General features: G+C 37.0%; 9 protein-coding genes, 2 long non-coding RNA genes and 2 pseudogenes across 24 annotated transcripts; 11 read left to right on the forward strand and 2 right to left on the reverse strand.

Annotated features, from left to right (window-relative positions):
* The first annotated feature begins 4,645 nt into the window (after positions 1-4,645).
* Positions 4,646-8,786, forward strand: LOC106411371 (branched-chain-amino-acid aminotransferase-like protein 2). 2 transcript variants are annotated; one of them, XM_048761907.1, is made up of 19 exons: positions 4,646-4,895; positions 5,077-5,175; positions 5,261-5,332; positions 5,425-5,517; positions 5,621-5,758; positions 5,834-5,892; positions 5,969-6,071; positions 6,164-6,352; positions 6,428-6,528; positions 6,595-6,736; positions 6,824-6,875; positions 6,976-7,061; positions 7,135-7,188; positions 7,276-7,359; positions 7,442-7,513; positions 7,605-7,685; positions 7,782-7,817; positions 7,950-8,113; positions 8,482-8,786. In XM_048761907.1, the coding sequence occupies exons 1-18, from the start codon at positions 4,827-4,829 to the stop codon at positions 8,094-8,096; spliced, it is 1,677 nt and encodes a 558-aa protein (XP_048617864.1). In that variant the 5' UTR covers positions 4,646-4,826; the 3' UTR covers positions 8,097-8,113; positions 8,482-8,786. The 2 variants fall into 2 exon arrangements, with proteins under 2 accessions (XP_048617864.1, XP_048617865.1); XM_048761908.1 differs by lacking the exon at positions 5,261-5,332.
* A 3,060-nt stretch (positions 8,787-11,846) lies between these two features.
* LOC106352162 (two-component response regulator ARR9-like) lies at positions 11,847-13,424 on the reverse strand. 4 transcript variants are annotated; one of them, XR_007325783.1, is made up of 3 exons: positions 12,761-13,424; positions 12,445-12,681; positions 11,847-12,240 (listed from the first exon to the last, which is right to left on the reverse strand). XR_007325783.1 is itself a non-coding variant. In XM_048761910.1 (3 exons), exons 1-3 carry the CDS (start codon positions 12,936-12,938, stop codon positions 12,238-12,240), a joined length of 240 nt encoding a protein of 79 aa, XP_048617867.1. In that variant the 5' UTR covers positions 12,939-13,419; the 3' UTR covers positions 11,847-12,237. The 4 variants fall into 4 exon arrangements, 2 of the variants coding, with proteins under 2 accessions (XP_048617867.1, XP_013647288.2); XR_001271533.3 differs by having other exon boundaries at positions 11,847-12,264; positions 12,761-13,383; XM_048761910.1 differs by having other exon boundaries at positions 12,623-12,681; positions 12,761-13,419.
* Positions 13,425-22,766: 9,342 nt separating this feature from the next.
* On the forward strand, positions 22,767-26,582 carry LOC106408763 (annotated as a pseudogene).
* Positions 26,583-52,217: 25,635 nt separating this feature from the next.
* Positions 52,218-53,477, forward strand: LOC111207681. The gene is made up of 2 exons (XR_002659920.2): positions 52,218-52,697; positions 53,238-53,477. It is a non-coding gene; the product is annotated as an uncharacterized LOC111207681 (long non-coding RNA).
* A 2,907-nt stretch (positions 53,478-56,384) lies between these two features.
* On the forward strand, positions 56,385-56,915 carry LOC125590637 (E3 ubiquitin-protein ligase ATL31-like). The gene has a single exon (XM_048764275.1). It carries the CDS (start codon positions 56,385-56,387, stop codon positions 56,913-56,915), a length of 531 nt encoding a protein of 176 aa, XP_048620232.1.
* A 3,725-nt stretch (positions 56,916-60,640) lies between these two features.
* Positions 60,641-62,233, forward strand: LOC106409680 (E3 ubiquitin-protein ligase ATL31-like). Its single transcript, XM_013850264.3, has one exon. The coding sequence runs from the start codon at positions 61,299-61,301 to the stop codon at positions 61,878-61,880; it is 582 nt and encodes a 193-aa protein (XP_013705718.3). The 5' UTR covers positions 60,641-61,298; the 3' UTR covers positions 61,881-62,233.
* A 5,712-nt stretch (positions 62,234-67,945) lies between these two features.
* Positions 67,946-70,734, forward strand: LOC106407612. Of its 7 annotated transcripts, none has more exons than XR_007325789.1 (8): positions 67,946-68,093; positions 68,196-68,451; positions 68,537-69,443; positions 69,542-69,601; positions 69,687-69,811; positions 69,895-70,197; positions 70,273-70,319; positions 70,395-70,734. It is a non-coding gene; the product is annotated as an uncharacterized LOC106407612 (long non-coding RNA). The 7 variants fall into 7 exon arrangements; XR_007325785.1 differs by having other exon boundaries at positions 67,947-68,115; XR_007325786.1 differs by having other exon boundaries at positions 67,947-68,088.
* A 1,967-nt stretch (positions 70,735-72,701) lies between these two features.
* On the forward strand, positions 72,702-74,468 carry LOC106407524 (signal peptidase complex subunit 3B-like). Its single transcript, XM_013848397.3, has 6 exons — positions 72,702-72,922; positions 73,078-73,125; positions 73,523-73,585; positions 73,719-73,772; positions 73,942-74,028; positions 74,107-74,468. Exons 1-6 carry the CDS (start codon positions 72,803-72,805, stop codon positions 74,230-74,232), a joined length of 498 nt encoding a protein of 165 aa, XP_013703851.1. The 5' UTR covers positions 72,702-72,802; the 3' UTR covers positions 74,233-74,468.
* A 10,253-nt stretch (positions 74,469-84,721) lies between these two features.
* LOC106408761 (F-box/FBD/LRR-repeat protein At4g26340-like) lies at positions 84,722-92,977 on the forward strand. The gene is made up of 3 exons (XM_013849467.3): positions 84,722-86,429; positions 86,515-86,649; positions 86,754-92,977. The coding sequence occupies exons 1-3, from the start codon at positions 85,584-85,586 to the stop codon at positions 87,069-87,071; spliced, it is 1,299 nt and encodes a 432-aa protein (XP_013704921.1). The 5' UTR covers positions 84,722-85,583; the 3' UTR covers positions 87,072-92,977.
* LOC106350683 lies at positions 88,284-89,825 on the forward strand. Its single transcript, XM_013790533.1, has 2 exons — positions 88,284-89,188; positions 89,393-89,825. Exons 1-2 carry the CDS (start codon positions 88,284-88,286, stop codon positions 89,823-89,825), a joined length of 1,338 nt encoding a protein of 445 aa, XP_013645987.1.
* A 471-nt stretch (positions 92,978-93,448) lies between the features above and the next one.
* Positions 93,449-93,957, forward strand: LOC106350685. The gene is made up of 2 exons (XM_013790534.1): positions 93,449-93,814; positions 93,862-93,957. The coding sequence occupies exons 1-2, from the start codon at positions 93,449-93,451 to the stop codon at positions 93,955-93,957; spliced, it is 462 nt and encodes a 153-aa protein (XP_013645988.1).
* Positions 93,958-94,662: 705 nt separating this feature from the next.
* LOC106348672 (thioredoxin-like 1-2, chloroplastic) lies at positions 94,663-96,502 on the forward strand. Of its 4 annotated transcripts, none has more exons than XM_048761911.1 (4): positions 94,663-95,243; positions 95,333-95,518; positions 95,604-95,768; positions 95,957-96,502. In XM_048761911.1, exons 1-4 carry the CDS (start codon positions 95,163-95,165, stop codon positions 95,993-95,995), a joined length of 471 nt encoding a protein of 156 aa, XP_048617868.1. In that variant the 5' UTR covers positions 94,663-95,162; the 3' UTR covers positions 95,996-96,502. The 4 variants fall into 4 exon arrangements, with proteins under 4 accessions (XP_048617868.1, XP_013643911.1, XP_013643912.1 ...); XM_013788457.3 differs by having other exon boundaries at positions 95,962-96,502; XM_013788458.3 differs by having other exon boundaries at positions 96,081-96,502.
* LOC106350686 lies at positions 95,933-97,833 on the reverse strand (annotated as a pseudogene).
* Positions 97,834-105,033: the final 7,200 nt, after the last annotated feature.

Consider the following 105,033-nt stretch of genomic DNA (forward strand, 5'->3'; position numbering starts at 1 on the left):
CTGATTGTTTCATACGGTTCTGAGCCCGCAGGAGATGAAACTTCAGCATGTTGATGATCTCCTCGCGTTTCTGCAAACTGCGGTCTATGACTGCCGAAGAACTCTCACCGGGAAGATACGGGAGGTGCGTTGGAGGAAGCCATTTAGACCAAGACTGTGGGGTTTCAGCTGTCATACAACGGAGATATGTCTCAAGGGTCTTGTTGGTAGCTTCTGTCTGACCATCAGTCTGTGGGTGGTACGCGGTGGAGTGTTTCAGATCAACTCCCTGCACTCGGAACAACTCTTTCCAAACCTCACTAAGGAATGTGGGGTCGCGGTCACTGACGATGTCTTTCGGCATACCATGGAGCTTGAAGATGTTATCAAGATATACCTGAGCAACCTCGATGGCCGTGTAGGGGTGAGAGAGTGCGATGAAATGAGCATTCTTGCTGAGTCTGTCAACGACGACCATGATGCAATGTTTCCCACTTGATGGAGGAAGACCTTCAATAAAATCCATGCTTATGGACTCTCATACGCCATTAGGGACATGTAGAGGATGAAGGAGACCAGGTTTAGCAGCTAGGTCGTTCTTGTTCTGTTGACACACTGCGTAGTTTCGAACGTAATGTTGGATCTCCACATTCATTCGAGGCCAGAAGAACAGAGACTTGATTCGCTGAGCAGTAGCGTCTCGACCAGAGTGGCCCCCAACAACAGAATCATGAAGTCACTTGAAGATGTGAAGCTTTACTTCTGCACTTCTGCACTGTTTCCCACAACCAGTTTGCCTTTCCTTCGCAGCTCATCATTCGCAAAAGTGAAGGCGGGGTGGGATTTCTTATCTGCTTTCAGCTCACAGATGATCTTACGCAGAGTGGGATCAAAATGCCACAACAGCTTTATGGAGTCATAAAAGCCGTGGTGAGATTGAGATAGTGTGATGTGGAGAAGTTGAGAGCCCGTGACTCGTGACAAAGCGCCAGCAACGACATTCTCTTTGCCTTGCTTGTATTGTATCTCAAAGTTGTACCCCATGAGTTTTGAGAGCCACAGATGCTGAAAGGGAGTGGTAATCTTTTGTTCCATAAAGTATTTCAAGCTCTTCTGATCCGTCTTGATTATGAAAGGTCTGTGAGCCAAGTACGCGTGCCATGTCTGCACCGCATGCACCACTACAAGCAGCTCTTTCTCGTAGATAGATAGCGACTGATGTCGAGGACCTAAAGCTCTGCTGATAAAGCAAATAGAGTGGTTCTCCTACATTAAGACCGCGCCAATGCCTGTGTTTGAAACATCTGTTTCGACCGTGAACGACTTCTCAAAGTTAGGCAATGCCAGGACTGGTGAAGTCGATAAAGCAGTTTTGAGCTTCTTGAAGAAGTAAGAGGCTTCAGTTTGCCAGTTAAAGCCATATTTCTTCAAGAGAGTTGTCAGCGGTCTAGCGATGACGCTGTAGCTTTGGATGAACCGTCTGTAGTAGTTTGCTAAGCCCAAAAAACTACGAAGCTGCTTCTGTTTAGTGGGGATAGGCCACTGCTCGATTGTCCTGATCTTGCTTGGGTCGGTACTGACACCTTCTGCAGAGATGAAATGGCCCAAGTATTCGATGACAGTTGCTCCGAATGTGCATTTAGAGGGTTTAAGGTACAACTGCTCTTGCTGGAGTATCTGAAACACCTCACGTAGATGCTTAAGGTGGTCTTCCCAACAAGAGCTGTAGATCAAAATGTCATCAAAGAAGACAAGGAGAAACTTGTGCAGGACACCTTAAAAGATTCGGTTCATCAAGCTTTGGAACGTGCAAGGCGCATTGGTAAGGCCGAATGGCGTCACCAGATATTCGTAATGACCCGAGTGTGTCTTGAAAGCCGTTTTGTAGACATCAGCAGGGAATATGCGAAGCTGATGGAACCCATCGCAGAGGTCTAGCTTGGTGAAGTACTTGGCACCACCCAACTCATCAAGTAAGTCCTCAAGGAGAGGAATGGGGTACTTATCCTTGATGGTTTGTTTGTTCAGGCTCTTGTAGTCAACACACAGTCTCCAAGTGATGTCTTTCTTCTTGACGAGGACCACGAGAGACGCGTAAGGGCTTGAGCTGCACTGAATGATGCCTTGACTTAACATTTCTCTGATCATTTTGTCAATGGCATCTTTCTGGATCGTAGAATAGCGATAAGGTCTCAAGTTCACTGGATTAGCGCCTGATTCCAGAGGGATTTGGTGATCGTAGCCATCTCTGAATGGAGGTAGCTCAGTGGGTTCTTCAAAGAGGGAAGATAAATCACTGAGCAGCTCCTGTAGAGCGGGGTTATCGACCATTTTGTTATCTCCAGCAGATAAATGAGACAAGAGAGAGCTGGGTTCGAGGCTCAATGCTTGAGCTTCAGTGATTTCTCTCACTTGTAGCAAAGCTATTTGCTGCTGCTTGGACAGTAGCTTGTCTAAGGTACCGCCTTTAATGACTTTGCAACCATCTTTTGTGAGTCCACACAGCACATTCTTCTGTCCGTTAAGTGTGAATTCCATTCTTGGGTTGAGGAAATCCCACAAGATAGGACCTAGCGTGGAAAGCCATTGAACACCTAACACCAAATCACAGGAGTCTAGAGGGAGTGAAGCCTTGAGCCTTCCAAGTGAAGTTACGACACTTGTAGCGCGAGAGCATGGTGTTGCCGCTTGCGGCAATTACAACCATGGGTCATGTCTTCTCCAGCACGCAACCCATTTCGTTTGCAACATTGAGGTCCAAGAAGTTGTGAGTACTCCCGTTGTCAATCAGTATATAGAGCTTTCCCTTGCCATACTGACCGATAACTCTCATGAGTTAAAAGTGGAGGAACCGTTGAGAGCATTGATAGAAATCACAGGTGTGTCTTCCTCTTTGCTCGCAGTGGCTGCTGCAAGAGTATTGTCTAACTCCTCCTCAGAGTCTGAGAAAAGCGGCTCATCATCGTCGCCTTCCATGACGTAAATCTGAGAGCGTCTGTGTTTGGAATTGTGGCCTGGTGTGTAGACCTCGTCACAGAACATACAAAGACTTTTTGCTCTCCTGTCTTGCATTTCTTGGTAAGAGTACTTTCGAGGTGGTTTATCGTTGTTTGTGGGAAAGGTAACGGCTTTAGGGGTGGGCTTTTGTGTGGTTGGGGTAGGGAGGAGGGGGGCGTTGTTTGAGTTTTTGTGGTAATAGGGTTGGTTGTGTTTGTGGTTGGGATTGAAGGGAGCTTTGTGTTGTTTGGAGGGTGTGTGGTGAAGGGAGGATTCGTGAAGCATGGTGATCTTCGCAGCTCCGGCGACGGAGGAGACCTCAAACTGTCTAGTGTGGAGTGATAGATGACGGTTCAGGTTGGCTAAGAAGATGCTTAGGGTGTGAGCCTCTGGGAGGATGAGTCACATTCTAGCGGTCTCGAACTTGTCGAGTAACTCAACCACCGAGTCAGAGCCTTGTTTCAACTCGACCAACTCAGCCAGTGGGTCGTCGTAGAGCTCGCTGAAACGGCCGGAGATGGCCACGACATACTCAGTCCTTGAAGGGAAGATCCCATAACGTGTACTCATATAGTTATGGTGCCATTGGGTGGCTTTACCGGTGAGGTGCATCGACGCTAAGCGAACCTTGAGCTCTGCTGCGGTGGCGTCGATGTCGAAGAACTGCTCGCAGTTGGAAATCCAATCGCAGAGGTTTGTGCCATCAAAAGATGAGAACTTTATCTTTGAGAGGCGAGAGGCTAAGCCGTTGTGAGGTGGTGGGGTTCGGTCGGGGCGTTGGTCGGAGTAACCGGTGGTATCGGGAGGGTCGAGGGGTTGGTTAGGGTTGTTGTTTGAGATGGGGGTGGGTGGGTGAGACGGGCATGGGTCCATCGGGGCTTTTCCGACGGCTTGGAGAGGGGAAATGGTGTTGAACATCATCGCCTCAAGTCTGTCAAAACGGGAGTTGAGGGAGTCGTGCTGGGTTTTGACCTCCGCTGCGAGGAGGGTGTGGAGAGAGCGCATTTCGTCAACCTGTTCGGTCAGAGAACGTTCCTAGAGCCGTGTTTCCACCATTGCAGCGCCGAGAATCGAGAGACTTCTGATACCAATGTAACAGTAAGGTTAGAACCGAGTGACCAAATTTCAATCTAGAGCTCACCAAGAACTTAAGAAAGGAGAAATCAAGACAAGAAAATGATCTAAAAGAGGGATCACCTTGAAGAAAAAGTTCTGAGGGATAAATGTGCTAACTTTGTAGCTTTCCGAGAGAGAGATAAGATAGAGATGACAGAAATTGTTTTCTGATTATTTTCTGAAAGCTGTAGTCAGCTGGTACATAAAGGGGATCACAAACGGTCACATATGACCTATTTGCTGATTCCACAAAAGACAAGAACGAATGCGACAAACAAGTTTATTTGAACCAATGAAATTTAAAATAAAGTATAACGGTTTGATGTGAACCTGTCAGACAAAGTTCTTATCATCTTCTGCAAAAAGTTTATTTTACTCTCAACTTTCTGCTCTGTGACAGTGATCTGATGTCATTGTCGATATAAATTATTTGATTTATTGGTTATACAGAACGAATCTCGATCTTGATGGCTTATTTTATTACATCATCAGTCACCAAACTCGATGTGGCAGGAGATAAGATAAGATGCTTAAACTAATTTGAAAAGATCATATAATTAATAGGAAACATTTTTATCTTTTCCCGAAAGTGAGAAATAAAGTTTTATCTTCTTTTACGTGAGGTCAAGATTCTCTGGCTGTTAATATATAACGAGAGACACGGACAAAGGCAATGACTTTCTTTACCCTAAGTTAGTAGAGTAGAGCGTTTGATTTCAAAGCAGTATTCTGTAATGGAGGTGATCCACGCATGGTCTGCTCCAAGATCACTCAGCACATCTCTCATGTACTCCTTTGCTCAGGTACTTTTCTTCTTCTTGCTTCACTGAGAGAAGACTTTGAGTATTCCTGCAGTTATAGTTGTTTGGTTTCTCTCTGAATCTATGATGATGAAAATAAAACTAACATTTGATTCACTGAAAAAACATTTTTGTGGGTGTGAGTTGTAACTTGAAAAGATGTTTTTTGGTTTGTATGACTCAGAGAGATGACACTGAAGTGCTGGACGAGCCATTATACGCTGCATATCTTAAATCTACAGGTGCTGATAGGCCATACAGAGATGAGCTTCTCTCTAAGATGGTATGTCAGTAATTGATTTATGTTACAGTGCATTAAGGCAATGCTTAGTCTACTCATTATGAGGAGAAATCAAACATAATTGTAGGAGTGTGATGGAGAAAAGGTGGTGAAGGACATCATTTATGGTCCAGGAAACAAGAAGTATAGGTTCTGTAAGGTTTAGACTCCGATCTAGAGACTTCAGTTTCGTCACTGTGTTTGGGATAACATTGTGATTCTGTTTTGTGTTTCTGCCTCTTCTGTGTACAGCATATATCGAAACAGCGACTTCTTGGTTTGCCAAGTGAGCTAATGAGCAAAGGGAAGCACTTTATCTTGATACGCAATCCCCTTAACATATTGGTTAGCTTTATCAAACTCTATTCTTCTGAACTGGTTTATCTTTTAAATGTTTGAGATGTTTCTTCTCATTGTTACTTGTTTTTGTTTGAAATTTTTATTGCAGCCTTCCTTTGAGAAGGTGCACCCTTTATCATTTGCCGAACTGGGATTGGGAGAGTTAGTATCGATATACAGCGATCTCTGTCAGATGGGAACACCACCAGCAATCGTCGATGCAGATGAGCTTCAGCAAGATCCCGAGGTTTCATTGCTGTATTAAGAAAATGTTCACAAGAAACTCAGTTCTCTTATGTAAGAAGATGCTTACTTTCTGCAGGCTACGTTACGCGGTCTGTGCAATGACTTGGAGATACCGTTTCAAGCCTCTATGCTTAAGTAAAACTCTTTAGCTTTCACTTGTATCTGACTGTGAACAGCAGGACAATGACATATTGTTTGTGTGTTCTTGAAGATGGGAGGCTGGTCCAATACCAGAAGATGGACTATGGGCTTCATGGTGGTACAAAACTCTTCACAAATCAACAGGGTTTTCGTCTCCTAGCAACTATCCTCATGTACTGGTTTGAGTTTAGTACAACTATTAAAGATCGTGGAACTCAAAAACATCATTCAAACTAAAATTGTCTGTTTTCTATTGTTTTCTCAGACATTCCCTTTGAAGCATTACGATTTGCTGGAGCAATGTTTACCGCTATACAACATCCTCAGGCGCCACGTGAAGCATAAGTCATCTCTCTTGACCAGCACCTTAACTCCTCCCAGTCTTCCAGTTCCTGAAAACGCTAAGCTTTTCGCTTGGGTTGGTGATGAGATTGTGCCACGTGAGATGGCGAAGGTGCTTGCTTGAACCATATACATAGAGCTCTGTTTGTTTTTTGAAACTCTGATGTTTCTTTATTCTTGTTTGAAGGTTTCTGTTTTTGACTCGGTCGTGCAAGGCGGTGACTCTGTATGGGAAGGTCTTAGGATATACAAAGGGAAAGTGTTCAAGCTTGAAGAACATCTAGATCGGTAAGAACCAAGTCAGAATAAAAAGTAAAACATTTCTTATTAATATGTTGAAAGTATTGGATATAGGTTGTTTGATTCAGCAAAGGCTCTGGCTTTCAACAATGTCCCGACCCGGGAGGAGGTAAAAGAAGCCATCTTCAGAACTCTCATAACCAATGGGATGTTTGACAATACACATATAAGACTGTCTCTTACTCGAGGCAAAAAGGTATTATTGCTTACACCTTTTACCAAGTTCAAAGTTATTTATATGTTTTCATTTTAAACTCAAACAAGCTACGATGACTTTCTTCAGGTCACTTCTGGAATGAGCCCTGCATTTAACCGTTACGGTTGTACTCTGATTGGTAAAAGTTTCAGATTTGTCTCTTGCAAGCATACAACTTGAATATGGTTTTGGCATGAAACTTTGTTTGTATGATCGTTTTTTCTTCAAAAATAATGCAGTCCTGGCCGAGTGGAAGCCTCCAGTATATGACAACGATGGTGGAATTGTGCTGGTGACTGCAACTACACGCCGCAATTCACCCAATGTATAAGTCTCATAAATTGTTTACTGTCCATTGTTGTTTATTCTCATCTTCTTTCTTCTCTTGTTTTTTTCAGAATTTGGATTCTAAGATTCACCACAACAACCTCCTCAACAACATACTCGCAAAGGTTTTCATCTTTTTCCTCCCGCATCAAGTTTTGATTTGTGATCTTGTGTCATCATTGGATGATGCTTTCTTTTTCATAATGACACAGATTGAAAGCAACAATGCCAACGTGGATGATGCAATCATGCTTGACAAGGATGGCTTTGTGTCTGAAACCAATGCAACCAACATTGTAAGATCCTCATTCAAAATATTTTATTCTCTAGAAAAGCTTACTTAATGGTGGGAGGGGTTCAACCAACGTTTTGATGCAGTTCATGGTGAAGAAAGGCCGAGTTCTCACTCCCCGTGCAGATTATTGTCTCCCAGGCATCACCCGAGCTACTGTTAAGAGAGAAGAAGATTTTTACCATTTCTTAACATATCTCAGTGACTATACAACATTACCAAACTCATCACCATCTCATCAATGTATAGGTCATGGAACTGGTGGTGAAAGAGAACTTCATCTTAGAAGAACGAAACATCAGCTTGTCTGAATTCCATACAGCTGATGAGGTTTCCTCATCTTTTTCCCTTTATCTTAGAATATCTTAAAATGATCCAGTAAAGATTTAAATTTCAAGTTCAACTATATATCAATCTTTTTTTCAGGTATGGACGACAGGAACTATGGGAGAACTTAGCCCGGTACACAACACAATCTCTAGTTCAATGCTATTATTGAATGTAGTGATTTTCAAAACATTGGAAGCAAAACGTTTTACAACACTTTAGTGGCTTGTTTCATGACATTTATGAATTTGAGGTAATTGTTCTTAGGTTGTGAAAATTGATGGGAGAGTGATCGGGGGAGGAAAGGTAGGACCAGTGACAAGAAGATTGCAAAGCGCTTACAAGAAACTGACGGATGATTCTGGCGTCCCAATACCTACTTACCAAAAGAACGTTGACACATCATGTGTTTGATCAATAGAACACACAAGGTAACTTACGTTGCTAAATGGTGTTAATTTCTATAATATTGGTTATATGAATCGCACGCTTATGTTTCAATCAAACGTCATTTGTTTCACAAGAATGATAATCTTTGACTCAAAAATAACGGTATAATGGTAACACTAAAAATTAAATTTTTAGGTCAACAAACAAACAAATAATTAGAATGTAAACGAAATTAGTAAGGTGAGCCAAACTCAAAGTTAATGTAAACCAAAAAAGAGTCCTAGTCTACTTATTAAACGATCATACGAGATCTTCTTCTTTGTAACATAGTTAGTTACGTTTTCTTGTTCCCATAAATTTATTTTTCCTTTTTCAACCATGGTGCAAAAATTAAAATTGTGTGTGCTAGATTGATATTTGGAAAACCCAAAAACGGTGGAGGAGAGTTTGGCTGACCGAGATAACAAGATCGGGCAAGATCGAGGCTTATCAAAGGCTTGAGAAATCGAAGCTTATGTGACCAACATTTGAATCGAGACAGGTCTAACATATGGAACCCTAATCTATATTTTTATTTTTCATTTTGGGGAAAAGTAATGTTTTATGTTTTATTTTTATCGAGATATAATAGAGGAATGGGTTTTGCGTTTTTTCTTTTCTGTTTTAAATTTGTTATTGAAATATATTATTATATATAAATGGCATTCTGAATTATGTGTGGAAAGTTAGAGTTAGTTCTTTTCTCTTTATTAGAAAGCTAACTTATTGTCCATTTTCTTCTTTTCCTGGTCATTTTGTCAAACATCTTCTTTTGTCTCTCGATTCCAAATAATTTTGTCCAAATGTTCTGACGTCTTTCTTTTTAATATTTTGTCGGCTTTAGGTTCAGATGTATGGCTTTCCCACTGAAAATGAGACAGTTATGTCTCTTAGTTCAATCTTCTAACTAGGTCTCTTCGAATATTATACTTTTTGGTATCTTGAAATCTGGTTCAAAAGATTCCTAGAAAAAGTATATTATGGATCAGCAATCTATATAATCTGTTCTCCAATTCTAAAAGTATTCTTCAAGTAAATAGTTTTGGGATATTATTATTCAATGAGTCAGACTACAAGATGTGGTAGACGAATCTAACAAGGACAAATGTTGCAGACGTGCTATTGTCTGTTAATCTATCGGATATGTGCAATCTAATTGTGAGGTACTTTAACAACAACTGAAGCAACTCAAATGGAATATTGTGGCAGAGCTTTGATCACCCGACAAACATTTTACTTCCAGGAATGATACTTGGATATGATCTTGGAATAGAGTACATGATCCTTAAGTTTCTCTTTTGGCCTCATAGAAGAATGTGCCAAAACTTAAGGATCGGAGGTACTTCATTCCATGATTATATCATTCCTAGAAGTAAACGTATGTTAGGTGACCAAGGCTCTACCTTAAGATCATGTTTGAGTTGCTTCGGTTGTTGTTAGAGTAGCTCACAATTAGATTGCACATATTTGATACATTATCATACAACGCTGTGTTTGCAGCAACAGTCCTTGTTAGATTTGTCTGCCACGTCTTGTAGTCCGACTCATTGAATAATAAGATCTCATAACTACTTATTTGAAGAATACCTTTAGAACATGAGAGAGGACTACCTAGATTTTCAATCCATAATATTCTTCCTGGGAATCTTCTGAGCCAGATTCCCAGATACCAAAAATATGATATTTTAAGAGACCGAGTTCAAAGATCGAACGAGGGAACATAACTATCTCACTTTTTTCCGAAAGCCACACATTTGAGTTTAAAGTCGACGGAATAATAATAGTTAAGAAAGAAAAACGTCGAGACATTTCTTTGGATGCAATTATTCAGAATCAAGAGACAAAAGAAGATGTTTGACAAAATGACCAGAAACAAAATGACCAGAAAAAAAATTCATTTTTTAATAAAGAGAAAAGTATTAACTCTGACTTTCCACGCATATTCAGAAAATACAATTTATACATAATAGTATATATCAATAACAAATTAAAAAGAAATAGAAAACACATAAAGCTCATTCATTCCTCTACTATACCCTGATAAAAACAATACAGAAATATTACCTTTCTCATAAAGGAAAAAAAAAATATCTTAGGGTTCCACAAGTTAGACTTGTCTCGATTCAAATGTTGGTAACAAAAGCTTCGGTGAGTCTTGACGATTCTCGATCTCGCCCGTTCTTGTTATCTCCGTCGGTCAAACTCTCCTTCACGGTTTTTGGTTTTTCCAAATATCCATCTAGCACTCACAATTTCAATTTTTGCACCATGTCCGAAAAAGAAAAAAATTATGGGAATAAGAAAACATAATTATTTTACAAAGAAGAAGATTTCATATGATGGTTTAATAAGTAGATTGGTTTAAATTAACTATTAGTTTGGTTTACTTAACTAATCTCGATTTCATTCTAATTAGTTGCTTGTTGATGACAAAAAAAAATATATTATTTGTTAGGACCACTATTTAGAGTCGTTAAATTTACATGTACTGTAAACCCACTTTTTGGGGGAGGTAAAATATTAAGATAATAAAACCACATTTGAGTTAGTGATCACGGTAGAGATATGAAGCTTCGATGGCTAAGAGCTTTCTAGAAGGATGTAAATATCAAAGGTGGCTAAGACAAGTAAAGGGAAAGCATTTTTGAAAATTTGTTTATTTTCGTTATCATGTTTAAAGTTAATGGCTTCCTTTCTTGTGGGAATACAAATGTAAAGCTTGTTGCTATCTGCTGATGCAGCTTATCAAGCTTTTTACAAGCCAATTTGATAAATCTCCAAGAGATATAAAAAATAATGGATGAAACTTGCGGGTGAAAGGGTACATACAAAGAATACGAAAATGAGCACAAAGACCATGTCAAACTCTCCAAAGTCACCACCGAAGTGTTAATGACTTTCACCGCCACCTCAATTTGTTACACATTTGTTGATGATATATTTATAAATATAGATAAACAGATCTTTTACATATTTAAAAAATATATTCTAGTGATTTTTTTTCACTCAATGAAGTCAATATACAAAATAAAGATGGAAATCGTAGAACCATGCATTGATTTATTGAATTTGCAAGATTGGTAGGAGAGATGAGGGTAAAATGACGAACTTGTCCCTGCAGTGTACATATACAACTAGAAGATTGATAGAAAATAGTTTCGCGAAAAACTATGGCCCAATATTATGTCAGTATATTGTCTGAGCAGTGTTTTTTGCAAAAGAAAACAAACAATTCAAACCTAAACAAAGGGGCAGCGGAAATGCACGGTCCTTCAATTTTTAATGGGACATAAGAAATTAAAAATGAATTTTGTTTTTGCTAGGCTATGAATTGTTGGTAAATATATCTAGTTATTGACAGGGTTACAAAGCAAGTGTTGTTGATAAACAAATTTTTAGGTTCAGTTATGATGAACAAACATTAGAAGTTCGATAACATTCATAATGATAGATAGAAGTTTAGTTTAGTTTATTACAAAAGAGGAAAAATTCTGATTAGTTAACTTTTAAGAATTTAAATCAAACCAAATTAATTTATTGACAATGGAGTAATACTTGGTGGATTCAGGTTGCTTTCTGGTAACAAATTTGCTAGCTATGTGAAGATAAAGTTCTTGAGACTCAATTATATATGTAATACATAGATAATCCGGCTTTTGATAATAGTAACGAGAAGGTTGTATTTGTATGAATGCATAATATAATCAGATAACATATCATATATTCGAGTTGAAGTAATAAAAGAGATAGAATAATTGTATATGTGAGTATAACCGTGTATTACAAAGTTAATCATGGATACAACATGTAATATTATGCATTAAGATATGTGTGTAACCGGTTATTTTGCTTTAAAACCGGGTCTATATCAAGATATACTTAAATTGTAGCCAGATATGTTTTACTGGAAAGGTACTCATTGGCAGCGTGAGTACACGCGCGTGCTTGGAAGAGAATAGTGAAGGGGGAGATGGTGATCGCAACTGCTATATTTTTCGTTTAAGGCAAGAACAATCAGCAAGAAACCTTAATCACAACCACCATCAAAACTCAACATCCTCCGCCGTTCTTGCTATCTTCATTGTTGTCACCGTCGGTCATATTCTCCAATGTTAAGCCATTGTTGTCACTGTCGGTCATAAAGATTAAAAACCTGATATATTAAAAACCGTTAACCAGATATAAACGTTTATAACCTGATACATTCACTTCATCGAATGGCTTTTAGTATCTAGATTATTTTACGAAACCGGATTTGCCTAGTTGTAACCAGTTTTATAATTATCTATCTGGTTGGAATATTATAGGAAGTATGTAAACACTGTTTTCTCACATTTGAATTCATAAATGAATCATCGTGGATGGGTTTAGTTGGATCACAAGCAGTCTTGGATGGCCAGAGGAGAGCTGAAGACACTTTTGTGGGGTTGGGAAACTCTACTCAATCTCTTAATTTGACATTGGGTGTCCTAACATTGAACCTATAAGCCTAGGTGGATCATAACAAATACCTTAACTTTCTTGAGCAAATCACAACCAATCATATAATGGTAAAATTCACTTCTACTTCCTGTCCAAAGCCGAAATTAATCAACAAAACTTAGCATTGAAGTGATATTTTCAAAAGAAAAGAGGCAAACTTTTCAAACCTGAGGAGATGAAGAAATAGCTGATTGGGTCGTTACTCTCAATACCTTGTCTTAAACCCAGAAACTCTAAAGCCTTATAGCCAGAAACCCGAACCAATCTCTCTATGAGTTTCCAATCAAATAAACTGTCATCAACAACTAAAACATGAAACTTCCAATCCGCTGCTGCAATACCCATTGCAGAAAAAGAACTGAAGATCTAATCAACGAACCCATATGTAAAGGGTCTGACTTTTTTTTTCTTTTTCTTCACTAGAAAGACTCAATTTTTTTTTGTTGGGATTGTTGCTATTTGAATATCTCTTCACGATGTGAGGAAGACACCATCTCGAGATCCAAGAGATAACTATCTTTAGGGGAGAATAAAAGTTTTTAAAAAATAGAAAAATGAGATGAGGTTTTTATTTTCTCTGTTTTTTGCACTTGAGTGATAATAATGTTTGTTTCAATTTCTGTTTAATTATTTCAAAAGCTGCTTGGAGGATAAAGGTAGGAGTTTTGTCAGACCTATGTCCGAGAGCTTCAATAGGGTTATTGTTGGGATTATGGAAAATGTACAGTCGCATAGCCATTTAGCTAATTATACTTCTTATTTTTGTTATCTAATGCAAATTCCCTTTTTTTTTTTTGTGTTCTTTTGGTCAAAAACCTATTTTAAGATTTTTAAGAAATTTGCCTTTTTTATTTCATAAAAACTCTTCTTAAAACTTTGCTTCGTTAATTTTATCATTTTTTAAATTTTAATAGTTAAGATTTCAGAATTTTTTTTTATGTTTTAAAAACTAGATATATTACGATATGACAAAAAAAACTATTGACATAAGAGATGGTCTTAAAAATACATAAACATACATAAACGGATGCTTTTAAGTTTAACGGACTTTTTTTTTTAAGTTAAAAAAAAAAAAGGTTTAACGGACTTAAAAATAAAAGAGTCTAAATGGGCATGTGTGTAAACAAACATAAATTACAGGGTTTAAAGGGGCATAACTTTAATGGACATGTGGTCAAAACGAACCCATTACTTATTAATATTATGCGGACTAACTATTTCAAGTCATGAAAAGTTATGCAAGTAAAACCACGTAGAGTTAGTTTAACAAAACATATAAGAAGAGGAGATGATGACATTCTATAAGAAGCTGAGACTTTTCAAGTCATGAAATTTTTTTTTTTTTTTTGATCAAACAAGTCATGAAAAGTTATGTAAGTAAAACCACGTAGAGTTAGCTTCATTGTGTACGGTGTGATGTGATTCTGTAAATAACACAAATTTTATTGTTTATCACAAAGAAAGTATATTATTGTTCTCTAATTTATGGAATATATTGAAAACATATATTGGTGGAACTGAAACTGTCTGTTATACTAATAGAAAAAGGTTTGTTTTTTTTGAACTCTAGAAAATAGTTTGGTTTAAAATGGTTAAGAATGGCAAAATGGTCTATTTATAGAACACGCTAGTGTACCTTAGATGTGTGATGCACAAGTAGGTTTGTGCATCAGACTTGCGAAATGGGTAGAAGGCAAAAGTTTATATTCATGTGCGGTGTTCTGTGTCCACAGACATCGTGCAATAGTTCCCTTCAGCATAGTTAGAACTTGCAACATGGATGAGGAATGAGCCTATCCTTACTATTTGGCCACAATATTCTGGACGCGCCACATTAGTTTGCTTGATAATATATCAAATTTTTTATCTTTTTTTTTTTTTTTTGCTAAATGGTAAATATTCATTAGTTAAAATGAAACTACAAAGTTGCATAAGTCCCCAAAAAAAATGTAAAAAAACTTATGGAACTGACCGGTAGAATTAAAATCTGAAACAAATTTTAAAAACTACAATTTCTGATCAACTTCCGCCAAGGCGGGTAGGAAAACCGACGACGCCATTTAGCACGAACCCTAGTCTCCCAACGACGCTTCCAGGTACGAACCCTAGACTCCCGACGACGCTTTGAATACAAACCGAAAGACCGGAAAGACTCACCATACGAACCCAGCAGAGACTGACGACACCCATCCTTAGCACGAACCCAACAGAAACCGACGACGCTTCACGACACGAACCCAGCGAATTCCTAAGACAATACTACCAAAGATCTGAAAAGCGAGCAGGTAACCGAACCCGTCACTACCAAGGGCAAAAGGGAAAGCGGGTTGAATAGCGGCAGCTACTCCACAAAATGTAGCACTTTGACACACCGGGACCGAGCAGTCCGCAACCACCAGAGACTCAGGGGCTGTTTGTTTCACCATTTGCCATCTCCATCCAAATGATTCATTTGTATGATCTATTCAAATGATCCATTCAGATTTTTGTGATTGTTTGTTTGTCCATCCACATAGTTCATCTAGATGAATCATCTAAATGGATCTTATGTTTGTTTCTTTATTTTCATTTCCATTCAAATGAGTTTAGTAAAGAAATTACCAAAATATCCTTGTGTTGATTTAATCATATGTTTAATATTAATTTTAACTATATTACATTTAATTATTTAGTTTAATATATTTACATTAGAATTATTTCAAAATTAACGAGTTTTCTTTTTGCGGTTTGGACGGGAAAACAAGTTTTTTTGGTTTTAGAGAGAAAACATCTTTTTTATGTTTTGGCGGAAAATAATATTTTTCGGTTCTGGCGGGAAAACGATATTTTTCGGTTTTGGCGGGAAAATACAAATTTTTGGTTTTGGCGAGAAAACAAGTTTTTGCGGTTTTGGCGAGAAAACACGTTTTTGGGGAGAAAACACGTTTTTGCGGTTTTGGAGGAAACCACGTTTTTGCGATTTTGGCGGGAAAACGCATTTTTGCGATTTTGGAGGGAAAACGCGTTTTTGCGGTTTTGGCGGGAAAACACGTTTTTGCGGTTTTGGCGGGAAAACGCATTTTTTGTGTTTTTGGAGGAAAACACATTTTTGCGATTTTGGCGGGAAAACATGCTTTTGCGGTTTAGGCGGGAAAACGCGTTTTTACGGTTTTGGTAGGAAAACGCGTTTTTGCGGTTTTGGCGGGAAAACGAGTTTTTGCGGTTTTGGCGGGAAAACGAGTTTTTGCGGGAAAACGAGTTTTTGCGGTTTTGGCGGGAAACGAGTTTTGCGGTTTTGGTGGGAAAACACATTTTGGCGGAAATACATTTTTACGATTTTCGCGGGAAAACGAGATTTTTCGGCTTTGACGGGAAAATACAAATTTTCGGTTTTGGCGGGAAAACACATTTTTTGGTTTTGGCGGGAAAACACATATTTTGGTTTTGGCGGAAAAACACGTTTTTGCAATTTTGGCGGGAAAATTTGGTTTGCGACTTTGGCGGGAAAACGTATTTTTGTGTTTTGACGGAAAAATGTATTTTGGGGTGTTGGTGTGAAAACATTTTTTTTGTGATTTTGGCATGAAAACATGTTTTCGGTTTTTGCGGAAAAACACGTTTTTGCAATTTTGACGGGAAAATATTTTTTTGCAATTTTAGCGGGAAAATGCATTTTGGGGTTTTGGCGTAAAAAAGTAGTTTTTAGCACGGGAATAATTGTTTTTGTAGTTTTGTCAGTTTTCGTTTGTGACAAAAATGATATTATGTTTAGGTTTGTAATTTGTGAATTACATTAGGGGTATAATAGACATTATACCATTTTGAATGAATCATCTCCATTCAAATGATCCAAATTGGTTCAGCTGAATGGACTTTAAAATTAAGCCTAAATTTCTAAAAGTCATCCGGATCCATCTGAATGAGTTGCACTTTTAGTGCCTAAACAAACGAAACCCTCATCTTCATCCAAATGGCTCATCCATATGGAGAAACAAACAGGCCCTCACTCTAGTGCTGGGATGTTGGAAACTACTCGTCAGGCCACCGAGACCAGACCAAACCGAATGATACACCAGTATAGAACAGGTCTCCTCAGGAACCGTCACTGAGAACCAGTGACAAGATCGATCGAGACAGGAGATTAGCTTGCACGAGCAAAGCTATAACTCCATAAGACGTGACTAAAGCGCAGCTCAGAAACGGTGAGCCTCCGCGAAAGAATCAACCGTGAGAGTGTGACGGGAGAGCCATGACCGGAGAAGATCAAGGCGGAAGCATCTCTGTCACGGCAGGATAACATAGCCATAGACGAATCATCACCGACACCATGCATTGAACAACACGCGCCGTCGTCAAAGCGGAGGAGCCGACACACGACGAATCCTACACCTTGGACGCGCCTTTGTGGATTAACCACCCAGAAACCACCTGAACGGTAGCCACACGAGCCTCCTCCGACGAGACGCCAAGCGAAGGAATGCATCACGCGCCACCGCTCCACTCCGTCTAACTCCGATGAAATAAACACGACGATGAAGAAGATCCGGTACGGAGGAGTCTCCACACGAGAGCACGCGCCACCAAACGCCAAGATTTGTCGTAGATCTAAAGTGAAAAATAACCAGACAAATCTTGACCCAAAAGCCGACTAGCTTCACTCTGCCTCCGAGACGCACCTCACCGGAATTCCAGAGATTGACGACCCTCTCAGTCCAAGCTCCCTCATGAGAAGGAGGCGGAGAAGAGATAGTCAACAATGGACCAGAACACACGAGTCATATCGGTACACCGGAAGGGGAGGAGCGGCTAGCAAAAAAGGAAAAGTGAGAGAGGGGAGGAGAAGTCACTCTGACGTCGGCGATGAGCCGAACGCCGGAGGAGAACAGCGACTGTCTTTGTTTTGCAGGCTTTAGAGAGAGGAGAGAGGTTCTCGAAAATATGTCCAATTCAAAAACTTAATGTGTATTCAATATTTTCTTTGTAAATTTTTTACCTTTTCAAACTCGTTTGCTCGATAAGATTTCAATTTTTTCATATTTATGTTTTTGAACAATTTTTTCTTTTTAAAAAATATTTCTGAATTTGTAAGATATCTTTCTGAATTTGAGTTATATGTAAATTTAGAAAAATCTTCATCAATAGGCATAATATCTTTCCAAATTTAGGAAAAATATTTTGTGATAATTTTTTTTTTTTTTGCTAAATTGTAAATATCATATAAATGGAAAGAGATTTGCAAAGTAAGATCTTAGTTTGACACATCTTGGCAAAAAGAAAGGAAAAAAACAAGATGGATCAACAGCATCCAACACCATGGACAAATTCATCACCTATCGAATCCAAAGAATCATAAGTGAGCTAAATACTTTTATCGATCTCCTAGAAGAGATGATGTTCTTCGTCACCCTGTCAATATCCCTGAATACGTTTGCAGCAGGCATAGAGGCGTTGTTATGAATCAGGTTGTTCCTCTGTTTCCAAAGATGGAACACAACCGCTTGAGAAGCCAGCTTCCGCAGCAGAAGGTTCGTCCTAGATTGGGCAGCTAGAATCCAAGATAAAAGCTCATCCCAGTCTGCAATTTTCCGGTGAGAACTACTGCATCTACTGAAGACTAAAAACAAACTTCGAAGCTATACTGGCATGAAATGAGCAGATGGTCCCTGGTTTCAGGCATTGCGTTACAGAAGGGGCACATAATGGGTATAGAAAGACCCCATGACACCAGTCTAGCTCTTGTTGGTAATCTGTCATAGTTAGCTACCCACATCGTGAAAGCGTGCTTCGGGACAGCTCCTTTGAACCACACAATGTCGTGCCAGGGTTGAATCGGCTGTCTCGGTCGTAGCACCTCCCAGGTGGCCTGTTAGTTAAAAACATTCATCGGAGAATCAGCAGCTTTCCATTCAAAGCAATCATCAATATCATTAGGTAACGGAAGAGGTAAAGTAGTTAAATAAGAGTGAAGTTCCACTTCCTGATCAGATCTAGGGTGAGGGAGTGACCAGTTAGCGCCATTTTGTGATAATATTATTTAAAATATTTTGTTATCTCGTTATACTATAAATATATTTCAATAGTCTTCCAAGTTTTCAAGTCTATCACTAATAAATACACAAATAACTAAAGTTAAGGAGAAAAAAAAAAAAACAAAACAAGTGTGGTTAAATCAACTTCTTCGCTTGTTGTTGCCATCATCTTTCTGATGATGTTTTCTTTAGGTATGCTGCCATCATCTTTCTGTTGATGTTTTCTTTAGGTATGCATTCATTTTAAAATTTATTTATAAGTATACTAGGTTTATTAACAAATCAATATAATCTAAAGTTCAAATTACTATACACATATCCCAACAGCTGTAGATTTTTAATACGTTGTGGTGTTAGTTTATGGTATACACTACCTTTCCACTTTCTGATGCAATATTCAAAGATGTTCATGTTCTCCTATATTAAAGATTAGTTTTCTAATTTATTTTTAAAATACCAAATATGTTGAGTTTTTAGACTATTGTATCACTTAAGCCTTAAAATAGTTTGTTACCTAAATTTTAAATGAAAACGATTTTGTTTAATACAGTTGATGAAAATATGGGATGTGAAGTGGATTATGGCTCATGCAAGGAGATAGGAAACTGTGAAGTTATGTGTATGGTTAAATTTGGATCAGCTGCAACTGGTTTCTGTGCCGGCGGCTATGAAACTGGAAGATGTCTTTGTGATTTTCCGGGCCCTTGTATCGGCCGATAAGAAAAAACTGTATTTTGAACTTTAATTTTGAACTTATACATTCAAGCTGTATTTTGAACTTATACATTCAAGCTGTATTTTGAACTTTAATTTTATTTTTATGGATAAGAAAAAACTTAATTTGAATGTCAAAAATTGTGGGTTCTATTTCTTTCATAATATTTTGTTTCTAAAATGTTAAGAATGGAATCTTTAGTATTAAGTATTAAGGGTGAACGATCTAAATCCCGACAACTTTCATATAGCATCAGATATCCAACAAACTATGACCTCGTGCTATTTCCTTCTGAATTTGAAATTGTAAATTTATTTCTTCCTAAATTAATAATTCGGGACTTGATAACCCATAGACCATGATTTTTTTTTTCCGAAACACCGACCATGATTTTTATTGGTTTACTGTTAACCAACCATTTTAAACAAGCTTAACCAATCAAAACCTTTTATTTATTTTTAAAATTGATTCATAAAAAAGTTCAATCAACAAAATGATTTCCATAAAATAAAATAGATTCATCAACATGTGTGTATGTATCACAATCTCTAACACCTACTCTTCTCCATCCTCCCTCCGCAATCACCCGATTAACCTCAACCCTTCTACACGCCTTCCAACTCCACTCCTCGCACATCTCTCCCTTTTAATGCCAGATCCAACAGAGGTCGTAACAGTATGTGAGAGAGACAAAAACGGCAGAGATTAGGGATGTGAGAGATGGGTCGAAGTCGGAATGTGATTTGAGAGAGTGGCGAGACTGGTATAAAGCTCGTAGAGTTTTGTTCTCATGCCATTTGACGTTGAAGAATTTGATTAAGTGTGAGAGTGAAATCAATAAACGATATTGCTTCAATTGCTCTCTTGATGCTTGTCTTCGGTTAACGGGTTCGACAAGAGAGAGAAAGAGTTTGTCTGGGAATAAATTTTGATGAATCAATTATATGGTTTAAGTAACGGTATTGAGATTGAAGGAGATGTATTGATGTTCATGAATCATTTTTTTTCTGGGAATTTTTTTTTTGATTAATTTTTTTTGATTAATCAATTTTTTAAATTAAAATATAATTTTTATTGGTTAAACTGGTTTAAATTGGTTGGTTAACAGTAAACCAATAAAAATCATGGTCTATAGCTTATCAAGTCTCGAATTATTAATTGAGGGAAAAATAAATTTGAAGGAAATTGAGAAGGTTATCAAGTCTCGAATTGTTAATTCAGGGAGAAATAAATTTATAACTTCAAATTTAGATTAAAGAAGGAAAACAGAATTGACATATCATTTAGGGTATAACTAGATTAAGATCCGCGCCTTGCGCGGAATAAACATTATATATATAAATTATTTTATGTATTATATGTTCTTACATATTATGAAATAATAAATATATATTGAATCATTAAAAGTCAGTAACTACTACATATATAATTAAATTGGTGCGAACGTATAAATCAATTTTATTAATCCAAACAATTTTTTAAAAAATTTGATAGGATATGTAATTAAATTTAAATGATATTAACATACATAGTATATTTTTAATATTTTAAATGATGCTTTCTACTCATATATTTTTTTGATCATATGTATCTTTAATAGCAAAAACTTTAAATTAATGATAACACAATTTTCATTGTGCGATTAATAATTATAGTAATTTATAATTTAAAATTTTTTATCAATGTTAGTTCAAAACTTTTATCAAAAAAAATTATTCAAAGTAAATTTTGAAATTAAAATATTTATTTATTCAATATGGTTTATAGTTTAATTTAGAATGATATATATACATATATATTTTAAATCTTAATGATTAATTAAATTAAACTTTTATTTATATGATTTTGTAATCATTTGTATTTTGTCATAACAAAAATTTTAAACCATGGATCGCAAAATTTGAATGTGAGACTTTTAACAGTTTTAGTAATTTATAGTCGTTTTTTAAAATTCAAAATATAACATATAAAGAAAAATCTAAATTTTTATAATATGGTTATTGTGATTTTTTTTAAATTATTTTAATAGTTTAAAATTAAACAAATTTGATAGAAGATACATTATTTTTTTATAAGATCTTTATTATTCAAAATCATTAATTGTCATATATACTTTAGCCACATTAGGCAATTTTGTAATCTTTATTTAAGGAAATAATAAATGACATTAGTAATGAATTTATGATTAGTTTAATAAAAAGCTTATTATATAATTAGATGGACCAACATATTTCTCTAATAATTCTAAGAATCATTCTAGTGATGACACGTGGCTACAAAAATAAGTTGTAATGTTTCACAAATAATATATTGGGGATTACTTTGTTAGGTATGAAGATAACTTCTCACTCAAGTCACTATTTAATGATGTACAAGATCGATTACACACTAACAGATTACAAGATAGCTTGAAGCTTGATTCAATCCACACTCTCATGGCGAGTGTATCTTGAATCACCGATCTCATATAGATCGGGTCTAGACTCATATATATGTCTAACCAATTACAACATCAAGCATGATCCTAAACATCTCTCAAGCTTCCCTTTTATACTTCTTCTTCTTTATATTTCATAGATCTAACGGCAAAGCCTCTCACCCATCTAGAGTCTTCCCCTTGCTCTAATGGTTCCACGTCATCCTCAGCACTTGCCACGTCACAAACTGATTGATGATGCCTATCATACTTATCATGAGGACTAACTATTTAAAGTCATGAAAAATCATGCAAGTAAAACCACATAGAGTTAGCTGGTCACAATATACTATGAAGCTTCGATGGCTAAGAACTTTCTAGAAGGATGTCAATATCAAAGTAAACCTACGAATGAATAGTGTTTAAGATTAGTGAAGGGAACGCATTTTTGAAAGTTTGGTTAATTCATTATCATGTTTAAATCTGCTGGTCTTCCCTTCTTGTGAACTAAACAAATGTCAGTAAACTTGTTCTAATGGAGCTTTTTCATACTAAATCCAATTAATAAAAAAATGGTCATACAAAAGGTTAGAAGAGTTTTTTTTTTTTTGAATATCGGGTAAGAAGAGTATTAGAGCACATGCAACGCTGAGTCTCCAATGTTTTTTTTTTTTATTAATTTTTTTTCTTTTTTCGTCTAATTAAAAAAAAAATTAATTGTACGCCGTCACGTGTCGTGGGGTCTGCGACACAGTAACGAAACTCAGCTGAGATCAATCTTTAGCTTGAGAGTTTTCGGCTCCGATCCGACACGAAAACCAAAAAATCAATTTTTTGATATTTTTTTTTAAGGATTTCTCCTATGGACCCTGCATTGCATGTGATTTTAATGATCATATATTATATAAAAGGAATCATATTTTCATATATTATATGGTCAAACATTCCAAAAAGTGTTATGACTTTACAACTGGAAGGTTCTCTCTGCTCACGTGTCACATTTGCTGATTATCCATAACTGGTTCCACAACCCTCTTGAGTCGATCCTCGTCTCTATTTCCCCAAGTCCTCAACTTTCGAAGTAATATCTCTCTATAAACTTCACATTCTTCTCCTCTTATGTGGTAAATGTAATAGTAAGTAAACTGTGCTTTTGGGATTTTCAGAAGCATGAAGAGTTTCTTACCGTTGACCAGAAAGCAAAACGCTTTACCAGCTCTTGTCCTGTTTCTACTATTATCCGTATCAGAGCTAGCTTCAAGTCAACCCGCACAACACAGCCACAGGCTAGCTCTCACAATAAATTTGGTCATTTTTTGTGTAATCGCCATTCTCTTAATCTTGGCATTCCTCTCCGACTGCATCCGCCGCTGCAACGAAGCAGTCAACGGCAGCGCTGACCCTTCCGTAGGAGGAGCGAGGGGAGAGACTAACGCGACAGTTGCGCGTGGTATCGACGCGTCGATGATCGATACGTTCCCGACTTTCGTCTATTCGGAAGTGAAGACACAGAAGATCGGGAACGGTGCGTTGGAGTGTGCTATCTGTCTGAACGAGTTTGGGGACGATGAAACGCTGCGTTTGCTACCTAAATGCGACCACGTGTTCCATGCTCACTGCATCGGTGCATGGCTACAGGGTCACGTGACTTGTCCCGTTTGCCGCACGAATCTAGCTTATAGCCAGCAGCAGATGGCTGAACCTGTCGAACGGGAAGTAATAACCGAAACGGATATCGAGTCCCAACAAACTGTGATTCCTGAAACGGCAGTGGAGCAAGGAGAGAATGTTGCACGTGTCAAGTTCTCAAGGTCACACACGACGGGACATTCGGTGGTGTTACCTGGAGAATGTACCGACCGGTTTACGCTAAGGTTACCGGATGATTTAAGAAATAAGCTAATGGCGAGTGGGAAAATGACCCGGTCGAAGAGTCTTTTGATTCTACCAAGGAGTACTGGTAAACCGGTTGACCGGTCACTGGATCGATGGGACCAGTGGTTATTCATCAAAACACCGCCGTTTATGTGGCGGAGCCGGGACGATGGTTCTATTAGACGAGGTCGTGGTGCTAGCATTTAAGCAAATTCAGTCACCGGTGGACTTTTCTTAGAAACACGTCGTGTTTGTGGAGGAGTACGCCGGTTCCTTAGCCGAGAGTTGAAGTTAATAAGGACAGTGAAGGAACATCATCGGTTCAAATTCAACGTACCAAGACAATTGGTTTAAGTTTGTTTGGTTGTCGGTTTAGCTGGCTAGAATTTTAAGGCAGCAAGTGTTAAAATATAAAATAGAATTGATAGAATAAAAATGAATGAATTGTAGAAAAACAGAATAAATCCATCTCATTTATTTTTCAACAAGGTTGTAGAAAATTATCTTTTTAGATTTTGTTTGGTTTTAAAAAGAACTTGCCAAATCTATATATATAATAGCAAACGAAAATTTTGATCTGCTGACATCATTTTTTTTATATAAAAAAAAAAATTTCAATCTAATGGACAGAACTTTTTGTTTTTATGACTAAAGGATATAAAATTGTCTTGCCTATGTCATCAAGGAAATCGTTTTTGCCAACTCCTCTCCGAATGGTTTGGTTACCTATGGAACAACGCAACCCATATAGAGAAAAAAGCTTGTCTTTTCATAGGCGTCATACATAATAGAAATGGAAGAAACCTAAAGTCACTATTATTATTGTTTAAAAGGAATGATTGAGATTTCACACTTTTTAATCCAAGGGTTGACCATTTGTTTTGACAAAAACATAAAACCACGCTAGGGAAAGGAAGTACCTTTTCATATTTTATATTAATTTTATTTTTAAAACAGAGAATGGTTGAGATTAGAATACCTTTAATCCAAGGGTTGTGTCGAGACATACCTTTTGTTTTGACAAAAACAAAAAAAAGACGCTTATGTCGGTAGTGAAGCATTGTGTCCATTAATGGAGTTGTGACTCTTGGTTCGCATCTCTTCATGCGTTTATATATATTTGATAATCAGTTTACAATTTCTCTTATGATTCCTGATTTCTGGTTTCTATTCAATCTCTTCCTTCCTCCATGTTGACATCGGCCTGCCCATACGTTAAAATCTCTCTTCTTCTCCCTTCCAGTGAAGTCATAGCCACAATATTGGCTTGTTGATCACTGTTACCAATATGAGCTTTCAATTAATCTCAGTTGCAGCTGCAATGGCAGCGCACTTCTACAAGACGTCAAAAGCGCTGACGATAGGTTCGGGCATACGCTCGCGGTCACCACCGACTTCAAAGTTCTGCAGCGTCTCTGCGTCTGGGCTTCCCAAAATATGACACAGAAACAACAACGATAATTAATACTGATAAGACATACTGGAAAATAGTCAAGACGTTATGGTGAAAAAAAAAGATCCCGTACTTATCGGAACGAACTTGGATCGGCCCGAAGGTGTCCCTCTCTTCCCTAAACGACATGGAATAAGATCCCATATTCCCATAGCAGTGGCATAACGCAGCGTCGCCGCAGCAATTCCTCTGGAGAGCTGTCCTGACGCGACATAAATCGCCATGGGTATTTCTGCTATAGTACCACAAGAGAAGAGTTCATCAGACTATGCATTTCTCAAATCAGAAAAACGCGACGACTTAAAAAACATGTAAACGTACCTTGGGAGACGAAGGTGGAGAGTTGCGTGATGGACGACGGATCACGTTGCAGATGATAGGGTAAACAAAACGCAAATTATAATAATCGAAAACGATTCAGCGAACCAACTTGGTTGGTCGAATTTTGAAAAGTATTGGGGGAGTTCTTATCATATGTAATAATAGTATAAGATTATATACGTATTCAACAATACAACAAAACTAAAACAAATAAAAAGAGTTTACGAGAGTGATGCATGAGAATATGAGATTATGTATGCATTTTGAGGAATAATATTTTTGTCAAACATGATGGAGTGGATCTATATAATAATATATGTGAAATTCCAGTTATGGTGGCAGTGAACATGGGAAAATAATGTTTCAAAATTATTATAATGAACGAAGTGAATAATATTTCTATGATTTTTTTTGTTTTATTTGTAAAACACGATTTATAGTTTCATATCTTCTATTTTATTGTAGGACTACCTTTAAAAATATACATACAATACAAGTAGTATTTATTTGCTATAGTTTTAATTGCTTTTAAGAATTAAGTACATATTTTAAAAAATAGTAACCATAATTAGATTGGTCATATAGAACGTGTTGATACGTTGATAAAAAAAGAATGTGATGATATGGTTATGGATATGGAAAAATCTGAAGCAATTGTGAAACAAACTTATCAGTAGACATTGTCTAAGTAATCTGGTTACAATTTAAGTAATAAATAAATTTCAGTTGTTAAAAAAAAAGTTTGTTTAAGTCTATTATTTTTTACTGTACATAAATATATTTAAGAAACTGATTATTTCAGCAAATTGTAATAGTTATATTATTTAATAATTGTTATTTAAATAGATTCAAGAAACAAGGATATGACACAATCGAACATAGGTAGTAGTGAAACATTATATAGATTTTTTTTATTAAAGTTAAAAACATATTGATTGTGTTTTATTATTTCAATTTATTTTGGCATGTTTATAATTACTAACTTTATGATTTATAATAGCTTTAATATTTGTTAAATAGATAAGGAGACAATGAACAAAAATAATAATCGGCCAAAACAACTAATGTGATGCGGTAATTGTAATGCTTTAAAATGACATGCAGAAAGTACTGAAAAGATCGATTAAAGAAACGTTCATTATTTACAATTTGTTGTAAACAAATTCACGTTAAATTATCCAAGATTCACGAGCCTCATGTGGTGTTGAATATCAGTGATGTGATCGTTCACTTAGGAAAACTATTAGAATTTTTTTTTTTTTTTAATTTTCTATATGTTCTGTGAGTACATATTAAAATTATACAATACTAAATTTTGGTGGTCTTTTTTGCTTTAATGTTCATTGGTGAAAATTGTCATAGTATTGTTCACTTTTACCAATTGATGGTAAAGATACAACTGTATATATTTGACATATCTAATAAAATATTTTTAGAAAAAAAATTTCAATCATGAATCGAGAAGGAAAAGACTCAATAGATACTCAAATTTTATCCTCTCTAATAAAAATTATTGATGAAAATAATGTACTAGCAAAAATATTTGGAAAGTTAGAGATAAGTATGAAAGTGGTGGTAGCTTTTCAACGGTTGTGAGTTTTCATCTTTTCTTTTCTATAACTAATGCTAATTATAATCTATATATAATAGCAATCTGTTTTTTCAAACCTCTGACGTCATTGTTTTTTTTATAGGAAGCAAAATAAAGATTTAAAGGTGGAGTTTGTTTTGAATATATAATCTAACAGATAAAGTTTTGTTTAAGACACCGGGAGAATTGCCAAGTGTAACTCAAAACTTGGAGTCAAACCCAAAACAATACCTCAATTTGGGTCAAAGGCAAAGATAACCTAAAAGGCTATTGAAATTACAACTATCCCCTTGTGACAAAACAAAAAAACGGAATTTTTTTTACGTTTCTACCCCTCGCAAGTCGTCTGTTTAGACGACTTGAAAATAAGTCGTCCAGACGACTTAACTGAAAGTCGTCTGTTTAGACGACTTGAAAATAAGTCGTCCAGACGACTTAACTGAAAGTCGTCTGGACAGTTAGTCTTAAACATAATTTAAAAATTTTGTAAAAAATATTTTGATAAGTGAAAAATGGGAATTATGTAATTAACATATGTCTTAGGAGGTATAAATTAAGATATAACAAATTTCAATTGTTTTCAGCATAGATGAGTGAAAGTAGTGAGTCATGATATTCTTTAGTTTATGTTTCATCAACATATGTTGTAGTATTGTATGTGTTCTTAGGGTTAGATTTTGGAAAGCATTAAAACCGTTTTTGAAAATTTTTAAAATTACTTATGCGTGTTCATTTCTGTGTATAGTAAACACTATTTAAGTATAATTTGATTTTATAACGTGGTTAGTTAGTTAATCTAGTCATTTTAGTTTAGGGGTTCATTTTAGGGTCTAGGACGACTTAATATTTTGTCGTCTGAAAACAGACGACTAAATATTAAGTCGTCTGTTGTACATTATCAGCCATAATAAGTCGTCTTAACCGGACCAAACCTTAAAGTTTACCAATGTACTTTTAAAGCTAACCGGATTATTTACCCAATATATAAGGTGATTTTTTTTTTTTTTTCATTTTTCGCGAAATTCAGAAACCCTAACAGTTCTCTCTCAAAGGCGATTTCGAATTCCCACGATTTCCGAACAAACCATCGTTCTCAACGTCGGCTATCTATCTCACTTCATTCTCACCGTTGTCGCCGCAGCTTCTTCTAACCCTAGCGCCGCCGATTCCTCTAAACCCTAGCGCCGCCGCTTCCACTATTTCCGAACAAACCGTCGCCCTCGCCACCGTGGTCACCAACGTTCTCACCGCCGCTTCCTCTAAACACTAGCGCCACCGCTTCTTCTAAACCCTAGCGCCGCCGCTTCTTCTCTGTAAACCTTAGCGCCGTTTCTCTGTAAACCCTAACGCCGGTAAGTCATCAATCTCGAGGAAAAGATGAACATAAAATGTTGTCTCTATCAATTTACTCATTCTCACCGTTTCACGTTTATTTTTTTTCAGATCTATAACCGCAATGACGAGTACTCCAACTCCTTCTGCGACTAATCAGGTCCGCTTTGTACTGGAAGACTTGTAAGTAATTTAAGTCGTCTGGAAAGTCTTCCAACTGGACGACTTAGTAGATGACTTAAATATAAGTCGTCCATTTGGAAGACTTTCCAGACGACTTTCCAGTTGGACGACTTTCCAGACGACTTAATTATAAGTCGTCTACTAAGTCGTCTGGACTTCTATTGTTGTCTTTGATTATTTTACAGACAAAAAGGATGGATATTCCATAACTCCCCCGTAGGTTATACACATCAGGGGAAGAGCCAGAAGCCCACAATAGCATTTCGTATCATACGGATAACAACAAGTTGCATACTGCTCTTAGGGAAGCTCTTAATGATGACGAATTTGAAGAGTTGAAGGAGTCGAGTTTGGGAGTTTTCATCAAGTTCAAGGAGCAGGGATTTGGTTGGGCTTCAAGGCTGGTTCACTACATGCTCAGTTTCAAGCTGGACATTAAGAAGAAGTATGAGATGTGGTCTCTCGTTGGTCCAGAACCTTTGAGGTTTTCACTGTTAGAGTTTGAAAACCTCAGTGGTCTAAACTGCGAGTACATCGAGGACCTTGAGACACCAAAATGTGACGTTACCCAAGAGATGGTTTCTTTCTGGGGGATGCTGGGAGTTCATCTGGAAGCTGGGCCAACTACTGATCAGATAATAGCAGCACTGAAGAGATGCGGGGATTGGTCCAGGGAAGATCGCAAGCGGCTCGCGTACCTCTCCATCTTCACTGGATTCATTGAAGGGAGAAAGTTTTCAACCGCTACACGATCTACTCTGGCAAGGCTAGTGATGGATTTAGAACGGTTTGAGAATTATCCATGGGGGAGAGTCGCGTTTAAGGTGCTGATGGACTCTTTGTGGAACAAAGAAATTACTGGCTGTTACACCGTGGATGGGTTTATACAAGTTCTTCAGGTCTGGGCGTACACAGCTATGCCGGAATTGGGTGCTAGTATTGGTGGTCCCAGAGCAGACAGTCCGTCTCCACCAATACTGGCTTACGAGGGCAGCAGAGGCCGCAGATCAATGAAAGCTGCTATCTTGAGTCAGGTATTTACTTCAATCCAAAAGACTGCGCAGACGACTTATAATAAGTCGTCTGGAAGGTCGTCCAGCTGGACGACTTATCTAACTCGATTCTTCTATTTACTGCAGACCCGCGTGATCAACTTTGTTGAGAAGGACATTAGTGAAATGTGGCCAAAATGGGACTCTGATGTTGAGGACCTGCCCGAGGAGAACATCATTAAAGTCATGTATGAGCGGAGACCGTGGAAGTGGACCATGGATTGCTGGGAAGTCACTGGTACTAAAGTCTATACAAAACCTAAGGTTGTGACTCCATCGAAGAAAGCCAAAGAGATGGTTGTGTTGGAGGAGGAAGACAATCCAAGACCTCGGAAGAAAGCTCGTAAAGAGGCTCCTAAAGTGGCTAGTGAAGAGGCTAGAGAAGAGGCTAGAGGGGTGACCAGAGAGGATTTGGAAATTATGTTCAAGGGCGTAGCTGACTGCATAAAAGAAGGGTTTAAGAAGTGCATGAGGGAGATTAGGAAGTTGTCCGATAGATTGGAAGCTGTGGAGAAGAAGGTTGGTGTCACCAATCAGGCTACCCCTCCACCTCTAACCAATCAGGCTACCCCTCAAGATAAACAGCCTACCCCTCTTGCCAAAGAAACCGGGGGTAGTAACAAACAGGCTACCCCTCATGCCAATGAAACCGTGGTTAGTAACCAGCCTCCTCCTCATCAAACCAAACAGCAGCCTCCTCCTCCTCAAAAGAAACAACCTCCTCCTCCTCCTCAAAAGAAACAGCCTCCTCCTCAAAAGAAACAGCCTCCTCAAATCAAAGAGGTTAGTATCAAATCCAGGGTTAACTAGTTGTCCAGCGACTGTAAAAGTTGTCTGGACGACTAGTTGACCCTGGACGACTTAAACGTAAGTTGTCTGGACGACTAGTTGACCACGGAAGACTTAATTTTAAGTCGTCCAGGGTCAACTAGTCGTCCAGACGATTTATATTTAAGTCGTCCAGGGTCAACTAGTCGTCCAGACAACTTTTATTTAAGTCGTCCAGGGTTAACTTGTGTGCAACTTTTATTGCAGAGATGGTTGCCGGAGGATACAGCAACCGAGGCGAACTCGGTATATAAGATCTTGCCGGAGGATAAAGCAGATGGTGTCACCTCCAAAGAGATTGTTGCTGTCACTTCCACCGATCACCAACCGAGCCTCGCTTCCACCGATCAACAACCGAGCCTCGCTTCCACCGAGCCAAGCGATCCAGTTTCAGAACCGAGCCTGGTTGTATTGGACAAGCGTGCAAAGAGTAAACGAGCGAAGAAACCTGCTCCCACTGTGAGATCTCCTTATACGGCAGAGAAAAAAAAAGATAAAGTGGCAGCCTATAATCCATTTCCGCCAGTAAACAAAGATAAGTTGAAGGAACTCGCTGATTGGTTGAAAACTGATCCGTAAGTGATTGCTTTACCCATAATAGCTTGATTTAGTCGTCCAAAACTGATTGCTTTTTTGTTTGCAGTCATTATTCAACTAAGACCGAGGACAAACCACGTACATCACCAACAAGGTGGTACCACTTCCTCCGGACAGCCAGAGAATGGCTGGAAGACTGCGTAAGTCTTCTGCACACGATTTAAGTCGTCTACAAAGTCGTCCAAGTAGACTACTTTCCAGACGACTTAAAGATAAATCGTCTGGAAAGTCGTCTACTTGGACGACCACGTAGACGACTTATATTTAAGTCGTCTGGTAACTTCTAACTTGTTATATTTAATATGCAGCATATAGATGCTTGGATTAATGTGCTAAGGCAGAGGTATCAGGAGAACCCACAAGCTTTCAGGAGCGAGCGAATGTGCTTCCTGGATCACAACTTTTCCCAGTCTTGGAGAGAGCAGTATCAGCTCTTCAAAACATCGGAACCTGATCACAAAGGTTTAGGAAGAGTTCTACCTGGTGGGGCGTCGAATTTTTATGACGGATCAATACCTTCATTTTGCCAATCAAACAAGAAGTGGGGGGAGGACATTGATGATATCTATGCGCCAGTGAACTTGAACGACAAGCATTGGGTTGCTATTTGGATATCGATCCCTAAGAGGCACATAGTCGTCTGGGACAGCATACCTTCATCTAGTGTACCAGACGCATGGGATGAGATAATGGAGCCTTTTCTCCAGATGGTCCCTTATCTGCTTGTTGAGTGCGCAGCCACCAAAGAAATACGGGTCAAATACGGGTTGGAGCCATACACATATGAGAGACCGCTGAAAGGTGTACCCACGGCCAACAATGGTGATTGTGGCGTGTACGCTGTAAAGTACATTGAATGTCATGCTCTTGGGGTCTCCTTGACCCTAAAGACTTTGCTAGGTGCAACGCGAAGAAAATGAGGGATAATATGGCGGTGGATATATGGAAGGAGCTTGTTGATCAGCATTTGAAAGAAAATGTGGATGGTGATAAGTTCGTGGGCATGTATGATTAGATTTGTGTTTGTATTTGAACTTGTCTTTGTATTTGAACATGATTTTTTAACGAGCGAAGTATTTGTATTTCAGCTTGTCTTTGTATAGATTTGTAAATATATAAGTTGTCTGGAAGAAATAAGTCGTCTGGAAGGTTTTCCAACTGGACGACTTACAAATAAGTCGTCTAGAAGGTTTGGACGACTTATTATAAGTCGTCTGGAAGGTTTTCCAACTGGACGACTTACAAATAAGTCGTCTAGAAGGTTTGGACGACTTATTATAAGTCGTCTGGAAGGTTTTCCAACTGGACGACTTACACTGGACTTCTAAAAATAAAATACACTGGACGACTTACACTGGACTTCTAAAAATAAAATACACTGGACGACTTAGTAGAAGGTAGTCTAAAAATAAAATACACTTGAAGGGATAGTAGAAGGTCGTCTAAAAATAAAATACACTGGACGACTTAGTAGAAGGTCATCTAAAAATAAAATACACTGGACGACTAAAATTTGGTCGTCTGGACGGGTAATCAAGACTGGACGACTTAAATTTAGGTCGTCTGGACAACTAGTCAACTGGTTGTGTACATTGTGGTTTCGTATGGCCAGTTTCCTTGCAGTTTGAGCATCTCCGTGCCCTGTGTTTCTTCCTGGGTTTGTGTCCTCTCATCCTAGATAGCTCCAACCAAGATTGCCATCTTGATTTCTTCGGTCTCCCCCGACCACGCTTTAGTTCTGGAGGAAAGCATTCTCGTTCCTCAATATGTTGTGACACGATAGGATATATATTCTCTGAGTATCCTGCATACAGATAATTCTTTGAGTACAGTGGACATACAAGTGTGGAGATATGCAAACCAGCATGTGTTCCAGCAGCTATAGCATGAGAGCAAGGTATTTTCTCCACTCCATAGACACCACAATCACACTTTGCATGTTCCAAATCAACCACACAGTCCATTTTGCCACCTTTGACAAAGAAATGCCATCCATCAATTGGTTCGACCGTCATCGTATCCGCTATCTCTTCTCGAACAGCAAGCAAGTATTCAACACCCCCGCTATGTTCAGTTGTGAGACTCAAAGCATCTTGTCTCCTTTTCCAATACCATTTTCCTAACTTCTGCCTTATGAACTCCAGCAGGAACGTAATCGGAAATCCTCTTGCTCGCTTCAGTGCGGAATTAATAGATTCAGCAATGTTGCTTGTTTTTATGTTGAACCTGTTCCCCTTACAATAAACCCTTGACCATAGCCTGACGTCGGCTTTCTCCAAATACGTTGCAAGTTCCGGGTTTGCACTCCGTATCTCAGCCATGTACCGGTCAAAATCGTAAACCGTGTGAGCATAAGCAGCCCCTTTCACCAAGTACATGAGATGTTTCCCTTTAAACTTTTTGACAATGTTATCTTGAAGGTGATAATAACATATTCCTCGGGTTGCCCAAGGAAACACCTTATCACACGCACTTTTAATGGCCTTGTGCCGGTCGGAGACTATCACCAGAGGCTTGTCATGAGATATACAACTAGCCAATTTTGTGAAAAACCATTCCCAAGAAGGTACATCTTCCTCATCCACGATCCCAAAAGCCAATGGGAATATCTGAAAATTGCCATCTTGTGCGGCTGCAACTAACATAGTTCCTCCATACTTTCCACTTAGGTGAGTTCCATCCACCACAATGACCCTTCTCTGATACTTAAAACCTTTGATAGAAGCTCCAAAAGAGAGAAATAGATACTTAAATCTTTTCATAGAATCAAGTTCTATCGCCGTGATAGAATCAGGATTTGCAATGGAGATTTGCTCGAGATATGATGCCAGACACGAATACCCTTCTTCTGCTGATCCTCTCACCAATCTTTGTGCATATAACAGTGCTCTGTATGAAGTGGTGTAATCAAGCGCCATGCCAAACATGTTCCTCATTGCATCAGTGATATGCTGCGGAGTTATCCCATCAATGATTCCAACACGATTAATGAAAAGACTACCTACAGTGTCTCCGCTGAGCGATTCGGTCTCCCGCTGAGCATAAATGTTTTTCCACATACTTTGTTACTCAAAACGTGTTTGTCCCATGTTTGACACTCGCTCTGACCTTCCATCCACAATAGCTAACCCGACATGTTGCCACAACGAGAGTTTTCGTTGATTTGTATAATCTGAAAGAAAACTTACCCCTCACTGCTGCCAACCGCAGCTCTGAAAGCAGTGCACCCTTGCTAACAAAACTCTGGTTGACATAGATACTGGTACCATTCGATTTTCCTCCTTCAATAGCATTTGTCTTAGCATATGTCTTTTGGATTTCTTCAAAACAAATATTATCATCATCTTCCTCGTCCTCATCTGGAACCTTTCCATAAAGACTGTAATCCCCACCATTCTGATCCGTTTCACCAACAATAGAATTATCAGCATCCTCCTCCCCATTTTCCTCCTCCCCATCTTGATTTTCATCTTCAACAAACTCATTATCACCAACATCTTCAAAACATTCATCAGCTTCATCATCATCACCAACATCTTCTTCCCATTCACCAGCTTCATCATCATCACCAACATCTTCTTCCCATTCACCAGCTTCATCATTATCACCAACATCTTTTTCCCATTCACCAGCTTCATCAATATCCCTTTTCTCTGAAACCGTTTCGACCTTGCTGCGGCTTGATACACAAAGACATACTCTATGGGTTTTGAGTATCTCCAGCAAGTTTCGAACTTGTCTATCACTTGTAACATGAATGGGAAGACTGCCTGGAGCCATCATCATTTCTGCTGGTAATGAGTAGCTAATCTCCACACTCACTGTTCTCATGTCCAGGTTATAATCTTCTTGAGCCATTGCAACAAGTTCAGCATGTGTTGAATCTTCATTCAATAAAAACAATCTTGCTCCTTTGAGATCATCAACCACAAAATCCCAACGGAAATCTCTCAACAACCATTCTCCATACACTGCATGTAACTGAAAAATCATCTGCAAATATTCAAAATAAAACACATTAGTAAACATAGAGAAAATGAAGAAGTTCAATAAACATTGCCGCAGACGACTTAGCATTAAGTCGTCCAGAAGACTTAAAGGTAAGTCGTCTAAAGAGGTCACTTTTGCAATTGAAAATTAAAAGGGACGACTTAATTCTAAGTCGTCCGGCTTTGTTTGTTAAAAAAAAAACTTCAGACGACTTATATATAAGTCGTCTACGAGAAACGGGCTAGTTTTGCATTTGACCGAATCGTGTCAGATCTTTGACTATTTCTGGACGACTTATAATTCAGTCGTCTCTGGGAAAGTTAAAATTTCAATATTTTATGAAAACTTGACGACTTACGTGTAAGTCGTCCTAGGTTAGTTTTGTAATTGAAAAATAAAACTTGAAATTTAACTTTCTCCAGACGACTTAGATGAAAGTCGTCCAGCTAAACGACTTAATTTAAGGTCGTCCGGGATAAGCAAGTTTTGACCAGAAAATTGGGAAAAATTCTGGACGACTTTGCTTTCCCCGGACGACTTTAAATTAAGTCTTCTGGAGGGACGACTTTATATTAAGTCGTCTGGTTAAAGTTAAATTATGAAGTTTTATTTTTCAATTACAAAACTAACCTAGGACGACTTACACGTAAGTCGTCAAGTTTTCATAAAATATTGAAATTTTAACTTTCCCAGAGACGACTGAATTATAAGTCGTCCAGAAATAGTCAAAGATCTGACACGATTCGGTCAAATGCAAAACTAGCCCGTTTCTCGTAGACGACTTATATATAAGTCGTCTGGAGTGTTTTTTTTTAACAAACAAAGCTGGACGACTTAATTTAAGTCGTCCGTTTGACCAGAAGACTCATCAGTAAGTCTTCTACATACAGATGACTTACTAGTAAGTCTTCTACGCGAACAGATCTTGAAAAAAAATTCAAATTCGTACCTTAAACTAGGTGAGATGACTTCGTTTGCACACAGGGTCTTCTCCAACCACCCAGAACCTCAAACGAAAGCAACCGTAAGTCAAAACGAAAGAAATATGGCTCTGTCAACCATAGCCCATATTTTGAATCAAAAGCTTGAGTTTTTTGGATGAATATAGAGAGAAAGTGAAAGAAATGTTGTTTTTAGTTCATAACAATTGAAACAGAGAGAGTGTAAAGAGATTTACGTGCATTAAAGGGCATTAAAAGCTCCAAACAGTTCGTACAAGGTTGTTGCCACTATTCATTGCAGTGGCAATATTGTAAATACTTGAAGAAGATGAGGTTGAGACAGTAAAGAAGCCATTTTCGAAAAAAAAAAAAATGTTAATGGCATTTTCGTAGATAAAATGCAGGTGTAGGGTAAAATCTCAAAAAAAAGAGTCAAAAGAAAAGGTTAGTTTTCTGTTTGACTCCAAGTTTTGAGTCAATTTTTCAAAAAGCCCATAAAAATATGATGTCATATTTAATTTATTATTTAAATTATGACGTCGCAAATTCACTTAGGCAAAAGTCTAAGAGTTGCATCTTTTAAAAAACTTGACCACTGAACCCTTTCAAAACAGAAAAGTTGTATCTTTTCAAAAGATTAACCATTGAATCTTTTCGTAGTAGATTAACAAATTCATATATGGTTTCTTTGTACTTCTCCTCACCATTTTTATTTTTTAATTTACTTTTTGTATGGAGTTATTTACAATCAGAACTATATGATCTTTTCAGAAATTCAATGATTTCGGGTATTATTCTTATCCAGCTAGTATATCAGTTTTTTTGTCTACTGGATCCTCAGTTCGAACTTCTCCAAATAAAAAAGGTATATGTCTTCGGTCTTCACTAAGTAGCTGACAAAACGGCAAGGAATAGAAAGAATGTTTATAATTTCTATAATTATTTCATTTAACAAAAGTTAATAGTAAAAAGTTTGATGTTTTGTAAATTCACTTAGGCAAAAAGTCTAAGAGTTGCTTCTTTTAAAAAGCTTGACCACTGAACTCTTTCAAAGCAGAAAAATTGTATCTTTTCAAAAGTTTAACCATTGAATCTTTTCATAATAGATTAACAAATTCATATATGGTTTCTTCCTACTTCCACTCACCATTTTTCTCTTTTAATTTACTTTTTGTATGGAGTTATTTACAATCAGAAATATATCATATTTTTCAGAAATTCAATGATTTCGGCTATTATCCTTATCCATCCAGAATATCAGTCTTTTTGTGTACTGGATCCTCGGTTAAAACTTCTCCAAATAAAAAAAGGTATATGTCTTCACTAAGTAGCTGACAAAACGGCAAGGAATAGAAAGAATGTATAATTTCTATAATTATTTCATTTAACAAAAGTTAATAGTAAAGAGTTTGATGTTTTGTTAATATAAAAATTTGAAGGGGAATGTTGTTTGTTGTCTATCAATACTTGAATCATTTGTTTGACTGTCTGTATTACTAAATCAGATTTGTTATCCATGTTAGATAGAGATTGCATTTAGCTGATTGCATATATTGTAGATAGTTTTTTAACTGTCTTGTGATATTTGAGTTCTTGATTATTGTATGAAGTGTTTCTTAACCATATTTTTGGATGATCATTATGTAACTGAAATAAATTTTCTATTGAAATAAGATACATCTCAGAATGACCATATTGTCTATGTATTATAATAGTAAATTTGCTTCTTCTTTTTCCTGCTACCATCATTATTTTTTTATAGAAAAAAAAGTTTTATCAAACATTTAAATTTATAACAGTTTGTAATCGAGCATACAAGATCTTCTTTTTATAAGATCTGACACCGTCAATCTGTTTAGAAAACAACGTTTCATTTTCTGAACAAGGCACTTTTTGTAGATTATAAAGTCTCCACTTGAGAAATAGTGTCTTTGGAAAAAAAAAAAATGGAGCGGTGCTTGAGAGAGAGAGATAGATCACCTAACTGTTTTAGCAAAGGATGTATCCTACTCCAACGTATTTTTTACACGACTCTTTTAATTTTGAACGACACACCCTTTCACATGCTTCTTTTTCTGAACGGCACACTTTTCACACACTTTTTTTTAATATCTGAACTACACACCTTTTGTAAATTCTAAACCATCCACTTGATAAATAGTGTTTCAGAAACCAAAAGAACAAAGAAATGCTTGAGAGAGAGAAGGAGCGAGAGAGATGAAGAGTTTATCTTATTCCTTTGCTTATTTTACAATACAATTTCTTTAAAAAATATTTTGAAAAAAATTCAGCTTATTTGGCATTTTATTATTATCGCATGATTAATATATACATATCACTCATTTTTTTGTATGGTAAAATAGTTAAAATGTATGAGATAAATAAAATAAAATAAAATGTTAAATAAGTAAAACGTATAAATATTAGATTTAGACATATTATTAATATTGTTAAAATAATTTAAGTTTTATTAAAGAATACAAATGTCCGCGCTAATGCGCGGATTCGTTTCCTAGTAACTATAATCGCCAGTGTAATTAAGGAAGTGCCAGTCATTTTGACGTAATTGAGTGACTAAGATTTAATGTTCAACTGATCCGGTTATACATGTTGTTGCTACAAGTTACCGGTGACAAAGCATAGAGATGATGCCGACACCCACGATTTATATAACATGTGCATAATTTAGGAAAGAGAAGAGATACACGTCACTTAATCTTTAACGCATACGGTGTTACCGTTTTCAGTAAATGTGTGCCAAAAATATCTCCTTCCGTTATATGTGTATTCCATTTAATAACATCAGTCACTCTATTTTGCTAAGAAGAAAGAAGAAGACAACGAACAAGGTGCATTGAGTGAAGACATTAATATTGAGCAGATTCGAGCAGGTAATTTCTAGTAATCAGAGTGTAATAAATGTCTTTTACTGAGAACCTTTTGCTTAGATAATGAAATCTATGTCTAACATAAACAGTATAGAATAGAGAAAGTAGATCAAAGATAGTAATGTCTAATTATCGAGGTCACACACGACGTGACATTCAATGGTATTGCCTGGAGAATATACCGAGCGGTTTACACTGCGGTTACCGGAAGATTTAAGGAAGGAGATGGTGGCGAGTGAACCGGTCGAATTGTTGAGTATTACGAACTTGCAAAAAAGGTATTCTGAATTGTTTCGCGTAAGTCTTATTGAAACTCAAGAAAATTAAGATCTCTTAAATAGATCCTGAGACAACAACTCAAACGGAACCAATGCCAGAGAAAGACTCGTACAATAACAGCTCAGTTTGTTTAAGTTTAACCAGTGATTTCATGAAGTTACCGGTTTAGTTGGTTATAGGTTGTAAAAGTTAAAGATAAAATAGAATTGATTTTGGTCAAAAAAATAAAAATTGATACAACTAAACCGGTAACTTCATTTTACATAATTTATTCTATCAAAATAACAATACTGCTTCTATCAAAATTTATTTTTTCTTGCCTTCCCAAAGAAAAAAGTTGAGCATTGTTCATACAAATAGATAATACGCAATTCTTTATCTTTTCTTTTAAGATAATACCCTCAGCGGGTGTATTCAATTAAAAATTTTAGGTGATTTGTGTCAAAATGACAAATCCACTGTTATTGAAACATGATTTTAAAAACTCATTTAAAATCCAGTGTTATTAAACTTGACATTTTATAAAGTACTCTGAAATCCACTGTTATTGAAAATATTTTAAGCCGTGGAGTTTTCAAGTTTTCAAGTGATTTTAAAGTGTTTGAGTGGAGTTTCTTAGTTAAAAAAAAAAAACTCAAATCTCATGGTTTTAGGTGATATTCTAGAGTGGTTTAACAAAAATCATTTTATTCTCTGTAATTCCTTAAAATCATCTAAAATCTCATTAAAAGTCAAATCACCTCAAATTTTAAATTAAATACATCCCCTAAATGTCAATCTCATATGGACAAGGAAATTGTGCTTATAGTCTTTCTGTACGTTTTTGAGTAATATCATTCGTAAACTACTAAATTAATATCCCTTCTTTTTTTTTTGTCAGCCATTAATACCCCCTTCTATGTAGAATTCACACACTGGATAATCATAATCTTATCCCCGCACAGTTCAGACAAGTAATCATTTGAACTTTAAAATACGAGATATTAACCTTACTTGATAGCTGATACCAAACATAGTTTGTATACAATCTTATTATGGAATGAATCATATACATTCCAAATTATATCAAACATAAAACAATGGGCAAATCTCCAAAATAACACATTTCTAAGTTTATATCACAAAAATAGCACTAAAAAACTAAAATGACCAAAATAGCACCTTTCTAAGTTTATCATTTGAAAATTTTAATTTTTTTATTTTTCAAAATTTGAAATCTTATCCCCAAAACCTCATTTCTCAACTCTAAACCCTAAACCCTAAACTCTAAACCTTAAACCCTAAATTCTAAACCCTAAACCCTAAACCATAAACCATAAACCCTAAACTCTAAACCCTAAACCCTAAACTCTAAACCCTAAACCCTAAACCCTAAACCCTAAACCCTAAATCCTAAAATCTAAACCCTAAACCCTAAACTCTAAACCCTAAACCCTAAACCCTAAATCCTAAACCCCACCATTTAACTCGAAACCCTAGGTTTGTGACTTTTGATAAAGCATTAAGTGCTATTTTTGTGACTTTTGACCTTGAATGCCAGTTTGGGAACATAAACTTGATTTAATGCTATTTTTGTATTTTTCTCTAAAACAATGGCGACTTCATTCTCAATGTATACATATCTATATAGACGACGATTCTTGACCAAAAAAGAAAAAAATATATGGACCACGACTAGGTCGCCTTCCTAATGGATAAACACAAACGCAGACGTAATTGCAATTTTGTTTGTATGATCGTTTTTTCTCTCGAAATAATTAATGCTGTCCTGGTGACTGGTCCAGTGGAAGCCTCCGGCATATGCTAACGATGGCGGAATTGTGCTGGTGACTGCAACTACATACACGCCGCAATTCACCCAATGTATAAGTTTCTGGAACTCTCACAAAGTGTTAATGTCCATTGCTTTCTAGGTTGTAAAATTTTATGGACGAGTGATCGGTAAAGGAAAAGTAGGACCGGTAACAAGAAGATTGCAAAGCACTTACAAGAAACTGACGGATGATTCAGGCATCCCAATATATACCTACTTACCAAGAACCTTGAACCCTGTGTTTGATCAAATAGAATACACAAGGTAACTTACAAGGTAACTTACGTTGGCCAGTGGCGGATCTAGGATGAATTTCTAGCGTGGCAGAACGACAAAACAGTAGTAATATATTTATAAATTCAAATTTTTATCCAGGGCATTATTAAAATTTTAAGCAAAATTACACCAGCTGCTCCACCCACTCTCCACCTAGTTCCTCTAAACATTGCTAAATGTGTTATTTCGATAATTCTTGTAAATGAATTGCATGTTTAAGCTATATATTTTTCAATCAGTGTCATTGGTTTGAAAAGTATATATTCTAACTTTCACTTACTTCACTAATCATCATTGGTTTTGATTTTATTTTACATATGAAGTCAAAAACTCCATTATGTAAATATATTTTTGCAGTCAAAATATGGCGCGTAGTTTATACTCGGACTGAAAATGGTCAGGGGCGAAGCTAGACAATTTAATGAATGGGTCCACCTTTGATAATGAAAAATAAATATGCATAGGAAAATGATCGAACTTGGAAAACTAGGGGTGCACAAACTGTTGTTTACCCTATGAGCTAGCAAATATTTGATGTTCTACATACAATTTTTTAACTTTTAATTTAATTGTGGGTGCACAGGCCCATACCTTTCAAGCTGGCTTCGCCACTGAAAATGGTGCGTAGTCACGTAGAACCATAGAAAACGATGTGTCGTTGTCATGTTTCGAATAGAAAGCTGTTACAAGTTATTTCTATGAACTCAATAACTTACGTAACTTTGAAAGACAAAAGATAGTTTTTATTGAATGACAAAACGTTTACAAGAAAAACTCTCAAAGATACTTTCTCCACATGAACATGATGATCATTCAAATGATGACTCACTACTACTTTTTCTATTACTACTTAACCGTAATCTTCAGGAAACCTCTCCTTCACAAACAGAGGCGCACATGCGTTTGTCCCCTATGTCAGCAGCTTATTCTCACTCAAGCAACTTCCTAGCAACTTCCTCAAGATGGAACCAGTTCCACTTGAGCTTTATTCAAAAGATATATACTTCGGCCTTTTACGCAGCATGAGCCTTTCTTCGGCTGTACGTGTAGATGATAGGCGGGTGAGTCGCACCGTAAATATCAATAATCTGCCCATCAAAATTAACCTTGTCCTCAAGGTTGAAGCTACTGAAATTTGTCTTTATCCTCATTTTGTTTTCCCAAGTACAATCAAACTCCGGTTCGCCTTTCCACTTCACCAATACCTCCTCCTATCTAGATCTCGCATTAACCCTTGTCTGCAGTATCATCTCTTGCTCCACTTCAAAAACTCCTTCAGCAGTCAACTGAGATGGTAGTGGAATTGTTTCCACTACATACCCAACCATTTTCTTAAGCTGAGACACGTGAAAGGTGTGGTGTATCTTGGCGTCTTCTGGTAACGTCAAACGATACGCTACCTCCCCCACACGAGCTTCAATCTCAAAGGATCCGTAGAACCATGCAGACAACTTCTCGTTGGCTCTCTTAGCCAATGACTGCTGTCGGGTATGGTCTAAGCTTCAGATAGACCTTATCTCCTACCTCAAACACTAGCTCACGACGAGACTCATCTGCTTTTGCTTTCATCCTCTGCTGAGCTTGATGTAAGTGTTCTTTGAGTAGTTTCAACGTTTCATCTCGTTCCACCAACTGCCCTTCCAACTCCGCGTTGCTGGTCAAACATGTTTCATACTTCAGCAGTACTGGTGGCTTTCTCCCATGCACTACTTTGAAAGGCGACATCTTGATGGAGGAATGGAATGAAGTGTTATAGTTATACTCCGCCCAAGGAAGGAATTTCACCCATATCTTTGGCTTGTCATTAGCGAAACACCTCAGATACGTTTCTATCCCTCTATTTGTCACTTCGGTCTGTCCATATGTCAGCGGATGGTATGCAGTGCTAAAACAAAATCTTGTGCCTGATAAGCGGAACAACTCCTTCCAGAACAAACTGGTAAAAACTTTGTCTCGATCTGATATGATGATCCGCGGAAACCCATGCAGTCTGATGACTTCTTGAAATCAGTGGCTGTAAATGGGTGCTTGAGAGCTACAAAGTGACTATACTTAGTAATACGATCAACCAACACCATCAATGCATTATACCCTGAAGAACGAGGCAAGCCCTCAACAAAATCCATGGACAGGTCCTCCCACACCTGCTCTGGAACTGGCAGTGGTTGGAGCAGCCCGCCTGGAGCCAATGTGGAATACTTGTGTCGCTGACATATCTGACATGAGGATATGTAATGCCTAACATCCATCATCATCCCTGACCAGTAGAACATCCCTGGCCGGTATTGGATTGTGAAATCAAACCCAAGGAGCTTTTCAGTCAGCGCTGATACTCCATATTTATATCTCTCTGCTCTAGTAGAAATTTCAGGCTCTTTTGATCAGTCTTCTACAAATCTCCTTCCCAACAGATAGTGCCTCCACTTCTGAATAGCAAACACGATCGCCAAGAGTTCCCTCTCGTAAACTGACTTAAGCTTTTGCCTCTCTGTAAGTGCTTGACTGGAAAAAGCCAGTTTCTGCCATGCTGCATCAAGACTGCTCCCAACCCAACCGCAGACGCGTCTGATTCTACTTCAAATAATGCTTCAAAGTTTGGCATCGCCAACACCAGTACCGTAGTCATCCAACTTCAACCTTTCGAAAGCCTATGTGGCCTCCTTATTCCAAGAAAACTGATCCTTCTTGAGTTGAGCCGTCAAGGACTGTGCAATGTGTCCATATCTTTTTATGAATTTGCGATAATAGCCTATTAGGACCAAGAATCCCCTTAACGCCTTCACATTTCGTGGTATTGGCCAATCCACCATAGCTCTGACTTTCCCAGAATCTGCAGCAACACCTTCTACCGATATTATGTGTTCCAAGTACTCGATCTGCTTGCACCCAAACTGACATTTCTTCCTATTAGCGAACAACTGATGCTGATGTAGCAGTTGTAGCACTTCGTCGAGATATTGGTTATGAAGCTTCTCTGTCTTGCTGTAGACCAAGATGTCATAAAAAAAATAACAATACTGACTTCCTCGACAATGGCCTGAACACATCATTCATCAGTGCTTGGAATGTCACCGGCGCGTTGGACAGTCCAAACGGCATCACGAGGAACTCATAGTGTCCATTGTGAGTCCGAAAGGCAGTCTTTGGTACATCCTCTGTCCTAACAAGAATCTGGTGATACCATGGCCGAAAATCCAGCTTAGAGAATACCTTCGCTCCATGTAGTTCGTCTAGGAGCTGGTCGATCATGGGTATGGGAAACTTGTCAGTGATCGTCACACGGTTGACGCCAGCTCTCATCTTTCTTCTTCACCAGTAGCACGGGACTTGAGAAAGGGCTACAACTCTCCTGAATTATCCCGCAGCCAGCATCGCATCAACTTGTCTCTCAATCTCAGTCTTCTGCACCTGAGGATACCTGAAAGGCCTCACACTAACAGGTTAAGCCCCATACTCCAGCGTGATAGCGTGCTCTCTTCCTCTGGAAGGAGGTAGGCCAGTTGGTTCCTGAAACACTTCTCCTTAGCGATCGATCACCCTTGCCCACTTCATTGAAACCTCAATTTCTGACTCCATTACCGCTGACTGACACTCTGTGAGCTCAACGATCATGCCTTCTCCATCTTTTGCCCAACCCTTCTGCAGAGCCTTGAGGGAAACTTCCTCAGAATGAAGGCTCTTATCTCCTACCACAGTAAGATTTTTCTCCCCCAATCGGATCTTAATTCATCACTTGAAGCTTCCAGTTCACATGCATCTCTCCCAATGTATCGAGCCATTGGACATCTAAGATGACGTCTGCTATGCCCAATTCCAGAGAAAGGAAGCTTGTAACAATGGTACAATCATGCATCTCAAGCTCCACATTATGAATCATGCATCTCCCCTTAACTGACACTCCACCAGCTACCAACACTCCATACAGGGAAGTCATCGCCGTGACAAGCTCCAACCGCTCGAGATTTGACGCTGGAACCCTACTATCCATCTCCGTCGTCAGTACTCCTTGAAACTTCCAATCTTCAACCCTCTTCGCCACGCTCATCATTTTCTCTGAGGTTCGAGGCTCGAAATTTTTTACCCCAGCCTGAATCTTAGGTTTAAGGCCGTTCACAAAAGCCAGTTCTAACGTCGACTCTGGGAACTCCGGCGCGTGGGTTGCTAACGCCTTGAAATCGCGGATGTAGTCCCGTACGAACCCCTCTTGATCAACCTTTCACCTGCGGTGGTGGCTTGAGACGTTGAGAACTGTTCCATAACACAGTCCTTCATCTGTGACTAGTTTCGAAACGGGTTCATGTCTCTCTCCTAGCGGTACCACGACAGCGCTTCCCCTAAGAAAGACATCCTGACTGCTCTCGGTTTCTCCTCCTCAGTGAAATAACTGAGCTCAAAATATTGGTACACCCTCAAGATCCAGCTGCCTGCATCTTCTCCATCAAACAAAGGAATCTCCAGCCTCTTTGTCAGTGTTTGCTCACGATCTCCTTTGTACTCCTCCGAGAGCGTAGTTTGAGCAGTCTATGGAAGCCTCCTCCGTTCCTCGTTGATCAATGGTTTAAGCGGTGAAGACGACGTTCCGATCAGACTGATCTTACCGCTCAACGGAACACTTCCCACTAGTATCGGATCGGAGTTGGGCTCATCATCTTCCGACATCATCCTCTTCTCTAACCGGTCCAACGTGCTCTGTTGGTGAGTTTGTAGCTGCATCTGTTGCTGCATTTGTTGTTGAAGCGAGATCATGATCTGCTCCATCATCACCAACCGAGAGTTGTTTGGATCGGCAATCGTGACTTGGTTAGTCTCAGTAGGATCCATCTCCGGTGCCTGTTTTGTGTCTACTTTCTTTGGTGCCATAGTACTCAGATCGTTAGTCGCTCTGATACCACGTTGTTACAAGTTATTTCTATGAACTCAATAACTTATGTAACTTTGAAAGACAAAGAATATTTCTTAGTGGATGACAAAACGTGTACAAGGAAGAACCCTCAAAGATACTCTCTCTACATGAACATGATGATCATTTAAATGATGACTCACTTCTAATTTCTCTATTGCTACTTAACTGTAATCTTCAGGATCCTCTCCTTCACAAACAGACCACGTGCAGCTGTTGGTGCACATGCGTTTGTCCCTTACGTCAGCAGCTTATTCTCACTCAAGCAATTTCATAGCAACTTCCTCAAGATGGAACCAGCTCTACTTGGGCTTTATTAAAAAGATACTTCGGCCTTTTACGCAGCTTGAGCCTTTCTTCAGCTGTACGTGTAGATGATAGGCGGGTGAGTCACACCGTAAGTATCAAAAGCTCGTGGTGTTTTTTTTTATCTCATGTGGGTCAATGTAGTAACAAGTCAAGTCAGCCTCTCCTTATTTGACTTTCTCTTTTTTCCTTCACAAGAAATTATAATAGTCATGTTCGTTTGATAAACTCTGAGATCAGCGGCAGCGGCAAACAATAAAGCTACAACGAAAACAAATTTAATGGTGCTGAAACTAAAATCAATCGCCGCTGGACTATGGGAGTTAAGAAAATGGAGATGTAACTGCCGCAGAAATTTTCCGCGTCAGATTTGTTGGCTTCAACTTACCGCAGCGACTGAAGAAACAATTCGGTGTTGACTAACCTGTGTTGTATTCAAGGAGTTTATAGTGCAATTTCGAGTCGCCACCGCTTGCCGCCGCGTTTTGTAAATGAACAGGGCTAATGTTTGACTGAAAAGTAAGGGTATTACTAAAATACGCTCCGCATTAAATGTTGCCATGAATTGTACTTTCTAAGCTTACCCTTCCACCATAATCATTGTTCCGAGTTAAAACTCCAACAATCTCTGGTTATCTGATCACATGGAAAATTTAATCGAATTATAGTAGATTTTTTATTGGACCATCTTCAATCAAGAAAGATGCCAACTCTACTAAATCCCTCATACAACGATCAAGATAAACCAACATATCCATCATTCCTTTCATATGGGATACATCATTCATATACTAAGAAATAGCTTTAAAGGAGTGAGTTTTACACCCGTAGAAAAAGGATCTAAGCAAACCACAGATTAATATTAGTTGTGAAGGGGGGGGGGGGGGATATTTACATATACTCAATTTAAATCGGAAAAAAAACATAAGAGTGATAATCAGTTTTGACTTGATTTGGATTAACACCTCAAAAACTCGCCAAACGCAAAAAGAAAATTCGCAAACGCGAACTGTAAATTTTCCAAAGCTAAGCAAACAAATCGATCTATAGATCAAATAACTATTTTACATTAAAAAAGCAAAAGGAGATTGGTAACCGGCGGCGATAAAACCACCGGTCACCGAACGATTTTCAGCTTTTAGAGGTTTCTAGTGAGATGGTAGAGCAAACAGAGAGAGAAAGTTTTAATTCCCAGGGTGAAAATAACGTGTAACCATTTCATATTTTAAAGTCTGACCGGTGACCATCCAAGAAACAAGATGAACGAATAAAAAAAAAATGTACGGAAATAAAATAACAGGAATGAAAAGGAATGGTTGTTCCTTATCAAATTTAATAAGGAATAATTTTGTTCTTTAATTCTCTACAAAAAAAAAGAATGAAAGAGAATAAGAGAAAATTATTATTCCTTGTGAATGGTAATTTTTTTTAGGAATGTTAAGAAATGCATTATTCTTCGCCGGTTCCCTGGTCATCATTCATACAGTTTTTTTTCATTACTTATTAAGATTTTGAATTCAATGATAAATATTTGTAAGTTTATATTGCTTGTTTGCACCAAAAAAAAAGAGTTTGTATTGCTTGTTATTACTTGCTCCAAATCTACATCCCATGAATATATCTCACAGTATATTCTCTAAAATAGAAAATTTTTGTTATATCATATCTATCTAATATATTTAATATATATATATAAGATTTTTTTTAAAAAAATCTCGTTTTAGAAATGAGAAATCAAATTTTGCTTTGAAGAAGGTTGGCGTTAAAAATTATAATGTTACCATAGATACAAATTTGCGAATAGCATTGTCATGATATAATTGAACTAAAATAATAAGAACAATGATTATTTTGACTTGGTTATGGTTTTTTTTTTTACAACACTTGGTTATGGTTTAATGGTTACTAGATTTTGACCCGCGCTTTCAAAGCGCGGGTTTATTTTTGTTTTTTTTTTCAATTGACAAATATTTAGTAAATGTCACATTTTCATATATTTGTATTTTATTTTATAAAAGACTTAAAAATTTTATCTTTATTTATCGTATTTCATTTTAAATGACTATTTATGTTAAAAAAATTAAACTTTATTTTTTTAATGAATTAAGTTGGTATAACTCTGATAAATTAATTTTATTATGGGGTTAATATTTTAATTAAAAAATTATATACTTTTAATAAAGATTTATACTTTTCAATAAAAAAAATTAATTATTTTTATGAATGCTTAAATTATATTAAGAAAAGAAAAAAATAATAATTAAGAATAGTTGAAAAAAAGTTATTTGAACTTGGACTCAATGGTCCAAAGGAAAAAAAAAAGGTGAGAATTGAATCTGATTTTTTAATTTACAACACTTGGTTATGGTTTAATGGTTATGTTTTGATATTTAACATAAAAATAAATTGATCAAACTCTTACAAACATTGCATATAACTTTAATGAACTTTTTAAACCATAAGTTAATTACAGTGGCACAAAACGTGATATAATACATGAATAAAGATTAGTTATATGTGTGTTTCAAAAAAGATTAGCTATATATCATGACTTTAAATTAACAAAATAGATGTCTTGATATTCAAAACAGATATGGTACAGTTGTTATAAACGTAGACATTTATCTTATTTATAATGCTCTAAATATTGTTATATATATGTTTTGATCATTTCAAACTTAAATACAACTTTTTATCAAAACATAAAAATATGATTATACATTGGGGTCAAGGTTCCTCTTCGTCCTAACCCTATTACCTATAAAAGAAGAGGGATATATAATACGGCTACGGGTACCTTCCATTTATAACATAGATACCGGAAATGTAAGGGAAAGACTTAAGAGAAGGAATTGAAAATGAGATATGATTAAAAACAATGATTGCTAGTCACACGAACAATACACCACCACATGGTCACACATTTGAACAAAAATAATATATTGAAAACTATATGAACTATATGAATCACATGACAACATCCATTAACTAATATATGTTGTATTGTTAACACCATAAAAATGAAAGGTTTTGGAACTTGGCATAACGCAATAAACATTTATTTGAAAAAAAGATCATAACACATATTCAAATGACCAAAAACAAAATGAACTCACATAGACCAAGTATTCAAAATTAAATTTTATACATCAAATAACATGTTAAAATATTTTAAACATCATCATAAATTGTCTTGTTACAAATCCAATACACTTCTAAATCCGGCACAATTTTCCAATACAAAACTATATGTATGGTGTTAATAACATAATACATATTAGTTCAAGGATGTTGTCATGTGATTCATATAGTTCATGTAATTTTAATACATTAGTTTAGTCTAGATGTTTAGTGATGTGGTGGCATATTATTTGTGTAGCTACCAATTGATTTTTCTTCTAATAATTAATAAAATCAAAACGGGAATAAATATCAAATTATAAACCATATTTCACCTAAAAATAAACTATGTCAATTTTTAGAAAACATTATTCGAAAAACATAAGAAAATAATAACTAAAAAAAAAATTAACATATGTTTCTCTAACTTACCAAAATATTACATTCAACGTGACGTAATAGAACTTCCATATCTATATATTGTTGAATTCTATTGATTTCAGTTTCTATTAGTGTTTTTTTGTCTATTTAATTTGTTAAAAATTATATATTGTTGATGAGATTTGAATGAACAAAAAAACCCTGAGCAACGTTAGCTATTGGTATGCAAGCCAACGATAGTTCTCCAAAGATGTTGACAATAAGATTAAGCAACAAAAGCAGCATCAGATATTTGCTACCTCCTTGTTCAAGCTATTTTATATGTGCTGTGGAAGGAAAGAAATCTGAGACTGCATACTTCAACTAGTAAAGTTGTTTGGATTGGATTAGATCGGATAAGAGGTTTTTCTAGGCCTCAGAGATTGCAGCATTCTTCATCACATTTGGAAACATACCTTCTTCTCTGGTTTCGCCACTTCGATTCATAGTGAAAGTCTGCTCCATGGAATTCATGATCGCCAAATCATAGCTTCACATGTGTTTCTTATATTTATTTAGTCATCCATTCTGGTTGTCGTTTAATTAAGTTGTTTCAATTTCTTGTATTCAAAACCGTATCCCATGTGGAAATGAATAAAGAAGAAGAAGTAAAAAAAAAAAAGCAGCATCAGATAAAAGCAAATGACAAAAGTTTCAGTCGTGGAAACGCATGATCACAAGATGATGTTCATTTACCTTAAAATCAATTTGTATTTAGGTTTATGTCAAATTATCAAGTAGCGTACAGTTGGTAATGCGTTGTGGTTGATAATTCAGCAGGTCGAAGATTCGGACAACTGTTTTGTAACTTTGTTACTGAAAACTTAAATCAAACCCGGTAATATCATCTATATTATTAAAATAGAAATATATATTTAGACTTACCCTCAAACTTGCAAAATATTTACAACTCAATGCTACTGAAAATTAAATAAACTTACTATTAAATAATGCTTATCTTTTTCAATTATTATATTATTTCCTTAAATAATTATAACTAACAAAGATTTCGGTATCAAGAGAATAAAATCTTTACTTTCATTATTCGTAGGTTTCAAAGAAATCACAATAAAAAAAATATTCTAAAAACTAAAGCAAAAAATGTTGTGGCTAAAATCATCTATATTATTAAAAGAGAAATATATATTTAGATTTACCCTCAAACTTGCAAAATATTTACAACTCAATGCTACTGAAAATTAAATAAACTTACTATTAAATAATGCTTATCTTTTTCAATTATTACATTATTTCCTTAAATAATTATAACTAACAAAGATTTCGGTATCAAGAGAATAAAATCTTTACTTTCATTATTCGTAGGTTTCAAAGAAATCACAATAAACAAAATATTCTAAAAATTAAAGCCAAAAATGTTGTGGCTAAAATCATCTATATTATTAAAAGAGAAATATATATTTAGACTTACCCTCAAACTTGCAAAATATTTACAACTCAATGCTACTGAAAATTAAATAAACTTACTATTAAATAATGTTTATCTTTTTTCAATTGTTACATTATTTCCTTAAATAATTATAACTAACAAAGATTTCGGTATCAAGAGAATAAAATCTTTACTTTCATTATTCGTAGGTTTCAAAGAAATCACAATAAACAAAATATTCTAAAAACTAAAGCCAAAAATGTTGTGGCTAAAATCATGTCTTTTATTATTTTATATATACTCTATTATAAATAATAAGCCAGTGCATATTCAATGTGATAAATGTTAAATAGTATAAAGTATATAACACCAGATTTTAAATAGCATATAAAATAATTTTATTATAAAATTTTGATCCATAAAAAAATAAAAATATATTTGTGCTGGTATACGGGTCATATTCTAAAAATGTCGGTGATACATTTAACGAATTACAAAACAATGTATAATACTCAGTATAAATTAGAAAATTATTATTTTTAGAAATGTCATATTAAAAAATATCTTATATGAATAAATTTTAAATATATAGATTATCACTTACACAAAATAGACATTTATTTATAAAAATTAAAAACAAAAACTCGCGCACGATAAATTTTAAAAATATAGATTATTACTTACACAAAATAAATATTTATCTATAAAAGGAAAAACAAAAACCCGTGCATGGAACGGGTCAAGCTCTAGTGTCTTGTTTTATACACAGTCAGATATACATATATACAGTCGATGGTTATATTAAAATTTGATGGTTTGACCGGTGGATTTTTTACATTGCGGATAAAACTGTAAAAAGGAAAACATATTGGATATATTTTCAATCATATGTTTCTTTGTTTTATTTTCTCGTTTTAGTATTATGCTTTGTGTTTAAGTGACTGGTCTAACCACCTAGATTATATATATATTTAACTAAAAGGTTTTGTTTAGAAAAAACTTTGAAAACTTATTTTTGACTTTTTTCAAAATCATTTGCTCGATAAGATTTCAAATCTTTTTTCTTCCACTTCTTTTTTAAAACATTTTTTAAAAAGGTATTTAAAAGATATTCCCTAATGTGTAAGATATCCTTCTGAATTTGAGTTATATGCAAGTTTAGAAAAATCTTCATCAACAAGCATAATATCTTTCTAAGTTTAGGAAGATATTTTGTATACGTAATAATTTTCAATGTATGGTTACCTCATTATACTATAAATATATTTCAACAGTCTCCCAAGTTTTCAAGCCTATCAATAATAAATACACAAATAACTAAAGTTAAGAGAGAAAAAAAAAGAGAAACAAGTATGGCTAAATCAACTTCTTCACTTGTTGTTGCCATCATCTATCTTATGATGTTTTCTTTAGGTAAACATTTATTTTAAAATTTATTGAAAAAGTATACTGGTTTATTAACAAATCAGTAATCTAAGCTCAATTACTAGACACATACCCCAATTGTTGTAGACTTGTAATACGTTGTGGTGTTTTTTTTTTTTTTTTTTTTTTTTGTTAACCGAGGGTCCTAGGCCGGGGCCCAGACATCCCTCGAGGCCCGCAGCAGCCACGTCATTTCCACCCCAGAAGTAGCAGGGTGGGCCCGGGTGGCCACCTAATGATTTAACCGTAGTGGGGTGCCTTCGAACCCAGGTCGCTTAGCTCACTGGTGTCCGCATACCCCAATTGTTGTAGACTTGTAATAAGTTGTGGTGTTGGTTATGGTATATGCTACCTTTCTACTTTCTCATGCAATATTCAAAGGTTCATGTAACTATATTAAAACTTAGTTTTATATTTATTTATTTGCAGAATATCAAATATGTTGTGTTTAGTCTATTATATCTCCTAAGCCTTAAAATAGTTTGTTATCTTAATTTAAAAGAAAACGATTTTGTTTTATATATATAGTTGAAGAAAATATGGGATGTGAAGTGGATTATGGCTCATGCAAGGATATAGGAAACTGTGAAGTTATGTGTATGGTTAAATTTGGATCAGCTGCAACGGGTTACTGTGCCGGAGGCTCTTAAACTGGAAGATGTTATTGTGATTTTCCGGGCCCTTGTATCGGCTGATAATATTCATATGTGATTCAAGCTGTATTTTGATTTTTTTTTAATGAATTAAGAAAAAAAAACTTAAGTTGAATGTCAACTTGACAATATATTGTTTTTTTAATGTTTTATTTTAAAAACATAATATAAATTGACAATATATTGTTTTCTTTTTAAAAAGATATTGAATATTAAATATCAGAATGCTATTGGTTGGTGAATCCAAAAATAACTCATGATCTTATGACTCTCAGTTTCTATTGGTTGACAATTTAGTTGTTATAATAATTTAAAATATTTTAAATAAGGCAGTTGCATTTTATTGTAAATAATTCTAAAAAGCAAGGAAATAATCTTACGAGAGATTCTGGTTTAACAGTATAGATGTTCTAAATATTGTTATATATTTTGTTGGATCATTTCAAATTTATATTAAAATCTTTTATCAATAGATAAAAATTTATGTTTTCATAGAATAGATAATTAATAATTACCTTTAATATTTCAAAGTAGGTTTAAAAATGATAAGGTTCTTTCTTAGCATATAATATACCAGATTCTCTTCAGATGGATTAATGTTGCAAACATTATTTTTGGCTTCTTGCGCATTAAATATGATATAAAACTGTTTTATCTCGAGATTAACGATGGAGTGACGGAATATATACTAGTGAACCTGAATCTGTGTTTCGACTAGATTTTGTAACTGGTTAAAGAAAAAGACAATTGACGAATCATTTATAGTCGTTAAAGTTACAAGTACTGTAAAACCACTAACTTCGCCGGGAACGTGTTCAAAATGTTAAGATAATAAAACCAAATTTGAGTTAGTGGTCACGATAGACTCTTACGAAGCTTCGATGGCTAAGAGCTTTCTAGACTAGTAAAGCGAAAGCAAATTTGAAAATTTGGTTTTTTTTTATTATTATTTTTTTTAATATTATATATTATATTTAATCAACCTAATAAATCGGGCAATCAGATCCGGTTACAAACCCGCTTTGAACAAAATATCCGAAATCAAACTATCTTCGCCCGTCCACTAAACCCGGCACATTCCGATAGCTTGTTTTCCGAAATCCTTCAAAATGTAAAACCACTGACTTCGCGGGGAACTTGTTCAAAATGTTAAGATAATAAAACCAAATTTAAGTTAGTGGTCACGATAGACTCTTATGAAGCTTCGATGGCTAAGAGCTTTCTAGATAGGGCTGGGTTCGCGGATCAACCCGCCCCGCATGACCCGCCAACCCGCGGATCGACTCTATTTTTTAAACTCAAAATTCTGACCCGCATAACCCGCGAAAGAAAAATCGTAAACCCGCACCCGCCCCGCTAAGATTGCGGGTAACCCGCGGGGCCCGCAGATAATATTAAATTTAATAAATAATTATTTTTTATCAATTAATTACTTTTTATAATAAAAATTATACATTTATAATTTAAATTATATAATTTTCATTAATTTATATACTTTTTACATATTTTTATTTTTATTTTTATTTATTTTAAAAAAATTTAGAAAAAATAATATTTTTTTTATTTTGCGGGTCGGTGGATACCCGTGACTCAAATTTGGTTGACCCGCACCCGCCCCGCTAAAAATCGACTCAACCCGCACCCGCATGCTGAAATTTGTAAATCGATCGACCCGCATCCGCCCCGCGGCGGGTCAAACGGGGCGGGACCCGCGGGTAATGACCCAAATTCCCAGCTCTATTTCTAGACTAGTAAAGCGAAAGCAAATTTGAAAATTTGGTTTTTTTTTTTTTAATATTATATATTATATTTAATCAACCCGATAAATCGGGCAATCAGATCCGGTTACAAACCCGCTTTGAACAAAATATCCGAAATCAAACTATCTTCGTCCGTCTACTAAACCCGGCACATTCGATAGCTCGTTTTTCGAAATCCTTCGGAAACCGGTTGCCGTTCTCGACCATTGACGATAAACCACGGAAACGTGAGGTTTTCCTTGTTTCCTCGGATGCCGGGAATTCCCAAGTCGCCTCTGGCGTAGCTAGCTCCCGATGAACTCCACGAGCTTATAACCATCAAGCACAAGACGAGCAATAGAAGGGAGTTCCAAATACTTACCACGAAACCTTGTTCCACCAAAGTCGGGTTTTTAAAAACGTCACACAGCGCCTGAAACACCACTCTAAACGAGCAAGCACTCGCTACTGCCGCCACTGAACCACTATTCTAAACACCGGGCCGAGAAGTAAGCAACATCAAACCACAAGCTTCATAACCTGCAAGACCCAGCTGACCCAACCAGATACTAACTGGCAAAACCAAAACTCCTGATGACATCCTTTCTTTTGAGAAAAAAATGTAAGTAAACTTGTTCCTAAATGTAAGTTAAGGACTCGAACCCAAGTGGTTTTACGGTATTGGATTTCACTTTCAAATTAATCACCACTGGACCACAAGCTTCAGTTCTTGTTCCTATATGTTGATGCAGCTTATCAAGCTTTTTACAAACCAATCTGGTAAATTTCCAAGAGTTATAACAACAAAAGAATGAATGAAATTTGTGGCTGAAAGGGTTCAAAGAAAAAGAATGCGAAAATGAACATAGAAAAAGAAAGAAAAACGGATCCAGACGAGCTAGCTCAACTGGCAGTACCTCATGCATTTGTCTGATAGGTCACCAGTTCGAGTCTTGGACGGGGAGGAGTATCCAGAGCTGTAAAAGGTACAGACAAAGGCTGGCTCCGGACGTAGGGAGATAAGGGCCGAAGGCCCGAACTTCCCGGTTCTTAAAAAAAAAAAAAAACGATAAGGACATATAGCCATATAGGAGACCATGTCAAACTCTCCAAAGTCACCACCAAAGTGCTAATGACTTTCACTGCCACCTAAGGCCCTAACTGGTCCCACCACCTTCTTGAGTTTTCTTCTCCTCCAAGCCTTCAGCTTTTCAAATTATATCTCTTTATAAACTTCACATTAATTCTTCTCTTCTCTCATGTGATAAAGAATCAATTTCAATATGAAGAGTTTATTACCGTTGACCAGAAAGCAATACACTTTTGTCATGTTTCTACTGTTAGCCGGGTCAGAGCTAGCGTCGAGTCAACCCGGACAATCAGACCCGAGTAACCCGTATGAATACAGCGGCAGGCTAAGTCCGGCTATGGCTGGGTTCGTTGTGGCTGTAGTCGCCATGCTCTTCTTCGTTGGGTTCTTCACCGTCTATCTCCGCCACTGCACGCACGCAGTTGACTCTAGGGTAGGAGCGAGGAGAGCAACGAACGCGACGGTTGCGCGTGGCATCGACGCGTCGATGATCGAGACGTTCCCGACTTTTGTCTACTCGGAAGTAAAGGTGCAGAAGATCGGTAAAGGTTCGTTGGAGTGTGCGATATGTCTGAACGAGTTTGAGGACGATGAAACGCTGCGTTTGCTGCCTAAATGCGATCACGTGTTCCACACTCTCTGCATCGGCGCATGGCTCCAGGGTCACGTGATCGCAGCAGACACCGCGATTCACCCAACGTATAAGTCTATGGAACTCTCATAAAGTGTTTGTTATCAATTCATTAGTAGAAATTTCGGCTATAGCCATAAAATTTTGTGATAATTTTAGAAAAGCCACGAAAATACTATGGAAAAGCCACGAAAGCATAACCTTAAGAAGAGCTTTTATGAAATAAAAAATTTATAAACAAACTATTTTTCAGAATTTAAATTCTAAAATGTATGCGCGTGAAGCCTGTGATAAACGGACCTAGTATAAAATAGTTGACACATCGCTTGTTTATTATATGTAGAATAAACGGACTCACACGGTTCAGCCGGTTTAGAGTGTAATTAGAGTTTTTATTTTGGTTAACCGTTCAACTCGAACCGACCCGAACCGATAACATTTCAGATTTCTGTCGATCTGTTTTCTCTTGATAACCGAAGTGAAACTGAAATGACCAAATTCTGGTTCGGTTCAGAAATTTTTGGTTCAGTTTTAGATCCCAGCCCTAGTCATACCTCCTAAATGAATATTTTAAACTAACTTAAAATATCATAATTTATATAATTTGTTTTTTTGAAAAATGCTTAAGTTAAAATTGTGTTTAAAATCTGTTAGATTTTTTTTTGATACTTTTATGCTGACTTAATTAATATTTCATAAAATTTAAAAATACTTTTAGTTTCCAATTGTTTTATTAATTTGAATTTCTATTTATTATGAAGTTTGAAATCAAAGAGAAATAGTTTGTTTCTAATTTTTTATTTCATAAAAGATCTTCTTAAAATTTTACTTTGTTAATTTTATTAATTTTATTTATATTTATATTTTTATTATATTTTCTTTTATTTTAATTTTAATATTTAATAATTATTTTTTTATGTATTAAGAAAATTAAAAACTATATTAATATAGGGCAAAAAGAACTAATGACATGAAAAACTGTATTATAAAAAAAACATAAACATATCTTAACGGGTGCCTCTATTGAAAATATTTATTCTTTAGAAAAGCCTAGTGAATGGTGAATAAATTGTGTTTTATGCAGTTCATGGCGAAGAAAGGCCGAGTTCTCACTCCCCCTGCAGATTACTGTATACCAGGGTCATGGCATCTCATCAATGTATAGGTCATGCAACCGGTGGTGAAAGATAACTTCATATTAGAATAATGAAACATAAGCTTGTCGGAATTCCATATAGCTGATGAGGTTTCTTCATCTTTCCCTTGATCTTAGAATCTTAAATGATCAGTAAAGATATAATTTCAACTATATATCAATATTTGTTAGGTATGGACTACATGAACTATGAGAGAACTTAGCCCGGTACATACAATATTCTCTAGTTTAATGCAATCAAGCAATGCAAACACTTTTGTGGTTTGTTTCAAGACAGCTTATTAATCATGAGTTTATTTCTCTTTTAGATTGTGAAAATTGATGGGTGAGTAATTGGTGAAGGAAAATTAGGACCGGTAACAAGAAGGTTGTAAAGCGCTTACAAGAAACTGACGGATGATTCTGACCGGTACTAGTTTTGAAACTGATCGTTAGTGGAGCTAAAGCTTAGGGTCTCTATAAAATTCAGAAAAGTCTGAACATACTCATGAGGAGGATTGGCTACACAATTAATACTTATCTTTAGAGGAGCTACACTTTGTGCATCTTAATACATGACATGGAGAGGCTTTTGTAAGGAACCGACACATTCGTATGTGGAGAAATGAATGGAGGAATCTCTTTGAGTTTCGACCATGTTTATGCTGCCTCAAGAGTCCAACTACTCTGAGTGCCTGGTTGAGAATCTGTCGCAATAAGTGCTGATATGTCGTTTGCTTTCACCAACATATCATAACGATAGACCCCACTTGATACCTAAATAATCTTGAACTATTCTTTCTTAAGGCTGAAACACATTACTAGGGATAAATTACTAGCTCTGAAGTAAATTTTACCATCTAAGCAGAGTCAATGGTGGTCTACAGAAGGAGATGGAAAATTTTTGCAATCAACTTTTCTCCAAGACATGTTTTTATTGAGGAGGGACAGTACTTGAAACTCCATGCGTGGTGGCCGTGAACCACAGAGGATTATATTTTCTTGGGTATTAAATAAAGAAAATAATTAAAGTTGATTGATTCAAAATCGAAATCTATTTTAAAAAAAATATTAAACATAAGAACTAGATTTTCTTGGGTATTTTTATTATGTGTATATTGGATTGTAAAAATTAAAACAATTAAAATCAAATTAAATAATAAGAAAAAATAAAGAATTTTTCAATATAATAAAGTATAATACTTTTAGTTTATTAAAATAATTAGATTTATGCTAGTTAGAAAATCTTTTGTAATTTTTTGATTAAAATATGTTTATAGTAAAGAAGTAATTTTAGTTTATTTTTAAAAAATATATATTATCTTGCTTAAAATCTTTGTTTTATTTTTTTAAGATTTGTTTTGGAAAAATAATAGTTATATAAATAAATTTATTTAAAATTTATAGATACTTTTTAATTTTTTTAGTCTGATAAAATGTAAGGAAAGTGTGGGTAAATGTTTTATGATAAACTAATATGAAAAAATGAATAAATCATCTCAGTAATAGTAATTATAAAATATTTTAGCCAAATAACTCGATTTGTGTTACTTAAATTGTTTTGTAATCATCTTAGAAAAATTATAGATATAATGAAAACATTTTTTATTATTTTGAAAATATATAACATAATGTTGCTTAAGATAACGTTATTATTTATTTTTAATATCAAAATTATTTTTGTAATTTTTCTTTTTTTATGAAATCACAATATATGATATAAATCTATGCATATTAAATTCCTTTTAAGGTTTTATAAATGTTTCCTCTTTATTACATATATATTTTTTATTTAGAAAAAAAACTAAATTAAAATTTAACTGACAGAAATTAGTAAGTAAATTTTTTTAATAGCATCAATTAGATATAATATTTCAATTAGTTAGTGTTAACTATGTGACCGTCGTAAGAATTAATGTCAACACAACACGAATTATACAAATAAAAACAAAATTAAAACCAAAGTAAATATTAAGCAAAAACAAAGATTTTTTCGATATGGTAAAAGTATAATTCTTTTTGTTTATTAAATTATTTAGAGTTATACTTCTTAAAAAGCCTTTTGTAATTATTTCACCAATATGTTTATAGTATTTTTAGTTTCCCTTTCTAATATATATTATCTTGCTTAAATATTTGTCTCTAAATATTATTTAGAATTTTAAAAATAAATATCAATTTTTGCGATTTTTTTTTTTGAAAAATCATGTTATACAAGTTAAAAAATAGAAATTTAAAGATACAATTTTATTTTGTAGTCTGATTATAATATGTACAGAGAGTTTAGATAAATTTTTATAGAAAGAATAATAAGCAAAAATGAATTAATCATCTCAATACTAAAAATTATAAAATTGTTTAATTCAACTAAAAATATCTTGCTTTATGTTATTAAATTATTTTTGTAATCATTTAAGAAAATTTATAGATATAAAGATATTATAATTTTGAAAATGTATAGATATAAAGAAAAGATTTTTATTATCTTGGAAATATATAACAAAATGTTTCTTAAGAGATAATGTTTCAAAATAAATAATTTTTTCCTAAAAAAAAATATATATATTTTTTATGAAATCACATTATATAATAAAATATATACATATTAAGATCATTATACAATCTTATTAATGTTTCCTTTTATTATTTATATCTTATATGAAAATTTTCTTTTAAAGCTATATTGAAATTTGTTTAAGAGGAATTAGTAAATAATTTTTTTAATAGTAATAATTAAATATAATATTTTAATTCATTAAGATTAACTATTTAATTGACCGTCCTAAGTCGTAACCATATATTATATGAAAGGAATCATATTTTCAAATATTAAATGGTCAAACTTTCGAAAATGTATTATGGCTTTACAACTGGAAGTTTTGTCCATGTGTCGCTAAATGATTGACATATTTGTTGATGACATATCCCCCAAATGGTCCCCACCACCCGCTTGAGTCGATCCTCCTTTCTTCTTCTCCAAGTCTTCAACTTTCCAAATAATATCTCTCTATAAACTTCACATTCTTATCCTCTCGTGTGGTGGTAATAATAACTAAACTGTGCTTTTGGGATTTCGAGAAGCATGAAGAGTTTCTTGCCGTTGACCATAAAGCAAACCGCTTTACCAGCTCTTGTCCTGTTTCTACTATTAGCCATGTCGGAGCTAGCGTCAAGTCAACCCGCACAAGAAGACCCAAATAAGCCGTACGATTACAGGCGAACTCTAATCATGTATATGGTAATTATGATAATCGCAATGCCTTTCGTACTTCGCCCTCTACATCCGCCACTGCAGGGAGGCAGCCGACGGCAGCGTTAACCATTTGGTACGAGAGAGGAGAATGACGAACGCCACGGCTGCGCATGGTCTTGACGCGTCGGTGATCAAGACGTTCCCAACTTTCATCTACTCCGAAGTGAAGACACAGAAGATCGGGAACGGTGCGTTGGAGTGTGCGATCTGTCTGAACGAGTTTCAGGACGATGAAACGCTGCGTTTGCTACCTAAATGCGATCACGTGTTCCACCCTCACTGTATCGGAGCATGGCTCCAGGGTCACGTGACTTGCCCCGTTTGCCGCACGAATCTCGCTGACCAGCATCATAGGACTGAACCAGTCGAACCGGAAGTAATAACCGAAACGGATGTCGAGTCGCAGCAACCGGTGATTCCTGAACCGGCAGTGGAGAGTGTTGCACGTGTCAAATTACCGAGGTCACACACGACGGGACATTCGATGATATTGCCTGGAGAATGTACCGAGCGGTTTACGCTGAGGTTACCGAATGGTTTAAGAATGAAGCTAATGGCGAATGGGAAAATCAGGCGGTCTAATAGTCTTTTGGTTCTACCGAGGAGTGGACCGAGTACTGATGAACCGGTTGACTGGTCACTGGATCGATGGTGTTGGAGATGGACTTAGCACATACCCATTAAAAGCTAAGCCCAAAATCAGGTCCAGTCCGTTAAGCAATAATTGATGATTTCGCTAGAAAACAAAATGTACATCACTATAAATAGAAGACGCCACACTCATTGAAAGGATAGTCAGAAACGTATAGAAAGTACATAAAAGGATAGCATCGCCTCTTCATCACAGACAAAGTCTTGGACGACCTCGACCACTAGGCGAGCTCGGCCCAGACGACCTCAGACCATAAAATAGAAAGATACTTGTTTAGACGAACTGTTTAGACAACATCTTTAGTTCTTGTAATTGATCGAGCTTGTTTATTCTTGACTATTAATACGAAAATCTCCACTCCTTTACATAATTTATAAATATTACATCATCGACCAGATATGGAAACAACAATTGGCGCCCACCGTGGGGCAGTGGATTCTTCTTGACCTCAAGACAGCTCGGCAGTCACAGAACCCACAACGCAACCACACACCCCGATTTCTGCAACCACCGACCATCTTGGAATAACGAGCGCACAACTAGCTGCAATGATAATCTCGGACCATCTAGCCAACACCTCGACGCTAGTGGCGACGACCTCGGGCGAACCATCAATTGTGGCAACCTCAGACCATCTAGCCAACACCTCGACGCTAGTGGCGACGACCTCGGGCGAACCATCAATGGTGGCAACCTCGGACCATCTAGCCAACGCCTCGACGCTAGTGGCGACGACCTCGGACAATCCATCAATGGTGGCAACCTCGGACCATCTAGCCAACACCTCGACGCTAGTGGCGACGACCTTGGGCGAACCATCAATGGTTGCAACCTCGGACCATCTAGCCAACACCTCGACGCTAGTGGCGACGACGTCGGGCGAACCATCAATGGTGGCAACCTCGGACCATCTAGCCAACGCCTCGACACTAGTAGCGACGACCTCGGACAATCCATCAATGGTGGCAACCTAAGACCATCCAGCCAACACCTCGACGTTAGTGGCGACAACCTCGACCCAGCCATCAATGATGACAACCTCGGCCCTTCCAGCCAACAACACAGCGTCTATGGTGACGACCTCGGCCCTACCAGCAGCAGTTACGACATCGCGTCATCCAGCCGGCACCACATCTCTCATACCGATGACCTCAGTCCAACCAATAAATCTAGAGACTTACGCTCGGATCACAACTCCCGTGCAACCCACAAACAAGACAACACCTGTCGTAACCCCAGCTGCAACACAACCACCTAACACAAGAACGATGTACTCAACTCAGCCAGACATCTCCCTGATCTTTCAGACCTTCTCGGAAGGATCGACGAGCTCGCTCGAGGAACGACCTCTCGTTTGGACGACTTCGCGCATTCTCAGATTGCTTACAACTACTGCATCAACGAACTCCAGTCTGTCGAGATTGGCACATCAAGATCACAACAAGTTGATATCACTCCATGACTCCAGTGTGTTCTTTTTAACGATTTACCAACACCATTGACCGGTTCAGGACAGCAGTGATCAATCCAAGCCAACGATCTACGTGCACCAATCACAAGTTCCGGACAACAACATCAGAATCATGTGAACGAATCTTCAGCACCAATCATCGACTCCAGACAGCAGCATGCAAGTTATCTAAATGATCAACATCTTCAAAACACAAATTTCCCACAGATCACCAACAGGGAGACCCAACACAGAGACGACGACATTGAAGAAATGAGGGCTCAACTGCAAAGCATGAACTCCAAAGTCCATAAGGCAACCAGCGCAGCACCAGAGATCGATCGTGTACTCCGCGAGACCCAGAATACACCTTTTACAACTCGTCTCCTCACTATCCCAGTTCGACATCAGAAGAACAAAATCAAACTCCCGACTTACAACGGAACATCTGATCCAAGAGAGTATTTTACTGCCTTCAGCATCGCAACAGGGAGAGCCAATTTCTCACCAGAAGAACGCGACGCCGGTCTCTGTCAATTGTTTGTGGAAAATTTGAGCGGACTCGCCCTCGGTTGGTTCTCCCGCCTTGAAACCCATTCTATCAACAACTACAATCAACTTTCGACGGCCTTCCTCAAACACTACTCGTTGTTTATCCAACAGAGTGCAACTAATGCCGACCTATGGACTCTAAACTCAAGAACCTACGGAAACACTACGCTCGTACATCGACAAGTTCATAGCCATTGTTTCTCGCATCACCGTACTCGACGAAGCAGCAGTCCACGCACTCCGAAACGGTCTTTGGCACGAATCACCATTCCGAGAAGAGCTCATGAAGTATACACCACAGACTCTGGAAGATGCACTCCATCAGGCGATAACTTTCATCGAAATCGAAGAAGATAAAGCTGCATTCAGCAAAAAACACGCAGCCACCAAAAAATCATCTTCGAAAGATAAAGAGCCTAACGAATACTACAAACCTAGACAGCATTATGACAAAACGTACATAGATGGAAAGAGCAGAAAAGCACCCAATTATCAAATCAGCGACCAACCATCCAATCGCTCCACAGGAAAGCAGGCTCGCAACAGTCAAGGATCAGAAGATGCCCATGCATATTGCAGTTCTTTAAAAAATATAAAAAATCTACCTAAGAAGAAGGCGCAAGCAAGAAGACCGGCACACCCCTGATGTACCAGAAATAAGACTCCAGGAGGATCCACCCTTTTAATCTAAGCATTTACTTTTCTTGTAAAGGTGAACTACGGTCAGCTTGATCCCGGCCTGTGGGGTACGTAGGCAAACCTCTCACGAGGCTCAGCTAGTTCTATAAAATTTTTTTATATTTTTCAAACAAATATCAGGATACGACCATCTCTCACGTAAAAAAAATACGAGATCCGTTCTCAGTGCTGCAGCTCCGCGCTCACACTTAATCAAATTTGCAAAAAAAATTATACGAGATTCGTTCTCAGTGATGCAGCTCCGCGCTCACGCTTAATCAAATTTGCAAAAAAAATTATACGAGATCCATTCTCAGTGATGCAGCTCCGCGCTCACACTTAATCAAAATTGCAAAAAAAAAATATACGAGATTCATTCTCAGTGCTGCAGCTCCGCGGTCACACTTAATCAAATTTGCAAAAAAAAATATACGAGATCCATTGTCAGTGCTGCAGCTCTACGCTCACACTTAATGAAATTTGCAAAAAAAAAAGAAAAGTAATAATAATAATAATACGAGATCCGTTCTCAGTGCTGCAGCTCCGCGCTGACACTTAATCAGTGACGTTTCAGAGCCAAGAGCAAGCAATGAAAGGCAATTAACCCAATAAAAAAAGGTGCATATTTTCAACCTGAGTCAATAAACGGGATGCACTGCCAAACCTCCGATCGCCTCACCTCAGTCCAATCCCGAGCCCATGTCGCCTTGAGTATTCCACACACTCACTATCACCAGGATCAAGAGGAACACCAACTAAATGAGAGACAAGCTCGAACCAGAAGACAACGAGCTCAACCCCACCTCACCACGACACGGTTCCGTCGACAACGGCAAGCTCAGGATAGCAAGTGACAAGCTTGAACCAAGGGACGAGCTAGGAACGACAGGAAACAATCTTGGAACCAAAAACTGACGAGCTTGAAACAAAAGCCGAGCTCGACCCCACCAATGGCAAGCTCATGCCCTCCACATCAGACACCACACTTGTCGCCATCGCCAAACTCGGATCATCAACAACCGATAATGACAACCCAGATTCAGAGCTTTCCCTAGCTCGGCCCACACTCGAAACCAGGGCATCTCGACCACACTCCTTCACCAACGAAGAATCCGAAGCAGCAACGGACGAGCTCGAACTCAAAGCCGCCATTAACAAACTGAGAGCATCAGATGAGCTCGGAACAGCAGACAAGTTTGGGTTCTCCAACAACGAAATTGGAGACACCATTAACGAGCTTGGAGCTGCCATTGACGAGCTTGGGACGACAGGAGACGATCTCGGTATCTTCAACAACGAGCTTGGAGCCACCATTGACGAGCTCGAGACGACAGAAGACGAACTCGGAGCCTCCATTGACGAGCTTGAGATGACAGAAGACGAACTTGGAGCCGCCATTGACGAGCTCGGGACGACAGAAGACGAACTCGGAACCCCCATTGACGAGCCCGGGACGACGTGTGACGAGCTCAGCTCCTCCTTCAACGAGCTCAGCCTCTTCTTTCTTACTCCTCAAACCCACAACCAAAACCCCTCCTTCTTTTTAACGAGCTCGGGACAACAGAAGACGAACTCGGAGCCGCCATTGACGAGCTCGAGACGACATAAGACGAACTCGGAGCCGCCATTGACGAGCACAGCTCCTCCTTCAACGAGCTCAGCCTCTTCTTTCTTACACCTTAAACCTACAACCAAAACCCCTCTTTTTTAAAAAAAAAGCTCAGCTCCTCCTTCAACGAGCTCAGCCTCTTCTTTCTTACACCTCAAACCCACAACCAAAACCCCTCTTTCTTTTTGACGAGCTCGGGACAACATAAGACAACTCGGAGCCGCCATTGACGAGCTCGAGATGAACTCGGAGCCGCCATTGACGAGCTCGGGACGACAGAAGATGAATTCGGAACCACCATTGATGTGCTCAGGACGACGGGTGACGAGCTCAGTTCCTCCTTCAACGAGCTCAGCCTCTACTTTCTTACACCTCAAACCTACAACCAAAACCCCTATTTTAAAAAAAAATAAAAATAAAAAATGTCGGGAGGGAGATAAGGAAAGGAGGAGGACCACCCAAAAAAAAAAAATACAAATAAAAAGATAAGAAAGAGAGAGAATGAACCACACCAAAATAGAAAAAAGACACAAATTTTTTTTTTTTACCTTGCTTCCAAGTGGGGGACAAAAACTAAAAAAAGACACAAAAGGAATTGTCAGGCCCTATTTCCCGATAATTCCCGAGCCTGACCTGATTTTCTCAGACAAAAGATTCCAGAAGAATTCACCAAGACTCGACACTTGGTGAACTGTGTGGGGGGGGGGGACAATTGTTGGAGATGAACTTAGCACATACCCATTAAGAGCTAAGCCCAAAATCAGGCCTGGCCCGTTGAACAACAATTGATGATTTCGCTAGAAGACAAAACGTACATCACTATAAATAGAAGACGCCAGACTCATTCGAAGGACAGTCAGAAACGTATAGAAAGTACAGAAAGGGATAGCATCGCCTCTTCATCACAGACAAAGTCTTGGATGACCTCGACCACTAGGCGAGCTCGGCCCAGACGACCTCAGACCATAAAATAGAAAGATACTTGTTTAGACGAACTGTTTAGACGAACATCTTTAGTTCTTATAATTGACCGAGTTTGTTTATTCTTGACTACTAATACGAAAATCTCCACCCCTTTACATCATTTATAAATATTACATCATCGACTAAATATGAAAACAACAGATGGGACCAGTAGTTATTCATCAAAACACCGCCGTTTATGTGGCGGAGCCGGGACGATGGTTCTATTAGGCGAGGTCGTGGTGATAGCATGTAAGCAAATGCAGTACTTCCGGTGAATCGGTACGAGCAGACCGGTGAACTTTTCTTAGAAACACGTCGTGTTTGTGGAGGAGTACGCTGGTTCCTTCGCCTAGAGTTGAAGTTAGCAAGGACGGTAAAAGAACATCATCGGATCAAACTCAATGTACCGAGACAATTGGTTTAAGTTTAACCAGCGATTCCGTTTGGTTGTCGGTTTAGTTGGCTACATCTTTTAGGCAGCAAGTGTTAAAATATAAATAGAATTGATAGAATAAAAAATGAATGGAATGTAGAAAAACATAATAAATCCATCTCATTTATTTTTCAAAAGTTTGTAGAAAACTATCTTTTCTTTGGATTTTGTTTGTTTTTATGGGATTGACAGAATGATTATTTCATTCAATTAAAAAGGTAAAAAAAAACTGTAGTATATATAAAAAGGTAAAAAAAAAATTGTAGTATCTATCTATAATAATAATTTGGAGTTTTCTCCTACCTCAAGCAGCAAGTCCTTTTTTTTTGGTGTGGGCATATGTTGCCACGTGTCATTAACTTATCATTCCGCTCACGAAAACTTTCGTAACTATACTATGGGCCGTTTGATGGGTCTTATGTAATGTTTTCTATGGTTTAGGCCCACATGTATTTAGGGCTTCACCACTCTCCGTCTTCTGCTTACAGAGCATTGCCGTCTTCAAGTTACAGATGACGTCGTCTCCGATTCCAACTATGTAACGTCTGTTATTGACAATTATTGGGTACTTAAATCTGAGCATTTACATCAATTATACAACTCCTTCCACTCTCTAGATTTTAATCGAGCTTATCATCTTTCTAGGTAACCGCCAGAATCTTCACCTATAAATGTGTTTTCAGCCAACGATGAACGGCATCCCATATACGAAATCTGAAAACACGATCCCTGCTACTCACCAACTCAACAATCGCGCAATCCTCTATCTTACATGGCGATTTGAAAGCTAGCCACTGTACAAATGCCACCGAGGTCCGTCTTCTGAGGTTTAGGGAGGCCAGGAATGTGAAGAAAGGGCGAGAGTTAATAGGTGTCTGACATGCTACGGCTTGACGAGAATGTAATCACAGTCCTTTCCTATTAACAATATATATGAGCCTCTGAAATCCTGTTTTCTAATTATATTGTTTTCTCTTGCCAAACAGTTGACACTTATCCAATGGTCCGTCAGTGCCAACTAGGCCTGGGCATTTCGGGTATCGGTTCGGTTCGGTTCGAGTATTTCGGGTTTTGGGTAGTTCGGATAGGGGCTAGAGGATCCATTTAGTACTTGACCTATTTTCGGTTCGGTTCGGATAGTAAATGTAGGAACCGGAAAATATCCGGAAAAAGTTCGGTTCTCATTTGGATCCGGTTCGGATAGTTCGGATAATTTGGATAAAATATCGGTTATTTAGGGTAAAATATCAAATAATTAGGATGATTTAGATAAAAAATTTGGATATTTAGGATTACTTTGGATATTTCGGATAAAACTATCTGGATAGTTTCGGATACTTTCGGGTAGTTTGGATACTTTATAATAATTTAGTTATCCTCAACTATTTTCGGATACTTTTAATAGAATTTTAAATTAAAAATATATATTTAGTGATGTTATATGTATATATAATTAATATTTTTATATATTCGGGTACCCGTTCGGTTCTCGGTTCGGTTCCGGTTCGGTTCGGTTATTTCGGATATAAAAATATAGGAACCGTTCGGATATTTGAGGGTATTAGTCCGGTTCCGGTTTCGGATATTTCGGTTCGGTTCCGGTTCGGTTCTTCGGTTCCAGTTATTTTGCCCAGGCCTAGTGCCAACCGTCACAGCCCTTTCCTTGACGTTCAGTGTAGGATCATTTTAAACGTTCAGCAGTTTCGACGTCACAAGGAGCTTCACAAGGAGCAACAACAAGTTCCGTCTGTCTGAGACTCCCCTCTCCATACGCTTCAATGATGGGACGTCTTTTGTAGAGCTAACCGATTCGGTGAAATAAATACCTACTGAACTGTTACGATTTCGTAGACCAGCTACGTGCATTGGCGAACACCAACAGACAACTACCTGGTATGTTTGTAATCTTCTTTATCTATCTTGTCGCTTAAGAATCCTACGTCCGTCTATATTAAGGTCCTGCTACGTTTTAATTTTCGAACTGCAATCAGGAGCACTAATAACGATACACACGGGTCGCAGCGCGTAATGCTTACTCTTTGCATAGAGAGGTTGTTTGTACAGTCAAACTCCAGTGGTTTGCGTGTTTTACAACTATATATTCCAATGTAACTCTCATCGAACTCTATATTGCAGTTATATCACCGTGGTCATTAGCATCTTTGATGCCTTAGCCCTTGCATTTTATAACAAACTCGAGAGCTACGCGACGGAACCAACAATTGTACTTGCCACCAGCATAAATCCGAAAATTGTTGGAGGTCAGTAAGCTAGGGTCTCATTCATACGATAACTAAAATCTTAAACAAACATAGCTTCCATTTATTAAATTTCAGTTATGCAGGTCGATTGTTAATGTCACATCTGGAACACACCTTTACTTCGACACGGAGACCGCTGTTGGAAAAGAAAAGATTGACAAGCAAGTGACCCTCATTCTAATTAGATAGAGACCACTTGGTTCACATTAAGCATGTTTCCATCTGCTTTAATATATTTTTTGACTGTCATTCAACACTTATCTCTTAATAGGTTGACAGGTGAAGGCACATATGAGACAACATCTTCATCGAAGGTGGTATATGCACAGAAAGAAGCCCTGATCGTTTCAGAGCTAAAGCAATATGTTATCGCTGCCGACCCTCAGGTTCGCTTCTCGTCTAATTTAGAAAGCGCTATGAATTAACCAAACTAATAGATAATGTTTTCTTTGGCATCACAGATAATTGAGTTTCTTTGACCGGAATTCTGCCAGGCTTTGTTAAAGATGTTGGTACCTAATCCTAATTTAGTTATGCTGCTACCTAAATTATATAAACGATGTATTTGATATTTTGAAAACAGGAGGATGAAGAGGTTCCTGATGCTCAGCTTCCTGGAGTGAATGCACTAGCTTCGAATGGAGCTGCTGATGAGAACTCCAATGTTGCGCCCCACCATCCATGTCTGCTGATCCAGCTGCCGAAGGTGAACCATCAACCAAACAGCAACTTGATCCGAGCCAGAGTGGATCCAAGAAGGCACGCTTGGCATAAGTTCACGTAGATACCTTTGATAACCATCGAATACTTATCACGTGGATACCCTTAACAAAAGTATTAATGCTTTAGCATCTTTTTCTACTTTTGTTTTCAACTCACTGTAGTGATCAGTGTTTGAATTATTAATGCAAGTTTATTTTATACAGGCAACATTTTGTTAAGATAAGTCAAGTAGTCATGCTACCTTACGTATGAAGTTCATACTTCTAAACACTTGGTAGTCTGCGTAAGCAATTGATGATAAAGTTACATGTCTATAGAGGTGTCAACTGGGTGGGCTGACCATGGGCTAGTCCAGTCCAATTCATTTTGGGCGGGCTATGGACGTGCCCAATTAATAAATGGTCCAACTGGACAAAAGACCAATTGGTACATGGTCCAATTGGGCAAAGACCAAAAGGACAATTGGTGTCCATGGGCTTCTTAAAACATTTTTTATGAGTTTAATAAAAGAAAACATAACTTTACGATTTAATCCAAAACAATAGTTTTATCGCTAAAATAAAAAATTCACGATTTTGACAGAAAACATAATTTCACAATTTTGACGGAAAAATGTATTTCATTAATTTGGCGGGAAAACGCAGTTTCTCGATTTTGGCGGGAAAACACAATTTCTCGGTTTTGGCGGGAAAACACAATTTCTCGGTTTTGGCGGGAAAACGCAATTTCTCGGTTTTAGCGGGAAAACGCAATTTCTCGATTTTGGCGGGAAAACGCAATTTCTCGATTTTGGCGGGAAAACGCAATTTCTCGGTTTGACGGGAAAACGCAATTTCTCGGTTTGACGGGAAAACGCAATTTCTCGGTTTTGGCGGGAAAACGCAATTTCTCGGTTTTGGCGGGAAAACGCAATTTCTCGGTTTTGGCGGGAAAACGCAATTTTTCGGTTTTGGCGGGAAAACACAATTTTTAGTTTTGGCGAGAAAACGCAATTTCTCGGTTTTGGCGGGAAAACACAATTTCTCAGTTTCGGTGGGAAAACGTAATTTCTCGGTTTTGGCGGAAAAACGCAATTTTCGGTTTGGCGGGAAAACGCAATTTCTTGGTTTTGGCGGGAAAACACAATTTCTCGGTTTCGGTGAGAAAGCGTAATTTCTCGATTTTGGCGGGAAAACGCAATTTTCGGTTTTGGCGGGAAAACACAATTTTTCTGGTTTTGGCCGGAAAACGTAATTTCAAAATTTTAGAAATAAGATCTAAACTAATAATTAAAAAATAATTATAAATTTTATTGGATGTCCATGGGCATGCCCATTTGAACATGGTCTCTATTGGTCTTGGACATTTGTTTGGACCATTGTCCAATATGGACCACCCATTAGTGCCCAAAACTGAAATGGTCCAACTGGTCATGCCAATTTGGATCATGGACGGACCATTTGACAGCTATACATGTCTACTAACTTTTTCTTAAAAAATACATAAACCATACAATTAAACAGTGTACACTTCAAGTATTTCCTCAAAACAAGATTAAAAGCATCAAAATTACGGCATCCAAGTCTCGATGAGTACATCCAAATCTACACTGCCGGTGCCACTGTCCCTCAAATACCTGTTACATGTAAATCGTCAAAGATGTACATTTGTTGAAAGGTGTTGACGTATATATATATAGATTTGACGTCCACACCACTAAAAACGTTTGTCCATGTTATCCAAGAATAAAAGTCAAAAGAATAAATATAAATCATTACATTTTTTAAACTCATTTATTTAAAATTTTGTGTTCTCTTAAAAAAAACCATTACATTTTTTAATTCATTTATTAAAAATTTTATGTCCTCTTAAAAAAATATAGTGGTTCTTTCAACTCAAACCAACAAAATTAAATTTACAATACGATCTTAGAAAGTTTTAAATTTATCATATTCAATTTAAAACAATATTTCAAATGTTCTATAAAATGTTTTGATCAAATGTTCTATAAAATAAAAATATATTTTAACATAAAACAATTTTTTTTGTAAATTTCGGGCGGGCCAACCCCTTGTATACATAATTTTAGTCTTTTTTTTTTACATAAGTTTAGTCTACAATACAGATTCTATCAAAATAATCGGTAAAGGAAATAAATCAGGGTATTATTTAAATTTTAATTAGTAAAGTTATATAAAAAATGGCGAAAAAAAGAAACGTCCTTCTTCTTCTTCCTGCGAGTGGATCCGGAGAGCGAAAAAAGCACCAGACGAGTGATTATAAGAGAGGATGCATTCTTTTGGGTACAGAGCGAATTCTCTGCTCACATTCGCTGTGACGATACTGGCCTTTATGTGCGCGATTGTATCCTTCTCCTTCAGTAACCAAACTCCCTCTGCTCAGATCCAGGTTTGCGTTAGTTTTGTATCCCTTAGTGTAATCCTGGATCTAATGCTTTATTTCGTGAGAGGGTGAAACTTGTTTAGATCCTTAGTTTTTTTTTTTGATCCTTTGTGGTGGAAAAGTCTGAGCCTTTTTAATAATGATTGTGCTTTGGTGTGTAGATATTGAACATCAATTGGTTTCAGAAGCAACCCCATGGAAATGATGAGGTAAGCTCTCATGGTTTCATCAGATGAAAGTTTGGCCTTTGATGGTTGAGTTGAGTAAGATCCATAATATGGTCATGACTTTGTACTTTTGGTTTGAAACTTTTAAGTGATAGTCATATGAAGCTTAGTAGTCATTGTGTTTCTTGAATTTGATATCCCTTGGGTTTCAGATGCGTCTGTTTATTTGAACATTGTAGTAGAATAAGATTATTTTACAATAGCCTAGCCCTCTTGAAAGTCATATTGAACTCAAATTGTCCAAGTTGTTGAATATAAACCAGGAATGTGATATAAGTTAATAAATAAATGCTCGGTTATTTTCCAGCTTATATGCACACACCGCTAGTTTTGTCTTCGTTATCTGTTGCATATATTCAGCACATAACGTGTGTTTCAGGTCAGCTTGACACTGAACATAACAGCGGACTTGCAGTCACTCTTTACTTGGAACACAAAGCAGGTATTGTACCATATGAAAACACACCAAATGCTAATCTGAGATCTTTCCAGTCTCATACTGTAACCCTGAATACTTCTTTTTGTATGGTCTCGGATAAACATAACGAAACCAACACAAATGAAAATATTTGTAGGTATTCGCTTTTGTAGCAGCAGAGTATAAAACCTCCAAGAATTCCCTAAACCAGGTATAAATTTACTCTGCTTCAAACGCTTTATAACTTTACTGCTCTCGCTGTGGATGAGAACAAGTTCAGAGTTATGTGTGGTTTAGCGTTGTTGTCTTCCTAATGCATGTAATGTAGATAAGGACCCTCTTGTTGATATACGATGAACATTTGACATTTTTTTTAACAGGTTTCTCTATGGGATGCCATAATACCCGAGAAGGAGCATGCCAAGTTCTGGATACAAATCTCAAATAAGTACCGTTTCATTGATCAGGTACTTTGAAAGCACTTTCTCTTAAAACACTCGTCGTTCCCCTTTGTCAAGAGCATATCCGATTGTGGATCTTTCTAGGGATACAACCTCCGAAGGAAAGATTTCAACTTGACACTGCACTGGCATGTCATGCCCAAGACTGGCAAGATGTTTGCTGACAAAATAGTCATGTCTGGTTATAGTTTACCTGATGCATACAGATGATTATGAAGAGCCGCCTCATGCATCATCATCTAGGAAAGAAAGAGAGGTATGTTTCAGGTTTGAGACTCCAATGTCTGATCTGTATACTGAGAACATGTTAATTTAGGTTATGAACCAGATCGTGGATGGCTCATAACCAAGATATTATGATTTGTAATCTTTCCATTTATCTATGACCGTGTAATCTCCTATATATGGAACCTTTATGTTATGAATAAAGATAGATTTTTCCATTACTTTTATAACATGTTATCAGCACGAAACTCTAAATCCCTAAGCTAATACCAAAATCGAAAAACCCTAAAACCCTAACCCTAGCCGGCGATCCGGCGAGCCGTAAACCCCGATCGCGTCTCTTGTTCCCGCTTCTGTTCCAGCTCGCGTCCCCGATCAGCTTCAGCCCAAGGCGTTCTTGATTATAGTTCAGACGTTCGTGACTCGAGAGCAGCTCCAACACGCGACCTCTTCCTCGTTCGCGACAGCATCAGACAGCTCGCGTCCGACGATCAAGGCGTTCCCGATCAAGCAACAAAGGACGTCCGCGACCCGATAGATGCGACTCGGTCCATTCCAGCTCGCGTCCTGTTCGTGTCCAGCTCGCGGCTCAACTCCTTTGGTGGTCCGATTCAACAATCATCTAAGGTTAAAAGGTAATTCAAAACCTAAGAACCCATAATCGAACATGGATTGATTGATAAAGAATGAAACCCTAATCTTTATAAATCAAAACCATAGGGTAATAGATCAAAAATCCTAATTGAATAAATCGAAGCTCTAAAAGTTCGATACTCCAAACCCTAAATCATGTTCCTACATGATTAAAACCCCAAATCGGTTTTTACAAGTTAAAATCCGATAAACCCTAACCCTATATCTATAAACCCTAAATAATATAAGTATCAGAATTAATTATACTATAATTATCAAATTATATTAAAACCCTATTCGAATATTTTGAAATCAAAACTCTTTTCGGTTTTGATCATTGAGGTTTTAAATCTGATTGAATCTGATGCTATGTTGCTAGAATTGTTTGACCGTTAAATTGATAGATTTATTTTCTCATCCTGCTTGGTTAATTGTTCATCTGATTTAAAATTGTTTAAACCGACCAGCCTGTTAAAACATTGATTGAATCTGATAGGTTGCTAGCTTGCTTTGCTTATATAATCCGATAGGTTGATAGATTGATTGAGGTTTACTTGTTTAAAATCCGAATGATCTGATTGCATGATTCTTGAGGTTTAATATCATCTGCTAGGATTGATAGTTTTGTAATCTAATATGTTTTAAATAGAAACCCTAAATAATCCGTATGATAGGTTATATTGATCTGATTTGGATGTCTTTGAGAATTGAGAATCCGTATGCTAAGTTGATAGATTCATGATAAAATCTAATGTCTTGAGGTTTAAGATTGTATGCTAAGTTCGATTAAATTGATTGATCTGATTATATGTTTTTGAGGTTTGATAAATTCAGATACTAGATAAATTATTTACAAATGGTTTATGCTAAATACCAATCAGCCTTGAAACTGATTCATTGAAATTCATGCTTGAAATCTATATTCTAGTATTGCTAAAATCAGCTTTGAAACTGATTCATTGAAATTCATGCTCGAAATATATATTCTAGTATTGTTAAAATCAGCTTTGAAACTGATTGAGTGATTAATAAATCTTTTTACTAGTCTTGCTAAAATCCATTGATTGTTAAACCCTAATTGCATGATTAATTGAATCCGTGGAGGGTGGAAAGGACGAGGCCATGGCCACTATAACACATTTGGCCGTGGGAATCACTATGGCAGAAGCCGTGGGTATCAATCCAATTTAAGCCATGGTCAAGGCCGTGGCCATGGTATATCCTTTAAACCACAAAGCTCGACCAAATCAGTGTGCCATAGATGTGGAATGGGGAACCATTGGGCTAAGATATGAAGGACTCCCAAACATTTTTGTGACCTCTGTCAAAGAGAGTCTCAAAGGAAAGAATCCTGAAACCCACTTGGTTTATAAAGATGGTGAAAATAATTTCGAACATGATCAAGTTGATCTTATGGAATATGAGACTTATGATTGCCTAAAAGAACCAAGTTGATAATCTGATTTCGACATCAAACTTGTGTGATTGCTTTGCTTGTATGCTTTCTCTTATTTTTATCTCCTTGAATTTATTTCTATTACATTGTCTGCTTAGATTAAATGAATGAATGATTTTTCTATATGAGTACACTGAAAAATGCCAATATAAGTACTAAAACAAGTATCGCCAGTATGAAAGAAAATGAAAGAAGACTATGGCTAGGCTAATATATTATTGTCTAAGGGTATGCATCTAGAAATCAACGATGCCTTATATTCACCCAGCTCTAAGTGCAAGAGCAACCTATTGAGTTTTAAAGATATAAGAATGAATGTTTTCCATATTGAAACAATGGACGAAGGAAACAAAGAATTCTTTCAGATATATGTATAAAATCGCCCAAGGCCATAATAAGTCCTAAAGACTATATTTGCATTCTCTACTGACCTAGACTATGCATAGATCAGTATGATAGAGGCTAAAAGCCTGCGAAAATATACACTTTATGGCACGACCGGATTGGCCATCCTGGTCCAAACATGATGCGAAAATTGATATTCAAAAAGCACAAATTAAAAGATAAGAAGAGTTATCCCAAAGAATCTCACGTGTGTAGCATGTACACAAGAGAAACTCATTAGGCCATCACCAGTAAAACGGCTACGAGCCCCTTTTTCATAATAAAGACTGTATGTCTAGATAATACTGGTGAATACATGTCCCAAGCGTTTAAATGATTATGGTATGTCCATGGGGGTAAGTGTGGACAATTCTGTGATACATGTTCATACCAAGAACGGATAGACCATAACTTATGAGGTCAAAGCTCCCATTCACAGCTTGGACTACACGAAATTTACATGCACCTAAGTTAATACGCATCAGACCATTTAGTGAGCATAGATATCCCCTATCACAATTATTAACGGGTCAAGAGCCAGACATACCCCATCATAAGACATTTGGTTGTGCTGTCTATGTACTAATTGCTCCACCACAAAGAACTAAGATGAGTCCTCAAAAAGAGGATGGGGATATATGTTGGATATGATTCTCCCATAATAATAAAGTACTTTGAGCCAACTATGGGTGATTATATTTGAGGCCAGGTACACGGATTATTTTAAGATCAGGAGGAGAAAAAAAAAATAAAGCTGGTAAAAGAATGGTAAAAGAAATAGAATGGAATCAACCATCAATGTCTTGACAAGATCCTCGGACTAAAGAATGTGAAATAGACGTCCAAAAATTATACATTTACAAAGCTAGCTAATCAAATGCTAGACACATTTGCTGACCCGAAAAAGACTGACTAAGTCATATATAAACCAGCTTGTAAAGCACCAACGAATTTGATGTCCAAGAAGAGACACAGTCAAGTTGCTACAGATTCTAGACAACGTATGAAACGTGGTAGACCAAATAGGTTCCAAAAGATAAGAATCCTCGGAAACAAAAGAAAGGTGTAGAGAATGATAATCAAAATCCAAATCCGAGGTTACTAAGGAAACCATCCCAGACATGGAGATAAGGCCGGCCGGCTCTAAGGTACATATACCAAACAATGTAGCTTGGGACGCCAAGCTGCAAAGTATTAAAGGTCCTGATAATAATGAATCTCAATCGATTATATCATGTCTGGAACATAATGGAACCAATAAGGAATGTCGACATAAGATGATTTATTTGCATACAAGGTAGCACTTGAATTTATGAATATAAGCGAGGATCATGAACCCACGTCAATATAAGAGTGCGCACTCGTAGAACAGATTGGATTGAATGGAAACGTGGGGTTAAATAGTTTAAGGAAGAAAGACTTATTTGGCCATATGATTAAGACGCCATATGATGTTAAAACCAGTGGATATAAATGGGTCTTGTGAGGAATTGAAATCGTGAGATATAAAGCTGATGTTGCACAAGGATTCTCACAAAGACCAGTAATTGATTATGAGGAGACATACTCCATGTGGTGGATGCAATTACTTTTAGATTTCTCATAAGTTTGGCTATATAAGAGAGAAAATTAGACTTGATGCAAGTTGATGTAGTGACTGCATATTTATATGGTCCACTGGATAATGAAAGTACTAGAGGGTATTAAGCTGAAAGTACAACAAGTTCTCGAGAACAATATTGATAATCATCAAAGTATATGATCTGAACCTCTTGATACAATTTCCCAAACAGTTGAATATCTCAAGAAAGAGTTTGAGATCAAAGATCTTGGAAAACAAAATTTTGTTTGAGATTACAGCTTGAGTACATTAACAATGAAATCCTTGTGCATCAAATAGTATATACAGAAAAGAGTACTCAAGAGATTTAATATGGACCAGTCTCACCCATTATCTAGTACATGGGCGTGAGATCACTTGTTTTGGACACTGATCCATTCAATCCGAAGGTGGACGATAAAGAAGTCTATTTAGTCCTGAGATGGACGATGCAGAAGTCTTGTTTTAGACACTGATCTGATTGGTCCATAAGAAAGACGATGAAGAAGCTTTTGATTTTGGTTTATTTTATACTAACCAGCCCAAAGAGGGGTTATTTGGTTTTGTTGATTTGTTTTCAGACAGGTTATGTTTTACACATGGTGGTACACGCATATCACAGCAACATCATCCAAGATTTCGTGTGTGTGTGTATTTGAGGTCGATGACTCAATATGTTCGATCAGATTGTGGCATGGCCGATGGTAGAGAAAAACCAACTATCATGTTCGAGGACGAAACATATTATGCCCAAGATCTTCATCACCCACGGATTGCAGAAAATTGGAGAGGTCCAAGGGACCTTCAGTAATGTCCAAATCAGAGGAAATAATGTGTGTTGTACTCTTTTCCTTCACCATGGTTTTGTCCCAATTGAGTTTTCCTAGTAAAGTTTTAATGAGGCAACATTAAAGCACATTACAAGCTCTAAATGGTTATGACATCCAAGGGGAAGTGTTACGAACCAGATTGTGGATGACTCATAACCAAAAGATTATGATTTGTAATCTTTCCATTTTTCTATGACAGTGTAATCTCCTATATAAAGAACCTCTATGTTATGAATAAATATAGACTTTTCCATTACTTTTATAATGATTAGCATATTCTACGGATTATTAAAAACTAGGTATGGACCCATGAACGCACGGGTTTTGTTTGATTTTTAATTTTATGAAAACATATAAAGAATGACAATTTTTTACATCAATTTTAGAATATATGTATATGTTATGGATACATTTTTGAATATAAATCTTTTTTCTACATAATTTTTGATGTTTGTCTTTCGTGTTTTACAATAGTTAATATTTTTTTTTGTTTTTTATAAATAGTTCACCTTTTAATGATGAGACTATGTCGTCTGTTTTGAAATAATCATGTTCAAGTTCAACTCAGATCGAATTTTGGAATGATGCAAGGCTATATTAATTGTAATTTGGAATGATTTTAAAAGAATTTTTATAACTTGTTTTTATTATATTAATTTAAAGTAAACGTCTTCGTATGATACTATGAAACATAGATTAAAATAGGCTTAAGCAAAAAAACCGAATCCGAAAAACTGAACCATACCCGTTCCAAAAAAGTAGTACCGAACCGGAACCAAAATTGAATAAATATCCGAACGGGTTCAAAATTTTGGTATCTAGAGAACCGAAACCGAATCCGATCCGAACCAAAGTATTTCGGGTATCCAAATATATCGAAAATAGATTTATATACCTAAATATATTAATTATTTTTAGATTTAATGTATATTAAAAACATCCAAAATATATAAGATATTTTTAAGGCGTGTAAAATACTTGAAAATATAAACAAATAGTCAAAACTAAATGTCTAAGATAGCTAAAATATACTGAAAACACCAAAAAAATACTTAAAAATTCTATTGATTCTCTATCAAAATATTCAAACCAAACCAATTTATATGTTAATTTTAGGTGTTTTGACATATGTTATTCAAATTTATATGTAATTTATTATTTTATTTATAGATTTTGAGAAATTTAAAGTATATAATGAATTTTAAAATTTTATAAATTATTTAAATGAGTTATCCGAATCCGAACTGAACCCACAAAGATCCAAATCGAACCCGAATGGGTATCCGAACGCCCGCCTCTATATTAAAACAACACATTTTTGTTACTACAACACTCCATTACCGTTAATTAACGAAGATGAGTTACGTAGTTTTTCACCATATTTTAATAGGTCATGTAGTGCTTTCAAAATTTAGTATAGTTCACGAAGGTTTTAACATAGCTCTAAAGTTCATGTATATATACACAAAGACAAATTTTTTTCAAAAAAAAAAAGGTTCATGTATATAAAATCATGATGGTGATAGTTGGTGCTGGAATCGGCCAACTTTTCTTAGACCAAAGGCTTTCTATTTAAATGCAGGAAAGGAAAAAATACAGGCTTTTGGGCCTTAGTAATGTTTTCGGCCTTAGTTACTTAGTTAACCTGATAATTAGAGAATAAGTTTAGATAAGAACCCAGCCCAATTTTTCCCCAACAGAGACAACCAATTACAGAGCATGCAGTGAAGAGAGGAGAAAGTCGCAGGCGATGAAGAAAAAGGATCCGATTGGTGCAAGATAACTAATGAGATCATCGGAGCCACATCTGGATCATAGCTGAAACCGAGACTGTGTTCTGTGATCGAAGACTTGACCATCTATTTCGGAAAGTGAGGTTGAGAGTTGATAGTAGAGAGGTGGGCGATCTGAAGCATCTCCTGTGGAGCCTTGAGTTTCGTTCGGTCCAGAGTAGGTATATTGCGCATTTCCAAGCGATTAGGAGTTTTTTTGTGAGGCTTTGGGAGACGTAGACTGTTGAAGTAGTTGATGATGGAGTGGTATCCAGATTAGCAAAGCTACGTTGAGGACCAGACTTCCCAGCTGTAACAGTAGTCAAAAAGAAGGTGATCTCGAGTTTCTGGAGCCGCATTGCATAGAAGGCAGAATGGATCAACATTGAGGCCCTAGTTGATTTATCGATCTCTTGTAGGGCTGCAGTATAGTTCAAAAAGCCAAGCCAGAAAGTTGTATTTATGTATGCCTCCTTCACACCAAATTGTGTTGTACCACTGAACTAAGGGTGCATGATTCTTGAGTTCCTTGTAGATTGATCATGTGTTGTACTTGTTCCAGTTTGATCTATTGACAGTCTAGACGTAGGTGTTTTCTTCATCCGTCAGCTGCAAGTTTGTGATTCCAGCAATGACAGTGTTCACCAATAGCAACCTTCCAGCAAAAGAAAGCGATTCACTCCAGGTATTAACCTTGCTCTTGACTCGATTTAGAAGAGGCTCGCAGTTTAGGATGGTTAGCTTCTTGGAATTTCTACAATATGACGGTAAGGACGTTTCTTATACTGATCTAGTGTTAAATAACTTTCTGAAACCATTGTTTCTTGATTATTCCTGGTAGCAAATTGAATTGCAATTTCAGTTAGAAAATAATAAATAGAACGAACACACATAAGCATAATTAAACGTATTAAAGTAGTAAATTGACGTTGACATTAACTTATGTACAACAGCATAACTAATTATATATTGTATGTACAAACTCCTAAGCATTATTGTGGCAATAACTTACGTGCGCAGCATGACAATAATGAAAAAAAAAATTAACATCAGTTTATAAGAAGAAAAGAACATGAGATGACAAAAAAACTCACCTAATATTTTTCTTTATGCTTGCTGATCAAATATGAGAAGTGACAAAATATAAGAGAGCTTAGTCCTATATATATAGATGTGAATAATTGTAGTTCCTATTTGTTTATGATATTTTTAATTAGGATTTGAATAAAGAAAAATTAACATTAAACACTCTTTTACAATTTTTTTGGTTTAAAAGTTTTAAAAAGGATAATTACTATTAATATTTTTTACAGTTATCTTTTCTTTATGATTTTAGAAAAGGAAAATTAGTATTAAATAAATTATTTTTACAAATCGTTTTTGGTATAGGATTTGTAAAAACGAAAATTACTATTACTTTTTTCAAAAAAATCAGATTCTAATAAAGGAAAATTAACATTAAACACTCTTTTACAATTTTTTGGCTTTAGAATTTTAAAAAGGATAATTACTATCAATTTTCTTACAGTTATCTTTTCTTTATTATTTTAGAAAAGAAAAATTATTTGTACAAATAGTTTTTGGTTTATGATTTTAGTAAAGGAAAATTAGAATTAAATAAATTATTTGTACAAATCGTTTTTGGTATAGGATTTGTAAAAACGAAAATTACTATTATTTTTTTTCAAAAAATCGTGTTAATCTGTGAATAATTATAGTTTTTTTTTGTTTATGATAGAAAAATAAAATTAATATTAACACATGTTACAATCTTAATTATATAACTACCATGTGTCGCGATCGTGTTAATTAGCAACTTTAAAGAACCAATAAAAGAAAATTAACATTAAATACTCTTCTACAATTTTTTGGTTTAAGATTTTTAAAAAGGATAATTACTATCATTTTTTAAAAAATTATCTTTTTTCAAAATGATTTTAGAAAAAAACAATACTAACACATTTCGCAATCTTAATTATATAACTGTCATGTGTCACGATCGTGTTAATTAACAACTTTGAAGAACCAAGCTTTATATAACAAATTATCTTTTTTTAATGATTTTAGAAAAAAACAATACTAACACATGTCACAATCTTAATTATATAACTGGCATGTGTCGCGATCGTGTTAATTAGCAACTTTGAAGAACCAATAAAAGAAAATTAACATTAAATACTCTTCTACAATTTTTTGGTTTAAGATTTTTAAAAAGGATAATTACTATCATTTTTTTTAATGATTTTAGAAAAAAAACAATACTAATACATGTCACAATCTTAATTATATAACTGTCATGTGTCGCGATCGTGTTAATTAGCAACTTTGAAAAACCAAACTTTATATAATAAGATCAGCGAAAGAGTAAAATTCATTTGAGGACATCATATATGATTTAGTAATTGATTAAAAATAATCACACTACAAAAATATGAAAAAGATAATAGTCAAAAGGTGACTTGTAGAACAGGCACCTACATAATAAGAAGATCATTCTTCATTCATCATCACATGAGCATTTGCTGCTGTTCATATATATATTTCATATATAGACCTAAAGACTCTCAAGTTCTTGAACCAAAGGACTTCTCCCAAGACTTGTTCCTAGTGATCTAACCAGGGAAAAAGGAGATGGGTTTGAAAAGCTTGAAGCTCTTGGAGACAGTTGAGCTTCTTCAAGAACCCTAAACTGAAGCTCTGGTGGGTAGTATATCATACAACTGATTCTAGGGTAGGCCCAGCACCAGTACTCCATCTCGAGTGTAGCCTCTCAGCTAATCGGAAAGATTTGATTCCTTTGTGTGAGTCTATACGTTTCACTATCTTCTCCTTTGGTACAGGATTCTCGTATTCCTCAATGTGTTCATTCGAACAGATCTGATTTTGGGTATGCGAACTATTCCCTCCAGCAGATAAGGTAGCCCCTCCAGCAAGAAAGCTAGAATGTTGAAAGTTGCCCTTTTTCTTCATTCCAACATACAATATCTTAGACACACTCGGGACAAAGATCCTCTTTGCATCTGGAGGACTTTCTTTTGTGTCCAGAACTATCCCACTTGGCTTATAGATTAGCTTCCTATTCTCAATCACCACTTCATATGCCTCTCTTTCAGCTTGTTCGTAATAAACAATAAATCATTGGTCAGAAGCATATTCTAAATTTCATCACACCTGGTCGCCTAAAACATAAAAAGGAAAAGGAAAAGCTAGTAAATCCCTACAGAAAAAGGAAAGCACTAAGTAAAAGGAAAACTTCAAGAAAACAATAGATTAGGTTCCGTAAGTTTAAGATTCTCTTGCATCATAATGAATCACACATGTTTAAAATAATAACTAGAAATTGACCCGTGCGCCTGTGCAGGTATTAGTTTTTACGTAGTTATACATTGATATTTGTTTTTCATGATTAGTGCTATATATTTTAGATATGTCTCCATATAACTAATTGTATTCAAAAGATCCGGATCGAACCGGATAATACGATTATTTTTGGTTCAAATATCCAAATCATTTTCAAATACATTCGTTATTTGAATATTTTTAGTTTACTGTACATCAGAACCAAATTCATACAGACCCGGTAGATCCAACTTGAAACTCACACATAAATTTATATCCAAACATGGCCTAATTTCAAAACCAAAAAATCTATACCCGAAAAAACGACTTGTACCTAAATGAGTACCCGAATGTCTATGCCTAACAGATTCCATAAACAAATATATATATATATATATATATATATATATATATATATTTATGTGTTTGGCTAAATTAAGAGAAATAGAAAAAAAAATTATTTAGTAATATTTTTACAATATTAATAATGATCAATATATGAATATCGGTTTGTTTAGATAAGTTTTGGAATTGTAATTAATTAATTAAATTGATTTTAAATGCAGTGGTAAAATATGTAAACAAAAAGATATACAAAAAGGAAGTACCTAAAAAGAAATTTCAAAACCCAAAAAATCTATACCCGCAAGAAACAACTCGTACTTACATGGGTACCCGAATGTCTATGCCTAACTGATTCCGTAAACAAATAAAAAAATTATTTTAAAGTGTTTGGCTAAATTAAATGAAATAATTTTTTTTATTTAGTAATATTTGTACAATATTAATAATGATCAATACATGAATATCGATTTGTTTAGATAAGTTTTGGAATTATAATTAATTAATTTAAATTCATTTTAAATGTAGTGGTAGAATCTGTAAATAAAAAGAAATACAAAAAGAAATACCTAATTTATTATAAATGCAATGACTAAATGTATAAATAAAAAAATACATATACCGCTATCCAAGTTTCCAAACAATTCTCATTTAATATTGTCATCCATGTTTCCAAACAAACTTCCTTTTTAAACTGCAATTCATGTTTTCAAACAAACCTAATTTGTACTTCAGTTTTAATAATAATCATAATCTTGATAAATTACATGAAAATAAAATAGAAAAGGAAAGGAAAATAAGATTTATATCATTGAAGAGGAAAACTGCTCAAATACATATATGCAAAGTATGCGATTCACTAAAAAAAAAAGGAATATCAACACCATTGTTTAATAGGAAAACAAAAAAAAAAGTATCGACTTCTATGTGTATAAATAGAGAATGCGGGCATTGTGATATCTATTCGTAAATATACAAACATGGACACGATCAGTCAATTGTCAGATGACTTGCTCATCCGAATACTGTCACGTCACTGGACGAAACATGTCATGGCCACATGTTGTTTGTCGAAAAGATGGCTGCTTCTTAGGAGTTTAGTTCCAAGACTTAATTATGATGATAGAAGCTTCCGTGATGAAAACTATGCGACCTTCACGCAGTTTGTTTACAGGTCTTTGATGTCAAATAAGGCACCGGTTCTAGAGGCCTTGTATCTCTGTCTAGGTCCCAAGTCTCAAGCAATAGATGTTGGAAATTGGATTGAAACTGCAGTTGTTTGTCACCGTGTGCAAGCGATTTCAGTTGATATCCGTTCTTCTGATGAGAAAGGGACCATGATCAGCTTGCCGAGTAGCATGTATACATGCCAAACAGTAGAAACCTTGGACCTATATAATCGCTTGCGTTTGGATGTTCCTTTTTCTGTTCGTCTCCCGTCTCTGAAAAAATTGACACTTGCAGACGTGGATTACGCAGAAAACAAGGTGTCGTCTCTTACGAGGCTTTTATCCGGTTGTCCTAATCTTGACTATCTTTTTTTGGCCCATGATAACCTGGACGTGGCTCTCATGGTGCCTTCTCTTCGGATATTGAGAATGTATAATACCGGAAGATACCAAAAGGGTGGCGGGTTTGTGATAGATGCTCCGTCTCTCGTGTCCCTATTCATTCGAGATTATGTCCTTTACGACTTCCATCGAATTGAGCATATGCCTAACTTAGAACATGCACATGTTGACATAACTTGGGCAGTACGTAACCACAAGTTTCTGAAAGCTTTTACTTGTGCCCGCTCGCTTACTCTATGTTTACCCTTTTTAGAGGTACGTACGTTACCACCATATATATATATATATATATTAAAAGGAATGGAATGTTGTTCTTCACTTATGTTGTTGTTGTGTACAGGTTCTATCTCCTTGTGGCATGATCTTCCACAATCTCGTTGATCTGAAACTGAACACATGTGCTCAAGGTTGGTGGGATCTTGTCACTCGTATGCTCGAAGATTCTCCTAATCTAAAATTTCTCAAACTCCATGATGTAAGCAAGCGGTTCCCTTTTAATTAATTTATGCTTTTAATTTTTTTTATCACCTTCCCATTTGATTGATGTTAAACTGTGTGTTAATGTTTGGTCTTCACTAGGAACATTTGCTTCATGAGTTTACTAGTATAGAAACCCCGGATAGCTGGAAGCGACCAAGTTCTGTTCCCAAGTGCTTGTTGCACAGTTTTGAAACTTTCGAGTGGGAAGGTTACAAAGGGAGACGAGGAGATGTAGACATGGCCACATACATTATAACGAACGCTACTCGTTTGAAGAAATCAAATTTCTCGTCACAACCCCGTGATGATTCGGACGGAGGTAGGATACACCGCGACTTGAATAGTTTGCATGCGGCTTCACCTCATCTTATGTTCTTGACCCAAGAAAGAAACAAGAGGCAAAGACTAGAAATATAACCGAATTAGGTCTTGCTGCTAATTTTAAGGAAAAATATTTATAGTTTTCATATACAATGATTAATCATTGATGTAATAAACTTAATATAGGCAACCAGGTCAATGAACTATTAAGATAATAGTCAAAAGGTGATATGTAGAACAGGCAACACCGGTTTGCACTACTCATTTTATCTCTTTGAATTATCTTTTGCATTACTCAATTATGGTGTTATCTTTGCACTAGCAACATACAGTAAGGAAGCTTGTTGAGATGGTGACAGGCAAGTCGCACTGGTTTTCAAAACTGGGCTCCAATTTGTGGGCATTGATGAAATGACAGAATTTAAATTATAAAATCATAAGGCTGTTAATCATACCTCTTAAGATCCTACCATTCTCCCAATTGTGGGCTCTGGAACAATCATAGATGTTACATATGTACATAGCCTATATAGCATGAGCCATAAACATAATACAAAGTTGTTATTCATAGAAAATAAAATTAGATTGGTTTTGTACCTTATTTGGTTTATAATTTTATATTATTTGCCACAATATAAGTTATGACTCTATACGTTGTTTTGGATTAAAAAGCTGTGGACTGCTCTTGGATTACTTGGACTATATTTCGGCTGAATGAATAAAAATATATGAAACTATGGGCTGCCCTTTTTCAACCTTATAATTTTTATATATCTTGAAAAAATCAGATCCTGGAAAATGCAAATAAATCCAGTTTTACTGAATCACAGAAGATGAAAATTTAAAATATATATATTCTTCAAATAAGATATACATCCGGAACAACAAAGGAGTTGTTATTGATAGCATTTAACTCCACCCCGATGGCGATTGCGGGGGCGATATCCCTAGGGTTTCAAATCGAAGTAACAGATCCGCTACCATAGAACTCCTCCGCGAGTCTCATTCAACGTATTCTTCTCCTCTGATACGTTGCCCCCAATAAGAATCTGGAATTACTCAGATCTTAATTTAGCCCTTGTGGCTACCACACACTGAGCTCTTGTGGCTTCATTCCCATTTTCCATTAAGCCCTAGTGGCTTCTTTCACTTCCATTAAGATTCTTATAGCTTCCATCCCCCCCCCCCCCCAAAACCCTAAACTTTGACGGAGAAAACCAGATCTACTCTCGCTCGGAATCAATCAACCTCAGATCTACTCCATCTCTCTCGCACCATACCTGGGCAGCTTCAACCAGACCGACAGAGATGTTTCGTCCAAAGAAAAAGAAGGAACTCTCCCTCATGGAGGAGCTTAGAGAGCTTGAGATGCTGGAGGAGGGAGAGATGGTAGACATCCCAGAGATTGAAAATGATGACCTCATAGAAGAAAACTCCCTAAGCGTGGTAGTAAGATGCCTCAACCCATCAGCTCATAAAGTGGGAGGGCTCGTCAAAGCACTTCCACCTATCTGGGGGCTAAAAGACAGAGTTCATGGAAGAGGAGTAGGAGAGAACAGAGTCCAATTCATATTTCAGTTTGAGCAAGATCTCCACCACGTTCTCACTAGAGGTCCCTGGTTCGTAAATGGCTGGATAGTATCTCTAGACCAATGGTCCCCTAACCCGGGGCCATATTTCCTCAAAAGGATACTCTTCTGGATCAGAATAAGAGGTCTCCCAATCCACCTCTTGAAGAAGCAAGCAGTTGAGAGTCTTATTGGACCTCTGGGAAAGATAGAGAAGATAGAACTGCACGCAAAAAACTCATCCTCAGTGGAGTACATCAGAGCCCTGGTATGGATTAATACGGAGGAGCCACTGCAGTTCAGAAGAATCGCTAGATTCAAATCAGGTGAAGTGATACCCACAGAGCTGGAGTATGAGAAGCTCATCAAGATATGCTTCGCCTGCAAGCGACTGATGCATGATCAGACCAGATGCCCAGAAAATACAATTGCATATGGCCCCCCTGTACGAGGCCCTGCGTTGGGGAAAGAAACTCAACAACCTGAGAACAACATCAGAAAGGCTTCCCATCCAGGCTCAAGCTCCAGGAGTGGTCATGTCCCAGCACAACGTTCAAAGACATTGACGACCCCGAGATCAACAAAAGCGCCAGAACAGCGCTACAAGGAGGACATGAAAGGAAAGAGAGCTGCAACGGCTACAAGGCAAGTCTGGAAGCAGAGGACAGGCTCCATAGCGAGCTCCGATATAGAGAAGCGAAACTCTAGAAGTACAGAGAACAACACTACCCCCCCCCCTCTACCTCCAAGCAAGCTCAAGTGGAAACAGGTCAAGCGCAGAAAATAAAAAAAAGCAATATCTTCAGGTGCAAGCCAAGAATCAATATCTGTTTTTGAAAGGCTTGGCAGACAGACTGATAGTGCGGAAAAGGAATCAGGAAACTCAGACAAAAAACAAGAAGGTAGATTCAGCAAAGGAAGCCTTAGTCCCCCGTCGGTGTTTGAAAGGTTAAGCTCCCACGCTGCTAACTCTCCTGAACTTAAAAGAGGAATCTTAGACTCAGCATCAACCAAGAGAAGAAGATCAAGCAATAGTGGAGAGAGAGGCAACAAAAAAGCTCGCTTGGGAACTAAGGAAGACAACCTGTCTCCTCCTTCAGTTTTCCAGAGACTTGGTACACAAGGTAGAGGTTCTGATGGCAAAAACTCCGGGGAAAAATTACATTCTGCTCATGTAGCAGCCCAGAGCCCAAACCATTCTGTCATACGGATAGCATTGGAAAGTGGCAAAGTAGTTGAAGAAGGGTTGATGGTGAATTCCAACCCTTTGACACCCAAATGAGACTACTGAGCTGGAACTGTCAGGGGGTGGGGAATACCCCGACAGTTCGACATCTACAAAAAGTGCTTGGTCAGTACTCTCCTGAGATAATATTCCTCAGCGAAACCAAAAACAGAAGAAGATACATAGAAGGGCTAGTGGAAAAGTTTGGTTTTCATGATGTTAAGACAGTTGAGCCCTTAGGAAAGAGTGGCGGCCTAACAGTAATGTGGAAAGAAAATTGCAAGATTGAGGTTCTGCAGGCCAACAAAAGGATTATCGATATGAAGGTGCAGTGGCAAGGGAAAGCTTTCTTCCTCTCATGTATCTACGGTGAGCCAATCAAAAACAAGAGAAGCGTAGTCTGGGAGAGAATTACGAGAATTGGAGTCGCTAGAAAAGGGCCCTGGGTGATGACTGGAGACTTCAATGAGATGATTGACCCCTCAGAAAAGCTTGGTGGAGCTGATAGGGAAGAATCTGAAGGAAAGGAGTTTCGGCAAATGCTCACAGCATGCGGTCTTAACGACATTAAGCACACGGGATATCAGTTCTTCTGGGCTGGTACAAGGAATGAACATACAGCTCAGTGCCGTTTGGATAGAACAGTAGCTAACCAGGAATGGCTAGATATGTTTCCCCAAGCTACTGCATCTTACTTAATGAAGGTCTGCTCGGATCACAGCCCGATCCTTACCTCCTTTATGGATCAACTCTGGAAGAAGAAAGCTGGCTTTAAGTATGATCAACGATGGATCAAGAGGAAGGCTTCTCCGAAACAGTTAAAAGATCATGGCAGAGCCAAAGCCTAAGCCAGTCAGGACTGATGGGCAAGATCTCCCAATGCCGCAAATCAATATCCGCATGGAAGAGAATGGCGAAACCCAACTCTGCTCTCAGAATCCAAGAACTCCACCACAAGATTGATGAGGCAACAAAAAGTATCACCATCAATAGCGAGATGCTTAGTAGCCTCAGAAGCGAGCTGAATGATGAGTATCATAGTGAGGAGATTTTTTGGATGCAAAAGAGCAGGCTGCAATGGCTACGGTCAGGTGACAGGAATACAAAGTTCTTTCATGCAGTCACCAAGAACAGAAGAGCTCAGAACAAAATTTTAAGCCTCGTCAATAATGAAGGACAAGAATGGTATGCAAAGAAGATCTGGGAAGATTGGCTGAGACTCACTTTAGGAATTTATATTCCTCCGAGGATATTGTAGTTCAACTCGCAAACTGGAGTGAAATCTCCCCGAAGATCACAGATGACCAGAACTCCATTCTTGTAAGGCCAATGTCCATAGAAGAAGTGCGCGAGGCAGTCTTTGACATTAACCCAAGTAAATGCCCCGGCCCCGATGAAATGAATGGTTACTTCTTTCAACAGTTTTGGGACTCGACAAAGACAAAGCTAATGAAGATGGTTGAGGACTTCTTTAGAACAGGAAAGCTCGAAGAAGGCATCAACAACACCAACATTTGTCTGATTCCAAAAAAAATGTTTGCAAAGAAACTGGATGAATTCAGACCGATAACTCTATGTAATGTGGCCTATAAAATCATTTCCAAGCTACTTAGTAAGCGTTTGAAATCTGTTCTCTCTGGTGCTATCACTGAAACACAGGCCGCATTTGTAGAAGACCAGCTGATCTCAGATAACATTCTTGTTGCCCATGAACTCCTCCATGCGCTTAACTCCAACAACAAATGCTCAAGGGAACACATCGCCATCAAAACGGATCTTCAAAAGCTTTTGATAGAGTCGATTGGCCCTTCCTGGAAAAAGCTATGTTAACCTTGGACTTCTCTGAGGAATGGTGCAAGCTCATTATGGCATGTGTGACCTCGGTGCATTATCAGGTGCTCGTCAATGGAAATCCACACGGGAATATCAGTCCAACACGAGGCATTAGACAGGGGGTCCCTCTCTCCCCCTATCTATTTGTAATCTGTACAGAAATGCTGGTCCAAAAATTCATCATCGCAGAGAAGAAAGGAGAAATCACCGGCATTTCAGTCGCGAGAGTAGCGCCATCAATCTCCCATTTGCTCTATGCCGACGACAACATGTTTTATTGTAGGCAATCAGATGAAGAACTCGATTGCATACTGTCCATACTACATGAGTACAGTCTCGCCTCAGGTCAGAGAATAAATTACCAAAAATCGAGCATTTATTTCGGGAAGAATATCCATCTTCAGAGAAGAGATCATGATGAAGCTTGGTATAGACCAGACGGGAGGGTAAGGAATCTATTTGGGTTTACCTGAGTCCTTTGGAGGCTCAAAGGTATATGTTCTGAGTTTCCTAAAGGAAAAACTGGAGCAAAAGATGTTTGGCTGGCAAAATCGATTCCTCTCACCAGGTGGAAAAGAGGTGCTCTTGAAAGCAATTGCCCTTGCTCTGCCAACTTACACAATGAGCTGTTTTCTCTTACCAAAAACGATATGCAAGCAAATCATCTCCCTGATGTCAGAATTCTGGTGGAGAAACAACAGAGAGTCTCGTGGTATGCACTGGAAATGTTGGCACCACCTCACTCAATCAAAAGACAAAGGGGGGCTGGGCTTCAAGAACCTAGAAGACTTCAATGTGGCATTGCTCGGCAAACAGCTTTGGAGACTCATCACTCATCCAGACTCCCTCCTCTGCAGAGTCTTTAAGACCAGATACTTCCGCCCTTCAGATCCATTGAATGCTACTTTAGGATTCAGGCCCTCATATGCATGGAGAAGTATGATTGCAGCACAAACTCTGATCAAACAAGGTGCACGTGTGGTGATTGGGAATGGCAGGAGCACAAAGTTTTGGGAGGAAAGATGGATAGGAAGCATGCCGGCTTCTATGGTCACGTCAACAAAACAGGTATCGCCTCAGCTCAAGATGAGAGTTGCAAAAGCTGAGAAGGTCTGTGATTTAATGACACAAACCGGTAGAGAATGGGACATGGAGCTTATTAGGAACATCTTCCCCGATGAAACTCAAGAGAGAATCCTAGCCATCAACCCCCAAGGAATAATCGGAGAAGACACCTACACATGGGATTTCTCCAAAACTGGTCACTACACAGTGAAATCAGGATACTGGGTCCAAAGAAATGTTATCAATGTAAGCCAGAAGCACCAGGGAGCAGACCAGCCGAGCTTAGATGGACTATATCAGCAAATCTGGAAGCTCAGCACCAGTCCAAAGATCCATCACTTCATATGGCGATGCGTAAGTGACGCCCTCCCAACCGCAGCTACTATGCGGAAGCGTCATATTTCTAAAGATGGAAGTTGCGGTAGATGTGCAATGGACAAGGAGACAGCAAACCACATCTTATTCAAATGTCCATATGCCAGACTAGTTTGGGCAATATCACCGATCTGTGCTCCTCCAAATGGCGAATGGCCAGACTCCCTATGTGCCAATCTCTATCGTGTAATGAACCATAAGCAACATCCTCACCCCGAGTTCGCAAAGGATGACCTGGTACCGTGGCTGCTATGGAGAATTTGGAAAAACAGAAATGACTACCTCTTCAAAGGAGTAGACTACTCAGCGCCAAACACGATAGACAAAGCCTTGGAGGACATGGAATAATGGATTGATCGAAATACAGAGGTTAAAAAAACCACCACCCACACCATAACTCGAGCCAGATGGAAAGCCCACCTCCACAATGGATTAAATGCAACACTGACGCTGCTTGGCACAAAGACCAACAGAGATGTGGAGTTGGCTGGATCAGTCGAGATGAATATGGGAGAATGCTGTGGGCTGGGGTGAGAAGTTTTCAGAGATTGGGGTCACCTATAGAAACAGAAGCAGAAGGTATTAAATGGGCGATTCATTCCATGTCTCGCCTTGGCTACAAACAGGTGATCTACGAAACAGATTCGCAGGTTTTTGCGAAGATGATCAACGGGCATGAAGAAGTGTGGTCAAAGCTCAAACCACTAATTCAAGAGATTCAACATGACATTTCTGGAATCCTCACTACAAGATTGTGTTATATACAAAAGAAGGTAATAATGCAGCGGATAGGATAGCGAATGAGGCTTTTTCTATACAGAATCATGTCCCTAAGTTGTATTCTATTGTGCCTGATTGGTTGAAACTTGCGTTTGAGACTGATATGTCTGATGTAAGTTCAAACAATGTTGGTTAATATAAATTAAATTTGAGCCAAAAAAAAGAAAGATATACATCCCATTTTGAAAATGTATAACAAAAGAAATAAGAAATTCAATGCATTTAGAAAATGGAATTTAGCAAAATTTGTAGGGTAAATTAGAAAATAATAATTAGTTCTGCAATTAATTTGATTTGAATATGGTTTAGCTTCCAATTAAGCTTTCACAATAATAAAGATTCATTACCACTGTTATTTGAATAAGCCAAGTGGGACCATATCCAACGAGGAAAAGCCTCAAACACTGTCGGCAACATGTTTCATGCGGCGATCCTGACAGTGATGCGTTTTACCCCCTTCTCAGTATTATATTAGGGAAAATAATAATAAGTTACAAAAAAAACAAAACTTAAAGATAAAGTTTTGTTTTGTTTTGTTTACTGGATAATCATAAAATCATAATCACAGTATCATCCATAAACTTACAATAATAAGATTGTATTTAAGTTTCGGTCAAACAAATTTTTTTAAGCAGAACATTTAAGTTAAAAATCAGGTCAAATAAGCGTTAATTACAATAAAGTAAAAATTGAATATTGGCAACGTAACAGGCAAAATGGATATGGATAAAGTCAATAATAATAATGAATCCAGTTGGATATAGAAGGACCCCACCCAACATAAGAACAACAAGTTTCTGCATAAACTGTACTCATTGGTCTTCTTCATTGATTCCGAGAGGTCAATAAAGTGACCAACTTTTGTTGCTTTTTCTCATTCAATCAAAAAACCCATCTGCACTTTTCTCTCTTCATTTGCTTTCTCTGCAATTTTCTGAGTCATTCTCCTGTAGACGGACATGGATGCTATTTCACCTCTAAGAGCTGTGTGTGGAAGTGGTACTCAATTCTCCGGGACTAGGATCGATCATGGGCTTTGTTCATTTTCTCAGGAAATTAAATCAAAATCCAAACTTTCAGCGGTTATGAGCCTAGATTTGAAGGAACATCCCATGTCATGGCTTCAAACCAAACACATGGTCCTACTAATTAGGTGGCTAGAAGCAAATATAAAAAATGAGGCCTGAAGACCCACGATCTAGACCACTTACAACACCAAGACAAACCACTGTGATACTAATAACTTTCTATTTAAATGTGGCCGTTTAAATTGATAATATTTTGCGGCCGGAAGCACAAGCTTCATTGGTTTCCTTCCAAGGCCGGCTCTGTTCACCGGCTATGAGCCTAGATTTGAAGGAACATCCCATGGCTTCAAACCAAACACTCACCGCCTTGTCTTCTTCTTCCTATGTGGTTCCTGTAAGCAAAAGACATCTCTTTTTTGTTTAATACCATATTTTCTTTTGGCTTTCTAGATTCTCAAACAAGTTAAAAATGTTTGATTTCAGACAAAGACGTCATCAATTGGTATGAGTAGGGGAATGAGATGGTGGGAAAAGTCAACGAAAGTCAACATGTCAGAGATTCACTCTGCTAATCATCTTGTTGACTCTTTGTTGAACACTGGAGATAGATTAGTTGTTCTTGATTTCTACTCTCCTGGTTGTGGTGGCTGCAAATCTCTCCACCCAAAGGTATGTTTGTGCATAGTCAATAACTAGTTCCACTTTTTTTATCTTTCAGTTGATTTGATTTGTGTTTTGATATGTTTATAACCAGATCTGTCAATTGGCTGAATCAAACCCAAACGTGATGTTTCTCAAAGTGAATCAAGAAGAGCTTAGAACAATGTGTCATGGCCTTAACGTTCATGTGCTTCCTTTCTTTAAGTTCTATAGAGGAGCAGAGGGTAAACTATGTAGTTTCAGCTGCACCATCGCCACCGTAAGCTAATCACATGATCAATCAGCTTTTATATCATGATAATGATAATCACCACAGAACTGTATTTGTTATTTAATACATCTCCGTAGAACCTTTAAGAAGAAGACATCCTTAAATGTATTTGTTACTTCCACAAGTGCCAAAAACCATCTGAATCATTCATGTGATAAAGTTTTGTTTTATCTTAGACCAGGTCGTCGTCACACTGCCACGGACGTAGCAATTAAGATTTGAGACAAGCAGTTCAGCAAGGACATGTTTCATACATTTAAGCTCAATTGTTTTTATAATTAAACTCATTTCCTGTTTCAGATTATACAAGCGACAAGAAGCTAGCCTCCTGACTTAAGCCTTCTTCAACACTTCTTTGGTGGGAGTCCCATTCTCTGACGATCGAATCCCTTCCTCAATACGCTACAACACAACCACCACGAATAATATGGTCACGCACGGTTTTTTTTTGTTGAGGATTAAAAACTTGTAAAGCTTTCTAAACTCATTTACCTGAAGAAGATAGTTGTGAAGCCAATCCAGCGTCTGTGGGAAAGTGGTGGCCGATATATTAACAACAGTCACTCCCTGTGAATTGAAGGAGCAAAGGTAGTCTTCAATGGTCTTCAGGTTTGTAAGTAGTCTCTCTTTCTCCTAGCAAAAAGAAAGATCAAACAGTGTTCACACCAACTTTCAAGATCAGTTTAGTGAAAGCTTGAGGTTTGTTTAATACCTTAGATGTATATTTATCTCCACATGTACGCGAAGAGATCCACTCCTCTAACAAAGCCTGAGGAGACAACAAGATTTAACAAAATTCAACAACTGAGAAAGACTACTTTCTGCCTCATAAAAACTTGAAACACCTTATGATCAAACTCAGCCATCTTTAACACAATAGATATGACTATGGGCTCAGGACCAGTTTTCGCCTTTCCACTCCCATCTGCAGGTTTCCTCTTCTCTTCGGCTTCTTTTGCAGTTTCTCCTGCACACACATAGCATTACACAGAATCAAATTCAAGAAACTTTATAGGAAGCAAGTGATAATGTTGAGAATACTATTTAAACAATACCATCGATTCTACAGAGTGTAACTTTTTCAGACAGCTCTTCTTCCACAGCTGTAATGGCTTCAGCCTGAGAATGGGATTCTTCTGTAGCACTACTATCTTCGGTTTCTTTAGTGTTTGCAGAACTTGCCTCCTCGGAGGTTACATCTCCTGAAGAGTTTGTTTCTTTGCTACTACTCTTGTCGGGATCATTTGATGGAGATTTGTTCTCATCGTTCATTAAGTATATGCTTGGATCTAAATGTCTTCCCTGTTAAGATGATAAATTCATAACCAAAGATTTTTTTTTTTAAAAGCTGAAATAAAAAAGCTTTTCACAAAGGATATATAATACCTCAATGATAATGGGTTTCCCATCTTTCATTGCTTTCTTCAAATCACCAGCAAGTCCTAAGCAAACAACAACAAATCATTTGTGATAAAAGTGGAAAAAATAAAGATGTGAAGAAGAAGGAAGTGTACCTTTACGAACAATTCTGCATTCTCTACAGAACTCGGTTATGAAGCTCCTCTGATGATGCGAACTCACGAGTCCATACACGTCAAAGGAGCACTAAGATTAAACCCAAAGAAAAAACAATACATTCATCATTTGTCAGACTAGAGGATAAGAATGTGAAACAAAATTAGATTAGAAGCAGAAACGTACTCAGTTGCTGTACGGAGCAGCTCATATACCATGTCAGTCTGTAGAACAGAAGAGAGCACATAAGATTATAAAGAGAGGAAGAAAATAGAAACAAATGAAGAAAAAAGGGGGTATTGAGTGAGGGACAAATACATGTAAGACGTTAGGCAAGTTGAGTCTCTGAGCAAGTTGTGTGGCTATTGTTGACTTCCCAACACATGCTGTTCCCCATACAAGTATCACCAGTGGTACTCTCTGATGATGAATCTATATAACCCACACAAAAGAAAAATTTTAAAACTTTGAAAGTAAAAAAAAAAAGACAAGACATCTCTAACATATATATAGTGCTTACTTTGTCATCATATTGTAGCGATTAACGTACTCCTTCCCGTAACCGCGTCGCTCCATAAGCTGCAAGTTTGAATCAGATATGATTATCATAATAGCTAAAAAAGTTTTAACAAGACATGTATGAGATGTTCAATCAAAGATTCGAAAGTACGCACCATAAACAAACTGGTTTCCAAATCTTTCTGAGAGCTGCAAAGACAAAACGAAGTAAAACCGTGTTCAGACAAGATCGAGATTATGTGAAATTATCATCTAAAGAAGACCAATAGTGTGACAAAGAAGAGCATACACGTCTAGAAGACTGTTGTCAATCAGAAGCTTCTTTAGCTCAAGAGCAATCTTCACAGCCACATGATTTGGAATCTAAAATCAAAAAAATGTTTCACCAACGTTATAGAGAATCAATTCAGGACCATACATCTTAGAAGATGTATGTCTCCTCATAACCTATTACTGTTTTTTGTGAGAATCCTTGTGCAACAACAGCTTTATATCTTACGATTTCTATTCATCACAAGACCCATTTATATCCACTGGTTTTAACATCATATGGCGTCTTAATCATATGGTCAAATACGTCTTTCTTCTTTAAACTATTTAACCCCACGTTTCCATTCAATCCAATCTGTTCTACGAGTGCGCACTCTTTTATTGATGTGGGTTCATGATCTTCGCTTATATTCATAAATTCAAGTGCTATCTTGTATGCAAATAAATCATCTTATGTCGACATTCCTTATTGGTTCCATTATGTTCCAGACATGATATAATCGATTGCGATTCATTATTATCAGGACCTTTAATACTTTGCAGCTTGGAGTCCCAAGCTACATTGTTTGGTACCTGTATCTTAGAGCCGGCCGGCCTTATCTCCTTGTCTGGGATGGTTTCCTTAGTAACCTCGGATTTGGATTTTGATTATCATTCTCTGCACCTTTCTTTTGTTTCCGAGGATTCTTATCTTTTGGAACCTATTGGTCTACCACGTTTCATACGTTGTCTAGACTCTGTAGCAACTTGACTGTGTCTCTTCTTGGACATCAAATTCGTTGGTGCTTTACAAGCTGGTTTATATATGACTTAATCATTCTTTTTCGGGTCAGCAAATGTGTCTTGCATTTGATTAGCTAGCTTTTGTAAATGTATTATCTTTTGGACGTCTAATTCACATTCTTTAGTCTGAGGATCTTGCCAAGACAATGATGGTTGATTCCATGTAATCTCTTTTACTCTTTTACCAGCTTATTACTTTCTCCCCCTAATCCGTATACCTGGCCTCAAACTGATCACCCATATTTGGCTCAAGGTACTTAATAATCGTGGGAGAATTATATCCAACATATATCCCCATCCTCCTTTGAGGTCTCATCTTAGTTCTCTGTGGTGGAGTAATTTGTATATAGACGGCACATCCTAATGTCTTACGATGGGATATGTCTGGCTCTTGACCCGTTATCTAATCGATGGAGAATATCTATGCTCACTAAATGGCCTGATGCGTATTAACTTAGATGCATGTAAATTTCGTGTGGCCCAAGCTGTGACTGGGAGTTTTGACCTCATAAGTTATGGTCTATCCGTTCTTGGTATGGACATGTATCACATAATTGTCCACACTTACCCCCATGGACATACCATAATTATTTAAACGCTTGGGACATGTATTCACCAGTATTATCTAGACATATAGTCTTTACTATGAAAAGGGGCTCGTAACCGTTTTACTGGTGATGGCCCAATGAGTTTCCCTTGTGTACATGCTACACACGTGAGATTCTTTGGGATAACTCTTCTTATCTTTTAGTGTGTGCCTTTTGAATATCAATTTTCGCATCATGTTTGGACCAGGATGGTCAATCCGGTCGTGCCATAAAGTGTATATTTTCGCAGGCTTTTAGCCTCTATCTTACTGATCTATGCATAGTCTAGGTCAGTAGAGAATGCATGTATAGTCTTTAGGACTTATTATGACATGTTTTCTTCTCCCATTGTTTCAATATGGAAACCATTCATTCTTATACCTTTAAAACTCAATAGGCTGCTCTTGCTCTTAGAGCTGGGTGAATATAAGGCATCACTGATTTCTAGATGCATACCCTTAGGCAATAATATATTAGCCTAGCCATAGTCTTCTTTCAGACTGGCGATACCTGCTTTAGTACTTATATTGGCGTTTTTCAGTGTACTCATATAGAAAAATCATTCATTCATTTAATCTAAACAGACAATGTAATAGAAATAAATTCAAGGAGATAAAAATCAAAGAAAGCATACAAGCAAAGCAATTACACAAGTTTGATGTCGAAATCAGATTATCAACTTGAATCTTTTAGGGAATCATAAGTCTCATATTCCATAAGATCATCTTGATCATGTTCGAAATTATTTTCACCATCTTTATAGACCAAGTGGGTTTCAGGATTCTTCCCTTTCAGACTCTCTTTGATAGAGGTCACAAAAATGTTTGGGAGTCCTTCATATCTTAGCTCAATAGTTCTCCATTCCACATATATGGCACACTGATTTGGTCGAGCTTTGTGGTTTAAAGGATATACCACGGCCACTGCCTTGACCATGGCTCAAATTGGGTTGATACCCACGGCCTCTGCCATAGTGATTCCCATGGCCAAATGTGTTATAGTGGCCATGGCCACGTCCTTTCCACCCTCCACGGCCATGGCCGTGTGGTCTATCATTCTGGACGTGGTTACCTTTTTTTTTCTGCGGCCTTATTGGTATCAGGTAATGGAGTTAATCCAGGAGGTCTCAATTCACTGTTTCTCATCAGTAATCCATTATTTTGCCCAGCTAGCAATAGACTCATCCACGGACTTATAGTCCTGGATTCTGGGATTCCTCCAATCAAATAGGGTCTTTAGTAATAACACCGTTCTTCGGTGATCATATCTCGATTTTTTAACTCTGTCCAAAGGTCTAGAGGATTCTCTATAGCCAGATACTGATCTTTGAGACTCTTAATAAGATGATGACTAATAATTAATATTTTCATGTATCAATCTTTCTCATTTGGCATTATCACCTTTTGTGATTCATTCACCAAGTCCTTTAGGATAAACTCAGTATCCAGTGTCCATTTCAAATAATTATCTCCTGAGAGATTTAGAGCAGCAAAATCCAAGTTGATTTTTAACATCTCAAATCATATATCAATCAATTTTAGATCTCATAAAATATTTAACATACTGCCATAAACAAGACATGCTATCAAGTCAATACATTTCTAATAATCAAACAAGCCACACGGCCAAAGGTGATATAATGCAATAAGGCCACACGGCCAAAGTGATATATGATGCATAATAAGTCACACAGATTTATCAAGCAAGGGTATCGACCAAACAAGCAATTTCTATATGTTTTCATGCGGCCATATAGTTATAATGCAAACCTAGCATACTGATTCTATATGTACAAAAGTGGAATTATGGAACCTCAATTTAAAACAATCAGATCATGCAAAGGTGATAATAATCAGATCATGCACATAACATCAACATGTTGGTCAGGATGATATATGATGCAAACTGGCCACACGGCCAAGTAGATATGATGCACTCATTCTTAGCAATCGGATTCTATATGTGCAAGGGTAATATTAAAACATTCAATCAAGGTTTAGCAATTAATCAATCAGTTTCAGGTATGAGATATAGCTAGACTAACAATCAGATTCAATTAGGTTTTATCAAGACTAGCAATTGAATCAATAATCAAAAATAATCAAATGGATTCAAGCATTACACAATTTAGGGTTTCGATAAAAAAAATAGGGTTTCAATCATGAAAAACCAAAACAATCAGTTTCAAGGCTGATTCTATCAATTTTATTAATAAGTTTCAAGGCTGATATTTATCAGTTTCAAGGTTGATATTAGCAAGATTGAATCAAGCAATCTGATTTTAGGAATACGCAAATTAGGGTTTAGGGTTTCAATTCAAAATTAGGGTTTTATCAATCAATCAGCTTCTAGCAAATAATCTTAAACCTCAGAACAGTTGATTATATCATGAAACTATCAACCTAGTATAATATGAAACCTCAAAACATTATGCAATACACATATTCTATTTTAGGGTTTATCAATTCAAATTAGGGTTTATATTATAACAGATTCTAACATGCAATATTAAACCTCAAATCATTCAATCAGGTTATAAAAACTATCAATCCTAACTAACACGGATTTAAACATCAAGAATCATGCAATCAGACCATTCAGATTTTAAACAAGTAAACCTCAATCAATCTATCAACCTATCGGATTATATAAGCAAAGCAAGCTAGCAATCTATCGGATTCAATCAATGTTTTAACAGGCTGGTCGGTTTAAATAATTTTAAATCAGATGAACAATTAACCAAGCAGGATGAAAAAATAAATCTATCAATTTAACGGTCAAACAATTCTAGCAACATAGCATCAGATTCAATCAGATTTAAAGCCTCAATGATCAAAACCGAAAACAGTTTTGATTTCAAAATATTCGATTAGGGTTTTAATATGTGATTTGATAATTATAGTATAATTAATTCTGATACTTATATTATTTAGGGTTTATAGATAGGGTTAGGGTTTATCGGATTTTAACTTGTAAAAACCGATTTGGGGTTTTAATCATGTAGGAACATGATTTAGGGTTTGGGGTATCGAACTTTTAGAGCTTCGATTTACTCAATTAAGATTTTTGATCTATTACCCTATGGTTTTGATTCATAAAGATTAGGGTTTTAGGGTTTCATTCTTTATCAATCAATCCATGTTCGATTATGGGTTCTTAGGTTTTGAATTACCTTTTAACCTTAGATGATTGTTGAATCGGACCACCAAAGGAGTTGAGCCGCGAGCTGGACACGAACGGGACGCTAGCTGTCTTATGCTGTCGCGAACGAGGAAGAGGTCGCGTGCTGGAGCTGCTCTCGGGTCGCGAACGTCTGAGCTAGGATCAGGAACGCCTTTGGCTAAAGCTGATCGGGGACGCGAGCTGGAACAGATGCGAGAACAAGAGACGCGATCGGGGTTTAGGGTTCGTCGGATCGCCGGCTAGGGTTAGGGTTTTAGGGTTTTTCGATTTGGGTATTAGCTTAGAGATTTAGAGTTTCGTGCTGATAATGTGTTGTGAAAGTAATGGAAAAGTCTATCTTTATTCATAACATAGATTTTCCTTATATAGGAGATTACACCGTTATAGATAAATGGAAAGATTACAAATCATAATCTCTTGGTTATGAGCCATCCACAATCTGGTTCATAACAATATCTTAATTATAAACACTTTTTAATCACTTATTGAAAAAACTATATATATAGTGCTGTTCAACAAATTATGATATTTTGTGTTTGTTTATTCTTGTTATGTAATAAATTTATAATATGATAATGTTTAATTTATATTAAATAATAATCATGTTAGATTAATGTTAAGAATAGTTAGGTACAATTAGTAAATATGAAAAAAAATAAAATTTAATTAATAATTGATGATAGAGTGGAAATAAAATATACTTGGAATATTTTTTTTATAAGAAAGAAATTAAACAAACTATTAAAGTGAATGTTGTTTCATTTTTTTCTTCATTTTGAAGAAAGTAAACTTCTGAAGATAAAATTGAAGCCAACCATTCGAGATGATCTAAAGCTAAAAGTGGTATATGATGTAGTAGTCAATATAGATAGGATGCAGATAACTTGTTTAGTTTCAAAATTCACAAAAGCAATGAGCAAGAAAGTAGAAAAAAAAGCAAAGCTTTTTTATATTAAATTCAATAATAAAGTGATTCTTACAAATCAAGAATTCACTATCTATCTATCTATTTATATAAAGTATGGTTTGCTCTCTCCTTAGAGAGACACCTAGGATCCACGTAGATAAGTCATTTCATATCGTAATGACACGTGTCCATAAGGCAAACCGCACGTTTCATTAAACTTCAACATTTTCGGTTTCGTTCTTTAGTGTGTTCATCGGCTGTGAGATTAGAAGTGTTTCCAGCCCAACGATAATGGGCTCTGTCTATCCCTAATACGGCTGCAGCGAGAAAACGAAATTCATCGCTCCTCTTCGTGCGACGGCTAGGCGTGACTTTTGCGATTCGTCTCCCGACCTGCAACGGTTTGATTAATGGCTTCGTGTTAAATCCTATTGACTCTCCTCCACGATTCGTCTTCAATGCTTTGCTTAGATCTGAAAGGCGGTGTGTAAACAGTATAAATAGATGTGAGTATTTCTCTTCTTGAACCCATCTTCTCTTATTATCTCTTAAATCATACTAATTCGCTATTTTATGGCTAACCTGTTCGAGGGTTTCTCTTGAATCGTTTCATCTCCGCGGTGGCAATTTTGGCAAATAACGATGCTAACTCCCGATAACGCCGAGGTTTCCGGCTGTTGTTTGAGCTTCCACCTACACAAGCAGTGAAGCTTCTCCATTTAACTGATTCGTAGTCGTCATATTTTCAAGCACTGGGTAACGAATCGGTGGAGAGATATCAAACCAACGTTTTTGAACCAACCGCTTCCTGATCTCTGCATCGATAGTATCGCAAAGAACCTCACCGGATTGTGCCCACATTCAGATCAGTTTCAAAGTTAGAAGTGAATAATCAAACAAAGAAAAAAGAAGAGTTTACCTATTGAAAGTCTCTGGCTTTGGGTAATGAATCCGAGTAGTGATACGAGTTCGAACAAGTTGTGAGGTTTGGACACTAAACTGTTTTAAGCAGACGGAGCAAATGTAGAGACCACAGACCATTGCAAACACCAAAACTATCATCTTTAAGAACATATGTGATCTCTTTGGTTGTTTTATTACAATTTCTGCACTGTCCTGTTTACATCAAACATTAAAATCTGAGAATATAAGTAAACCTTTAGAGCTTAAAAAACCATAACTTTAAATCTTATGAAGAAAAAAGATAAGATTTTTGAAGGTTGATTCCAATGATAAAACTAACATGCAGAGCAACCTAGAAGCTTAAACCACGAAAGATTAGATGAGAGTGGTAGAAAGAGATAGCCTTTCCGTATAAAAAGATAAACTCTCGGCCATTGATGCTTCTGGAAGCTTCTGAAACAGAGTGAATGCCTTCAGTCAAAAAAATCTTCTGAAACAGAGTAACCGATGGAAAAGAAGAAGAAGAAGAGCTTAGATAGAGGGAGGAGATGAATTCATAGATCCTCCTCTACAGAGAATCTGGGAA

The sequence above is a fragment of the Brassica napus genome, chromosome C7 (genome assembly GCF_020379485.1).
Source record: "Brassica napus cultivar Da-Ae chromosome C7, Da-Ae, whole genome shotgun sequence".
Taxonomy (NCBI): Eukaryota; Viridiplantae; Streptophyta; class Magnoliopsida; order Brassicales; family Brassicaceae; genus Brassica; species Brassica napus.

What these genes read in the sequence shown, in the direction of transcription:
- LOC125590637 (XM_048764275.1), top strand. Translation starts at nt 56,385, where the DNA reads ATGAAGAGTTTATTACCGTTGACCAGAAAGCAATACACTTTTGTCATG.
- LOC106352162 (XM_013791834.3), bottom strand. Translation starts at nt 12,938, where the DNA reads ATGGGTATTGCAGCAGCGGATTGGAAGTTTCATGTTTTAGTTGTTGAT. An exon ending in CTATTTCTTCATCTCCTCAG is followed by an intron (nt 12,682 to 12,760) that starts GTTTGAAAAGTT and finishes GGCTTTGGACAG; the next exon opens with GAAGTAGAAGTGAATTTTAC. An exon ending in ATTTGCTCAAGAAAGTTAAG is followed by an intron (nt 12,265 to 12,622) that starts GTATTTGTTATG and finishes TTAATATATCAG; the next exon opens with GTTTTTAATCTTTATGACCG.
- LOC106350685 (XM_013790534.1), top strand. Translation starts at nt 93,449, where the DNA reads ATGGAAAGCCCACCTCCACAATGGATTAAATGCAACACTGACGCTGCT. An exon ending in TGTGTTATATACAAAAGAAG is followed by an intron (nt 93,815 to 93,861) that starts GTAATAATGCAG and finishes TTTTCTATACAG; the next exon opens with AATCATGTCCCTAAGTTGTA.
- LOC106408761 (XM_013849467.3), top strand. Translation starts at nt 85,584, where the DNA reads ATGGACACGATCAGTCAATTGTCAGATGACTTGCTCATCCGAATACTG. An exon ending in TATGTTTACCCTTTTTAGAG is followed by an intron (nt 86,430 to 86,514) that starts GTACGTACGTTA and finishes TGTTGTGTACAG; the next exon opens with GTTCTATCTCCTTGTGGCAT. An exon ending in AATTTCTCAAACTCCATGAT is followed by an intron (nt 86,650 to 86,753) that starts GTAAGCAAGCGG and finishes GGTCTTCACTAG; the next exon opens with GAACATTTGCTTCATGAGTT.
- LOC106409680 (XM_013850264.3), top strand. Translation starts at nt 61,299, where the DNA reads ATGACGAACGCCACGGCTGCGCATGGTCTTGACGCGTCGGTGATCAAG.
- LOC106348672 (XM_048761911.1), top strand. Translation starts at nt 95,163, where the DNA reads ATGAGCCTAGATTTGAAGGAACATCCCATGGCTTCAAACCAAACACTC. An exon ending in CTTCTTCCTATGTGGTTCCT is followed by an intron (nt 95,244 to 95,332) that starts GTAAGCAAAAGA and finishes GTTTGATTTCAG; the next exon opens with ACAAAGACGTCATCAATTGG. An exon ending in GCAAATCTCTCCACCCAAAG is followed by an intron (nt 95,519 to 95,603) that starts GTATGTTTGTGC and finishes GTTTATAACCAG; the next exon opens with ATCTGTCAATTGGCTGAATC.
- LOC106411371 (XM_048761907.1), top strand. Translation starts at nt 4,827, where the DNA reads ATGGAGGTGATCCACGCATGGTCTGCTCCAAGATCACTCAGCACATCT. An exon ending in TCATGTACTCCTTTGCTCAG is followed by an intron (nt 4,896 to 5,076) that starts GTACTTTTCTTC and finishes TGTATGACTCAG; the next exon opens with AGAGATGACACTGAAGTGCT. An exon ending in CAGGCATCACCCGAGCTACT is followed by an intron (nt 7,514 to 7,604) that starts GTTAAGAGAGAA and finishes ATCAATGTATAG; the next exon opens with GTCATGGAACTGGTGGTGAA.
- LOC106350683 (XM_013790533.1), top strand. Translation starts at nt 88,284, where the DNA reads ATGTTTCGTCCAAAGAAAAAGAAGGAACTCTCCCTCATGGAGGAGCTT. An exon ending in AGAGCTGCAACGGCTACAAG is followed by an intron (nt 89,189 to 89,392) that starts GCAAGTCTGGAA and finishes AAGGCTTGGCAG; the next exon opens with ACAGACTGATAGTGCGGAAA.
- LOC106407524 (XM_013848397.3), top strand. Translation starts at nt 72,803, where the DNA reads ATGCATTCTTTTGGGTACAGAGCGAATTCTCTGCTCACATTCGCTGTG. An exon ending in TTACTTGGAACACAAAGCAG is followed by an intron (nt 73,586 to 73,718) that starts GTATTGTACCAT and finishes AAATATTTGTAG; the next exon opens with GTATTCGCTTTTGTAGCAGC. An exon ending in CCAAGAATTCCCTAAACCAG is followed by an intron (nt 73,773 to 73,941) that starts GTATAAATTTAC and finishes TTTTTTTAACAG; the next exon opens with GTTTCTCTATGGGATGCCAT.